We start from the raw sequence: 124,438 nt of genomic DNA, 5'->3' as shown, positions 1-124,438 counted from the left end.
CTTCTTCGTCAAAAAGAAGGATGGATCATTACGCCCTTGTATAGATTTTCGTGGACTCAACGCCATTACTATCAAGAATCGGTATCCCATTCCGCTGATCACTGAGCTATTTGATCGCATCAAGGGAGCTCGGATATTTACTAAGTTGGATCTTCGTGGTGCCTACAATTTAATTAGAATCCGTTCCGGTGACGAATGGAAGACCGCGTTTAACACCAGAGATGGGCATTACGAATATTTAGTAATGCCCTTCGGGCTGTGTAATGCCCCCGCGGTTTTCCAGGGTTTCATCAATGAGATCTTTCGGGACTTATTATATGTATGTGTCGTTGTCTACCTGGACGACATATTGATCTTCTCACAGGACCTGCCTTCTCATCACCAACATGTGGCAGAGGTCCTCTCCAGACTACGGAAAAACTCATTGTTCTGTAAATTGGAAAAATGTTCATTCGAGTTACCCCAGATTCCATTCTTGGGGTATATAGTTTCCGGAGTTGGCCTGAAGATGGATCCAGACAAAGTAAATGCTGTACTACATTGGCCTCAGCCAACTACTCTTCGTGCCATCCAGCGTTTTTTAGGTTTTGCCAATTACTATAGACGCTTCATTCAAGACTTCTCATCCATTGCATCTCCCATTGTGGCCTTAACTCGGAAAGGGGCTAATACTAAGCAATGGTCATCCGAGGCTCTCCAAGCCTTTCAAATCCTCAAAGAGTCCTTCTCGTCTGCTCCCATTCTGCGACAACCTGATGTGACACTCCCCTTCTTCCTAGAAGTAGATGCCTCTAATGTGGGCTTAGGAGCTATTCTCTCCCAATGCTCGGAGCAACAAAAATTACATCCTTGTGCCTTCTACTCTCGGGGTCTTCTGCCCGCAGAGAAAAACTATACTATCGGGGACAAGGAGTTGCTGGCCATCAAAGCTGCATTAGAGGAATGGAGATACTTGTTGGAAGGAGCTCGCCATCCTGTGACGATCTTCACGGATCATAAGAACTTGTCATATTTGCAATCTGCTCAATGCTTGAACCCTCGTCAAGCAAGATGGTCTCTTTTCTTTTCCCGTTTTGAATTAATTATAACCTTCAAACCAGCTGCTAAGAACAAGAAAGCTGACGCTCTATCTCGAGCTTTTGTGACGTCCTCTGATGTAGAAGAGGTTCCCAACCATGCTATTCTAGACCCCAAATGTATTTCTCTGGCTGCGTCATCCACCAAAATGCTACCATTTGGGAAGACCCTCGTGCCTCCTACTCTGAGGAGGAAAATCCTTTCGTGGTTCCATGCCTCTCGTTTTTCTGGACACGCCGGTGAACATAAGACCTTTGAGATTCTCTCTCGTAGTTACTGGTGGCCTTCAATGAGGAGAGACGTCAAAGAGTTTATTGCTTCCTGTGATTTATGTTCTCAGTTCAAATCCTCCCGCAGAACTCCAGCAGGGTTGCTGCGACCACTACCCATTCCGTCCAAGCCTTGGACCCATATTAGTATGGATTTCGTTACTGATTTGCCACCAAGTAAGAATCACAATACTATTTGGGTAGTGGTAGACAGATTTTCGAAGATGGCTCATTTCGTCCCTCTGTCCGGTTTACCTTCCTCGTCTACTCTGGCTGAACATTTCATTAAAGAAATCTTCCGCATCCATGGATGTCCGTCTGAGATTGTGTCAGATAGAGGAGTACAATTCGTTTCCAGATTCTGGCGGGCCCTTTGTAAAACCTTGGGCATACGATTAGCACTCTCATCGTCTTACCATCCGCAATCTAACGGACAAACGGAACGAGTCAATCAAGATCTTGAGACTTTTATTAGGATGTTCTCTTCAGCCAACCAAGACAACTGGGTAGAATTGCTCCCTTGGGCTGAATTCGCCCATAACAACATGTACCATGAGTCATCATCCAAAACTCCATTCTTTGTGGTCTACGGTCACCATCCGTCTTTTCCGGAATTTCCTGCCCTCCCGCCCACCCAAGTTCCTGCTGTGGAGACTGCTTGTCAGACCTTCAAAAATATCTGGTCTCAGGTCAAAACCTGTTTAAAGAAGACATCTAACAAATATAAGTCTTTCGCAGATAAGAAGAGGCGGGCTATTCCACCACTAAAAATTGGAGATCGTGTCTGGTTATCTACCAAAAATATTCGTTTGAAGGTTCCATCTATGAAATTCGCCCCTCGTTTTATTGGTCCATATAGGATCATTCAAGTTATCAATCCAGTATGTGTTAAACTTCTTCTTCCTAAGAATCTTCGGATCTCCAATGCCTTCCATGTGTCCTTGCTCAAACCTCTCATCATCAACCGTTTCTCGACTCCTTCCTCAGCACCGCAGCCAGTTCAAGTTCATCAGGAGGAGGATTTCGAGATTACTGAGGTATTGGATGCAAAAATTTCGCGAGGAGTCCTCCGTTTCCTCGTTCATTGGAAGGGCTTTGGTCCTGAAGAGCGTTCATGGATCAAAGCTGAAGATCTTAATGCTCCTGCCCTTCTGAAGAAGTTTTATTCCAAAAATCCGGACAAGCCCGGTTCCAGGCGTTCTGTGCCCACCTTTAAAAGGGGGGGTACTGTCACTCACCGGACTGTGAGTGCTTCTTCCCGGACTATTAGGAACCGTGGACGTCCTCTATCCTGAGGGACTGCGCATGCGCAGCCCTTTCCAAACCTTCAGTGTATGTTCCTTTAACTTAATTGGCAGATCAGGCAACCTCCCTATATTAAGCACCTGTGGTCAACACCACGTTGCCTGATCTTGGAGTCTCATTCCCCATGAGTCTCTGAAGGTGTTCCTGTGTTTCCTTGTTCATTCAGCCCTGCTGATTCCTGTGGTTTCCAAACCACTTCTACCTCTGTGGTTTCCAAACCACTTCTGCTACTGTGGTTCCCATACCACTTCTACCATCTACTATATCATCGTGACTGTGAGCTGATTCCTATCCGCTGCCTCCGTGCACTACAGTCTTCTAATCACTTCAACTCTACCATGTATCATTGGGACTGTTAGCTGATGCCTATCCGCTGCCTCCGTGCATTACAGGCTTCAACCACATCCACTCACCTGTTCATGATTGTGACTGCCAGCTGATTCCTATCCGCTGCCTCCGTGCACTACAGGCTTCAACCTGCAACTCGTCTGTGTTTCATCATCGTGACTGCTAGCTGATTCCTACCCGCTGCCTCCGTGCACTACAGTCTTCAACCTGCAACCCGTCTGTGTTTCATCGTGACTGTTTAGCTGATTCCTATCCGCTGCCTCTGTGCGCTTCAGTCTTCAGTCCTTGTCTACTCTACCGTGTTTCCTTGAGTCTGCTGCCACTATTGCTACCCGCTACTCTCCGTGATCATCTGTTCCAGTTCAACTCTGCTCCGGTGTTCCATCGTTACTGCACCTGCTGGTTGCTATTGGTTACCTCCGTGTTCCCGCAGAGACCCACTGCTGTTACTTCTCAGCGCTACTCATCCATCTACTGCTGATCCGCTCTCCACGCCTTCCTGTGTTCCCTGCTGGTCTACCTACCTGTGCGCTGCACCTGCTAGACCCCTGCTTCACCCATCCAGGGACTTGTATCCTGCTGGCCTCCTGCCCTTCAGGTATCTCTGCACTCCTGTCTGACTGCCTTCTCCTGAACCACGGTATGCATACTTCCCATTGACTGTGCTGTGTATTGCATACCTTGCTGGACTGTGTTGGTTCTCCTCTGGAGTGTACTATCCGCTGAGTCTATTGCCATCATTGACTGTGTTGGTTCTCCTCTGGAGTGTACTATCTGCTGACTCTACTGCCATCATTGACTGTGTTATCTCATGCCGGATTTCTTCAAGAGACTTTCTATATTGGCAGTGTTGTTCAGTCATTTATACATTTATATTGTGCATATTACTGTGGATCAAAGTCAAGGTGCCCGTGTATATATTGTGTTGCAGTCTCTCCCCGTGCACCTCCTCACATATATATTCAGTAGTACAACTTGCTACCGCAGACCACTGACTCCTGTTTACAGTTTCACCTGTTCCAGTATCCTCTCACATAGCAGTGGTACAACTTGCTAACGCAGACCACTGACTCCCCGGATACCTCCACTTGGATTCCATTCCTTCACTCAGACAGCGGTACAACTTGCTATCCGCAGACCGCTGACTCTCATCACCTCCTCGTTTCTGTTGGACATTCCTCCTCACTATAGCAGTGGTACAACTTGCTACCGCAGACCACTGACTACCTTCACGTGTCCTTTGTCCATACAGTTCCTCGTGTATTACTACCTCCATATTGCCAGTGCTGCTAGTCATAGACTTTCCTGAGCATCTCATCATCTGCTATTTCCTGTTCCGTGATCACCCTGCTACCAGAGTACCATATTACCACCTATACTGCTCTGGTAAGCCTATCACCTGGTGATCCCTGGGTAAAGACTCCTAGTGCCCGTGACAGAACCAATGCAGATAGGTCGCTCCCGTCTTTCTCCTGAGGAAAGGGAGAGACGTTTCAAGCAGAACTTGTGTCTTTACCGTGGAGAATCCAGTCATTTGCTATTCACCTGCACGAAGAGGCTGAGAAAAGCCCTCATCAGTGACAGGGAGGTCGGTTTAGGAGTGAATCTTACTACTCCCTAGATCTCAGCCAATCCAGACCTCTTGATGACCATCTCGCTGAACACTCCAGCTGGACCCCATGTAACAACTGTATTAAAGTAATTCTATCGTTTTCAAATAAGCATTGCACAGGCGATTGTATTGTGTTTCTAACGCACAAAGTGATTTATTTTAGCAGATGTAAATAGTCAACAATTCAATACATTATTATATTATGATACAGTACAGTACAACCAATACGAAAAGATAAATACATACCGATTGCGCTACGCCGCGCTAACCACGGGCACCCCTGGACAGTGATTCACCTTAGAATACTGTGATCAGTGAAGTCTGAGAGCTGGGTGCACAGCTATGATCATATATACACAGTCAGTGTTACAGAGAACAATAGAGATGACGTAGATTGTTTCTATAGGTCCAGACGTTGGGTGGGTCCAGGGTAAACAGGTCATAGGCTGACTCAATCTAAGGAATCCAAAGGAGGGGGGTCATCTCTCTAGTGGATGAGCTCTGATCTTCCCGCCAAGATTACTAATCCTAATATAAAATATCCTATATATATATAGACTAATAATAAACCAAATACTATCTGCTCATAAATTACAGTGTGACGGAACCAATATGAATATGAATTATATAAATAACTAAATGTTGTACTGCGAGTGTGTGCGTGCGTATTTTACCTTGCGATTGCACCACGCGCTGTGTTAGGTGACGTACGGATCTGTGTTACGTGGCGTACGCATCGCAATCGCACGGCAAAACAATATCAACCAATATACTTTCGTTCATCCAATTATACGACTTCGACAACTGCTTTTGTGAACTCCGGCGCTGCCGGTAATTTCATCTCCGCCACTTTGGCTTCACGACTCCATATCTCCTTTCGATAATTGCCTCAGCCGCTCTTCCTCACTGCCATGGATGGGAATCGAGTTTCTAAAGGCTCTGTTTCCCGGGTCACTTCTCCAGTTCGGCTGATGGTAGGAGTGCTCCACACAGAGACTATTGAATTGCTTGTTCTTCCTCAGTCCATTAATTCTATCATTCTGGGTCTTCCATGGCTAAGACTTTATGCACCTCAATTCCATTGGAGATTGGCTCAAGTTACTTCATGGGGGTCCCGGTGTTTCAAGAAGTGTCTCTCCACGGTCAAGCCTGTTAACTCTGTTCCTTGTGTTCTTTCTTCCCAGCCTGAGCTCCCCACACCGTACGCACCCTTTCAGGATGTCTTTTGCAAAGTCGCTTCAGAGATACTCCCTCCTCATTGCCCTTGGATTGTCCTATCGATTTAGTACCTGATAAACCCATCCGCAAAAGGAAGAATCTACCCCCTCTCGCTGTCTGAAAATCAGGCTATGTCTCTCTACATTGCTGAAAACCTCAAACGAGGCTTTATCAGGAAGTCTTCATCCCAAGCTGGAGCCGGGTTCTTTCTTGTCAAAAAGAAAGATGGGTCTCTGCGTCCCTGCATTGATTATCGGCAATTGAACACCATAACCATTAAGAATCGTTACCCTCTCCCACTCATTACGGAGTTGTTTGATCGGATCAGTGGCTCCAAAATCTTCTCCAAACTGGACCTCAGGGGAGCGTATAATCTGATCCGCATTCGCGAGGGTGACGAGTGGAAGACTGCCTTTTGCACTCTGGAGGGACATTTTGAGTATCTTGTAATGCCCTTCGGGCTTTTTAATGCCCCGCGCAGTCTTCCAGTTCTTCATCAACAAAGTCTTCCAGGACCTTTTTTACAGCTCTGTGGTGGTTTACTTATACCCCATTCATACTGCACCAAAATCCCGGGATTTTGCCGGGGCGAGCTCAAACGACCTGGGACTTGGTGCAGTATGAATGGTACAAGTCAAAAATCCCGGGTCTAAAAACCCGGGATTTATCGAGGGGTAATTCCCGGGTCGGACCCGGGTTGCCTGCACTATGAATGGTGCAATGGTTTTTTTTTTTCTTTTTTTCTTCTGTGTAATAAACATTTTATTCTGTCATGTTCTTCATTAAGGGCCTTAAATAACAGGCTGCAGGGTGACAAACGTAACACCGCTGTAATTTCCATGCAGTGTCTGGAGGTAATAATCACCCTGAAGTGCATACATTACATCTTCCGTGAGGTCTCTGTAAAAACCCATCAATTGTTGGAGAAATCCATTTGCCATGTCAGGATGAGGCAGGACATACGACGACTTTTACTGGTGGTAACTCATTTCCCATTACATTAAGCAGCAGTACACTGAAGGTTCCCCATGAAACCAGGGCATCGACTGTATTCTCAAGAGAGATTTCTGATGGTTACATTGCTTCTGTCCAGCTTCAGTTACTGTGCTACGTTATTTATTTACAATGACAGGAACTTTGTGAAGCTTTGTGTATAGGGACTGTCCAGTATATGGTTAAACCAGGACCGACCTGGAAATGGAGACACCCGATTGTCCAAAATCAGTGTGACACATGCAGTGTCATTGTGAAAACAACTTACAGAATGTTCCATAGGTCTGTAATTACTAGGAGGAAATGATATGCTAATATATTCCACTACTATTAAGGAGACTGGAAAAACTCACCTCTGGAAAACTGCTATAAGAGGATGTTCCATTAAGACTTTTCCACTGCATGAGTCTTAACTCAAAACAGGCAACTGTAACCTATTAACGCACATTAGAGTGAATCAAAGTTAATAACTATTGCTAAACCTTCTTAAAATAGCCAACACCATTTTTGTTTTTGCCAGAGTATATCACTATGTATAGGACTGCAGGCCTTTCTGGCAGCAAAGTAGTTAACTCCCACACAAGTCAAATTTCAAAGTCTGCCTTTTGATGCTTTCTCCCATCCTCAAACCCTTTCAGTCCTAGCGCAGCTCACAAGATGAGGAGTGTGCCTGTCCTGCAAGAGTATAGTGATTGTTCAGTCGGAGGATTTAGAAGAACGGGCTATGAAGTGTGGAGAATGCCCCCTCTGCCTAACTTTTGCACATTCTTGATGTCAGGCTGGGAGGGAGCGCTAGTTCTCTAGGAAAGCCATGTAGTCGGTGAGTCTAGCCAGCTGCTGTTCGTTGGGGATCAGAGACAGGGGTGCAGAATCTGGCTTCTTCGGCATTACCATGTGCGTTGCAGAATCGGCCTGCCAACCTTGTTCTAAGACACCTTTAACAGCTTCTTCCACAGGAAGTCCAACAAAGGCTGCTAAATCATCAGCAGAAATTGATGTGTAAGCTTGTGACACCAGTCCAAATGCACGCTGCCGTGTTGCATCTCGTACAGCCTCCATGACTGGTTGTATGTTTTCAGACCATTGATGAGCAGCTATGGCAGCATAAATTCCTGGGAATTCTCTTTGCCAGATCCTCTGCCCCACCTCCCAAATCCAACCAAGCTCTGCATTGGCAGATTTAACAGCAGGTGGGACTCTTTTCAACAGATAGCGGGCATTATTCATGTCATTGTGCAATAAGTATAGAGATAACAGTTGACAGTAGACCTGGGGGGTAGCAATACTTCCTGGGGCCTCTAGCTCCTGCTCCTCGGCCAATGAAAACTGCTCTGGTGATGACTCCCACAAATTGCCAGGGCACAGACTTGTGCAGTATGAATGGGGTCAACCCGGGAAATTCCCGGGTCCGAGGTGCAGTATGAATGGTGTTTCTGAGCTGGGACGCTCCGAGCCCCGGCAAAAACCCGGTTTGAAAAACCCGGGATATTGCCGGGGCGGCAGTATTAAAGCGGTATTAGATGACATTTGATTTTTTTCGCCGGATCTCATCTCTCACATTAAGGAGGTTACCCGTCTCCAAGCCAACCGATTGTTCTGCAAACTTGAAAAGTGCATGTTTGAGGTCCCTCAGATCCCGTTCCTGGGATACATCCTCTCTGGCTATGGCTAGCAGATGGATCCTAAGAAGTTGTCTGCTATCATTAACTGGCCTAGAACTTTAGGCTAGAAAGCGGTGCAATGCTTCATCGACTTTGTCAACTACTACAATTTATTAAGCAATTTTCCACCTTAATCGCTCCCATCACCGCCCTCACCCGAAAACCGGCTAAACCTAGGAATTGGTCTCCTGAAGCTATTTCTGCATTTGAGTATCTAAAAAAGGCATTTTCTGTAGCTCTGGTTCTTGTCCAGCCCAATCAAAGGATGCCTTTCTTCCACAAAGTGGATGCCTCATCCATTGGCGTGGTAGCATTGCTTTTACAGGAATCCTCTGCCAGTTCTTTTCATCCCTGTGGATTCTTTTCCCAGCAGTTTTCTCCATCTGAGCGTAATTATGGTATTGGGGACAAATAATTACTTGATATCAAATCCGCCTTAGAGGAGTGGCGTCATCTTTTGAAGGGAGCCGTCCACCCAGTCACGGTATCTACTGACCACAAAAACCTCATCTACCTGTGTGATGCCCGCTGCCTGGACCCTCGTCAAGGTCGCTGGTCTTCATTTTTTAGCCTCTTTAATTTGAAACTTATGTATTGATCTGGTGCCCAGAATTTTCGAGCAGACGCTTTGTCGCACACTTTTTTGATGAATCTGATCTACTTCCTGTCTCCAAACCTCGGCTAATACTTGAACCTTCCAGCATTGTGGCTCTGATCAGTGTGATAGGCCAGGGGGGATCAATCTGCAGTACCCCTGATCCATAGTAAGCGATCAGGGGTTAAATGTATTAACATGCGGGTTCCTCAACACCCGCGAGTTCAGCGTCTTCGGCGATTAAATTTAAAGCGGCGCTGCATTGTAAAGGGAAACTGATCCATAGTAAGAGATCAGGAGTACCAGCCCAGGTACACCAGCAAGGGGGTACCCCAGCAGTGACAGTTACCCAGAAGAAACCGGGTACTGGATGCTGGTTAAGGAGTCCAGTGGTGGCAGCATTGTAAGCCCCTCCTACTGCGGCAAGAGGGCGCACTTAGGATAATGTAGGGGAATGGTAGCAAAGTAAGCCAGTTCCCAGAAGCAACAGACAGGGTGGCATAAGCAGTCCATCCTGTCACAACCTGGGTAACCTTTTTTTAAATTTGGTCCGCATGGAAAATTGTTCTCTGTAGTGCATGTCGTCACGGCTGTTCCTTTTTATCCTATAAAACTGTGAGAAAGGAATCTTGGTTTTCCACTTTTTTAAGTGACCACTATTAAAATGTTGGTAACTGTTATTGTCCACTGATTTAATACATTTTTTGTGGTTACCGTATTTCCTGTACCCATTAAAATTAAGTACAAATATTCAACTTAAAAAAGGATCATAATTAGCTGTGAATTTCAGAGTGTAGTCACTTACACCAATATATGAAAGGAAATAATTAAAAACACTCCATATCAACATGTCACAAGTCCCTTTTGTCTCTAATAAATTTCCTTTCTTTTATTTTAATGACCTCTGTCTCAATCCTATCTAGCTTTTTATTCAAAACTTGTTTATTAGCTTTAAAATCCTTTGTGTGGTTCTAAAAACGTCTCTTTACCTTTCAATAGAAGAAATATCTAGAAAGAAGGAGGAATATGGTGCCTTCTGGTGTAGTATTTAATAGATAATTCAGATATAAAGTATGATACTAACTATGTGTAACAAAATAATGTGGGTGTGGTAACTATGTAGGGATCCCCGGCCATATATGTTCAGGATTGAAGGGCTCCGAACATATATTAGAGGACTCAGAAGAACCAGAAGTTTATTGTCTTTTATGGTGACACTACTGACCACCAAGTGTATTTATATATACGCATACCAGATATACAAAAAAATCTGTATAGTTACTATAGCACTTCTGACACCACTTGTAGTACTTCTGGCACTGACACTCCGCACACATCAGACACTGACAGCTTTAAATCAAACACTGCTTTGTTTGCGTCACAATAAAGAGCAATACTTAGTCAGGATGACACCAGTAAACAATGCCACATTGTTTAAACCTCCTGGTTACCCTAATGCTAAGCTAAACACAGTCCAGCTCTCTACTGACTGGCCAGCTCTTCCAGCATGTCACCAACATAAAACAAACAACACCCAAACACTGCAAACCAATCACAGACAATAAATCATATGGTACACCTGTGTTTGTGTGCTATTTGAAAGACTGTTTGAGAATTTGTATTCAACTTTCCCTTGCAGCGTTCCCAGGACCTCACCTGTCCTTATGCAGGAGAGCTGTGGCAAATAGGCATCTTTGCTAAAATATATATATATATATATATATAGTCATAGATTCAAGTTTTATTTAGCTTTTTAATTTTATGAAGTTTTCAGCACCCTGTACTTTGCTCAAAGTTAAAGACCTGAAAAAATTGGATTTTTATACTTACGTAAAATCCGTTTCTCTTAGTCCATTGGGGGACACCGGGGACATTGGGGTATAGAGTAGGGACCAGGCGACTAGCACTTTAATCTGTTTATCAAGCCTTAGCTCCTCCCCCTGTATACCCCACTTCCTGTCTCAGCCTCAGATTATGTTTAACCAAGCCCACAGAAAGCGGAGATAGAGAAAACAAGAAAAGAGAATAAACTTAACAAAATAACATTCTCTTAACAATAAGACATTTCAAATAATAGAAGAAACCAGAGCCTTAGGGGCGGGCGCCCGTTATCCCCCAATGGACTAAGAGAAACGGATTTTTTGTAAGTATAAAAATCCAATTTTCTCTGTCATCCTTTGGGGGACACTGGGGACCGCCTCACGGGAGGGAACGCTCAGAAGAAACGGCATGAAGCACCTTTCTTTCAAAACTTGCATCCTTGGACCACGTGGCCGCTTTACACAGCTGTTCACTGGAGGCACCATGACGGGCCATCCAGAAAGCACTTACAGACCTTGTAGAGTGTGCCCGGAGATTATCTGGGACAGGCTCCCCAGCCCCACTATAAGCTTGACGAATAACAGCTGTAATCCACCTAGCAATAAATTTAGAAGCTGGCCAGCCTCTTTTGTGAGCATCATAGAGAATCAAAAGATCCTCCGTCTTGCGCACCTTCTGAGACCTTTTCACATAAATGCGCAATGCTAGGACAACATCAAGATAACGAATATAATTATTATTATATGAAGACGTAGAATCAGTCAGGGCAGGAATGACAATGTAATAATTTAGATGAAATATAGACACGACCTTAGGAAGGAAAGAGGGCTTGGTTCAAAGAACTGCCCTGTCTTCATGAAAAAAAAAAGAAAAGAAGACTTGCAAGATAAAGCAGCAAGCTCTGAAACTCTGTGTGCCGTAGAAATGGCCAAAAGGAAAACCATTTTCCAGGTTCGAAATTTGAATTCCACTTTATTCAAATGTTCAAAAGGCAGATGCTGTAAAGCATTTAACACTAAATTCAAATCCCCTGGTGGTACTGGAGGAACATATAGAGGTTGTACATGGAGTACACCCTGAATGAAAGTTTCCACATCAGGAATGACAGCAAGCTTTCTTTGAAAGAAGACCGAAAGAGCTGACACCCGACCCTTAAGAGAACTAAGACGCAAACCTGCATCCAAGCCATCCTGCAAGAACCTAAGTAACCTGGCCAAGCGAAAAGAAGTAGGATATCCATTCTTTTCACACCAGCCAATATATGTCTTCCAGACTCGATGATAGATATTTGCAGAAGCCGGTTTCCAAGCACGGAGCATGGTCTACACCACACATTCGGAAAAACCTGTAGCTCTTAGGATCATGGCTTCAACAGCCACGCCAATAATGCCAGACGTTGTGAACCTAGATGACGAAAGGGACCTCGCGTTAATTGGTCTGGGCATAGCAGCAACCACCACTGCCAGGCTCCTGCCACGGAGAGCACGTCGGTGTATCAGGCCCTCCACGGCCAATCTGGCACTACTAGAAGGACTGGAACATGCTCTCTTTACCTTTTTTAACACCCGCAGAAGCATAGCTACCGGTGTCAAAAGGTACACTAAGCTGTACCTGCAAGAGACAAATATAGCATCTACCACGACTGCCCTGGGGTTTCTTGCGCGGGAACAGACGAGGGGAACCTTGTGGTTCAACCGAGATGCCATCATGTCTACATCCGGCAGACCCCACCGTTCCACTAACTGCTGAAACTCCTCCGGATGGAGGGAAAATTCTCCCGAGTGCAGAGTCTGTCTGCTTAGAAAATCTGCTTTCCAAATTTCTATTCCAGGAATAAAGATGGTTGGGAGCGCCGGAACGTGAACCTCGGCCCACTGAAATATCTTTTGTCTCCCGCATGGCCAAGGGACTCTTGGTGCCGCCCTGATTAATGAGGTATGCTACTGCTGTGGCATTGTCTGACCGAATCTTCACTGGCTTTTCCAGCAGCAAGTGTTGCACGCTCATGAGAGCATAAAATACTGCTCGCATTTCCAAGACATTGATTGGAAGCTTGGATTCCTTCTGAGTTCAAAGACCCTGAAATCGAGCGTGAAGACAGACCGCCCCCCAACCTTGAAGGCTGGCATCCGTTGTGATCAAAGTCCAATTCCAAATTGAGAATTTGCGTCCCCTGGCGACATTCTGTTTGTGTAACCAACAAAGAAGCAACTGACGCGTCTGCGGAGACAGGTGGAATACCTGGCCCGCCAGATTCAGATGGGATTTGGTCCATTGTGACAGAAGTTCCAACTGGAACTACCGTGCATAAAACTGAGCAAACTGGATTGCCTCTAAAGTGGATACAATCTTGCCCAGAACTCTCATGGCGAAATAAAGTGAAGGCCTCATTGCCGCCAACAGAGATATTACCACCCTCTGCAAGGCTAGAATCTTGTCCTGGGGTAAGAACACCCGTCGAAGTTAAGTGGCGAATAGAATACCCAAAAAGATTATCCATTGGGATGGGATAAACTTGGATTTCTTGAAGTTGAGAATCCAACCTCAACCTTCAACCTTACGGTCTGTACCATCCTTAAGAGTGGCTGCGTTAACAAGAGGAATTGTAGTTACCTTGGCTAATGCGTCTTCTATTTAGCAAGAACTTCAGGAGGAAAAGAATAACATGACTGCAGTCAGTGAGATACTTGGAACTTACTATCTGGGGAAGCCCAAGGCTCTGTCAACAATTCTTCCAATTTGGAAGAAGCCGGGAAACAAAAAGACACATAAAACAGTGTAATACACAGTGTAACAAAACACAATATAGAAAACAAGCAGCACACAAAACTGAACAGAAAGTGAGCCTGCAATACAGCCAATAAAGCCCCACAGAGAAAAAGACAAACTTTTGAAAACAATAACCCCCAACCCTTTACCTTACAGGACAGAAAAGGGGAGAAGCTGGAGCTATAAAATGGCTATTTTGGTGTCTGCACACAAAGGAGTGAGAGATCACCATGGAGAAAGTGCAATAGAGGAACACCACTACCCCAGGGCCCAGCACTGGATTGGAAAGCGTCCAACAAGACAACCCCCTCAACCAATCCAGTGCCTAGCAGGACTCACTATCTTAGTGACCCTAGCCTGACCCAGTCCCCTGAGCTAAAACTAGATTTTTTTTTTTTTTGTTGACTGCTCCTAGTAGGAAGCAGCCTGGGCTACTGTACCCCGGAGCCTCCAAAACAGCAGCCGAGAGTGTCACCGGCGGTGACTGACAGCCGCTACGCGGCTCAGAGAGCCGCCAACTGTCAGGAACAGGAGACACGAGTCTCCGATTAATCTATAAATAAACACAAAATAAAAAAAATAACAGAAGTGGGCTGCTCAGCAGACCAGACACGGCCCGTTCACCGGGCACTTAAACTAGACTGAGGAGACAGAAAGTGGGGTATAGAGGGGGAGGAGCGAGGGCTTGATAAACAGAAGTTTAAAGTGCCTATCGCCCGGTCCCTACTCTATACCTCAATGTCCCCGGTGTCCTCCAAAGGATAACAGAGAAAGAACATTTTTCATGTATGTTTCTGTCAAAGCACTTTATAAATAAAACACATAAACCATTGTTTGTACTGTTATCTTCAATAGTCAATAAAATAACATACTTTTACCTCTCAACTGTTCTGATTCCATCAGGATAGTCATGATTTTAGGGGACAATCCTGATCAGCCAGGAGCTTGTCCCGGCATGAGGGACAGCTGGGATGTATATCCACTCTTCACAGACATGCTGTGTGAACCAGTTAGTGGTGCACTCTTTATATAAGGGAATATGGAAGGGAGATGCAGGTGGTTGGAGTGAAGTGCAAGCTATACCCTCCATGGTGATAGCCACGGCCACACCTCCGGTGGATGGCACATCTCACAATAGGCCCTTTATAATTTTCAGCCCCAGGCCCATGTGGCCCTGTGTGGATATGGTGACTTGAGAAAGAGTGCTGTATGATATGTGCATTATACTGGTGTATAAGTGTTGTGCTGCATACTGGGAGAAAGGGTGCTTAGATTAAATTACGCTGGGATGTTGTAAATGATGTTTAAATACTATTGATACATTGTACGTGGAGTAGATTAAATGGTAGATGATCGAGACTGTAGTTTACATTAAGATTATTGTATTTATAAAAGGGTGTAGACTATGGCTAATATGCATTTTCATTTTAGATATGAGACAATGTGCTGTCCAGAATAAGATTTGTAGTTTAGACAATAGCGTTTATTGTGATATGTGATTAATATGTGACTATGCTGGGATTATGTTTCATAAATAGGAATTGTATGCATTTTATGCAAAATTATGGTTGAGATAGCATAGGTGATTATGAGTGAACAATATAGGTGGAATTAAGGAAAAATTGGACAATTTGTGGGTTTGTTTTAGGATATGAATTTGTAAGCATGATAACGCTAGACAAAATAGAGTTCATAGTAGGAGATACTGTGCTGTTAAGGGATCATACTGTGCTCATAGAAGTGTCTGGAATTGGTTTGGCTTACAGGAATTGGTTTGAAAGAAATTGTGAATTTAGAGATGTGAATGGTTATATAGCCCGCATATAATGCTGCTGTTCTGTGTTATCAGCTAAGGACAGTGATTTAATCCTTCCATGCTATTATGATGGCTGACCTAGTGCCATGCTGATTGCTAACTCCTGCAACTGTCAGGCGCTGCCCACAATCTCCAGGACGGCCACCTGTATCTTCTCTATAACGCTATACTGAGGGCGCTAGGCGCCAATTATGACAGTGCATAGACCTCCCATTGGCCCACAGGAGTATTTAATCCCTCCTGTGCCAGAGTTTCAGGTCTCTACCCTGTCTCCAGCATTTCCTCAGTGTTCTAGTTTATTGCTTGTCTCCTGATTTCTGCCTGCCTGTGACCTGGATTGCCTTGACTACCCCTAATGGATATCCCTGTGTACCGCGCTTCCAGAATGCTACCGACCCGGCTTGACTCACTTTCCCTTCGGATTCTCCTTGTGTAACTTCATTGCCTGCACGTTACCGAACCGGCTTGTCTGACAATTCTTTCTCGTGCTTCGCTATTCGACTCGTGGAAGGACCGCGACCTGCGTGTCTCCTGCAGCTGAGTCCATACCTCCTTGCAGGGGTCCCTGGTGAATACCAGGGACACGTTAGACTCCGCACCTTCCTCCGAATAGTGCCAACGATAGCAGGTACGCTATACTAAGTCGTGACAGCAATGCTGTATGCATTATACTGCGTTGTACCCATCCCTAACCTGCACTATATCTCCTGCAATGCTGTAGAATTGTAGGACTGTGCATATCATTTATCGGATGGTGTGGATTTTGTAAACAGGAATATGGTATTTTAAATGGTTAAGTGGCGTTTGTGTTTTATGAGTTATTATGGCCACAGTGACTAGCCCCCATTTGAGATACATGATATCTTTGTTGCAGTGTGAGGTACTATTGAGAATATGTGGGTGGCGCCGTCCCTGTTGTATGTACTGTGCGTAAGATTAAAAACTGTTTTAACCATGTTGTAAGTAAATGCTTTTGCATACAAATATCTGCATTTTGATTATGGGTTTTATACTGCCATGAGACAGTAAATATTACATAGAGAACTGTGAGAGAATTGGATGTCGCTATACTATAAAGTACTGGAGTAGGTGTGGCTTATCAAATATAAAAGTTTGTGGTCATTCAACGGGGCTATCCAGGAACAGGATACAAAAATAGCATGTGCACAGTGATGCGGGTAATAAACGTAATTTTTCTATTTCAATTCTTCTTCATAATACTTGGAAGATACTAGAAATAAAGAACTAGGATATTGGGATACCTAAAATGTCTGTTTTACCTATAACAAATGTAGAAAAATACCTCTGATATGGTATTTTAAGTAATTAGATGACACAAAGATTTGTTGTACCTTTTATTTGTTTAATAAAAACAGTTGGAAATTCTTCATATATATATATATATATTGTGGCAAGAGCCCGCTACTGCAGAAGCACACGCGAACAACTTCTTCCTTTTTATGTAGCTTTATTGTCAGGATGGTAAATGTTTTGACACCGTATACTTTCACAGCAATTATGGAGACCCTAAACGCTAGCTATACATAGACCAGCTCTCTCTCAGGACCAGCCAGCTTTGGTCCCAGTGAACAGATGGCATAAACAAGCTTTTAAACATGATACTCCTCCCCCAGCCTTACCTTGATGGACAGGTGACACACCCACTTTCTCTTTAAGAGAAAACACCCATCACTGGCTCTGTTTCAACTAACAGACACACCCTGTCTGTTTGCTGAGAGGAAGCAGCTTTTAAATCGTGTAAGTTAACCAATTTTAAACTACAAATAAGTCTTTACTTGGTTTAACCTGAATCTAGGTGCATAACTGCGCAAATGTCTTACTCTGCTTGTATGCTTTCTTTGCATATTGTCAGATAAAATGCCTCCCTTTGTTACAATATATATATATATATATATATATATATATATATATATATATACATACACACACATCTATACATATACATACATATGTACACAGAAAACATAATGTCAATTAAAAAATAAGTATTATAATTAAATGACTTTTCAATATTTGGAGTACAATATTAGTAAACTTTCATATCCAATTGATTTTAACCTGTGTGAATTTTTTTATGTACAACAAGAGATGATTTCCGTGTAAAACATTTCCCACACTCAGCACATGAAAATGGTTTCTCACCTGTGTGAGTTCTCTGATGTTTAACTAGAGATGATTTACATTTAAAACATTTTCGACACTCAGTACATGTAAATGGTTTCTCACTTGTGTGAGTTCTCTGATGTTTAACAAAAGCTGATTTATGTGCAAAACATTTCCCACACTCAGCACATGTAAATGGTTTCTCACTTGTGTGAGTTGTCTGATGTGTAACAAGATAGGATTTCTGTGTAAAACATTTCCCACACTGAGAACAACTAAACGGTTTCTCACCTGTGTGAGTTCTTTGATGATAAACAATAGCTGATTTCTGTGTAAAACATTTCCCACACTCAGAACATGTAAACGGTTTCTCACCTGTGTGAATTTTTTGATGTTCAACAAGATTTGATTTTTGTGTAAAACATTTCCCACACTCAGAACATGTAAACAATTTCTCACCTGTGTGAGTTCTCAGATGTTGAACAAGAGATGATTTAAGTCTAAAACATTTCCCACACTCAGAACATGGAAACGGTTTCTCACCTGTGTGAGTTCTCTGATGTTGAACAAGAGATGATTTAAGTCTAAAACATTTCCCACACTCAGAACATGTAAACGGTTTCTCACCTGTGTGAGTTGTCTGATGTTCAACAAGAGATGATTTAACTCTAAAACATTTCCGACACTCAGAACATATAAACGGTATCTCACCTGTGTGAGTTCTCAGATGTTGAACTAGAGATGATTTAAATCTAAAACATTTCCCACACTCAGAACATGTAAACGGTTTCTCACCTGTGTGAGTTCTCTGATGTTTAACAAGATTTGATTTCTGTGTAAAACATTTCCCACACTCAGAACATGTAAATGATTTCTCACCTGTGTGAGTTCTCTGATGTTTAACAAGAGCTGATTTCTCTGTAAAACATTTCCCACACTCAGAACATATAACTGGTCTCTCACCGGTGTGAGTTCTCTCATGTTTAACAAGAGTTGATTTCTGTGTAAAACATTTCCCACACTCAGAACATGTGAACGATTTCTCACCTGTGTGAGTTCTCTGATGGTCAACAAGAGATGATTTCTGTGTAAAACATTTCCCACACTCAGAACATATAAATGGTCTCTCACCTGTGTGAGTTCTCTCATGTTTAACAAGAGTTGATTTAACTCTAAAACATTTCCCACACTCAGAACATGTAAACGGTTTCTCACCTGTGTGAGTTCTCTGATGTTCAACAAGATTTGATTTCTGTGTAAAACATTTCCCACACTCAGAACATGTAAACGGCTTCTTGCCTGTATGTGTTCTCTCATGTGCAATAAAATTTGATTTCTGTGTAAAACAATTACCACCCTCAGAACATATAAATATTTTATCATCTGTATGAGCTATACTATGTGTAAAAATATCTATATTATCAGAAAAATATTCTTCATGATTAGAGGGAACAGATGATTTATCTGCTCTGTGAAGTATTGTATGTACAGTTAGGGTAGTGGGCTTTCCTCCTGGGGAATCATGTGTGATGTTATCTTCTGTTTCAAAATCCGTAGACAAAATTAATTTTCCCTTTGAGATATTCCTGTGTACGCATCCATCTGCTGGAAATAAAATAAGTGAAGAGATACAGACATTTTATTTTACATTTTTAACATATTTAAATTCCCAACATTTTCATACTATCAGAATGTTGAAATGTCCAGCTGCTTAAATTCAATATGCAAACTACAAACACTTCATTATAATTAGAAAACTGCACTACTGAGCACATTGCTTAAACCTAGTCACAGTGACATGCAAAGTGCATCCAGCCTGGACAATTCCAGCCAAAATGTGGACATTGGCGAGTACAATTTTCTAAGCATACACATTGCCCAGCCAGCATCCTGGAACACTCATCGGCCAGGAAACCTCATTAGTCAGTGACATTGTCCAGCTACACACTTATCTCTCACACAAACCCTGAAGCCTCAAAAGTAGAGTAGATGTGGGTTAAACTAACAGCGAGTCCTGGATATGGGTTTACACTGCTCTTAGGTCTTACAACCTTGCCCAGAGCAGAGGAGTATCAGGACAGATTAGGAGTATGGAGTAGGGCACAGATGTGCAACAGCACAAAGTAAAGTATAAGGCCAAAGCACCATACAAAATCAGATCAGCAGAATAAAGAGCAATTGTATGGAGGATCCAAGCACATAGATTGGATAGGAGCTATTGTGCAATGACAGGTGTATGCGAGAAGGTGGAGTTTGAGTGAAGTGTACTTTGTAATGGGGTGTATGTGATCTTAGTGGGAGGAGAATAATCTCATATTCTGCATTAGTATTTCAGTGATAATATACAGCTGAGGATAAAATATTCATGGTAATGTCACATGTGGTAGTACAGGGAGATGGTTATGGATACTGTCACAGGAGGTAGTATACAGAAGGTTCATGGGTGATTTCATGAAGTCAGACTGACATCCCATGAGATATACCAGACAGTGCGAGGAGCAGACTGGTGAGATCTCTGGGCTGGGAGCACACAATAATATTATGAGAGGAGGAGAACAAGAGTCTAATAGGGGTTGATGGCTCCTGACTCCCCACAGATACTTTTCCTCATTAGTTTGCACTGACAGAGGAATCTGTAGAATAAATTCTTGTTTTCGTGAGTGAATAAAAAGAATATGTTACACTTTTCTATAATAACTGTTTAATACTCACCTGTGCTGATATCTGTAGGGATTTCCTCCTCCTTACACTGCTGCTCACCCCTCACATACGTCTCTTCCTCTCCATCTATAATTTCTCTTTTAATATCAGTCAGGACGTCATCCTAAATAGCCCACAAAATAATAAAAATATCATAATTAGTCATAACTGATTTAATAAAATTATATGAAACAGAAGAATATCAGTATATAAGATCCACACTGCTTGTATACAGATAATATAATGAATAGTCATTTTGGAATTTGTCGAGACCCTAAAATCTACCTGATACTCCTGTGGGACAATGGGATTTTCCTGTGTACAATACTGTGAATACAAAGGACTGAGAAATCTCTCTGGGGTATTTCTGTTACTGGATCCATCTGTAGGAAACACACAGTGCCTATTTACATTGACTATATATGATTATCAGACAATGTGTATATCTAGGTGGCCCTCAAAACGGCTCTCCTCTTTTACAATAAATGAAAATCTCCTCTTACCCAGTGATGTGAGGATCCGGTGATTCTCCATCCTCAAGTCCTCGTACAGACCCTTGGGCCCTTCTAAATTCTCCCATTCATCCTGACACCTTATTGGAACCTAACATACACAATGACACAGTCATCATCCAGACACATCCCCTAATGTTACTGTATTACGTCCCATTTTCAGCATTCACCTCTCCAGTCACCAGGTGACTGTTCTTGTTGGTCAGTTCCAGGATCTTCTGGTCAGTTTCCCCAACGTATCAGTGAATGAGGTTCAGGGACAGTGATCGGGCTCTAGGGCCTGTTCAATACTCCTGAAACACAGGAGCAGCTCCTGGGGGTCACACACTCACCAGATCTCTTTATCACTACTCTGTAATCCTGTTTAGTGAGAGAGAAATTAAGATGAATGAAGATCCACATATTTGGAATTTTATTAAGGTGTTAATTGTGCAAAATAATAATAATGTTCGATTGTATAATTACGGCCCATATCCTAAATGTAACTTTACTATCTACCAGAAAGTGGAGTGTATATAGCATTTACCTTTTCTGCAGCTCCAGACACCTTCAGTGAATCCACCTATCTGAGTCCTCTATCTACAGCCGCCCCGAACACCTCTGAAGAGTGTGGGACTGATACTTCTATCTGAGACTGTCTACCTGCTGCTCATTTACAGCTGTTCAGTTTAGAGGACTGAGGCAGAGTAGAAAGTACCTAAGTGAGAATGGACACCATCCTGTGAGCCAGAGAAGAAAGGCTCATGGGAAGAATAAACTTTAAAATAAAAATGATTCTATAGAGGATCTCACAGAAGATAATTGCAGCAAATAATTAGAGATGTTCACTGACCTCCATGTTTTGCTTTTGGATCTGTATTAACTTCGTGTTTTGGTTTTAGCAAAACCGTCCTTGCGTGTTTTGGTTTTTGATCAGTATTATTTAGAAACATTGCAAATATATGCTAAAATCATATTTTTTATTTTTTTTGTTCCGTCATTATTATTAACCTCAATAACACTAATTTCCAGTCAATTTTGACTACCTCACAATATTATTTTCATATACTTTCGGCCAAAGAATGCAACAAGTTGGCTGGATGCTAAGCGACAGAGCAACGACACAAACACACGGCAATTCATACCACATTTAGCAAACAGTGGCAGAAAAGAAAAGTGGTGCAAGATGGAATGGTCTTTGGGACCTCATATCCTCCCATATGTTAAAAAGGTGTAACAAACTCACACAGAAACAGAAGGGGTGGCAGGTACAGTTTAACAAACCAAGAACTTTAGCGACAAGGAGTGCCACTTTTCTGGCTGAAGTGCTTGGTTTATTTGGGCCCCCAACAAAACAAGCTAACATTGGGCTAAAGACAGCTAAGCTAACAGTGCCGTCAATGAACTAAAAGTATATTAGAAACAAAAAGAAGTGTATAGAGGGGCACTCAGATGTAAATCACAAATAGTTAAAAAGTATAACCTTTATTATGTCGGATTAAAATAAAAGAGTAACTATAATTCAGAAAAAGGTAGCAAAATAATTTAAAAGCAAGGGAGTGAATGTGATAACATGCGAGAAAGAAATATAAAATTGCGAATCAACCGTAAAGAAAACTCTGCAAGGTGTAATATTTTTATACACCAATAGATGTAATTATTATTGTTATAATCCAGGTGTCAATAGTTGAATTAAGATCACACCTAAATTTTTAAGGGAAATAATGTTTTACTGTATGATATAGCACTACTAACATAACTAGCCGATATTGTTTCAGCTTAGATCTAGTCTGTCTAAATAAGACTTAGGCAAATATAAAGTAATTATGTTCTCTCATATAATTATAACACCATAAAGTCAAAATAAAAGCAGACAGCATCTCCTGCACGTCCGTCATTTTTCAAAAAGCTCTGTACCACATAGTTGATTGTGTGAGCAAAACAGGGAAAATGATGGAATTCACCCAGTTGTATTGCTCTCACAAATTGGGTGGCGTTTTTAGAAATGACATATCCTGAGGAGAGTCCAAAGAGGATAACCCATGTTGCAATGACATCCCTTAGTTTTTCTAACAGGTTGTCAGCGGTATGCCTCCTAGGGAAGCCGGCGATACACAGAGTAGCCTGCCTCTGAAAAATCTGGTGCTGTTGGGTACATTCTGCTGCTGAAGGCGATTTACCAACCCAGTGGGCTGTGACAGTCATATAATCTTTAGTTTGCCCAGTTTAGCTTGTCCCCATATCTGTGGTTAAATGTACAGTTGGTAGAATGGCATTTTCTAGCCCAATAATTACATTTTTACGAACCTTTTGGTAGAGGTGAGGAATTTGTTTTCTAGTAAAATGGTGTCGTGATGGAATTTGGTAACAGGGACACATGACCTCAATTAACTGTCTAAAACCAATTGCATTAATTGTGGATATTGGACGCTGATCTAATACTAGCATAGTCGCCATGGCGTCTGTGATCCGCTTTGTAACTGGGTGACAGCTTTCATACTTGCTTCCTCTTGCAAAGGATTACCAATGAATTGTTGTAAACTACTAGTAGCCTTCTTCTGGGATCATCATCATCACCAATTATTTATATAGCGCTACTGATTCCGCAGCGCGCTGTACAGAGAACTCATTCACATCAGTCCCTGCCCGTTGAAGCTTAGTCTATATTCCCTAATATACACAGCGAGAGAGACAGAGACAGACTAGGGTAAATTTTTAATAGCAGCCAATTAATCTACCAGTATGTTTTTTTGAAGTGTGGGAGGAAACCGGAACACCCGGAGGAAACCCACGCAAACACAGGGAGAACATACAAACTCTACACAGATAAGGCCATGGACAGGAATTGAACTCATGACCCCAGTGCTGTGAGGCAGAAGTGCTAACCACTTAGCCACTGTGCCAGCAGCAGCAGGAGGGTTAAAAGTTAAGAATTCTTCAGATGAATCCTTGATAGGGGAGGAGTCATATAGCCTTAGCAACTTGGATGCAGGACTAACTCCAATCACTAGTGAGAATAGTGATGAGGAAGGTGCTGTCGGTATAGATTGCAGGTGCTGGGATCTAGCTGAGAGAAGGGAGCTTTTTGATGCTGGACCGCTTGTTATTTTTTTAGCATAAGTTTCAGATTTTCTTAACAGCTTACCATGAACTCTCTTCAAATGGCGTAACATGGATGACGTTCCCAGATGGTTAAGGTCCCTACCTCTACAGACAGTGGCTTTAAAAATGCTACAAATGGCTAGACAACTGTTAGGATTTGGGTAAATATAATTTCACACATAAGAGGTGGATTTTTTGGTCTTTTGCCCAGGCATGACAATGGCCTTCTTCTTATCACTGGCAAGAACTGATTCCACTGGTGCAGGACTTACACAAACAACATCATCGTCATCAACATCCTCATTAACGCCGTCGTCAGTTACACAAATATCCCCCTCATCCTGTTGCAAATCCAAAGTCGCCTCCTCAATTGGTGTATCACCAGCAACACTTGGGCTGCTCATCCACACATTTTCAGAAATGGTGAAAGGAGGCTTCTTTATGAGTACAGTATCAGAAAGGTCAGGCTTAGACATAGCACTTGTGGATAGACTCTCCTCAGGGATTTGTGTAATTTCTGAACATACCGTTTCTTTTCCTGCCTTACTGTTTTTATCCAGCTCAGCTTTTACACATAAATGTATTTTGGCTCCCCTTTTGGACTCAGAATGACAAGGTCTTGCACCATCATGATAGATCTTAGCAGAAGATGCCTCACTGCCAGTTGCAGAACTAGCACTCATACAGAAAGGCGAAAGCCTGATTCTTTCCATGCCACTGCGTGTGTAGATTGGCATATGTTGGCAATTTTATGATTTTCTACAGTTAACTTTGCCTTGATTACAGGTGTTTTTACTGTACCAAACATTTCTGTTTCCTGACTTAAAACCACTATGCACTTGCGCACAGGCTTTAGTGGATGATGTAGAGGGATTAGTATCATCATGACTGGTACCAGGAGCTGCTTGGTGCTCTTCTGTGGACTGAGTCCATATCAATGACACTCAGCAATGTGACTGGAGACTAGAGAAAATGACAAGAACACTGTCTGCTACCCCTGTTTCTGTTCTAAGAAAGACAAACTATATCGCACCAGGAGTATCCAACATATTCTGGAAGACGGCCTCATCCAAATACATTGGTATCATCCATTTATATAAAGCCAAAAAAACAGAATTGGTGCACCCACACAAGGTACTAAATATGAAAATTTGTGGAGAGCAAGAAATGTGTAACTAGGGCACTCGAAGGATAACGAAATAATATAAAACTTATTCAAAATTTATTAGTATGCATTAAAATTAATGTCATAATATATAGTCACATATAGAATAGTGAAATATTAAAAAGTGTAAATGAAAAAATTGACCTAAACAAATGTAAACTGATAAAACTAGCAGTAGAAACTACTAGAATGCGCCGTCCCTCCTATATGATATAGTATAAATAAATCGTTAGGGCGCTTAATGGTATAAGATTATAATACCCTACATATATTGTATATATATATAGAGAAATAATAGTCTTGTATTCAGTTTTTATACTCTGTAGGTTAAGTAATGCCGCAGCTTGTCTTGCTAGGGTGATCAAGACTGTTGAACTGGATTCATATATAAACTTAAAACCAGGTCTATCAGAAAAGGAACTCCTTAAATAACCTTGTGTCATATAACATTGACTGTATAGAGATTGTACATATACTTATTTATTAGTCATATCCAATCAATGTAAATGTGAGAACCTGAATAGATTTTTTCACATTCTGGTTCCCATAGATCTAATATGTATAAATGGCAACAATTTATATACGGTTTTTAGTTGCCTTAGATTAATATGTGTGCATCATAATTATACACAGCTGTTACTCTTTGCCTCCTTAGCTAAGAGAGTGCTATGATTAGCATATAATTATGATAAAAGTCCTACATACGCTGAATGCTATAACACAGGCTTAAACTGAACTGCGATATATACGACAATAAAGTTTTTTATTCAAAGAGCCTTAAATCGGTAAAGATGCATTATAATTATGCAGTTATTTCCCTATGTCTCCTTTAACTGAGAGACTACTAGGGTTAGCATGTAGCTGTGATAGAAATCCTACATGCCCCAAGTATTTTGCAGGCTAGATCTAGATTGCGATATATATAGATTCTCTGCCCCTATTACTGCAACTCTATAATCAATTAAGCGCCTATAGTATGTATATAAATCAGGAGAGGAGAGACGGCGCATAGAACGCCGACGCGCGTTTCACTAAACTGAGTTAGCTTTCTCAAGGCAACCCGAAATGGCCATATGATAGGACATTTATAGTTTTGGAACCTCCCATTCAATGACGTCATGCATGGCAACCGTTTCTAACAACAAAGGACACCCACTTGTATCGATTTCAGTACAACTTACATAAATATAATGCTTTAGTCAAAAGATAGTCAAGAACGTTTCTGTGTCAGCAAAGGCACTCAGCAATCTGACTGGAGACTGATAAGAACACTGCCATCCCTCCTCTTTCTGCCTGAACAATGACGCTGCAGTGTACTCCTCACGCTTTATTTATCCGTCGCTCCGCCAAGCAAAAATACCCTATCGCCCAGGGACTCATTACAACTTACCGCCCAGCACCCATGTGAGGCGGTCAAAAGTTGCGCTGTTACTGGTGCCGGCACAGTGAGTTCCTGATACTGGGCATTTTGGCAGTAGGGGGGGGTGAATGTGGGAAACCGACCGAGGGAGGAAGGGGGGGATTTGGTAAATCTGGTGGCAGCCAGTGGGTGTCAATCACAGGTGGAGTGTCCATTTTGCCACGTCACAGGGGGTGTCAAACTTTAGGGGAGGGGGGGCACACCTGCGTAAAAGAAAGCGCACATTTGAAAGTGTGTGACAGGATGGACCGCCTATGCCACCCCGTCTGTTGTTGCTGGGAACCGGTTGGGCTTACTTTGCCACTGTTCCCTTACGTTATCCATAATGCACCCTCCTGCCACAGTAGGAGGGGCTTACAATGCTCCTTTATGGCACTCATATCCATGTTCCTTCTGGGTAACTGTCACTGCTAGTGTACTCCTGTGCTGGTACACTTAAGCTGGTAACTCCGGACCGCTTACTATGGGTCAGGGTTGTTGTGGGTGGATCCCGCCTGGCCTATCACCCTGGCCAGAGTTGCATGGGTAGCGTCAGAGCAGTGGTACTGGAGAGCTGCATCCAACCTCAGGATCAGCCGGAGAACGGATTAGATTTTAGGGTCTAATCGGCAGGTCACAGGATTACAGCAATATTGAAGAAATTGTCAAGCAGGGTCTTGAAGCAAAGTGATGTTTATTGCTCAAGTGTCCTGACAAGGACAGTTCCACTGATTTAAGGTATCAGTGGTCAAGTCAGATGGAACATCAGAGTGATACATTTCAGTGTACAAGACAGTGTTTTTTTATACAGATTTGGACACAGGCTATGTTTAGCATCAGGATGTGACCTATTTACCAAAACATAGATTTACATGCATTGCAAAGCCCACAAATTTACACTTATATGTGAAATTCTAGAAACGCTGTCATGTCCTGCATCACATGCTGTCCACAATTTTCAGAAAGGTTTGAATGACAAAGGCCACACAGTAACGACCCCCTGCTGGGCCTTTGGTCAGAGCAGGCATCTGACACTTCATCACAAAACTTAGCATTTCCTGCTATCAGACTCCCTCCCCATGCCTAATTGGAGGTTTCCACTAGCAACTTTACAAATCCCAAACAATGACACTTCCATACAAAACACATCCCAATACACAAAAGACCTCCATCCACTAATGCCTATTGCATCAGATATATACATCAGACCTAATGCATTTCCTCTAGGAAGGCTAAACAGAAAAAAACAAATTTCCTACCCTGGTCTCAGAAATAACAATTTCCTATCTCACAATATACACAATATCAAAAATAAGTGCTTGTGCAATTATATAAATAAGCACCCTGCGCTATTTCCTTTAAATAAATTTATACCAAAAGTTATTTATATGTGATCCAGTCACACAGTGCTTCTTACCTGTGGGTCCTTTGTGCATAGCCAACATTTGTGCATTATCTGGGCACTTAAATTATTGGGGGGGGGGGGTATTCAATTGTCGGCGGAAATGGCGAAAATCTTGCGTTAAAACGTAATTTCCTCACTGGATTTCAGCTCGCAGCTCCCTGAGCCGCGAGCTGAAATCCAGCTACCTACTACCGTAATAACAGTAGTAGTTTTAACGCCGCTGAAATCAGCGACAATTGAATACCCCCTTGGTGTCTAAACAGCATTTGTCCAGTATTTGGGAAATTAAATAATTATTGGTGTCCAAACATTGCAGTATCTGGCCACAGGATTTTCCACTCTAAAACGAATTAAAGTCTGTTTAAGGAATCGCATGAAGTAGAGCACACTGAATAATCTGATGCTGATTTCATTAGAGGGACCAGATCCTACAGACTTTAATTATGATAATGCTGCAGACGACTGGGCTTCTAAGAAAATAATTAATTTATAAAGTATTAATCTAGAGGTTAAATCAATATAAGGTCAGGATTTCAACATTTAATTTATGCAAAGGCCCACACCCGTCTACTTTTTGATTCCACCCGGCTTGTAAAATTTTCTGGGGAGAAAGATGCGGTGACCAAATGCACCGGATACTGCCAAGAACGATCCTACCCCTTCTGTGTCTGTCTTGTGGAATTTAAAACTGGCGAGATCCGAGTGTATTGGTGAACTTGTTCCGTGATTAAGTCCTGAAGTACTTTGTCCTATTGAAGAAGCAGATGAGTCACAGAATGTGGTTGGTGTTTTGGACCTTTCCCCCCCCCAAAAAAGATGGAAGTGGTGATATTTATTTTTCTATGTTAAAAGAGCAGTTGAGGATTAGGAAGATGTGCAGTGCACATGTGGTGGATAATGGGACTATTTAAACCAGTGGAAAAAATAAAATGTTGATGGTACCAGTAATAGGGCACAATCTATAATGGTAAGGTATGTGTGACTAGGTAGTGTGGGGGCAGTTATAGTACAGGTCACATGCAGTGAGCTTGTTGTCTGTGGGCTGAGCTAAGTCACTGTGTAGGGAATCTGCAGCCAAGTAGCTGCGCTCAGCAGAGCTCCTGAAGTAATCTGGAGGGTAGGACATAGGTGACAAAACGCTGCTGGTTGTGGGTGTCTTCAAAATCCAACACGTTTCTTCCTGGTTGTAGACTTCTTCAAGTATATAGTATAATTGACTGTGCAGTAGTAATGGCGGTGTGAAAATATCTTGAAGGAGGGGGAGGCGGAGGTAGGTGTGTGTGGGAGGGGTAGAGGGCAGGGATCCAGACACTCTGTACTGAATGGAGGGGGGAGGAGTTGCAGGAGGGGCTCCTGATGATATGGATGTCCGTTTAAGGTGAAGGGAAGGATCTAAGGGACTCCACTGGTTGGCTGCAGTTGTGAGCAGCAGATTCAGACCTGCTCAATTCTGATAGCATGTAGCAAAGACTATCATTTATAACCTACACAGTGTAATAAAGTGTATTAGGGTATATGAGGTGTGAAAACCCTGTAGGAGAATGCTACACGTGGAGCAGAAATGTCTCCTTATATTGCTAGGATTAGAACGAAAGTTCTGAACATAATGGTTCACAACTTAGATATCATACTTTCAAAGTGCTCATCATCATCATTGTTTATTTGTAAGGTGCCAGATTCCGTAGCACTGGCCACTCATCTTACAGATATGAGATATGACAAACATGACTACAGTATGTATTATGACAGATACAGATAATCGTGACATGAATAAAATTTAGAATAATAATCTATGGGTGGTCTTGAGCCAGCATTAAATGAGACACCTGGATTAGAGGACCCTGCCTGTGATAACTGCATGGACGCTGAGAACGCAACATTGTGGGTCACAAATGTTGTATATGTATAGTAAAGAGAATAATGCTAACAAATGGTGTTTATTTCCTTGACTGCAGGAAGTACTCTGGGTGTTACTACCCTGTGTACTAAACGGCTGTAATGAATTTGCTCATTTTCGATTTAGTGTAAGAGGTAGACTGGGAACACAAACGTAATATGGGCAGTAGACTCTATGCTGTTCCTACCATGGAATGGTGTCTGCACTGTGACAATTACAATGAACAAAGCAGAATGGAATGGTGCAAGGTGGACTATGGATGTGTTTATAAACGTGGATCTCATGGTGGGTGAGTCTAGTATTTGGTCTGAGGAATATCCACTGGGGGCTTTGCAGCAGAACACAGTCAGTGTAACAAGTGTGCTGGTATCTTGGGGGAACAGAAGCTAAACATCTGTGATATGTACAAGGGGGTGGGTCAATGGCTGAGATAAAGGTTTGAAGGAGTCTGATGAGTACATTGCAGGAACATGCTCTTGGCATGAAGTGGGATAATGGGAGGTTGGTCTGGAGCATGGGGTCTATGTGGGTGGTGGGGTCTATGTTGGTGGTGTAGGCAGGTGTGACTGTGATTAATGTAATAGATGGCTGTTGTAGGGGTGGAGAAGAAATGGGTGAGGGGAAGGGGGTATAACAGGAGGGGACAGAGATGAGAGAACTCTTGTTGGGTGTAGGGGGTGGGAGACTGTACAAGGGAGTGTGGGGCTATTCTCCAGCATTACACAAGTGATGTGTTAGTGGCACTTGGTGAGGGGTGGTTGGGTAGGAGATAACAGTAGGGATAATGAGGGGGGGTGGTGGGTGGAGGCTAGTCATGGTGTGTGAGACCCTCTGTGGTGTATGTGGGTATAACTGGTCTGGGTATTAAGTCTCTCCCAGCTCTGCCATTATAATAAACAGTTCTGCTATTACTAACAGACTTCTGCTGACTGCAGCATGGAGTCCAAAGAGGACTTATGTAGCAGCTGTTGCGAGAGATCACGTCGCATGTATGAAGTCCTGATCGCCGGGAAGTGCCACACAAACATGGGGTAACTCTATGGAGGTAATTGCCGCTGTCTGATATATTATTATAGAAAGCCGTTACCTCCACCCTGTACAAGGCCCGGATGCAGCGCTGCAGATTCTAAGATGGCGCCTGATAAAGCATGTGGCCACGCCCCCTGTTCAGCGTCACTGGTTATATGTCTGTAACACTAATACTGTGTCTGGGAGACTACAGGACCTCACACAACTCCCCTCACCCATTATCTCTACTGACCTTCCCCTTCAAGTGGAAATTGGCGACGGGGGCTAATATATTTAAAACTATGTATTGTCCTCAATGCCGGAGAGCGGCGGCCATTTTCCCTTAGTCTCCCAGACACAATATGGGTGTTACAGATAAAAAACAGTGACGCTACAGTGGAGGGAGATTGGCTCATCCCTGTGATCAACTTTTGGTTTGTTTTTTCTTCGTAATAAGTGAAGGTTAAAGAAAGATCCTAAACATGGTTTCAGATAAGCACGTTTAAGTATGTTTTTGCAGTTAACTTTTATTTTACAATTTAGATTGATTTATTTGTGGTTACTACATTGTTTGTCCCCTGTTCTCTCTTTGTGATTTAAACTTGATATCGCACACATAGGCAGGGACATAACATAGGAGGCAGCCATTTTTATTTAGGCATATTTATTTATACTACTAGATAGTCACTTGTCACGTTTGTGTGCTCGTAATAGAAAGCGACATAATACTTTTTTTCTAGGACAAATGTGATTTTTGAGTGTCTGTTTAAGAGAATCTCTGTCTCCAATGCATGTTGTTGACTACTTTGATGTCAATCTCTGATGCAAGTGTAATCATACTTGCCAACTCTCCCTGAATATCTGGGAGACTCCCGGATTTCAGGTGGGTCTCGCAGGAGAGTATGGCAGCCTCCCGCATCTGCCCACTTCCTAGTGAAATGAGCAGAATTAGATCCGAAATGTGAATCGCTGTAAAATGACGTGGTCACGTCATTACATCACGGGGGCGGTGCCAAAATGATGCGATTTTCTGAGCCCCGTCCTCCGCACGCTCACCTCCCCCCGGCAGGTCCCGGACGCTGACTGCCATAACTTGGCAAGTATGAGTGTAATAGAAGCTGAAATCTCTAGGTCAGACATTCCCACCTATGTAAATCATATGGGGTGGTGTAATGTAAAATGCATGTATAGGTGGTGTGAAGTTGTTGGTGTTTGTCACATAATTGTTAATCCTTTGTGTGACAAACTTGTCACACTCATTTGGTACTTTGTGTTACTCTTCTTAGTTTAGTTGACTGCTCACCAGGGGCGGATCTAGAAAAAATTTCTACCCCGGGCGATTTAGGAGAGGGGGATTTAGGCCCCGCCCCCTTTCTGACTTCTAAGGCTGCTGGCGGCTGCACACTATGTGCAGGTCCGCTCGGCAGTGACAATGTGCTGCCTGGCTGCTCTGATTGTGTTTAAAATACAATCAGAGCAGCCGGGCAGCACATTGTCACTGCCGAGCAGACCTGCACATGGTGTGCAGCCGCCAGCAGCAAGCCCCTGCTAGGGGGATTGCCCCAATCACCCCCCCCCCCCCCCCCTGGATCCGCCACTGCTGCTCACGGAGTGAATTGCTTTTGATGTTCCTTTGGAGTGAAGTGGTTTAGTGATACTTGAACATTGCCACTTTGATCTTTTTTCTGGGGATCTAAAACACCACACACATTCTGTGACTCATCTCCTACCTGCTTCAACAGGACAAACTACTTCAGGCGTTTTCCACAAAACTAGTACACCAATACCCAACAAGAGGAATATCGCCAAGCAACCACTTCACTCTGAAGGAACACTTAAAATTAGCTACTCCAGGATCACCCCACCGAACTAAGAACAGAAATACAAACAACCACACGAGAGTATTATCGCCCAACAACTTTGTCACTCTAAAGGATCAAGAAGTATGTGACAAACACTACCAACACCCCACCACCTAGAGATACCAACATGCCATCCCATTCACTTTCCACTTAGGGCCCATACCCCTATCTTCTCCGCAGGGCAACAACCAAGCACAGCTCCACTGATACATCCACATAGCGCAGACAGGCCCTATTCTACATCTTCACCTATAGATCTAAAGGATTTTTATTATTGAGGGATGAAAGACAAGTTGCACTGAACTTGGACCCCACCGTGAGTTGGCTCTTGACCTTGCTGTATTACCTGCTATGGAGACATAGAACTGCTTTGCTGTATTTCATTTTTCTAAAAAAATTACTTTTTAGTCAGAGAACAAACAATAAAAGTAGGAACCCAAGATTCTGATTTTGAGACTAAAAACATGTTGTAAATTGAACAGATCATGTTCCGTCTGAGGAGGGATACATAGACATATATTTAGTAGCATTTATTATTATTATTATTATTATTTTTATCTTTGACTTGTAAGGCGCCACAAAGGGTCCGCAGCGCCGTACATTACATATACAGAAAACAGAACCAAGACATAATACACAAATATATACAAACACAGGTGACAGGGTAAAGCAAATCAGATTATATCTGACAGATAGTGAAAGGGATGGTAGAAATCAGCAAGAAGAAGGAGGCCGAAGTTTAAGAAAACAGGGAAAACAGGGCTAGCAAAGCAAGCCAAGAGGTACAGAGGGTAAAGAAACAGTAGAAGGAGCACACGGAAAGAGGACCCTGCTCATGAGAGCTTACAACCTAAAAAGAAGGGGGAGACACAAAAAGAGTGGTACTAAATGGGGGAGAGAGCCAGGACAAGGAAGTTACGGGGACTGATAGACTTCAATAAAGAAATGAGTCTTAAGGGCACGCTTGAAGCCTTTGAGAGTAGATGCTAACCTGATGGAACGTGGAAGATCGTTCCACAGCAGGGGAGCAGCCCAGGCAAAGTCCTGAAGACGAGAGTGAGAGGAGGCGATCAGTGAAGTAGTGAGGCGGCGGTCACAGGCAGAGCGGAGGGGGCGGGTAGGAGTGTAGGTAGAGATGAGATTAGAGATTTAGGGAGGGGAAGATTGACTAAGAGCTTTAAAGGTGAGGGTCAGGAGTTTAAATTTAATTCTGTAGGGTATGAGGAGCCAATGTAGTGACTGTTGGAGGGAGACTGCAGATACAGAGTGGCGGGAGAGAAAAATGAGGTGGGTAGCAGCATTGAGGATAGACTTAAGAGGATCAAGGCGAGAATCAGGTAGGCCAGAGAGAAGAAGGATACAGTAGTCAAGACGAGAGATATCAAGTGAGTGAACAAGGGTTTTCGTGGCTTCCGTGGTGAGAAAGTAGCAGGATTTTGAGAGGGACAGAATGTGAGGCTTAAATGAGAGGGAGGAATCAAGGATGACCCCAAGGCATCGGACTTGGGGGACAGAAACGAGGGTAGTGTTATTAACAGAAATAGAGAGGGGGGGAGGTGGGAGAGTCCTGGCAGGGGGGGAAGACTATAAGCTTGGTCTTGGAAATATTGAGTTTAAGTAAGCGCTGGGACATCCAAGATGAGATGGCCGAGAGACACGAGACAGAATGGAAGGGGAGAGGTCATGGGATGAAAGATAGATTTGGGTATCATCAGTATAGAGGTGGTACTGGAGGCCAAAGGAGCGGATGAGGACACCAAGGGAGAAGGTGTAGAGGGAGAAAATCAGAGGGCCAAGAACGGAGCCTTGAGGAACACCAACGGGTAGGGGAAGAGGGGGTGATGTAGAATCACGAGTAGAGACTGAGAAGGAGCGGTTGGTGATGTAAGAGGAAAACCAGGAGAGGACAGTGTTACAGAGGCCTATCAATTTGAGAGTTTGCAAAAGGAGTGCATGGTCAACGGTATCGAAGGCAGCAGAGAGGTCAAGAAGGATAAGAAGGGAGTAGTGTCTATTGGATTTAGCGAGGAGAAGGTCATTAGTGACCTTAGTGAGGGCAGTTTCAGTGGAGTGGAGAGGGGGCGAAAACCAGATTGGAGCAGGTCAAGGAGTGAGTGAGAGGAAAGAAAGGAGGTGAGACGGTTGTAGACAACCCGTTCAAGGAGTTTGGAGGCAAAAGGAAGAAGCGAAATAGGGCGGTAATTAGAGAGAGAGGCGGGATCAAGGGACAGTTTCTTGAGTATGGGGGAGACAAGAGCATGTTTAAAAGAGGAGGGAAAGATTCCAGAGGAGAGGGAGAGGTTGAGGAGGTGTGCAAGATGGGAGCAGGCTTCGAGAGAGAGGGAGCGGATGAGGTGGGAGGGGATTGGGTGTTGTGTGCAAGTGGAGGGGGGAGAGGAAGAGAGAAGGGTATGGACTTCCTCTGCAGATACCGGAGTGAAAGAAGAGGAGGGTGAGCTAGCAGGAGGGGAGAAAGGAGATAGCAGAGGAGGGTGAGAAGGGGGACAGAATGGGCATGGAGGGGGGAGAGGGTGGGGTAAGATGGGACTGCTGGGAGATGTCATGACGTATAGACTCAATCTTGGATGTGACGTGGGTAGCAAAGTCAACAGCAGAGAGCGTGGGGGGAGTGGGAGAGGAGGGAGTTGAAGGTGGCAAAAAGCTGACGGGGTTTGGAGGATTCGGAAGAAATGAGAGCTTTAAAGAAAGATTGTTTAGAGAGTGATAGGGCCGAACTGTAAGAGGCAAGCATGAACTTGAAGTGGAGGAAGTCAGCATGAGTGCGTGACTTTCTCCAAAGCCGTACTGCACTGCGGGAGAATTTTTGAAGATAGCGGGTAAGTTTAGTGTGCCACGGTTGCGGCGGGGTCCGACGAAGCTTGGCGGTGACAGCCGGGGCGACAGAGTCAAGTGCAGCGGTAAGAGTGCGATTGTAAAAGGAGACAGCCTTATCGGGGCAAGAAAGAGTGGTGATGGGGGAGAGGAGCGAGCCCAGGGAGGAGGAGAAACTGGTAGGATGAACTGTGTCAAGATTTACGCCTGGTGAGAGTAACCTTGGGGGACGGGGATGATGAGAGGGGTGGAGAGATGCTAAAAGAGAGGAGATGGTGGTCTGAGAGGAAAAGGTGAATTAATGAGGTCAGAGACAGTACCGAGGTGTGAAAAAAACAGATCTAGGGAGTGGCCACTGCGGTGGGAGGGAGAGGAAGTCCATTGAGAGAGACCAAGAGAGGAGGAGAGAGAGAGAAGTTTGGAGGCAGGGAAGGTCAGAGGAGAGAAAGTGAGGGAGCCAGGTGGCAAAGTGATCAAGAAATTGGGAGACAGGACCAGGAGGACGGTAGATAACAGCAACACCGAGGTTGACTCAGTGGAATAGGCGGATAGAGTGTACCTCAAAGGAGGAAAAAGAGAGGGAGGGTTCAGGGGGAAGAACCCGAAAAGAGCAGCAGAATTATGCCGACACCACCACCTTGCCGTTCCCCAGGTCTGGGTGTGTGGGAGAAGGACAAGCCCCCGAAAGAGAGAGCAGCTGAAGAGGTAGTGTCCTCAGGGGATAGCCAGGTTTCAGTGATGGCAAGCAGGTTGAAGGATCTAGAGATAAAGAGATCATGCATAGAGGTCAATTTGTTACAGACTGATCTGGCATTCCAGAGACCACAGGATAGTGGAAGAAAGGGAAGAGGAGAGATGTGGATGAGATTGTTGGGGTTGCTCATCTGCAAGGGTGAGTACGATAAGGAGTGAATGACAGGAAGAGAGGGTTGGAATAGGACGAGACGCAGAAATAAGAGGGGATTTATCAGCAGACAGGAGACGAGGGGCAGGGGAGCAGGAGGTAGGGGAGGAGTGGAGATGGGGCAAATAAGGGGGTTTATGAATGGGAGAGGCAGAAGGTAGGAGTGACGTGAGGGAGAAGATTAGCTAAGAGGAAAGAGAGGGAGGTGGTAGGTAGGAGCAGACTGATGCTGAGAGAAGAGCAGCGAAGGGGACAAGAGGGAAAGGGTGTGAGTGGGGAAAGGGAGGAGAGAGGAAAAGATGGATGAGGGGGCAGTGTGTTAGATCAGGGGCCCAGAGGCTCAGAAGAGAAGAGAGGAGTGAAATAGAGAGGGGAGTGAGGAGGAGTAAGAATATGGAAAGGTTGGACATGGGAAGCAGAGGTATAGAGGGAGAGGACAGAAGTGAGAGAGGAGTAAATCATGATAAAGCTAGAGAAGGTGTGGAATAGATAGTAGGAAGAATTCAGAAATCAAGAATGGTAAGGGCTAACAAGTGGAATGAGGAAATGATGAGAGCACAAGAGGTGATTAAAATGCAAGAATGCAAAGGTAGAAGGAGAGAAAAGAGGAAGAAGAGATGTAAAGTATGAGTCAGGGAATAGGAAGCAGAAAGGACAGCAGAGATACCAGATGGTTAAAATAAATATCCTTTTTATTTATTGGACAACATGCGAGAACAGTAAAATAAATAAAGCTATTTTCCCATGATTCACTCCATGATTTTTCAGGCAATTAAGGTGCTCATAGAAGGTTAGCCTAAAATGTATTCAATGGGGTTCTCCCATATTTTTGAATGCTACATATGTGTTCTTTACTATAGATCGGTAAAGGGTATAGATCTATAATTGTGTGTGTGTGGTTTCATCATCCTCTTAGCTGCAGATGGTCTCTACAGATCTCCCCTGTTACTCCTGTCTAGTCCAAGGAGGATGGAAGAAGGGATGGTGAAGGAAACACAGAGAATATAATCGCTAGTAATTGTTCTTATTTGCAGAAATAGGTGTAATATTAAACCAGGAAGTGCACAGTAAGAGCAGGCAGTGTAAGGACAACAGTTTAAATAACCAGAGTTGCCATATTCCTTGTAACACCTTAACTTGCACACAGCAATTTGAACTGTTCCATCGTCATTTTAACTTCTTTATAGCAGACCCAGCTCAATTTAGCACTGGACAGAAGCCTGGTGGTGATGAATGGGCTGAATGAAAAGTAGACCGGATAGGGTCAACAGGCAGCAAAGAAAAGAGAATAGAGTTCAGACAGAGAGACAAATATAAATGATTGATTAAATGGTTGTTGGAACAAATGAATAGCAGTGAGTGAAATCAGGATATACCATATCTATTACTGAAACGAAATATAATATCTAACTTTGCTAATAGCAAAGCATGTGCTAATTACAACATCCACATTCTTGCAGTTATCCTTCCTGTTACATGTTACGTGCCTGATGTTCCTTTGTTGTATGTATGACATGTTAACATTTTCCGCACTTAGCATTTGGTAGAGGCAATAGGCCCATCTAGTCAACCTAATATTGTGTTTTTTGTTGGTGATATAGGCCAGGCCTGGTCCACCTGTGGTTATTCCAGGTGTTTTTAAACTACAAGTCCCAGCATGACCTGCCAGCTATCGGCTGCCTATCTACTAATAAAGTAGGCCAGGGCTTGTAGTTTCACCTGGAGACCCACAGGTTGGCCAGGTCTGATGTAGGCTAATGCTTATCAATAACCATATGCTTGTCCCATTGATTATTGATTTTCTTTTTATTTATTTATTTTTTAAACTTTTTATTTTGAAAGTTTACAAACAAAAAAAAAATGTTCATCAAGATAACATCAACACAATAGTAGAGAAAATGAACACAAAGAAGAACAATGAATCGGCAATATGTCGCTTTAAGAAATTTTGATTATAAAGGGAAAATTTAAGAACGGAGGGAACAGAGCACTTGTAGGGGGAATTATAACCAAGAAAAGAACTAAAGGGCATTCAGGAAGTATCAATGTTGTTTATTCATAATTTTGTTTTTTTAACTGTACCAGTCCTCATCAGCACTAATTGAAGACTATTCAATGGATTTACCCCCCTTTCTGTAAAATAGTTCTTATTTATGTATGTTTTGTTTTTTTCAGTTTTTCTCCCTTCAATTTTATACTACGTCTCACTTTTCTATAAATTCCCTTTGTTGAAGTTTAAGGTTGGAATTCAATTGGCTGCTCTTACTGTGAAAAGTAACGCGGCCTGCACACAATTACTGTTATTACGGTAATAGTGCACTTACATACTGTTATTACGGTAGTTTCAACACCGGATTTTTGCTCACAGCTCCCTTAAGTTTACCGTAATAACGGTAATAGAGTTATCGCTGCGCTACTACGTGTAACGATCTGCTTACAGCTTGCTGCTTGTATTGGCAGCTCCTGTCTCCTGGTGTTTTGGACTGTATTATTGTGTTTCATTTTATGTGTTAGCAGCAGTACCTCTGATAACCAGAGGTGCTGCAATTGTGCCTGCTTTTGTGTTTTAGGAGTTAACCTTTCTGTTCACTCATTATCCCATGCACCTGGGTGTGTTCCATTTAAACCTGTCTCTCCCAGCAGTCATTGCTGGTTATTGTTGTCATATCCTGATGGTATACTCTGTGGTCACTTCCTCCTGGATTCATGCTGCCTGGAATCTTTCCTCACCTCCCATTTACCTGCAACTGCTGTACATCTGGTAATTTCTGCAATTTCATTACTTGATCACCTGTTCATACTCTCCAGCAATAAACATTGTTGTTTTTTCACCTTATTCCTGGCTCCTGAACTGCACTTTGTATTTGAACCATGACACTACGAGGGGCATTGAATTCCCCCCTAATAACTGGACGAAGTTGATAATAATTTCTGTACACTACAATCTGCTGCGATGCGATTAATATGCAACGTAATGATCATAACAACATGTAAATTAATTTAATATTTATCGGTTCATATAAAGTGGTAAAGAGACGAAATAATGTTTCCTACTTACAAATTACATTGAGTTTGGTATAATTCTGTTCGCAATTGCATGAGAACATTTCAGGTATTATTTATGTATAAATATTATCACTTTTTCATAAACTAAATAGCCGGTTCACAGAGATCATAAAAAAGTTTATACAGGCCTAGAGGTGGGAATCTGAAGAAGAACACCTGCCAATTTCAAGGAACAATGACCAGAGGAATCAACCAGTTTCACTTCGAGTTCTTGGGAGGTCATGACCCATCAACCTATGAATGTGAACCTTAATACTATAACTGTGTAATTTTGGAAACCAGAGCGTTCTGATAGAAGCTTGTGTTAGCACTAACAGCGCAAGCGTATGCATAACAAACTTTGCCTTGTAATATATTTTGCGAATTAAACCTTTGTGCTTTGGAACCACAGCGATCGCATTGGACAATCTTTATTGCAAATTATAACATGGACTTAACAGTTACTAGAACAACAATAAAAAAACGAAAATAATAGTGTGCTCATATTTGATGGTGTCATAAACCTGAATGTTCGGATATATACAGTACTGTTAACAAAGCTTAAATTGGACTTGTGTATAAATGCAAATTAAAATAGGCATATGAAAATATAAACAAATTGAATAGCAAAGCTTAAAATCAAACCAGCATAACCCTAATCAAACTGGCTTTAATAACTTCCATAGGTAGGCATATAGACATATATATATATATATATATATATATATATATATATATATATATATATATATATATATTTATTGTGGCAAGAGCCCGCTACTGCAGAAACACACGCAAACAACTTCTTCCTTTTCATGTAGTTTTATTGTCAGGATGGTAAATGTTTTCACACCGTATAGATTTCACAGCAATTATGGAAACCCTAAACGCTAGCTATACATAGATCAGCTCTCTCTCAAGACCAGCCAGCTCCTCCGGCGTTGGTCTCTTTGAACAAATGAAACAAACAAGCTTTTATACCTGATACTCCTCCCCCAGCCTTAGCTTGATAGACAGGTGACACACCCACCTTCTCTTTAAAAGAAAACACTCATCAATGCCTCTGTTTGCACTAAGACAGACACGCCCTGTCTGTTTGCTGAGAGGAAGGATTTCAGATCATGTAAGTTTAACCAAATTTAAACTATTGCTTTTCATATATAAGTCTTCACTCTAGGTGCATTACTGCACAAATGTTTTACTCTACTTCCCTGCTTTCTCTGCATATTGCCAGCTAAATGCCTCCTTTTGTTACAATATATATATATATATATATATATATATCTATATATCGCGCTGTCTGAATAGTACCAAAAACGGAAAGAAGTCAAAGCAATCTTACTAATCACAAAAGGTAAGCTAGTAAATAGATAGTCATCAACCAAAATAAATGTCTAATGTCATATGAGATCCGAGGCATTGATGTTCAGGTAATAGAGGTGCACTGCCAAAAGGTGATATCTCAAGAGTATCAAATAATATAGTCCAATCCGAGAAGAGAAGGTAATACAGTCTCAAACATCATGTGGAAACAATAATGAATTATAAATCAATCCGCTCGGATGATGTATACTTGCTGTAAGGTGTATCAATGGCAATACTGGGTACCCAGAGTGTTGGAACTTGAAGACTTGCAGCCAATGATTTGTGCGTGCGTTCCACTGTGGAACACGCTCGCCTGCAGCACTTCCTGTTTCGGTGATGTCAATGAAAGGGTGTATCACCCAATGCGTTTCGTCTCCAATAGGAGACTTTCTCAAGAGGCAGTGGAGTGAATAGAGCAGGAATCGGTTGTATATATATCTGCCTCATGATCCTGTGATTGGTTGATGGTAAAAGGCTATATCCTGGCTAATTGTATATATCAAGTTTCTATGGAAGCAATCGAAAATGATACAAATCAAATCATTACAGCACTAAATGGCATATATGATTAACATCCAAGGAATAAGATGAAACATATTAAATTAGCAATGTCAATTCAAATGCATAATTTTATCAATGGGATCAAGACTTGAATATTACTAATAATGGAAACAATCGTTTGCAGTTAAGAATGTGTTAATACGTCAAAAGGAAATGAATGGAGCATTTTATAATGAAAATGCCAAAACAAATTCGTAATAAAATCAATCTAAAAAGGATTAAAACATTCATAATAATTAGTGGAGAAACAAGCACCTTGAATGATATTTGGAAATGTATAAATATTGAAAACAAGAAAAATTGAAAATTGTATAATGTAAACATCTCGCATATGGTATGGTCATTCTCCATATGTTCAATATTTGATGTAACATAAGTTAAATATGAACTATAGTGCCCTGTGGGATAGTCTAACAACCCTATACTAAGATGTAAAATAAAGTCCTTGCATGTTGACATATTAATGTATGACTCTCCAATGAGTGGTTATGTATAGTTACAATACCTAGGGAAGGAACCAACTCATAGCTCCAACTTGGATATAGAAATTGGGGAAAGGGAAGTCCATTCTTCTGTACCAGAGGTTCATGGGTGGTTCCCCAACCAATTACTAGAGCAGCAATGTATACTAAAATATTTATAGAAGACTAAATATAGTCAATTAAAGCTGGTATATAAAATGGTGTAAAACACATATATAGAGAAATATATAAATAAAAAATGAAATTCAATTATAAGCAATACTATAAAACAGTATTCGATATGCTGGGGTGTACAGAATATGAAGCTCTTAGCTAGATATAGCCTACCATGAATATATAAAATAGTCTTTTTATAAACTGCTGAATCTGCCGCATGCCTGGTTCCATCCAATACGGGCGGCGTGCCGGGGTTTTCAGCAATTGGAGGGTGAATAATGCCAACGGCTGGTCTCTGGAGGACGTTGTTGCAGTGTCTACATGGTAGGAAAAATACGTCCTATTTTCTAGATGGAACTGGAACATTTTGTAAATATGGTATATTGTGGTAGCCTTGCAATGGTTCCATTGTGTCTACCATGTGGGAGTGTGCAAAAGGTTAAGAGAGAGGCGATAGGGAGTATTACTGGTTTCTTCAAAGATCCATTAGGAAAGAGAGAAAAGCCCTGTGTGTTCTAGTTTTAGTCACTTATGTGTGTGGGCAGAGCATCTGGGCAGGAAGTAGTGACTTTCATTGATATATAAATTGTGAGGGGCTGTGTCTTATACTACACATCTGGTTTTCAAAATGTGTGGAAATCAAAGACAATATATCTTCCACTGGTTCCATGTGGCTGGGAGAAAAGGGGGGAGTTTAAATGTAAGCCAGTGCTCTAAAGTGTATTATGTAGATAAAAAAATCCTCACCAAGCAGTTTTTTTTTGTTCTACTGTTACACATCATATCAATATCTAGGGACTGCTATTCCTGTTAGGTGGGTCTATTTGGGGCACAATTGCAGAACATTTACATACTTGAGGTTTGGAGAGTAATTAGGAAACATTTAAATATAGATAGTATACCAAGCTATTCCAACCAAAGTGAATGAAATTGCAAAAATAAATTCAGACATTTGAGCATATGAACGATGTAGAAAAATGCCTGTGTGTAATGAAGGTGAGAAGTTAAGGTTAATATAGGAAATTAAATGGAGTGGAGGAAGGGAGAAAATAGGAACAGAGGTCAACCTGCAGTGTTCAGCAGGCCCAAGATGGATAAACAGTAAAAGGAATGGTCAAATTTCTGGAAATGGATCGTGAGTTGAACATATGGTAATTGCCAAAGAAGGTCTGTAGCGGAGGGGTTTGGTGAGTTGGAGTATTGTAGTGATACCATAGGCTCCAGATCTGGGTGGATGTGTGAGCTTTATTGTTCAGATGAGATATTTTCTCCATGGTCGGGAGGTACACCTGCTGTAGGGAGGGAGGGGGGTGATTTGATATTTTCAGTGGCTTGCTACTAGGAATCTAGACAGGTCGAGAACCTGGGTAGTCAATTTGTCCGAGGTTTTGTCCAGGTCCTCAATCGGTAGGCCTAAAAGGAAAGTCAATGGATCTTTAGAATTAAATATTAAAGTAGCATTGGAATTGAGTGTTGCTACATTGTGCCAAATTCTAACAATATTAGGGCATGTTCTTTAGACGTGAAGGGAGGAACCCAATTCACAGCAATTTCTCCAACATTGAAGGGAAGTGACGCTACACATCCTCTGGAGTACAGTACCAACTCTAGTAGATCTTATAGACATTTTATTTGATACTGGTTGAGATCAAGAACTTTGACACTTTTTCCTAACTGTTGACCATAAATCTTCATCTGGAATAATCGGGAAGACTTTTCAGACTGCAGCATATCTGGCTCCAACATGGGAATAACTTTGGTCGCCAACACACAACCTGGGTTATTCCCGGGTCCATTCCTGTGTGAAAGGAGTATTAGTGTGGATTAGTTTTGATTTTGGTCTAGGGTTTGGGAAAACATTAGAGTTAGAATTAGGACTAACCATACATTTAATTAAGGTTTCGGTCAGCATTTAAAGATGATCACTGAAATACAAACACAACTTTTAAACATTGAGTGTTTATCTTTCTAGGACATCCACAAAGAGTCCAAACAGGATTATTTGAAATTAATGATATATTATCCTATGTAATTCATGGCTGAATGACACATCACTGTGTTGTTAGCGTGACTGGTTATTAATGGGATTGTCGCCAATGTCTTATGTATATCTAGAGATACAATCTTCCTGACCAATCAGCACCTTGTAGTCCTGTTCATCATTATTTTAATTAATGAACATTTGCTTTTTCTCTGATTTTCTCTACTGGTGTCTAGAACCACTAACAGTAATTTATTTAATGTGATTGTTCATATACTTTGAAGCATTTACATGTATTATTATTTTGAAGAACTATGTCTAATATACAATGTGCTATCTCTTTATTATTGCAGTCTTTTCTACAATATTATTATATAACAACATTTCCCTGAGCCATTGAATTCTTCAGTTTTTTTCTCTAATTGTTTATTGTTCTGTATAGTTTTACCCTGTATGGTCCACTGTCTGTATTATGTATGGTGCTGCAGAAACCTTGTGGGACCCTATAAAGATTAATAGTAATAATAATAATTAGCTCCACTTGAGATGTAAACATTTTGCAATTAAACCTATGGAGGTTTGGACAATGTCTTTGGCATTTCTTCCTGTAGAAGTGACTTACAGTATAGTATAGTATATTATCCAGGACAATCCACAATGTAAGAAATAAAAATGTTTTTCTGTATATATTTATATTTCAGGAAAATGGTGAAATCACTTGTGAAATCATTAAGTTGATGGGCGTGGCAGAAAATATTTTATACCAGGATAGTTTTAAGATATAAAGGGGCATATTCAATTGTCGCCGTTTTCCGCTGCGTTAAAACTACTATCGTTATTACGGTAATAGTTAGCTGGATTTCAGCTCGCGGCTCCCTGTTCCTTTGTCAAGACAGACACAGGAACAGGGAACCAATGTAAGCAACTTACAGACAGAAACAAAAACAGAAAGCAAAAGACCACAGACTAGGACAACAACCAAAAACAGGACCAGCACTACGCTACATCATCTCAGCAATTCAGATTTTAGGCAGGGCTGGACACAAGGACAAGCTTCAAAATGAACCAGCAATATCCACTGTTTGAGCAGGCCTGGGGATTGCTAGGAATTTACTACAGCTGGGCTCATTAGGGCAGAGACGACCGACCATAAGAAAGAGATAGGGACCACAGTACCTGTTACAATAGCCCAGAGGAGCCGGCACTGAAGCACAGAGGTCCTGGGTTAAAAACCCCAGCAGAACCTTACAATATTAATCTCTTCTAGAAGAGCTAGAAAGTCATTTATAACTGACATTGTATTCCAGGGGGTAAATGTATCAAGTTCTGAATTCTGCAAGACGCTGGAAACCGTTGACTTTTCAGGGGAAATTTAAAGCGGCGATGGCTTGTAAAGGCAAGTTTGCTTTTACAAGCCATCGCCGCTTGTAAAGGTAAACTCCAGTTAAGGGCAATCTTAATGCTTCAGCATGCCAAGTCATTTTGGACAATGCTATGCTTCCAACTTTGGGTGAAGGTTCTTTTCTATTCCAACATGACTGTGCCCCAGTGCACAAAGCAAGGACTACAAAGACATGGTTTGATGAGTTCGGTGTGGAAGAACTTGACTGGCCTGCACAGAGCCCTGACCTCAACCCCATTCAACACCTTTGGGATGAACTGGAACAGAGATTGTGAGCCAGGCCTTCTCCTCCAACATCAGTGCCTGACCTCATAAATGCTCTACAGAATGGGCAAAAATTCCCACGGATGCACTCCAACATCTTGTGGAAAGCCTTCCAAGAAAAGTGGAAGCCGTTATCGCTGAAAAAAGGGACCAACTCCATATTAAAGTATATATATTTGAATACAATGTCATTACAGTCCCTGTTGGTGCAATGGTTAAGTGCCTGTCACGACTCTGAATAAATTATTTGATCCCTTGTCTCTGCCAAGGTAGAGCTCGCCCAGGCGCGCAGAGTCTAACGGGTAGGAGGTTTTCACCAGTGACCCCTGCAAGGGGATATGGCCTTTGCTGCTCCAGTCCTGCAGGTCGCTGTCTCCCAAGCGGGTGCTGACAGAGTAGTAGTGGAGCTTAACACAATGGACAATGTAGTAATACAGAATCCAAACACTAGCTGAGAGTTCTTGAATCAACGATAGTACTTAAATATAGTGACTGGGATATAGCAGGAACTGCAGAACACGGACAGAGCAGGATGACAAAGGATAATTCGAGATATCAGCAAACACAGGGCTCACGGCAACTGGATGAGGCTGAAGAGATGGAACACCACACGTTACTTCATTTAGGAAACCCTTAGCAACTGCAGGGAGTAAATAGGGCAACAGTTCAATGCTGGATTGATTAGTATGGAACTACCTTGTCCAAGTTAGTAACTCATAGCAACGAAGACAAATCACTAATACAGCAATGGTTCAAACGAAGGTAGTAGAAGTTTTTAGGACTAGGCTGATCCACAATGTAACTCAGTGCAAGGAAATAGAATCACTGACACAGCAGCAGTTCAAACAACGAGGATGATAGTATAGAACTAGCTGATCTGAACATTAAGATTCATAGCAACTGACGAGTATAGGTAGAGCGGTAGTCCAAAAATATAATAACAAGGAAATAGAACTTAGCTGATCTGTAGATAGCGATTCACTGTAGCAGGTGAGTTACTGGCATAACGGTAGTTCCCATGTAGATAGACAGAGGCGTTGATTCAGATAGTAATCCCAAGCAGCAAAAATGAAAATGGGTATGACAAGCAGTTCGTTACTTAGAGGTAGCGGACAAGTGGAATTGTACTGAGCCGTGCGTGGAACTACAGGTGACAGGCAGCTCAGCAGCAGTCCTAGTAGTAAGGAAATAGCGGTGTTGAATCAGCTGGACAGGAGCGAAGGAAATTGGGCCGGAGCAATGAGTACAGGTATTTTAGGCAGTTCGTAATAGCAATCCACCACACGGGAGTAGTAAGGAGTGGAGTTCAGCTGAGCCGTGAGTGGAACTACAGGTGACAGGCAGCTCACAGCAGTCCCAGTAGCAAGGCAATAGCGGTGTTGAATCAGCTGGGCAGGAGTGGAGGAACAGAGCAGTAGCAATGAAGAGTCCAGGTGCGCCAAACGGTAACAGCGAGGAGTGCAACTGATTCCCATCATACAACGGACAACAGGTAAGTCAAACTTGAGGAAGCTGAGTCCTAGTAATGAGTGGGTAACACGAAGAATAGGCAAAGAACAGAGGACCATGGGAAATTTAAATAGTGCTCCAGAATACCAGAACCAATGAGAACAGGTAGGAGGTCCAAACAATGTAACAAGGAGCACATGTGCAGGAATGATGTCTCAGAACAAAGTAGTGGGTTTAATCACCGCTTACAAGAGGAAGGAAACAAAGAATACAACCGTAGCTGACCTGTTTATGAGACCGGCGTGTGACAGCGCCTCAGAAGAAATATGAGAATACAACCGTAGCTGACGTGACATCTGGTACTTACAATCCAGTGCCACCCAAACCCCACCGAAAAAGAATATACAACTGGTAGGAAAAATGATGAAACTACTAGAATTCTTTGCCTGCCTGGTAAACGGAAAGAGCTACACAGTCTCATGGACTACACCTTACATACGGCTCATATTTAACTTCTCCCCACTGACAGTTATGAAGAACTTCCTCGACCATAGAATAGTTCTGAATGTGAAATTCAACAACTACGTCAACCTCCTTCTGGAAACCACAGTCAATATCTGACTCCTGACGCCTCCTGTAGTAGCAACGCCAATACCGGAAGGTGGCTTCATATTCACGGCTATGTGACACTGGCCTACTCTCAAGCAGGACATCCAGGAATTCATAGCTTCCTGTTCCAAGTGTGCCCAGTGTAAAATGTCTCGTCAGACACCAGCTCATCAACTTCAACCACTGTCTGTTCCTCAAAAACCCCTTCACTGCAAAACTGAATTGTTTATTCAGGAGATTTTCAGATTCCATGACTTGCCTTCAGAAATAATCTCCGATCATGAGGTCCAGTTTGTGGCCAAGTGCTGGAGATGTTCGTGTTAAGCTCTCAAAGTGAAGCTTAAGTTCTCGTCTGCCTATCACCCTGAAAAGGTAAATCAGGACTTTTCTTTGCATGTTAGTCTCATCTTCTAAAGACACCTGGAAAGAACTTTTACCCAGGGCAGAATTCTCCCACAATAATCAGTACCACTCCTCCTCTGGGTCTACACCCTTTATGATGGTCTATGGGCTGCGTCCAATAATATCTGTTCCAGGTTGAATGAGGTTCTTTCGCTTTCAAAGAGTTAATGACTCATGAATGCAAGATTTATTGTGACGTTTACCTTTATTTTTACGATAAACATAACGTAAAAGAAAAACTAAATCAAATACTTAGGCTTCCAATATGTTCAAGTAACAGTCAATTTCCAGGACCCCTCTTTCACATGAAAGCCGGAAAAACAATAGACACCTGATCGTAACTGCCAAGCAATGCCCAGTCCCAAACAAGGGGGTCAAAGTCTGGCTTTCAATTCGTAAGCCGAGGTTTAAGGTACCATCCATGAAGTTTGCCCCTTTCTAAATTAGTCGATTTCCCATAGAGCGAGTTATCAACACAGTAGCTTACAAACTCAAACTTCCTCCATTCCTACGAATCCCAAACTCCTTCCTCATTTTTGAAACCTTTGTTCTTGAATAGGTTTCATTCTACACTTCTTAAGACTCATAAAATCGAAACTCAGCGAGAAGTTGAGTATGAATTAGAAAGGATACTTGATTCATGGATTTGTCATGGTCATCTTCAGTATCTTATTGATTTGACAGGTTTTGGCCAAGAAGAACAAGCCTGGATTTAAGCCACTGATGCATATGTTCCACGCTTGGTCTTTGTCTTCCATGCAAAATTCCCTTTGAAGCCCAAGAGGTGTCAAGGGTCCACCCAAAAAAGAGTGGGTATTGTCACGCACCAGGCTCTCACGTCCTGTTACTTAACCGTCTGCTGTCTTTCTAAGTTGTCTTTGCAGTCTGCAGGCTCTGCTGGTCTCAGATCTCTTTGCAGGATGCTACCCAGTCTGTTTCCACTCCAGAGATCTCTCCAGAACCAGTGCATGGGTGCTGACATCTTGGATCCAGTCACCTGATCCCTCTCAGCCAGTCAGAGTGCTGCTTCAGCTCAGCTGACTGCAATCTCCAATCAGCCGGTAATAATTACTATAAAAGGGCTTCCTGGAGCTTTAGCCTGTTGCCAGTGCAACGATGATTCTTCAGACGCCATCCTGGTTTCTAGCAGTCTGCAGGCTACTCTGTTATTTCTCCCCAGACAGTAGAGTCTGCAATCTGCTTCTAGTCCGATCCAGCATTCCGGTTACAGTCCGGTGCAGCAATCCATTTCTATTCCGGTCCAGCAAAACGGTTCCATTTCGGTCCAGCATTCCGGTAAGTCTGGTCCTTCTTTGTTAAACTGATCACCACCTTGACTACTTGTCAGTCTCCAGCACCATTCATATTCTATAGTCTCCTGCACTCTCAGCAATCACCAGTTCTGTTTCAGACACACAACAGGGGCCGGGTACAGGCAGATCCTCAGGCGTGACAAATCACAATTAACTGTGTTTGACCATTTGTATTTTGAAGTTTGCTGAGATGTATAAACACTTGAAGAAAGCATAGTTATATATAACAAATCTTATAAATTGCTCTTTGGCCATTTGAGGTGAGGCCATCTGATAATCACGTTCTCATATGGCAGTTTCATAGCTGCCCTCTGTAATGTGTGGTGGTCCTAAGGATGCTATGTTTGTGTGTTGGTCCCAAGGGTAGTATGTATTATGTGGCGGTCAAAAGGGTGCTATATTTTGTGTTATGGTCACAAGGGTGCTATGTATTGTGTGGCAGTCACAAGGATGCTGTGTATTGTGTCGTGGTCACAAGGGTTCTGTGTGGTCTTCTACTGCTGTAGCACATCCACTTCAAGGTTGGATGTGGTGCGCATTCAGAGATGCTCTTCTGCATACCACCCATGGTTAATAGTGACTCTCGCCTTCCCGTCAGACTTGCCAGTCTCTTGTGACGTCTCCCACTAACAGGGCATTTCCACCCACAGGACTACCACTCACTGGATGTTTTTGGTTTTAAGCACCATTCTCTGTAAACTCTAGAGACTGTTGTGCATAAAAATCCCGAGATCAGCAGTTTCTGAGGTATAGCAACAACAATCATCCCAGAGTAAATGTCACTTAGATCACATTTCTCCTCTATTCAGGTATTTGGTCTGAACAACTGCAATTTTGGATCATGTCTGCATGCTTTTTGTGCATTGAGTTTCTGCCACATGAATAGCTGACTAAATATTAGCATTAACTAGCTGGTGTTCAGGTATAGCTAATAAAGTGGACAGTGAATGTACATATGTGTATGTGTGTATATATTGTGTATATATATAAGCAAAGTTACAAGATATCAAAATGGTGCTTAACCCAGTATTTGGTGGAACATAAGACTTTTTTGCAGTCTATCTTTAGAACACCTCCACATGCACACTTGGTAGCCAACCTTCAATGACCAGATGGGTAATCCGGAAGAAATATCTAGAAAGAATAAAATAAGGAATATAGTGCCTTCTGGTGTAGTAGTTAATAGGTAATTCAGATATAAAGTGCAGCACCAAATATGCTTAGCGAAAGAATGTTGATCTGATAACTATGTAGGGATCCCTAGCTATATAGTTTCAGTACTGAAGGGCTTTGAACATATATTGGAGGAAACAGAAGAACCAGAGAAAGTGTATTGTCTTCTATGGTTATGTCATGTGGGGAAATGGCTTGTTTGGGATTTGTACCTTTTGTCGAAGTCGTATAATTGGATGAATGAATGTATATTGGTTAATATTGTTTTATCGTGTGATTGCACTTAGTATGCCATGCTACACGTGGCATAGCGCGATCACGCGGTGATATACGCACACACTCGCACTTCAACATTTAGTTATTTATATATTTCATATTTATAATGATTCCGATCCACAGTGATTTATGAGCAGATAGTATTTAGTTTATTATTAGTTTATATATTATGATTATATGTACACTTTAGCGTTATTTAAGGTTCAGGTTATAGGAAATGTGTCATGTCTGATATAATTTTAATCCCCTATTCATCAACAGTTGTCCGGTTCATTCGCCGAAGAGATCGCACATTGCATACTCTAGTTAATGATGTTAGGGAATAAAAACTTAAAGTTATACTGACTGTAATGTGTACATAGACTAGCTTAAACTGGTTTCTGGGTGGGAGAATCATCTGGAATGTTGACCCTTAGAGGGGGTTTTGAACTAGCCTATAACCTGTTTACATTGGACCCACCTGAAGTCTGGACCTATAGAAGCAAGCCACGTCATTTGCATTGTTCTCTCTGTAACACTGAGTGTATATAATATAGCTGTGCTCCTACTGGCTTCAGTCATTCTCTGACCACAGTATTCTGGAGTGAAATACTGTTCACTGGTACCCGTGGGAGCGCAGCAGCTAGCGCAAGCGAACGCAGCGGTATGTATTTATCTTTTGGTATTGGCTGTACTGTATTATAATCATGTATTGAATTGTTCAATTATTACATCTGCTAAAATAAATTACTTTGTGCATTGGAAACACAATACAATTGCTTGGGCAATGCTTATTTGAAAACAATAGAATTACTTTTATAATTTCTTTGGGAATGGGTATTCTGCGGCTGTCTCAAGAGATAATTCATGTTAATTGGACCCTTTGACTTGCTGGTAGATTTCCTGCCTCTGAAATAAGAAGCAGGAAATTACAGCAAGGTTTTAGTAAATCACAGATAAGTGTAAACATTGTTAGCTTTGCATTGCAGGTAAATCCATGTTTTGGTAAACAGGCTACATCCTGATTCTAAAAATAGCTCAGAACTTGAGGGGCTGGCTTACCCAGTGAGGCTGTGCTCAAATGCGTAAAAAAACAGCACTGTTTTGCATTAAAAGTTGTTGTTGTTTCATCTGATCAGGAGTACCAGCCCAGGTACACCAGCAAGCGGGTACCCCAGCAGTGACAGTTACCCAGAAGAAACTGGGTACTGGATGCTGGTTAAGGAGTCTAGTGATGGCAGCATTGTCAGCCCCTCCTACTGCGGCAGGAGGGCGCATTTAGGATAATGTAAGGGAATGGTGGCAAAGTAAGCAAGTTCCCAGCAGCAACAGTCAGGGTGGCATAGGCAGTCCATCCTGTCACAACCTGGGTAACCTCTTTTTTAAAAAATTTGGTACGCATAGAAAATTGTTCTCTGCAGTGCATGTCGTCACTGCAGTTGCTTTTGTTCCTATTAAAATGTTGGTAACTGTTATTGTCCACTGATTTAATACATTTTTTGTGGTTACCGTATTTCTTGTACCCATTAAAATGAAGTACAAATATTCAACTTGAAAAAGGATCATTATTAGCTGTGAATTTCAGAGTGTAGTCACTTACACAAATATATGAAATGAAACAATTAAAAAAACACTCCATATCAACATATCACAATAGTCCCTTTTGTCTCTAATAAATTTCCTTTCTTTTATTTTAATGACCTCACTATCAATCCTATCTAGCTTCTTATTCAAAACTTGTTTATTAGCTTTAAAATCCTCTTTGTCTTTGTGTGGTTCTAAAAACATCTCTAACTTTCAATGGAAAAAATATCTAGAAAGGAGGAGAAATATGGCGCTTTCTGGTGTAGTATTTAATAGATAATTCGGATATAAAGTATGCTACTAAATATGCGTACTGAAAGAATGTGGGTGTGATAACTATGTAGGGATCCCCGGCCATATAGGTTCAGGATTGAAGGGCTCCGAACATATATTAGAGGACTCAGAAGAACCAGAGGTGTATTGTCTTTTATGATGACACTACTGACCACCAAGTGTATTTATATATACGCATACCAGATATACAAGAAAATCTGCTTATCTGTATTGTTACTATAGCACTTCTGACACCACTTATAGTACTTCTGGTACTGACACTCCGCAGACATCAGACACTGACAGCTTCAAATCAAACAGTGCTTTGTTTGCGTCACAATAAAGAGCAATACTTAGTCAGGATGACACCAGTAAACAATGCCATTGTTTAAACCTCCTGGTAACCCTAATGCTAAGCTAAACACAGTCCAGCTCTCTACTGACTGGTCAGCTCTTCCAGTATCAGTCACCAACATAAAACAAACAACACCCAAACACTGCAAACCAATCACAGACAATAAATTAATAACACACATATGGTACACCTGTGTGCTATGGGAAAGACTGTGTAGGAATTAAGTTTGTATGCAACTTTCCCTTGCAGCGTTCCCAGGACCTCACCTGCCCCTATGCAGGAGAGCTGTGGCAAATAGGCATCTTTGCTATAATATATATATATATATATATATATATATATATATATATATATATATATATATATAGAGTCATCGAATCAAGTTTTATTTTGCTTTTTAATTCTCTGAATTTTTCAGCACCCTGTACTTTGAGCAAAGTTAAAAACCTGAAAAAATTGGATTTTTATACTTACATAAAATCCGTTTCTCTTAGTCCATTGGGGGACACCGGGGACATTGGGGTATAGAGTAGGGACCGGACGACTAGCACTTTAATCTGTTTATCAAGCCCTAGCTTCTCCCCCTCTATACCCCACTTCCTGCCTCAGCCTCAGGTTATGTTTAACCAAGCCCACAGAAAGCGGAGATAGAGAGAAAACAAGAAAAGAGAATAAACTTAACAAAATAACATTCTTTTAACAACAAGACAACATGTCAAATAATATGAGAAACCAGAGCGTTAAGGGTGGGCGCCCGGTGTCCCCCAATGGACTAAGAGAAACGGATTTTACGTAAGTATAAAAATCCAATTTTCTCTGTCATCCTTTGGGGGATATCGGGGACATCCCAAAGCTGCGAAACGGGAGGGAACGCTCAGAAGAAACAGCATAGAGCATCTTTCTTTCAAAACTTGCATCCTTGGATGCAAACACACTAAACTTGTAAAACTTAGTGAATGTGTGTACAGATAACCACGTGGCCGCTGTACACAACTGTTCACTAGAGGCACCATGGTGGGCCACCCAGGAAGCACTTACAGATCTTTTAGAGTGCGCCCAGAGATTATCTTGGACAGGCTCCCCAGCCCCGCTATAAGCTTGACGAATAACAGCTGTAATATTCCTAGCAATAGTCACTTTAGAAGCTGGCCAGCCTCTTTTGTGAGCATCATAGAAAATCAAAAGATCCTCCGTCTTGCGCACCTTCTGAGACTTTTTCACATAAATGCGCAATGCTAGGACAACATTGAGATAACAAATAGAATTATCATTATCTGAATACGTAGAATCAGTCAGGGCAGGAATGACAATGTCCTGATTTAGATGAAATCTAAACACGACCTTAGGAAGGAAAGAGGGCTTGGTTCGAAGAACTGCCCTGTCTTCATGATAAACAAGACAAGGAGACTTGCAAGATAAAGCAGCAAGCTCTGAAACTCTGTGCCGTAGAAATGGGCAAAAGGAAAACCGTTTTCCAGGTTCAAAATTTGAATTCCACTGTATTCACATGTTCAAACGGTGGATGCTGTAAAGCATTCAACACTAAATTCAAATCCCCTGGTGGTACTGGAGGAACATATAGAGGTTGTACATGGAGTACACCCTGAATGAAAGTTTGCACATCAGGAATAACAGCAAGCGGAAGCATGGCTACCGGTGGCAAAAGGTACACTAAGCGGTACCTGCAAGGGACAGACATAGCATCTGCGCAACTGCCCTGGGGTTTCTTGCGCGGGAACAGAAGAGGGGAACCTTATGGTTCAACAGAGATGCCATCATGTCGACATCCGGCTGAGCCCACGGTTCCACTAACTGCTGAAACACCATTGGATGGAGGGACCATTCTCCCGAGTGCAGAGTCTGTCTGCTTAGAAAATCTACTTTCCAATTTTCTATTTCAGGAATAAAGATGGTTGGGAGCGCTGGAACGTAAACCTCGGCCCACTGAAATATCTTGTATGTCTCCTGCATGGCCAAGGGGCTCTTGGTGCCACCCTAATGAATGAGGTATGCTACTGCTGTGGCAGTGTCTAACTAAATCTCCACTGGCTTTCCCAGCAGCAAGTGTTGCATGCTCATGAGAGCATGAAATACTGCTCGCAGTTCCAAGACATTGATTGGAAGCTTGAATTCCTTCTGAATTCAAAGACCCTGAAACCGAGCGTGAAGACAGACCGCCCCCCAACCTCGAAGGCTGGCATCCGTTGTGATCAAAGTCCAATTCCAAATTGAGAATTTGCATCCCCTGACGAGATTGTTTGTGTAACCACCAAAGAAGCAACTGACGTGTCTGTGGAGACAGGTGGAATACCTGGCCCGCCAGATTCAGATGTGATTTGGTCCATTGCGACAGAAGTTCCAACTGGAACTATCGTGCATGAAACTGAGCAAACTGGATCGCCTCAAAAGTCCATACCATCTTGACCAGAACTCTTATGGCGAAATGAAGCGAAGGCCTCCTTGCCACCAACAGACATATTACCACCCTCTGCAAGGCTAGAATCTTGTCCTGGGGTAAGAACACCCGCCGAAGTCAGGTGTCAAAAAAAATATCCAAAAAGATCATCCATTGGGATGGGATCAACTTGGATTTCTTGAAGTTGAGAATCCAACCTCAACCTTCAACCTTATGGTCTGTACCATCCTTAAGAGTGGCTGCGTTAGGAAGAGGAATTGTAGTTACCTTGGCTAACATTGCAACAGCAGCATCAACACGTGAAAGCGTCTTCCATTTAGCAAGAACTTCAGGAGGATACTTGGAACTTCCTGTATGGGGAAGCCCAAGGCTTTGCCAACAAATCTTCCAATTTGGAAGAAGCCGGGAAACAAAAAGACTTTTCTTTGTGGCGGGGCAAGAAGAGAAGACTCTGGGTCAGGAACCTCTTTCTTAGGAAAATCAAGTACCTGACGCACAACCTGAATTAATTCCTCCACGCTCTGATGATCAGAATGAACCTCCTCCACCACCAAAGGAGCATCCATGTCAGAATCCACTGCTAATTCTCCCTCCTCCTGGGAATCACAGGCAGAATCTGACTTATTTCCCTGAAGGGGTGCCGACACCCTCTCACGCTTACATGAGAAAATCGGTGCAGCAAAATGCAACATCCTTTCTAAAGAGGAAGAAACCGAAACCAAACCTTGTACAGAGAATGCAAGACCCTGTTCCCAAGCTGGTTCTACAGACCCCGCCGGGGTAGAAACAGTCAAACCCTGACTTAGCAAACCATAATCCTTGTCATACGCTTCAGTGCCAGTGGAATCAGAAGATGGAGCGGCCACCACCTGTGACCGCACCAACTGAGCAAGTTAAGCCACCGTATTGGAGAGAGACCAAGCCCAAGCAGGTTCTGCTTTACAGGGTGTGCTCTCCGAGGGCCGACAGGCTGCGCAAAGAGCCTGCGCGCCTGACTGACCAGATGGGAACTTAACGTGACAGACAGTAAAAATGAAACTTCACATAGATGTCACAGCGGCCCTACCATGCATGGATTTTCCCTATCTGACATGTTAACAGATGGGACAAAAGACACACAACACAGTGTAACAAAACACAATATAGATGACAAGCAGCACACATAACTGAACAGAAAGTGAGCCTGCAATACAGCCAAAAAAGCTCCACAGAGAAAAAGACAAACCTTTGAAAACAATAACCCCAACCCTTTACCTTACAGGACAGAAAAGGGGAGAAGCTGGTGCTATAAAATGGCTGTCCATTTTGGTGTCTGCACACAAAGGAGTGAGATCACCATGGAGGAAGTGCAATAGAGGAACACCACTCCCCCAGGGCCCAGCACTGGATTGGCAAGCGTCCAACAAGACAACCCCCTCAACCAATCCAGTGCCTAACAGGACTCACTATCTTAGTGACCCTAGCCTGACCCAGTCCCCTGAGCTAAAAATAGATTTTTTTTTTTTGTTGACTGTTCCTAGTAAGAAGCAGCCTGCTTAGAGGACAAACTGCGAATTTGTACTCCCCCCCCCCCACTCTCCCAGCATTGTGTTGGGAGAGGGTTTCACTTACCTGCTGCCATCCCTCCTCATGCAGTGTCTGCAGTCTGCAAGCTGGCAGAACAGGAGGATGGACACAGCCTGCGGCAACTGTGCCCGGCTCCTAGGAGGGCAGGAGAACGTTGGGAGAGGGGGGCTGGCAAAGGAGGCACCTCCGATCCCCCCTCTAGACATCACACAGCCGTCCATGCTGTGTGCTGCAAGCTGCCATGCTGCGCTATGAGTTTTCGATTAATCAATAAACAAACACAAAATGAAAAAAATAAAATAACAGAAGTGGGCTGCTCAACAGCCCAGACACAGCCCGTTAGCCAGGCACGAGGCTGAGACAGAAAGTGGGGTATAGAGGGGGAGGAGCTAGGGCTTGATAAACAGAAGTTTAAAGTGCCAGTCGCCCGGTCCCTACTCTATACCCCAATGTCCCCCAAACAATGACAGAGAAAGAACATTTTTCATGTATGTTTCTGTTAAAGCACTTTCTAAATAAAACACATCAACCATTGTTTGTACTGTTATCTTCAATAGTCAATAAAATAACATACTTTTACCTCTCAACTGTCCTGATTCCATCAGGATAGTCATGATTTTAAGGGACAATCCTGATCAGCCAGGAGCTTGTCCCGGCATGAGGGACAGCTGGGATGTATATCCAGTCTTCACATACATGCTGTGTGAACCAGTTAGTGGTGCACTCTTTATATAAGGGAATATGGGAGGGAGATGCAGGTGGTTGGAGTGAAGTGCAAGCTATACTCTCCATGGTGATAGCCACGGCCACACCTTCGGTGGATGGCACTTCTCACAATAATATAATGTTTTATAATGTTTAGCCCCAGGCCCGTGTGGAAATATGTGGATATGGTGACTTGGGAAAGAGTGTTATATGATATGTGCATTATACTGGTGTATAAGTGTTGTGCTGCATACTGGGAGAAAGGGTGCTTAGATTAAATTACGCTGGGATGTTGTAAATGATGTTTAAATACTATTGATACATTGTACGTGGAGTAGATTAAATGGTAGATGATGGAGACTGTAGTTTACATTATTGTATTTATAAAAAGGCATAGACTATGGCTAATATGCATGTTCATTTTAGATACGAGACAGACAATGTGCTGTCCAGAATAAGATTTGTAGTTTAGACAATAGAGTTTATTGTGATATGTGATTAATATGTGACTATGCTGGGATTATATTTCATAAATAGGAATTGTATGCATTTTATGCAAAATTATGGTTGTGAGATAGCATAGGTGATTATGAGTGAACAATATAGGTGAAATTAAGGAAGAATTGGACAATTTGTGGGTTTGTTTTAGGATATGATTTTGTAAGCATGATAACGCTAGACAAAATAGAGTTCATAGTAGGAGATACTGTGCTGTTAAGGGATCATACTGTGCTCATAGAAGTGTCTGCTTACAGGAATTGGTTTGAAAGAAATTGTGAATTTAGAGATGTGAATGGTTATATAGCCAGCATATAATGCTGCTGTTCTGTGTTATCAGCTAAGGACAGTGATTTAATCCTTCCATGCTTTCATGATGGCTGACCTAGTGCCATGCTGATTGCTAACCCCTGCAATGCTGTATGCATTATGCTGCGTTGTACCCATCCCTAACCTGTACTATATCTACTGCAATGCTGTATAATTGTAGGACTGTGCATATGATTTATGGGATGGTGTGAATATTGCTAACAGGAATATGGTGTTTTAAATGGTTAAGTGGCGTTTGTGTTTTATGAGTTATTATGGCCACAGTGACAGGCCCCCATTTGAGATACATGATATCTTTGTTGCAGTGTGAGATACTATTGAAAATATATGTGTCAGGCGCCGTCCCTGTTGTATGTACTGTGCGTAAAATTAAAAACTGCTTTACCAATGTTGTAAGTAAATGCTTTTGCATACAAATATCTGCATTTTGATTATGGGTTTTCTACTGCCGTGAGACAGTAAATATTACATAGAGAACTGTGAGAGGATTGGATGTTGCTATAATATAAAGTACGATAAGAGTAAGTGTGGTCATTTAACGGGGCTTTCCAGGAACAGAATACCAAAAAATAGTATGTGCACAGTGATGGAGGTAATAAACATAATTTTACTATTTCAATTCTTCTTCATAATACTTGGAAGATACTAGAAATGAAGAACTAGGATATTGTGTTACTTAAAATGTTTGTTTTACTTATAACAAATGTAGAAAATACCTCTGATATGGTATTTTAACTACTTAGATGACACAAAGATTTGTTGTACCCCTTTTATTTGTTTAATAAAAACAGTTGGAATTTCTTTATATATTATATATATATATATATATATATATATACACACAGACATATACATATAAACACACACGCACAAAACATACTTATCTTTTAATTTACATTATTATTATAATCAATTGACTTTTCAATATATGGAGTACAATATTAGTAAACTTGTTTCATATCCAATTGATTTTAACCTGTGTGAATTTTTTTATGTACAACAAGAGATGATTTCTTTGTAAAACATTTCCCACATTGAGCACATGAAAATGGTTTCTCACTTGTGTGAGTTCTCTCATGTTTAACAAGAGTTGATTTCTGTGTAAAACATTTCCCACACACAGAACATATAAATGGTCTCTCGCCTGTGTGAGTTCTCTCATGTTTAACAAGAGTTGATTTAAGGCTAAAACATTTCCCACACTCAGAACATGTAAACGGTTTCTCACCTGTGTGAGTTCTCTGATGTTGAACAAGAGCTGATTTAGGTCCAAAACATTTCCCACACTCAGAACATGTAAACTGTTTCTCACCTGTGTGAGTTTTCTGATGTTTAACAAGAGTTGATTTAAGTCTAAAACATTTCCCACACTCAGAACATGTAAACGGTTTCTCACCTGTGTGAGTTGTCTGATGTTGAACAAGAAATGATTTACATCTAAACCATTTCCCACACTCAGAACATGTAAACTGTTTCTCACCTGTGTGAGTTGTCTGATGTTCAACAAGAGATGATTTACATCTAAACCATTTCCCACACTCAGAACATATAAATGGTTTCTCACCTGTGTGAGTTCTCTGATGTTCAACAAGATTTGATTTGTGTGTAAACCATTTCCCACACTCAGAACATGTAAACGGTTTCTCACCTGTGTGAGTTCTCAGATGTTCAACTAGAGAAGATTTACATTTAAAACATTTCCCACACTCAGAACATATAAACGGTTTCTCACCTGTGTGAGTTCTCTCATGTTTAACAAGAGTTGATTTACGTCTAAAACATTTCCCACACACAGAACATATAAATGGTCTCTCACCTGTGTGAGTTCTCTGATGGAAAACAAGAGCTGATTTCTGTGTAAAACATTTCCCACACACAGAACATATAAATGGTCTCTCACCTGTGTGAGTTCTCTCATGTTGAACAAGAGTTGATTTAAGTCTAAAACATTTCCCACACTCAGAACATGTAAACGGCTTCTTTCCTGTGTGAGTTCTCTCATGTGCAATACAATTTGGTTTCTGTGTAAAACAATTAGCACCCTCAGAACATATAAATATTTTATCATCTGTATGAGCTATACTATGTGTATAAATATCTATATTATCAGGAGAATATTCTTCATGATTAGAGGGAACAGATGATTTATCTGCTCTGTAAAGTATTGTATGTACAGGCTTTCCTCCTGGAGAATCATGTGTGATGTTATCTTCTGTTTCAAAATCTGTAGACAAAATTAATTTTCCCTTTGAGATATTCCTGTGTACGCATCCATCTGCTGGAAATAAAATAAGTGAAGAGATACAGACATTTTATTTTACATTTTTAACATATTTAAATTCCCAACATTTTCATACTATGAGAATGTTGAAATGTCCAGCTGCTTAAATTCAATATGCAAACTACAAACACTTCATTATAATTAGAAACCTGCACTACTGAGCACATTGCTTAAACCTAGTCACAGTGACATGCAAAGTGCATCCAGCCTGGACAATTCCAGCCAAAATGTGGACATTGGCGAGTACAATTTCCTAAGCATACACATTGCCCAGCCAGCATCCTAGAACACTCATCGGCCAGGAAACCTCATTAGTCAGTGACATTGTCCAACTACACACTGATCTCGCACACTAACCCTGAAGCCTCAAAAGTAGAGTAGATGTGGGTTAAACTAACAGTGAGTCCTGGATATGGGTTTACACTGCTCTTAGGTCTTACAACCTTGCACAGAGCGGAGGAGTATCAAAACAGATTAGGAGTATGGAGTAGGGCACAGATGTGCAACAGCACAAAGTAAAGTATAAGGCCAAAGCACCATACAGTCAGATCAGCAAAATAAAGAGCAATTGTATAGAGCATTCAAGCACACAGATTGGATAGGAGCTATTGTGCAATAACAGGTGTGTGCGAGAAGGTTGAGTTTGAGTGAAGTGTACTATGTAATGGGGCGTATGTGATCTTAGTGGGAGAATAATCTCCTATTCTGCATTAGTATTTCAGTGATAATATACAGCTGAGGATAAAATATTCATGGTAATGTCACATGTGGTAGTACAGGGAGATGGTTATGGATACTGTCACAGGAGGTAGTATAAAGAAGGTTCATGGGTAATTTCATGAAGTCAGATTGACATCCCATGAGATATACCAGACAGTGCGAGGAGGAGGCTGGTGAGATCTCTGGGCTAGTAGCACACAATAATATGATGAGAGGAGGAGAACAAGAGTCTAATAGGGGTTGATGGCTCCTGACTCCTCCACAGGTACTTTTTCCTCAGTAGTTTGCACTGACAGAGGAATCTGTAGAATAAATTCTTGTTTTCATGAGTGAATAAAAAGAATATGTTACTCTTTTCTATAATAACTGTTTATTACTCACCTGTGCTGATATCTGTAGGGATTTCCTCCTCCTTACACTGCTGATCACCCCTTACATACATCTCTTCCTCTCCATCTATAATTTCTCTTTTAATATCAGTCAGGACGTCATCCTAAATAGCCCACAAAATAATACAAATATCATGATTAATTAAATTAATTATTTAATTAAATTATTAAATTAATTGATTTAATAAAATTATATGAAACAGAAGAATATCAGTATATAAGATCCACACTGCTTGTATACAGATAATATAATGAATAGTCATTTTGGGATTTGTCAAGACCGTAAAATCTACCTGATACTCCTGTTGGACAATGGGATTTTCCTGTGTACAATACTGTGCATACAAAGGACTGAGATATCTCTCTGGGGTATTTCTGTTACTGGATCCATCTGTAGAAAACACACAGGAACTGATTACATTGCTTATATATGATTATCAGATAATGTGTATATCTAGGTGGCCCTCAAAACGGCTCTCCTCTTTTACAATAAATGAAAATCTCCTCTTACCCAGTGATGTGAGGATCCGGTGATTCTCCATCCTCAAGTCCTCGTACAGACCCTTGGGCCCTTCTAATTTCTCCCATTCATCCCGACACCTTATTGGAACCTAACAAACACAATTACACTAATGTTACTGTATTACGTCCCATTTTCAGCATTCACCTCTCCAGTCACCAGGTGAATGTTCTTGTTGGTCAGGTCCAGGATCTTCTGGTCACTGTTTCCTCGAAGTGTCAGTGAATGAGGTTCAGGCACAGTGATGGGGCTAATGGGCCTGTTCAATACTCCTGAAATACAGGAGCAGCTCCTGGGGGTCACACACTCACCAGATCTCTTTATCACTACTCTGTAATCCTGTGTAATGAGAGAGAAATTAAGATGAAGATCCACATATTTGGAATTTTATTTAGGTGTTAATTGTGCAAAATAATAATATTGTTCGATTATAATTACGGCCCATATCCTAAATGTAACTTTACTATCTACCAGAAAGTGGAGTGTATATAGCATTTACCTTTTCTGCAGCTCCAGACACCTTCACTGAGTCCACCTATCTGTGTCCTCTATCTACAGCCGCCCCGAACACCTCTGAAGATTGTGGGACTGATACTTCTATCTGAGACTGTCTACCTGCTGCTCATTTACAGCTGTTCAGTTGAGAGGACTGAGGCAGAGTAGAAAGTACCTAAGTGAGAATGGACACCATCCTGTGAGCCAGAGAGGAAAGGCTCATGGGAAGAATAAACTTTAAAATAAAAATGATTCTATAGAGGATCTCACAGAAGATAATTGCAACAAATAATTAGATATGTTCACTGACCTCCATGTTTTTCTTTTGGATCTGTATTAACTTCGTGTTTTGGTTTTGGCAAAACCGTCCTTGCGTGTTTTGGTTTTTGATCAGTATTATTTAGAAAAATTGCTATTAAATGCTAAAATCATATAATTTTGGTTTTTTTTGTTCCGTCATTATTATTAACCTCAATAACACTAATTTCCAGTCAATTTTGACTACCTCACAGGTCACAATATTATTTTCATATACTTTCGGCCAAAGAATGCAACAAGCTGGCTGGATGCTAAGCGACAGAGCAATGACACAAACACACGGCAATTCATACCACATCTAGCAAACAGTGTCAGAAAAGAAAAGTGGTGCAAGATGGAATTGTCTTTGGGACCTCATGTCCTCCCATATGTTAAAAAGGTGTAACAAACTCACACAGAAACAGAAAGGGTGGCAGGTACAGTTTAACAAACCAAGAACTTTAGCGACAAGGAGAGCCACTTTTCTGGCTGAAGTGCTTGGTTTGTTTGGACCCCCAACAAAACAAGCTAACATTGTGCTAAAGGCAGCTAAGCTAACTGTGCCGTCAATGAACTAAAAGTATATTAGAAACAAAAAGAAGTGTATAGAGGGGCACTCAGATGTAAATCACAAATAGTTAAAAAGTATAACCTTTATTATGTCGGATTAAAATAAAAGAGTAACTATAATCCAGAAAAAGCTAGCGAAATAATTTAAAAGCAAGGGAGTGAATGTGATAACATGCGAGAAAGAAATATAAAATTGCGAATCAACCGTAAAGAAAACTCTGCAAGATGAATGGAATATTTTTATACACCAATAGATGTAATTATTATTGTTATCATCCAGGTGTCAATAGTTGAATTAAGATCACACCTAAGTTTGTAAGGCAAATAATGTTTTACTGTATGATATAGCACTACTAACATAACTAGCCGATATTGTTTCAGCTTAGATCTAGTCTGTCTAAATATGACTTAGGCAAATATAAAGTAATTATGTTCTCATATAATTATAACACCATAAAGTCAAAATAAAGGCAGACAGCATCTCCTGCACGTCCGTCATTTTTCAAAAAGCTCTGTACCACATAGTTGATTCTGTGAGCAAAACAGGGAATATGATGGAATTCACCCAGTTGTATTGCTCTCACAAATTGGGTGGCATTATCACAAATGACATATCCTGAAGAGAGCCCAAAGAGGATAACCCATGTTGCAATGACATCCCTTAGTTTTTCTAACAGGTTGTCAGCGGTATGCCTCCTAGGGAAGCCGGCGATACACAGAGTAGCCTGCCTCTGAAAAATCTGGTGCTGTTGGGTACATTCTGCTGCTGAAGGCGATTTACCAACCCAGTGGGCTGTGACAGTCATATAATCTTTAGTTTGCCCAGTTCAGCTTGTCCCCATATCTGTGGTTAAGTGTACAGTTGGTAGAATGGCATTTTCTAGCCCAATAATTACATTTATACGAACCTTTTGGTAGAGGTGAGGAATTGCTTTTCTAGTAAAATGGTGTCGTGATGGAATTTAGTAACAGGGACACATGACCTCAATTAACTGTCTAAAACCAATTGCATTAATTGTGGATATTGGACGCTGATCTAATACTAGCATAGTCGCCATGGCGTCTGTGATCCGCTTTGTAACTGGGTGACAGCTTTCATACTTGCTTCCTCTTGCAAAGGATTACCAATGAATTGGTGTAAACTACTAGTAGTCTTCTTCTGGGATCATCATCATCACCATTTATTTATATAGCGCCACTGATTCCGCAGCGCTGTACAGAGAACTCATTCAGATCAGTCCCTGCCCCATTGGAGCTTAGTCTATATTCCCTAATATACAGAGATAGAGAGAGAGACAGACTAGGGTCAATTTTTGATAGCAGCCAATTAATCTACCAGTATGTTTTTTTGAAGTGTGGGAGGAAACCGGAACACCCGGATGAAACCCACGCAAACACAGGGAGAACATACAAACTCTACACAGATAAGGCCATGGACAGGAATTGAACTCATGACCCCAGTGCTGTGAGGCAGAAGTGCTAACCACTTAGCCACTGTGCCAGCAGCAGCAGGAGGGTTAACAGTCAAGAATTCTTCAGAGGAATCCTTGATAGGGGATGAGTCATCTAGCCTTAGCAACTTGGATGCAGGATTAACTCCAATCACTAGTGAGAATATTGATGAGGAAGGTGTTGTCGGTATAGATTGCAGGTGCTGGGATCTAGCTGAGAGAAGGGAGCTAGTTGATGTTGGACCGCTTGTTGTTATTTTTTTGGCATAAGTTTCAGATTTTCTTAACAGCTTGCCATGAACTCTCTTCAAATGGAGTAACATGGATGACGTTCCCAGATGGTTAAGGTCCCTACCTCTACGGACAGTGGCTTTACAAATGCTACAAATGGCTAGACAACTGTTAGGATTTGGGTAACTATAATTCCACACATAAGAGGTTGATTTTTTGGTCTTTTGCCCAGGCATGACAATGGCTTTCTTCTTATCACTGGCAAGAACTGATTCCACTGGTGCAGGACTTACACAAACAACATCATCGTCATCAACATCCTCATTAACGCCAGTTACACAAATATCCCCCTCATCCTGTTGCAAATCCAAATTCGCCTCCTCAATTGGTGTATCACCAGCTACACTTGAGCTGCTCATCCACTCATTTTCAGATATGGTGAAAGGAGGCTTCTTTGTGAATGTATTTTGGCTCCTCTTTTGGACTCAGAATGACAAGGTCTTGCACCATCATGATAGATCTTAGCAGAAGATGCCTCACTGCCAGTTGCAGAACTAGCACTCATACAGAAAGGCGAAAGCCTGATTCTTTCCTTGCCACTGCGTGTGTAGATTGGCATATGTTGGCAATTTTATGATTTTCTACAGTTAATTTTGCCTTAATTACAGGTGTTTTTTCTTTACCAAACATTTCCGTTTACTGACTTAAAACCACTATGCACTTGCGCACAGGCTTTAGTGGATGATGTAGAGGGATTAGTATCATCATGACTGGTACCAGGAGCTGCTTGGTGCTCTTCTGTGAACTGAGTCCATATCAATGACACTCAGCAATGTGACTGGAGACTAGAGAAAATGAAAAGAACACTGTCTGCTACCCCTGTTTCTGTCAGCAAAGGCACTCAGCAATCTGACTGGAGACTGATAAGAACACTGCCATCCCTCCTCCTTCTGCATGAGCAATGACGCTGCAGTGTTCTCCTCACGCTTTATTTGTCCGGTGCTCCGCCCGGCAAAAAGACCCTGTCGCCCTGCACCAGGGACTCATTACAACCTCCCGCCCGGCACCCATTGTGCGGCGGTCAAAAGTTGCGCTGTTCCTGGTGCCGGCACAGTGAGTTCCTGATGCTGTGCAGTATTGCAGGAGGGGGGGGGGGGGTGAATATGGGAAACCGACCGAGGGAGGAAGAGGGGGATGTGGTAAACCTGGGGGCGGCCAGTGGGTGTCAATCACAGGTGGGGTGTCCATTTTGCCGCATCACAGGAGGTGTCAAACTTTAGGGGAGGAGGAGCGCACCTGCGTAAAAGAAAGCGCGCATTTGAAAGTGTGTGACATGATGGACCGCCTATGCCACCCAGTCTGTTGTTGCTGGGAACCGGTTGGGCTTACTTTGCCACTGTTCCCTTACGTTATCCATAATGCACCCTCCCGCTACAGTAGGAGGGGCTTACAATGCTCCTTTATGGCACTCAGATCCACGTTCCATCTGGGTAACTGTCACTACTAGTGTACTCCTGTGCTGATACACTTGGGCTGGTAACTCCGGACCGCTTACTATGGGTCAGGGTTGCTGTGGGTGGATCCCGCCTGGCCTATCACCCTGGCCAGAGTTGCATGGGTAGCGTCAGAGCGGTGGTACTGGAGAGCTGCGTCCAACCTCAGGATCAGCCGGAGAACAGATTACATTTTAGGGTCTAATCAGCAGGTCACAGGAGTACAGCAATATTGAAGAAGTTGTCAAGCAGGGTCTTGAAGCAAAGTGATGTTTATTGCTCAAATGTCCTGACAAGGACAGTTCCACTGATTTAAGGTATCAGTGGTCAAGTCAGATGGAACATCAGAATGATACATTTCAGTGTACAAGACAGTGTTTTTTTTATACAGATTTGAACACAGGCTATGTTTAGCATCAGGATGTGACCTATTTACCAAAACATAGATTTACATGCATTGCAAAGCCTACAAAATTTACACTTATATGTGAAATTCTAGAAATGCTGTCATGTCCTGCATCACATGCTGTCCACAATTTTCAGAAAGGTTTGAACGACAAAGGCCACACAGTAACGACCCCCTGCTAGACTTTGGTCAGAGCAGGCATCTGACACTTCCTCACTAAACTTAGCATTTCCTGCTATCAGACTCCATCCCCTTGCCTAATTGGAGGTTTCCACTAGCAACTTTACAAATCCCAAACAATAACACTTCTATACAAAACACATCCCAATACACAAAAGACCTCCATCCACTAAGGCCCATTGTATCAGATATATATATCAGACCTAATGCATTTCCTCTAGGGAGGCTAAACAGAAAAAAACAAATTTCCTACCCTGGTCTCAGAAATAACGATTTTCTATCTCACAATATCAAAAATAAGTGCTTGTTACTATTTCCTTTAAATTATACCAAAAGTTTGTAAAATATGTGATCCAGTCACACAATGCTTCTTGTGGGTCCTTTGAGCATAGCCTACATTTGTGCATTATCTAGGCACTTAAATTATTGGGGGGGGGATATTCAATTGTCGGCGGAAACGGCGAAAATCTTGCGTTAAAACGTTATTACGGTAATTTTCTCACTGGTGTACAGCTCGCTGTTCAGCTACCTACTACCGTAATAACGGTAGTAGTTTTAACGCCGCGGAAATCTGCGACAATTGAATACCCCCTTGGTGTCTAAACAGCATTTGTGCAGTATTTGGGAACTTAAAATAATTATTGGTGTCCAAACATTGCAGTATCTGGCCACAGAATTTTCCACTCTAATACGAATTAAAGTCTGTTTAAGGAATCGCATGAAGTTGAAATCACTGAATAATCTGATCCTGATTTCATTAGAGGGACCAGATCCTACACTTTGATTATGATAATGCTGCAGACGACTGGGCTTCTAAGAAAAAAATTAATTTATAAAGTATTAAACTAGAGGTTAAATCAATATAAGGTCAGGATTTCAACATTTAATTTGTGCAAAGGCCCACACCGTCTACTTTTTTATTCCACCCGGCTGGTAAAATTTTCTGGGGAGAAAGATGCGGTGACCAAATGCACCAGATACTGCCAAGAACGATCCTACCCCTTCTGTGTCTGTCTTGTGGAATTTAAAACTGGCGAGATCAGAGTGTATTGGTGAACTTGTTCCGTGATTAAGTCCTGAAGTAATTTGTCCTATTGAAGAAGCAGATCAGAGATGAGTCACAGAATGTGGTTGATAATTAGGAAGATGTGCTGTGCACATGTGGCGGATAATGGGACTATTTAAACCAGTGGAAAAAATAAAATGCTGATGGTACCAGTAAAAGGGCCCAATCTATAATGGTAAGGTATGTGTGACTAGGTAGTGTGGGGGGCAGTTATAGTACAGGTCACATGCGGTGAGCTTGTTGTCTGTGGGCTGAGCTAAGTCACTGTGTAACCTGTGTAGGGAGTCTGCAGCCAAGTGGCTGCGTTCAGCAGAGCTCCTGAAGTAATCTGGAGGGCAGGACATAGGTGACAAAACGCTGCTGGTTGTGGGCGTCTTAAAAATCCAACACGTTTCTTCCTGGTTGTAGACTTCTTCAAGTATATAGTATAATTGACTGTGCAATAGTAATGGCGGTGTGTAAATAGCTTGAAGAAGGGGGAGGCGGAGGTAGGTGTGTGTGGGAGGGGTAGCTGGCAGGGATCCAGAGACTCTGTACTGAATGGAGCGGGGAGGAGTTGCAGGAGGGGCTCCTGTTGATATGGATGTCCGTTTATGGTGAAGGGAAGGATCTAAGGGACTCCACTGGTTGGCTGCAGTTGTGAGCAGCAGATTCAGACCTGCTCAATTCTGATAGCATGTATCATTTACAACCTGCACAGTGTAACAAAGTGTATTAGGGTATATAAGGTGTGAAAACCCTGTAGGAGAATGCTACACGTGGAGTAGAAATGTCTCCTTATATTGCTAGGATTAGGACGACAGTTCTGAACATAATGGTTTACAACTTAGAGATCATACTTTTAAAGTGCTTATCATCATCATCATTGATTTGTAAGGTGCCAGATTCCGTAGCACTGGACACTCATCTTAGAGATATGAGATATCACAAACATGACTACAGTAAGTATTATGACAGATACAGATAATCGTGACATGAATAAAATTTAGAATAATAATCTATGGATGGTCTTGAGCCAGCACTAAATGAGACACCTGGATTAGAGGACCCTGCCTGTGAAAATTGCATGGACGCCGAGACCGCAACATTGTGGGTCACATATGTTGTATATGTATAGTAAAGAGAATAATGCTAACAAACGGTGTCTGATTTCTTGACTGCAGGAAGGACTCCGGGTGTTCCTACCCTGTGTATTAAACGGCTGTAATGAATTTGCTCATGTTCGATTTAGTGTAAGAGGTAGACCATACTTTCCAACTCTCCCGATATGTCCGGGAGACTCCCGCATTTCGCGAGGAGTCTCCCGGACTTCCGCGAGAGTGTGGCAATCACCCTGTTTTGAATTCGGTTCAAACACCACGATTGACCAGCTGTAAAATGACGCGTTTTGCGTCGTTACATCACGGACGGGGCCAAAATGACGCGATTTTTGGAGCCCCGCCCCCGGCACGCCCACTTCCCGGAAGCCAATTCGAAAATGTAGGACAGGGAGGTGCTGGTATCTTGGGGGAACAGAAGCTAAATATCTGTGATATGTGCAAGGGGTGGGTCAATGGCTGAGATAAAGGTTTGAAGGAGCCTGAAGTGTACACCGCAGGAACATGCTCTTGGCATGAAGTGGGATAATGGGAGGTTGGTCTGGAGCATGGGGTCTATGTGGGTGGTGTAGGCAGGTGTGACTGTGATTAATGTAATAGATGGCTGTTGTAGGGGTGGAGAAGAAATGGGTGAGGGGAAGGGGGTATAACAGGAGGGGACAGAGATGAGAGAACTCTTGTTGGGTGTAGGGGGTGGGAGACTGTACAAGGGAGTGTGGGGCTATTCTCCAGCATTACACAAGTGATGTGTTAGTGGCACTTGGTGAGGGGTGGTTGGGTAGGAGATAACAGTAGGGATAATGGGGGGGGGGGGGGGGTGTGGAGGCTAGTCATGGTGTGTGAGACCCTCTGTGGTGTATGTGGGTATAACTGGTCTGGGTATTAAGTCTCTCCCAGCTCTGCCATTATAATAAACAGTTCTGCTGACTGCAGTATGGAGCCCAACGAGGACTTATGTAGCAGCTGTTGCGAGAGATCACGTCGCATGTATGAAATCCTGTCGCCGGGAAGCGCCACACAAACATGGGGTAACTATGGAGGTAATTGCCGCTGTCTGATATATTATTATAGAAAGCCGTTACCTCCACCCTGCACAAGTCCCGGATGCAGCTCTTCAGGTTCTAAGATGGCGCCTGATAAAGCATGTGGCCACGCCCCCTGTTCAGCGTCACTGGTTATATGTCTCTAACACTAATACTGTGTCTGGGCGACTACGGGACCTCACACAACTCCCCTCACCCATTATCTCTACTGACCTTCCCCTTCGAGTGGAAATTGGCGAAGGGGGGAATATATATAAAGGTGTGATTTGTCCTCAATGCCGGAGAGTGGCGGCCATTTTCCCTTAGTCTCCCAGACACAATATGGGTGTTACAGATAAAAACCAGTGACGCTACAGTGGAGGGAGATTGGCTCATCCCTGTGATCAACTTTTGTTTTGTTTTTTCTTCGCAATAGGTGAAGGTTAAAGAAAGATCCTAAACATGGTTTCAGATAAGCACGTTTAAGGATGTTTTTGCAGTTAACTTTTATTTCACAATTTAGATTGATTTATTTGTGGTTACTACACTGTTTGTCCCCTGTTCTCTCTTTGTGATTTATGCTAGATATCGCACACATAGGCAGAGACATAACAAAGGAGGATGCCACATTGTATTTATTTGTACTACCAAATAGTCACTTGTGTGCTCGTAACAGAAAGCGATATAATACTTTTTTTCTGGGACAAATGTAATTTTTGAGTGTCTGTTTAAGACAATCCCTGTCTCCAATGCATGTTGTTGACTACTTTGATGTCAATCTCTGATGCAAGTGTAATCATGCCATAGGCAATCCGAGGGGGGAGGGGTTCCTAGTGCCTGGAAACCCCCCTCCAAACCTTGGGCACTGTATAATTGAGGTGGCTGGACCCTGCCCCCTTCACACGGCTCTGCTTGAAAAGGGAGATCTGCATGCACCTAACAGTAGTGCACGCAGCATTGCCCATGTATATTATAGGGATAGGAATAGTTGGAGAGCATCCAAGCACTCTCTAAAATTCTAGCCACATCCCCATGCATGCTGGTCATGCCCACTGGTGGCATGGTGTGGAAACCCCCCTCTACAAATCCTGTTTTTGCCCCTGCATGCTTGCCAACTCTCCCGGAATGTCTGGGAGACTCCCGGATTCCAGGTGGGTCTCCCGGACTCCTGGGAGAGTATGGCAACCTCCCGCTCTACTTCCTAGTGAAATGGGCAGAATTCGATCCAAAATGCGAATCGCTGTGAAATGACGTGGTCACGTCATTATGTCACAGGGACGGGGCCAAAATGACCCGATTTTCTGAGCCCAGTCCTCTACACGATCACCTCCCTCCGGCAGCTCCCGGACGACGACTGCCATAACTTGGCAAGTATGAGTGTAATAGAAGCTGAAATCTCTAGGTCAGACATTCCCACCTATGGAAATAATATAAAGTGGTGTAGTGTAAAATGGTGGGATGTATAGGTAGTGTGAAGTTGTTGGTGTTTGTCACATCATACTTGTTAATCCTTTGTGTGACAAACTTGTCACACTCATTTGGTACTTTGTGTTATTCTTCTTAGTTTAGTCGACTGCTCACGGAGTGAATTGCATTTCAAGTTCCTTCGGAGTGAAGTGGTTTAGTGATACTTGAACAATGCCACTTTGATCTTTTTTCTGGGTATCTAAAACACCACACACATTCTGTGACTCATCTCCTACCTGCTTCAACAGGACAAACTACTTAAGGCATTTTCCACAAAACTAGTACACCAATACCCAACAAGAGGAATATTGCCAAGCAACCACTTCACTCTGAAGGAACACTTAAAATTAGCTACTCCAGGATCACCCCACCAAACTAAGAACAGAAATACAAATAACCATATGATAATATTATCGCCCAACAACTTTGTCACTCTGAAGGATTAAGAAGTATGTGACAAACACTACCAACACCCCACCACCTAGAGTTACCAACATGCCATCCCATTCACTTTCCACTTAGGGCCGATACCCCTATCTTCTCCGCAGGGCAACAACCAAGTACAGCTCCACTGATACATCCTCACAGCCCCGATCCTACATCTCCACCTATAGACCTAAAGGATTTTTATTATTGAGGGATGAAAGACAAATTGCACTGACCTCGGACCCCACCGTGAGTGGGCTCTTGACCCTGCTGTATTACCTGCTATGGAGACATAGAACTGCTTTCCTATATGTCATTTTTATAAAACATTAACTTTTTAGTCAGAGAACAAACAAAAAGAAGTAGGTATCCAAGATTCTGATTTTGAGACTAAAAACATGTTGTAAATTGAACAGATCATGTTCCGTCTCAAGAGGGATACATAGATATATATTTGGTTGCATTTTAAAATAAATATCCTTTTCATTTATTGGACGACGAGAACAGAAAAATAAATAAAGCTATTTTTCCATGATTCACTCCATGATTTTTCAGGCAATTAAGGTGCAATAGAAGGTTAGCTTAAAATGTATTCAATAGTGTTCTCCCATAGCTTTGAATGATACATATGTGTTCTTAACTATAGATAGGTAAAGCATATAGATCTATAATTGTGTGTGCGTGGTTTCAGCATCCTCTTAGCTGCAGATGGTCTCTACAGATCTCCCGTTACTCCTGTCTAGTCCAAGGAGGATGGAAGAAGGGGTGGTGAAGGAAACAGAGAATATAATCGCTAGTAATTGTTCTTATTTGCAGAAATAGGTGTAATATTAAACCAGGAAGTGCACAGTAAGAGCAGGCAGTGTGAGGACAACAGTCTAAATAACCAGAGTTGCCATATACCTTGTAACACCTTAACTTGCACACAGCAATATGAACTGTTGCATCGTCATTTTAACTTCTTTATAGCAGACACAGCTCAATTTAGCACTGGACAGAAGCCTGGTGGTGATGAATGGGCTGAATGAAAAGTAGACCGGATAGGGTCAACAGGCAGCAAAGGAAAGAGAATAGAGTTCAGTCAGAGAGACAAATATAAATGATTGATTAAATGGTTGTTGGAACAAGTGAATAGCAGTGAGTGAAATCAGAATATACCATATCTATTACTAAAACTAAATATAATATCTAACTTTGCTAATAGCAAAGCATGTGCTTTGGAAAGTATGGTGGTGTTGTGGTTAGCACTTCTGCCTTACAGCACTGTGGTCATGAGTTCAATTCCCGACCATGGCCTTATCTGTGAGGAGTTTGTATGTTCTCCCTGTGTTTGTGTGGGTTACCTCCGGGTGCTCCGGTTTCCTCCCACACTCCAAAAAAAAAAACCATACTGGTAGGTTAATTGGCTGCTAACAAATTGACCCTAGTCTGGCTGTGTGTGTGTGTGTGTTAGGGAATTTAGACTGTAAGCGCCAAGGGGCAGGGACGGATGTGAGTGAGTTCTCTGTACAGCGCTGCGGAATTAGTGGCGCTATATAAATAAATGGTGATGATGTGCTAATAATTACAACATTCACATTCTTGCAGTTATCCTTCGGTTTGCAAGGAAAATCAATCTAGTCGCTGCGTGCAAAATAGATTGTAGGGGTTCAAGTCTGACTTTGGGAAGACCAGTAAGGAGAGAATTGCAATAGTCGATGCGGGAGACCCATCTAGTCGACCTAATATTGTGTTTATTGTAATATTTATTATAATATTGTGTTTTTTGTTGGTGATATAGGCCAAGCCTGGTCCGCCTGTGGTTATTCCAGGTGTTTTTAAACTACAAGACCCAGCATGACCTGCCAGCTATCGGCTGCCTATCTACTAATAAAGTAGGCCAGGGCTTGTAGTTTCACCTGGAGACCCACAGGTTGACCAGACCTGATGTAGGCTAATGCTTATCAATAACCATATGCTTGTCCCATTGATTCTTGATTTTCTTTTTATTTATATATGTATTTATTTTTTAAACTATTTATTTTGAAAGTTTACAAACAGAAAGAAAATGTTCATCAAGATAACATCAACACAATAGTAGAGAAAATGAACACAAAGAAGAACAATAAATCGGCAATATGTCGCTTTAAGAAATTTTGATTATAAAGGGAAAATTTAAGAATGGAGGGAGCAGAGCACTTGTAGGGGGAATTATGACCAAGAAAAGAACTAAAGGGCATTCAGGAAGTATCAATGTTGTTTATTCATAATTTTGTTTATTTACTGTACCAGTCCTCATCAGCACCAATGGAAGACTATTCAATGGATTTACCCCCCTTTCTGTAAAATAGTTGTTATTTATGTATGTTTTGTTTTTTTCAGTTTTTCTCCTTCCAATTTTATACCATGTCTCACTTTTCTATAAATTCCCTTTGTTGAAGTTTAAGGTTGGAATTCAATTGGCCGCGTTACTGTAAAAAGTAATGCGGCCTGCACACAATTACCGTTATTACGGTAATAGTGCGCTTACATACTGTTACGGTAGTTTCAACATCGGATTTTTGCTCACAGCTCCCTTAAAGTTTACCGTAATAACGGTAATAGAGTTATTGCGGAGCTACTACGAGGGGAATTGAATTCCCCCCCTAATAATTGGACGAAGTTGATAATTATTTCTGTACACTACAATCTGCTGCGATGCGATTAATATGCAACGTAATGATCATAACAACATGTAAATTAATTTAATATTTATCGGTTCATATAAAATAGAAAGTGGTTAAGAGACTAAATAATGTTTCCTACTTACAAATTACATCGAGTTTGGTATAATTCTGTTCGCAATTGCATGAGAAATAGCCAGTTCACAGGGATAATAAAAAACAGTTTATACAGGCCTAGAGGTGGGAATCTGAAGAAGAACACCTGGCAATCTCAAGGAACAATGACCAGAGGAATCAATCAGTTTCATGTCGAGTTCTTGGGAAGTCATGACCCATCAACCTATGAATGTGAACCTTAATACTATAACTGTGTAACTTTGGAAACCAGAGCGTTCTGATAGAAGCTTGTGTTAGCACTAACAGCGCAAGTGTATGCATAACAAACTTTGCCTTATAATATATTTTGCGAATAAAACCTTTGTGCTTTGGAACCACAGCGATCGCATTGGACAATCTTTATTGCAAATTATAACATGGACTTAACAGTTACTAGAACAACAATAAAAAAACGAAAATAATTGTGTGCCCATATATGATGGTGTCATAAACCTGAATGTTCGGATATATACAGTACTGTTAGTAAAGCTTAAAATGGACTTGTGTATAAATGCAAATTAAAATAGGCATATGAAAATACAAACAAATTGAATAGCAAAGCTTAAAATCGAACCAGCATAACCAAATTCAAAATGGTTCTAATAACTTCCAAAGGTAGGCATATAGACATTATATATATATATATATATATATAATATATATATATTGTAGTATACTCAGGGGAACAGGTATCATCTCCTGGGTGAACAGCAACAGAAAGACATATAAGTCTAGGAGTTTCTGGATACAGCCATTGCCAGTTTATTCACTAGCTTGAATACAGGAACAAAACACAAATAAAATCCTAGCCGTCTGGCTTCTAGCTAATACATTTATGGAGGCCCTCTCATGTGTAGGACCTCCTGTCCCACACACACGCCAAACCACATGTAACTGTTGCTCCCTGCAACAGAGTATCTTGGGAGGCATTCTCCTCTCCCAGGTCTGAGATCCTGACTGCATATCACAGCTGCCGTATTACAAGCACCTCACAGGTGCATCCCTTAATCAGTCTGTTAGAGACTGATAAAACAGAAGACCCGGACTGGGCCTTATGTATACAATACTGGAAGCCTGGGACACATACCTCTGTATCTAGGCTCCTTCCAGTGACTCTGTCACATATCCTCCCCCCTTTGTTTCAACCTACAGGTGGAACACTTGTTAAGCCACAAATGACAGGAACCTGGGACTTATGTATCTGCTATTTATCACTAGTCCCGAGTTTCTGTCACATATCCTCCCCCCTTGTTTTGACCTGTGGGGCAGAACACTTGTTGTTTTTAAACAATATATCCGGGACAAAGCATCTGCATTGGCCAGTTGGCTTCCTGGCCTATGTTCTACCAAAAACAAAATTTTGGAGGGCCAAGAACCACCTAGTTATTCTCCCGTTAGTTTCTTTGTTCTCCGACATCCACTTTAACGGAGCATGGTCGGTGATTAGCCTAAACTTCCGGCCCAAAAGGTAATATCTTAAAGGTTTCTAAGGCCCATTTAATTGCCAGGGCTTCTTTTTCAATAGTGGCATAGTTTCTTTCACGCGCAATTAACTTCCGGCTTAAATAAATAACAGGATGCTCTTCACCATTCTTACTCTGGGACAGGACCGCACCTATCCCTACATTTGATGCATCCGTCTGCACAACAAATTCATTTTTTAAGTCCGGTGTCACTAAAACCGGTTGCGTGCACAGTGCTATCTTTAATGCCTGAAAAGCATTCTCTGCTTCTGAACTCCACGTAACCATTACAGATTTCTTACCATTGGTCAAGTCAGTCAACGGGTTCGCAATAGTGGAAAAATTGGAAATAAATCTTCTATAATACCCGGTGATTCCCAGGAAAGTCCTAACTTGTTTTTTGTTCAGAGGTCTTGCCCAGTTTTGTATTGCCTCAAGTTTATTAAGTTGGGGCTTTATCAGACCTCTACCAATGGTATACCCCAGATACTTCACCTCCTCTAATCCTAAGTGACACTTCTTTGGGTTAAACCTGCCTCCCAAATAGAGTCCAACACTGCTTGAACCCTGGACAGATGGGATTGCCAATCTGGCTATGGATAACTACATCATCGAGGTAGGCTGCAGCATAACGCCTATGGGGCCTTAGTATCTTATCCATCATTCTTTGAAATGTGGCCGGCGCCCCGTGTAACCCAAATGGTAACCTTTTATATTGGAAGAGACCTTCTGGGGAAGAAAAAGCTGTCTTCTCTTTGGCTCTGTCAGTCAACGGTACCTGGCAATACCCTTTGGTTAGGTCTAAAGTGGTTAAATAACGTACTGTACCCAAGTTTTCAATAAGCTCGTCCACTCGAGGCACTGGGTATGCATCAAACTTAGACACCTTATTTAATTTACGAAAGTCATTGCAAAAGCGTAAACCCCCATCAGGCTTCGGAATTGTCAGGCGCCGTCCCAGTGCTGTGTCCGTTGCACAGGGACGGACGCATGTTGCTAGGCAACCGAGCACACTTCCGGGTCAGCGGTCACGCGTTCCGTTGCTTCCGGCGGTGGTGTTCAGCGTCACCACCACCGCTGATTAGTGCAGGTATTTAAACTTCACTCTGGCACTAGGAGAGTGCCAGAGTATTAGGTCCACCCTAGCTTCAGCGTTCCTGTGCAGTTCTTGTTCCTCTGTGAATTACCCGGATTGTTCCTGACCATTCTTCTGCTCTTTTCCCTGTGTACTGGACCCGGCTTGCTGACTATTCTCTCCTGCGCTTCTGACCCTGGACCCGGCTATCCATGACTACGATATTGGATTCTCCCTGTGGCATATCCTGATTTCTCGGTTCTGACCTAGCCTGCCTGACTCCGCTTCCATCCGACTGCTTCACTGGTTGCTCCCTCTGAGGGCCGCGACCTGCCTGCCTCTTGCAGCTAAGACCATACTCCCTTGCGGGGGTTCCTGGTGAAGACCTGGAACACGTTAGACTCTGCGCCTCTTTGGTGAGTAGTGCCAAAACCAGTAAGCAGAATATTCTGTTGTGACAGTATACTCTGGCCATGACGTCGGATGGAACTAATGAACCCTCAGCTCGGGACCTTTTTATCCACCTGGGCCATCGAGTGGAACAGCAGGAAGCCGACCAGGCCCGTTTACTTCAGTGTGTCCAAGGGATCATGTCCCGTCTAGACTCTTTACAGGCGGTTCAACCTCCCCCGGCGGAACCTCCCGCTGCTAGGTCTCTGGCTGCTGCTGCTCCAGTGGCTTTGTCTCCTTCCTTGGCTCATCCTACCGGGCATAGAATTCCCTCCCCCGAGAAGTATGACGGAGATCCTAAAAAATGCAGGGGGTTCCTCAATCAGTGCGCAGTTCATTTCGAGTGCAACTCCACAGCCTTCTCATCTGAGCGCACCAAGGTAGCCTTCATGATTTCTCTGCTCAGCGGACAAGCATTGGCCTGGGCTTCACCTTTATGGGAATGCAACGATCCTTTACTAGAGAACTCCGCAGCCTTTATTGACATGTTTCGCAAGGTCTTCGATGAACCAGGTCGGATCTCCTCTGCTGCTTCTAGTCTATTGAATCTACGACAAGGTTCGATGTCAGTTGGTCAGTATGCGGTACAGTTCCGTACTCTTGTTTCAGAACTTCTATGGAACAACAAGGCTCTTATTGCTACCTTCTGGCAGGGCCTTACTGATCGAATTAAGGATGAGCTGGTCACCCGGGAACTTCCTTCTGACCTGGATACCCTCATTTCCCTGTGTATCCGGATTGACCTACGTTTCAGAGAAAGGACGTCGGAGAGATCTCTCACAAAACGCCCCACCCGCTTGGCACCTACCTTTCAAAATCCTATTTCGACTATGGAGGAACCGATGCAGCTGGGCCGCTCAAAAATGACGCCTGAGGAGCGTGAAAGGCGGTTCAAACAGAGACTGTGTCTATACTGCGGAGAGTCCGGACATGTGCTAAGCCTTTGTCCCAAAAGGCCGGGAAACGCTCCCTCCTAAACGGTAAGAGGGAGGCCGCCTTAGGAGTAGCGGTTTCCACTCCCTACTCAACTTCTAACCCATAAATCATCCAATCCCAGAGAATGGTCTTCCGATGCCTTGAAGGCATTTGATTCCCTAAAGCAAGCCTTCTCGTCTGCACCAGTTCTTTCTAAACCTAATCATTTGGAACCCTTTTTTTCTGGAAGTTGATGCGTCCGCAGTAGGTATTGGAGCAGTGCTCTTCCAGAAATCTGAACTAGGTACCCATCTTCCTTGCGGATTTTTCTCTAAAAAATTCTTGCCTCATGAGAAAAATTATGGTATAGGCGACAAAGAGTTGCTCGCAATCAAGGCAGCCTTGGAGGAGTGGCGACATCTCTTAGAGGGTTCCCGTCATCCAGTAACAGTTTTTACTGACCATTAGAACTTGCTCTATATCAGTGAAGCTCGGTGCCTCAACCCACGTCAAGCTCGATGGGCATCATTCTTTGCACGCTTCGATATTATCTTAACTTACCATCCTGGGTCCAAAAATATCCGAGCGGACGCTCTGTCTCAGACTTTTGATAATACTGACATCTGCACATCCCTGACGCCACTGCCTATCTTAACACCTACCAGGGTTATCGCCCTTACTAATACCTCACCCAAGACACCTCCCAAGGGTTGTTCTTTCTTGGAACCTAGTCTACGAGCCAAAGCGTTACGGTGGGCACACTCCTCCAAACTTGCGGGACACGCAGGGGTGAAGAAAACCTACGAATTCCTTCGCAGAAAATATTGGTGGCTGCATTCAGACGTACGAAAATTCGTGGCCTCATGTGCTACGTGTGCTCGTTGTAAAAACCCCAGACTGGCTCCATCAGGTCTTCTACAACCGCTTCCTACTCCAGACGTTCCTTGGCAAAGTATATCCATGGATTTCATCACTGACCTTACCCCCAGTAATGGGTTTACCATCATTTGGGTCGTTGATGATAGATTTTCTAAAATGGCCCACTTCGTACCATTGCCTGCTCTACCGTCTGCCTCTCAGTTGGCCCTCATCTTTATTAAGGAGATATTCAGAATCCATGGCTGCGCCCGCGAAATCATTTCGGATCGTGGAGTACAGTTTGTTTCCCAATTCTGGAGAGCCTTTTGTAAAATTCTTGGTTCTGAACTCAAATACTCGTCCGGCTATCATCCACAAACTAATGGCCAAACGGAGCGAGTTAACCAGGACCTTGAGATCTTTTTACGATGTTTCTCTTCAGACAACCAAACCGAATGGGCTAATCTCCTACCTTGGGCTGAATTTTCTCACAACTTTTATCATCACGAGTCTTCTGGTGCTTCTCCATTTTTTGTCGTCTATGGAACCCAACCCACCCTCCCAGATTTCTCCGGTCAGGTTTCTTCGCCAGTTCTAGCTGTGGAGGATTTAATGCGGAACTTCTCTCAGATTTGGTCAACTACCAAAACCAAACTCCAAGAGACTTCCGTGCGTTATAAGCAAGCTGCTAACCGATATCGAAGACTTATTCCTCGATTACACGTTCACGATAAGGTATGGTTGTCTACACGTAATCTCAAGTTGAGGGTACCTTCCCAGAAATTGGCTCCTCGTTATATCAGGCCCTTCTCTATAACACGTTATCAACCCGGTGACCTATAGACTTCAGCTACCTCCATCCCTGAAAATCCATAACGTTTTTCATGTCTCTCTTCTAAAACCACTTGTACTTAACGAGTTTCATCATTTGCCTCATCGTCCAGCTCCTGTACGGACTACCAATGGTGAAGAGTTCGAAGTAAGTCGCATCCTGGACAACACCAATTCTTAGTCCATTGGAAGGGAATCGGCCCAGAAGAGAGATCATGGGTGCTAAAAGAGGATCTTCACGCCCCACGATTATTGAAGCAATTCCTCGACCAAAGAACTATCCAACAAAGTAGGGGAGAAGGTACTGTCAGGCGCCGTCCCAGTGCTGTGTCCGTTGCACAGGGACGGATGCCTGTTGCTAGGCAACCGAGCACACTTCCGGATCAGCGGAATGCTCTCCAGTAGTTCCGGCGGTGGTGTTCAGCAAGCTCTGAAACTCTGTTGTGACGTAGAAATGGCTAAAAGGAAAACCGTTTTTCAGGCTCGAAATTTGAATTCCACTTTATTCAAATGTTCAAAAGATGGATGCTGTAAAGCATTCAACACTAAATTCAAATCCCCTGGTGGTACTGGAGGAACATGTACAGGTTGTACATGGAGTACATCCTGAGTGAAAGTTTGCACATCAGGAATGACAGCAAGCAGAAGCATGGCTACCAGTGGCAAAAAGGTACACTAAGCGGTACCTGCAAGGGACAGACATAGCATCTACCACGACTGCCCTGGGGTTTCTTGCGCGGGAACAGAAGAGGGGAACCTTGTGGTTCAACCGAGATGCCATCATGTCGACATCCGGCTGACCCCACCGTTCCACTAACTGCTGAAACACCTCCATATGGAGGGACCATTCTCCCGGGTGCAGAGTCTGTCTGCTTAGGAAGTCTGCTTTCCAATTTTCTATTCCGGGAATAAAGATGGTTGGGAGCGCCGGAACGTGAACCTGGGCCCACTGAAATATCTTGTATGTCTCCTGCATGGCCAAGAGGCTCTTAGTGCCGCCCTGATGAATGAGGTATGCTTCTGCTGTGGCAGTGTCTGACCGAATCTCCACTGGCTTTCCCAGCAGCAAGTGTTGCATGCTCATGAGAGCATGAAATACTGCTCGCAGTTCCAAGACATAGAAGGAATTCAAGCTTTCAATCAGAGTTCAAAGACCCTGAAACCGAGCGTGAAGACAGACCGCCCCCCAATCTCGAAAGCTGGCATCCGCTGTAATCAAAGTCCAATTCCAAATTGAGAATTTGCGTCCCCTGGCAAGATTGTTTGTGTAACCACCAAAGAAGCAACTGACGTGTCTGTGGAGACAGGTGGAATACCTGGCCCGCCAGATTCAGATGGGATTTGGTCCATTGCAACAGATGTTCCAACTGGAACTATCGTGCATGAAACTGAGCAAACTGGATCGCCTCGAAAGTCGATACCAACTTGCCCAGAACTCTCATGGCAAAATGAAGCAAAGGCCTCCTTGCCGCCAACAGAGATATTACCACCCTCTGCAAGGCTAGAATCTTGTCCTGGGGTAAGAACACCCGTCGAAGTCGGGTGTCGAATAAAATACCCAAAAAGATCATCCGTTGGGATGGGATCAACTTGGATTTCTTGAAGTTGAGAATCCAACCTCAACCTTCAACCTTATGGTCTGTACCATCCTTACCTTATGGTCTGGAAGAGGAATTGTAGTTACCTTGGCTAACATTGCAACAGCAGCATCAACACGTGAAAGCGTCTTCCATTTAGCAAGAACTTCAGGAGGAAAAGGATAACACGACTGCAGTCGGTGAGATATTTGGAACTTCCTATCTGGGGAAGTCCAAGGCTCTGCCATCAAATCTTCCAATTTGGAAGAAGCCGGGAAACAAAAAGACTTTTCTTTGTGGCGGCGCAAAAAGAGAAGACTCTGCGTCAGGAACCTCTTCCTTAAGAAAATCAAGTACCTGACGCACAACCTGAATTCCTCAAGCAGCACACAAAACTGAACAGAAAGTGAGCCTGCAATACAGCCAATAAAGCCCCATAGAGAAAAATACAAACTTTTGAAAACAATAACCCCCCAATCCTTTACTTTACAGGACAGAAAAGGGGAGAAGCTGGTGCTATAAAATGCCTGTCTATTTTGGTGTCTGCACACAAAAGAGATCACCATGGAGGTAGTGCAATAGAGGAACACCACTCCCCCAGGGCCCAGCACTCAATTGGCAAGCGCCCAACAAGACAACCCCCTCAACCAATCCAGTGCCTAACAGGACTCACTATCTTAGTGACCCTAGCCTGACCCAGTCCCCTGAGCTAAAAATATATTTTTTTTTTATCATTTGTTTACTGTTCCTAGTAAGAAGTAGCCTGCTTAGGGGACAAACTGTGATTTTGTAACCTCCTCTCCCAGCATTGTGTTGGGAGAGGGTTTCACTTACCTGATGCCATCCTTTCTCACGCAGTGTCTGCAGTCTGCAAGCTGGCAGAAGAGGAGGATGGACACAGCCTGTGGCAACTGTGCCCGTCTCCTAGGAGAGCATGAGAACTTTGGGAGAGGGGGCCTGGCAAAGGAAGCACCTCCACGGCACCTCTGATCCCCCCTCCAGACAGCGCACAGCCGTCCATGCTGTGCGCTGCAAGCTGCGCTATATTCTTCACTCTCCCCGCTAAATGTAGGCTCGGGAGAGTGTTCTAACAAGTGGCAGACAGGGAGGAAGAGAAAGCCTGGGCTACTGTATCCTGGAGCCTCCAAAACAGCAGCCGGGAGTGTCACCAGCAGTCACCGACAGCTGCTGCGCAGCTCTCAGAGCCGCCAGCTGTCAGGAACAGGAGACACAAGTCTCCAATTAATCTATAAACAAACAAAAAATGAAAAACAGAAAATAACAGAAGTGGGCTGCTCAGCAGCCCAGATACAGCCCATTCGCCGGGCACTAGGCTGAGACAGAAAGTGGGGTATAGAGGGGGAGTAACTAGGGCTTGATAAACAGAAGTTTAAAGTGCCAGTTGCCCGGTCCCTACTCTATACCCCAATGTCCCCCAAAGAATGACAGATAAAGAACATTTTTCATGTACGTTGCTTTTAAAGCACTTTATAAATAAAACACATCAACCATTGTTTGTACTGTTATCTTCAATAGTCAATTAATTAACATACTTTTACCTCTCAACTGTCCTGATTCCATCAGGATAGTCATGATTTTAGGGGACAATCCTGATCAGCCAGGAGCTTGTCCCGGCATGAGGGACAGCTGGGAGGTATATCCAGTCTTCACATACATGCTGTGTGAACCAGTTAGTGGTGCACTCTTTATATAAAGGATAATGGGAGGGAGATGCAGGTGTTTGGAGTGAAGGGCAAGCTATACCCTCCATGGTGATAGCCACAGCCACACTTCTGGTGGATGGAACATCTCACAATAGGCCCTTTATAATTTTCAGCCCCAGGCCGTGTGGCCCTATGTGGATATGGTGACTTGGGAAAGAGTATTATGGGATATGTGCATTATACTGGTGTGTAAGTGTTGTGCTGCATACTGGGAGAAATATTGTAGAAGAAAGATATAGCGACGCACCAGGTAATCATATACCCAGTCTATTGTTATTTATATATATCGTCAATTTAGCTGGGTTGGTGCACCCTACACATGTGAAACTAGTATTCGCATATAAAGGTAGAGAGAAAGGAAAACATGTCTAGTAGGGGCACTCTTGATTATTTGTTAATATAAAACATACTTTTTATTGATTCATTTAAAAACTGTGTTAGAGTCCCAAATTAGTACCATAGTACTACTAGTAGCGAAATAAAACCAAAAATAATAAACTAATTACTCGAGTTGAAATAAACTGAAAACAAATATAAATTTAAAATTGGCAGAACTGCCTTGCCTCGCTGTGTTTATAATGTATATTTCCCTAGTTATACTGTATATGGGTAACTATGATCCTCATGCTGCCCTATTAAATGATATTATAAACCAATTTATTAGGAGAAATACTTCCCTTAGAAACAGGGGGAGTGTATATTATCTTGTCTACGTATATAGGTTTTTTTGCCTGGTCAAAGCGAGTAAGCGAAACGCGCGTCGCCATTCACCTCGCTGTGTTGTTTATAACTGTGATCCATGCTGCTGCTATAAGAACAGGGTTTGGGAGATATATTAAGCCTAAGGGAGCAAACATAAATGTAGGCAATAGGGTTTATTACTCAGAACTCATATATGAGAACCAGATAATAGGGATTCAGGTATAGATCTTAATAGGATATCGGATTAACAGCTACTAGCAGACAATTTGATAGCACTAATATATTGATCCGTAAATGGTAAGGAGAATATAATCCTACCAATGTGAAATAATAAATAATAGGACACGCTGCAAACAATATTCCTTAAGATAGTCAACCTAGTAAGCTGAATACCCTATTAAAGACGCAATAGATATATTGATAATCTGACTAGTGTCTTGGTATAACTTCACATGGTTAAGATCAATATCCAATTGGTTATATACTCCAATATATTGAGTAACTAATCTTATTAAGAATAAATTTAATCTGGAAGATATAATACGCTATTGCACTAGAAACTATGACAACCTATATACGTAGACAGGATAATATACACTCCCCCTGTTTCTAAGGGAAGTATTTCTCCTAATAAATTGGTTTATAATATCATTTAATAGGGCAGCATGAGGATCATAGTTACCCATATACAGTATAACTAGGGAAATATTATAAACACAGCGAGGCAAGGCAGTTAGTTCTGCCAATTTTAAATTTATATTTGTTTTCAGTTTATTTCAACTCGAGTAATTAGTTTATTATTTTTGGTTTTATTTCGCTACTAGTAGTACTATGGTACTAATTTGGGACTCTAACACAGTTTTTAAATGAATCAATAAAAAGTATGTTTTATATTAACAAATAATCAAGAGTGCCCCTACTAGACATGTTTTCCTTTCTCTATACCTTTATATGCGAATACTGGGAGAAATGGTGCTTAGATTAAATTACGCTGGGATGTTGTAATTGATGTTTAAATACTATTGATACATTGTACGTGGAGTAGATTAAATGGTAGATGATGGAGACTGTAGTTTACATTATTATTATTGTATTTATAAAATGGTGTAGACTATGGCTAATATGCATGTTCATTTTAGATACGAGACAGACAATGTGCTGTCCAGAATAAGATTTGGAGTTTAGACAATAGTTTATTGTGATATGTGATTAATATGTGACTATGCAGGGATTATGTTTCATAAATAGGAATTGTATGCATTTTATGCAAAATTATGGTTGTGAGATAGCATATTTGATTATGAGTGAATATAGGTGGAAATAAGGAAAAATTGGACAATTTGTGGGTTTGTTTTAGGATATGAATTTTTAAGCATGATAACGCTAGACAAAATAGAGTTCATAGGAGATACTGTGCTGTTAAGGGATCATACTGTGCTCATAGAAGTGTCTGCTTACAGGAATTGGTTTGAAATAAATTGTGAATTTAGAGATGTGAATGGTTATATAGCCAGCATATAATGCTTCTGTTCTGTGTTATCAGCTAAGGACAGTGATTTAATCCTTCCATGCTTTCATGATGGCTGACCTAGTGCCATGCTGATTGTTAACCCCTGCAATGCTGTATGCATTATGCTGCGTTGTACCCATCCCTAACCTGCACTATATCTCCTGCAATGCTGTAGAATTGTAGGACTGTGCATATGATTTATGGGATGGTGTATTGCAAACAGGAATATGGTGTTTTAAATGGTTAAGTGGTGTTTGTGTTTTATGAGTTACTATGGCCACAGTGACTGGCCAAACTGGCCCCCATTTGAGATACATGATATCTTTGTTGCAGTGTGAGGTACTATTGAGAATATATGTGTCAGGTGCAAACCTTGTTGTATGTACTGTGCGTAAAATTAAAAACTGCTTTAACAACGTTGTAAGTAAATGCTTTTGCATACATATATTATTGATTATGGGTTTTATACTGCCATGCGACAGTAAATATTACATAGATAACTGTGAGAGAATTGGATGTTGCTATACTATAAAGTACCGGAGTAGGCGTGGCCTATGAAATATAAAAGTGTGTGGTCATTTAATGGGGCTTTCTAGGAACAGGATACAAAAAAATAGTATGTGCACAGTGATGTGGGTAATAAACATAATTTTTCTATATTAATTCTTCTTCATAATACTTGGAAGATACTAGAAATGAAGAACTAGGATATTGTGTTACTTAAAATGTATGTTTTATTTATAACAAATGTAGAAAAATACCTCTGATATGGTATTTTAAGTACTTAGATGACACAGAGATTTGTTGTACCCCTTTTATTTGTTTAATAAAAAAACAGTTGGAAATTCTTATATATATATATATATATATATATATAAAATTACATACATCCATACATATAAACACACACAGAACATAATTATTTTTAATTGATATTATTATAATCAATTGACTTTTCAATATTTAGAGTGCTATATTAGTAAACTTGTTTCATATCCAATTGATTTTAACCTGTATGAATTTTTTGATGTACAAGAGACTTCTTTGTAAAACATTTCCCATACTCACCACATGAAAATGGTTTCTCACCTGTGTGATTTCTCTGATGTTTAACTAGAGATGATTTACATTTAAAACACTTCCCACACTCAGCACATGTAAATGGTTTCTCACGTGTGTGAGTTCTCTGATGTTCAACAAAAGCTGATTTACGTGCAAAACATTTCCCACACTCAGCACATGTAAATGGTTTCTCACTTGTGTGAGTTGTCTGATGTGTAACAAGATAGAATTTCAGTGTAAAACATTTCCCACACTGAGAACAACTAAACGGTTTCTCACCTGTGTGAATTCTCTGATGATTAACAATAGCTGACTTCTGTGTAAAACATTTCCCACACTCAGAACATGTAAACGGTTTCTCACCTGTGTGAGTTCTCTGATGTACAACAAGATGTGATTTCTGTGCAAAACATTTCCCACACTCAGTACATGTAAATGGTTTCTCACTTGTGTGAGTTCTCTGATGTTTAACAAAAGCTGATTTATGTGCAAAACATTTCCCACACTCAGCACATGTAAACGGTTTCTCACCTGTGTGAGTTCTCTGATGTTGAACAAGAGATGATTTCTGTGTAAAACATTTCCCACACTCAGAACATGTAAACTGTTTCTCACCTGTGTGAGTTGTCTGATGTTCAACAAGAGATGATTTCTGTGTAAACCATTTCCCACACTCAGAACATATAAATGGTTTCTCACCTGTGTGAGTTCTCAGATGTTCAACTAGAGAGGATTTAAGTCTAAAACATTTCCCACACTCAGAACATATAAACGGTTTCTCACCTGTGTGAATTCTCTGATGTTCAACAAGATTTGATTTCTGTGTAAACCATTTCCCACACTCAAAACATGTAAACGGTTTCTCACCTGTGTGAGTTCTCAGATGTTCAACTAGAGATGATTTACGTTTAAAACATTTCCCACACTCAGAACATATAAATGGTTTCTCACCTGTGTGAGTTCTCTCATGTTTAACAAGAGTTGATTTAAGTCTAAAACATTTCCCACACTGAGAACATGTAAACGGTTTCTCACCTGTGTGAGTTCTCTGATGGCCAACAAGAGCTGATTTCTGCGTAAAACTTTTCCCACACTCAGAACATATAAACGGTTTCTCACCTGTGTGAGTTCTCTCATGTTTAACAAGAGTTGATTTAAGTCTAAAACATTTCCCACATTCAGAACATGTAAACGGTTTCTCACCTGTGTGAGTTCTCAGATGTTCAACAAGATTTGATTTCTGTGTAAAACATTTCCCACACTCAGAACATATAAACGGTTTCTTGCCTGTGTGAGTTGTCTGATGTTCAACAAGATTTGATTTCTGTGTAAAACAATTACCACCCTCAGAACATATAAATATTTTATCATCTGTATGAGCTATACTATGTGTAAAAATATCTACATTATCAGGAGAATATTCTTCATGATTAGAGGGAACAGATGATTTATCTGCTCTGTAAAGTATTGTATGTACAGTTAGGGTAGTGGGCTTTCCTTCTGGAGAATCATGTGTGATGTTATCTTCTGTTTCAAAATACGTAGACAAAATTATTTTTCCCTTTGAGATATTCCTGAGTACGCATCCATCTGCTGGAAATAAAATAAGTGTATGGATACAGACATTTTATTTTACATTTTTAACATATTTAAATTCCCAACATTTTCATACTATGAGAATGTTGAAATGTCCAGCTGCTTAAATTCAATATGCAAACTACAAACACTTCATTATAATTAGAAAACTGCACTACTGAGCACATTGCTTAAACCTAGTCACAGTGACATGCAAAGTGCATTCAGCCTGGACAATTCCAGCCAAAATGTGGACATTGGCGACTACAATTTCCTAAGCATACACATGGCCCAGCCAGCATCCTAGAACACTCATCGGCCAGGAAACCTCATTAGTCAGTGACATTGTCCAACTACACACTGATCTCGTACACAAACCCTGAAGCCTCAAAAGTGGGATTTTTATACTTACGTAAAATCCGTTTCTCTTAATCCATTGGGGGACATTGGGACCTTGGAGTATAGAGTAGGACAGGCGAAACGCTGGCACTTTAACCATTAGTTAAAACAAAAGATCTGGCCCCACCCCCTCTATACCCCACGTCCTGCTAGAGGTCAGTCTATGTTTAACCTAGCCCGCAGAAAGGGAGATAGAGAGAACCAAAGAAAAGAGAATAAATTTAACACACAACATTCTCTTAACAATCAAACAATATGTCAAACAGAAAGAAAAACCAGAGCGTTAATGGTGGGCGCCCGGTGTCCCCCAACGGATTAAGAGAAACGGATTTTACATAAGTATAAAAATCCCATTTTCTCTGACATCCATTGGGGGACACCGGGACCTTGGGGACATCCCAAAGCTGTCTCACGGGAGGGAATGCTCAGAAGAAACGGCCCGAAGCACCTTTCTCCCAAAACTTGCATCCCTAGAGGCAAACACATTAAATCTGTAAAACTTTGTGAAAGTGTGTACAGAAGACCACGTGGCCGCTTTAAACTGTTCACTGGAGGCACCATGGCGGACCGCCCAGGAAGCACTTACAGATCTTGTAGAATGCGCCCGTAGATTATCTGGGACAGGCTCCCCAGCCCCACTGTAAGCCTGGCGGATAACATTCGTAATCCATCTAGCAATGGTCACCTTAGAAGCTGGCCAGCCTCTTTTGTGAGCATCATAAAGAATCAAAAGATCCTCAGTTTTACGTAACTTCTGAGATCTTTTAACATAAATTCGCAAGGCACGAACAACATCAAGATAACGAATAGTTACCGTTATTGGAAGACAAGGAATCAGTTAGAGCCGGAATGACAATATCCTGATTCAAATGAAACTTAGATACAACTTTAGGGAGGAAGGAGGGCTTAGTTCGAAGAACTGCCCTGTCCTCATGAAAAACTAGCAGAGGAGGCTTGCAAGACAAAGCCGCAAGCTCTGAAACTCTGCGTGCCGTAGAAATAGCTAAAAGATAAACCGTTTTCAAAGTTAGAAATTTGAAATTCACCGAATTCAAGGGTTCAAATGGTGGATGCTGTAAAGCCCTCAACACCAAATTCAAATCCCATGGCGGAACCAGAGGAATATAAGGAGGTTGAACATGGAGAACACCCTGAATGAAAGTTTGCACGTCAGGAATGACAGCAAATTTTCTTTGAAAGAAAATTGAAAGAGATGACACCTGACCCCTAAGAGAACTAAGACGCAAACCTGCATCCAAGCCATCCTGCAGAAACCTGAATAACCTGGCCAGACAAAAAGAAGATATAGGATATCCCTTTTTTTCGCACCAACCAATATATGTCCTCCAGAGTCTATGATATATTTTGGCTGAAACCGGCTTTCGAGAGATAAAGATTTCATCTTGAAGCTGGGCACTCTGACCTGAGTGTTCAAAGCCTTTAGATTGAGAATCGCTCTGAATGAGCCGTCTGGTTTTGTCACAAGAAAAAGATTGGAATAAAACCTCAAACCTCTTTGAGAATGAGGAACTGGAAAAACCACTCCGGAAGACAGAAGGGATTGAATCGCTTTGATGAAAGCCAATCGCTTTCTCGGACATGACGGAAGCCCAGTGGTGAAGAATCATCTGGGAGGAAGACCGAGCAGATCGATCTTGTAACTCTGGTTCACCACTCCCCGAATCCAGACATCGTTAGTGGACTGACACCACCGATCCCTGAACCGCAGAAGACGGGCTCCCACCACTGACGACAGTGGAGGAGCAAAATCCCCCGTCATGCAGACTGTTTGTCTGCCGGCTTTGCAGCTGGACGTCGCGCAGACCAGGCCTGACGTCCCTGCTGCAAACCACCTCTAGGAGTAGATGGCTGACCTCTAGAGGATTGTCCTGAGGAATATTGTCCTCGAGATCTGCCTGCGGAACGAAAGGACCGAAATCTGGACATCCTCTGCTTGGGAACACTGACCGGGAGGAAAGTGCTCTGACTAATAAAGGAATCAAGCTGAGGTCCAAACAGAACACCTCCAGAAAAAGGAATGGACTCAAGAGCCTTTTTGGACTCTACATCAGCCTCCCAGGACTTTAGCCAAAGAGTCTGACGCGCTGCAACTGCCAAGGCAGAAATGCGCGCTCCAATCATCCCCGCTTCCATAGCAGCTTCTCCTAAATAATCTGTTGCTCTCTGAATCTGCTCCACTAAAGGAAGAAGTTCAGAAGATGGCCTGCCTGCCAACAAACCTTCTGACAATTGTTCTGACCAGCGATCAACAGCTTTGCTGATGCCAAAGCAGGCCCCAAAGAAGCGCCCGCTGCCACAAAAATGGACTTAAGAACGGTCTCAACCTTCCGGTCTGTACCATCCTTAAGAGTGGCCTGGTTAGGAAGAGGAATAGTAGTTACCTTTGCCAACCTTGCCACAGCTGCATCCACCTGAGGAAGCGTCTCCCACTTAGCGAGAAACTTCAGGGGGAAATGGATAACACGACTGCAGTCGCTTAGTCACCTGAATCTTCCTGTCTGGGGAAGTCCAAGATTTCAACAGCAACTCTTCCAAATGGGGAGAGGCTGGAAAAACAATTTTCCTCCTCTTGCGTCTTTCAAAAAGAGAGGATCCAGAAGCCTCAGGGACTTGTTCCTCAGGAATATCAATACCTGACGCACAGCCTGAATTAACTCCTCCACACTTTGATGATCAGGTGGAACCTCCTCCACCAGAGAAGCAGCATCTATGTCAGAGCCCAGCGGTAACTCACCCTCTTCCTGGGAACCACAATCAGAATCAGACTCATGTCCCAGAAGAGGTGCCGCCACCCGCCTCCGCTTACGTGAGGAAGTCGGTGCAGCCGACTGCATCATCCTCTCCAAGGAGGAAGAGACCGCCACCAGAACTTGTACTGAGGATGCAAGACCCTGTACCCAGGCTGGTTCTACAGACTGCACTGGAGCAGTAACAGGCAAAACCTGAACTAAGGAAGCTGAATCAGAAGATTGAGCAGCCTGAGACTGTACCCTCTGAGCAAGCAGTTTGACCGTATTAAATAGAGACCGAGCCCAAGCAGGCGCCTCCGTGCTTGAACAGACAGCAACTGTTTCACCAGGAGTAGTCTCCGTGGGCCGACAGGAAACACATAGAGCCTGCGTTCCTGGCTGCCCAGACGGTAACTTAACATGACATACAGCACAGGTGAAACTTAGCATAGTAGCACCAGCCCTGCCAAGTGTAGATTTTTTCCTCTTAGACATGTTCAAAGATAGGACAAAACAGTACAGTGAAATACACACAATACAGATAACAAGCAGCACAGAAACTACAAGAGAAAGTGAGCCTGCAATACAGCCAAAAGCACTTTAGTGTATAAAAAATACAAAGGCTAGACACACCACCCCCAACCCTTTACCTTACAGTATACAGGATAGAAAAGGGGAGAAGCAGGAGCTTTTAAGATGGCTGCCTATTCAGGTGTCTACACACGAGGAGTGAGAGTCTACCACGGAGGACGTGCACAAGAGGAAAACACAACCCCCCCCCCCCCCCCCCAGGGTCCAGCTCTGGACTGGCTATCGTCTAAGAATGACAAGCACCTCAACCAATCCAAAGCCTAGCAGGGCTCACTGAGACAGTGACCCTTGCCTGACCCTGTTCCCTTAGCTAAAAATAGAACCTTATCTTTACCAAATTAAAAAGGCTGCTTTTAGTAAAAACAAAGCCAGCTCAGGAAACACACTGCAATTCTACCCTCCCTCTCTCAGCACTATGCTGAGAGAGAGTTTCACTTACCTCATAAAAAGTTAAAACAGCTAAGCAGCCCCATGCACAGCCCGCTTCGCTGGGCACTTGAACTAGACTGGCCTCTAGCAGAAGGTGGGGAATAGAGGGGGTGGAGCCAGCTTTTGTTTTAACTAAAAGTTAAAGTGCCAGCGTTTCGCCTGTCCTAAACTATACCCCAAGGTCCCAGTGTCCCCCAAGGGATGTTAGAGAAAATAGAGTAGATGTGGGTTAAACTAACAGTGAGTCCTGGATATGGGTTTACACTGCTCTTAGCTCTTACAACCTTGCACAGAGCAAAGGAGTATCAGGACAGATTAGGGGTATGGAGTAGGGCACAGATGTGCAACAGCACAAAGTAAAGTATAAGGCCAAAGCACCATACAGAGTCAGATCAGCAGAATAAAGAACAATTGTATAGAGCATCCAAGCACATAGATTGGAGAGGACCTATTGTGCAATGACAGGTGTGTCCGAGAAGGTTGAGTTTGAGTGAAGTGTACTTTGTAATGGGGTGTATGTGATCTTAGTGAGAGGAGAATAATCTCATATTCTGCATTAGTAGTTCAGTGATAATATACAGCTGAGGATAAAATATTCACGGTAATGTCACATGTGGTAGTACAGGGAGATTGTTATGGATACTGTCACAGGAGGTAGTATACAGAAGGTTCATGGGTAATTTCATGAAGTCAGACTGACATCCAATGAGATATACCAGACAGTGCGAGGAGGAGACTGGTGAGATCTCTGGGCTGGTAGCACACAATAATATGATGAGAGGAGGAGAACAAGAGTCTAATAGGGGTTGATGGCTCCTGACTCCCCCACAGATACTTTTTCCTCATTAGTTTGCACTGACAGAGGAATCTGTAGAATAAATTCATTTTTTCGTGAGTGAATAAAAAGAATATGTTACTCTTTTTCTATAATAACTGTTTATTACTCACCTGTGCTGATATCTGTAGGGATTTCCTCCTCCTTACACTGCTGATCACCTCTCACATACATCTCTTCCTCTCCATCTATAATTTCTCTTTTAATATCAGTCAGGACGTCATCCTAAATAGTCCACAAAATAATAAAAATATCATAATTAATCATATCTGATTTAATAAAATTATATGAAACAGAAGAATATCAGTATATAAGATCCACACAGCTTGTATACAGATAATATAATGAATAGTCATTTTGGGATTTGTCGAGATCCTAAAATCTACCTGATACTCCTGTGGGACAATGGGATTTTCCTGTGTACAATACTGTGCATACAAAGGACTGAGATATCTCTCTGGGGTATTTCTGCTACTGGATCCATCTGTAGAAAACACATAGGGACTGATTATGTTGCTTATATATGATTATCAGACAATGTGTATATCTAGGTGGCCCTCAAAACGGCTCTCCTCTTTTACAATAAATGAAAATCTCCTCTTACCCAGTGATGTGAGAATCCGGTGATGCTCCATCCTCAAGTCCTTGTACAGACCCTTGGGCCCTTCTAAATTCTCCCATTCATCCTGACACCTTATTGGAACCTAACATACACAATGACACAGTCATCATCCAGACACATCCCCTAATGTTACTGTATTACGTCCCATTTTCAGCATTCACCTCTCCAGTCACCAGGTGAATGTTCTTGTTGGTCAGGTCCAGGATCTTCTGGTCAATGTTTCCTCGAAGTGTCAGTGAATGAGGTTCAGGCACAGTGATGGGGCTCTTGGGCCTGTTCAATACTCCTGAAACACAGGAGCAGCTCCTGGGGGTCACACACTCACCAGATCTCTTTATCACTACTCTGTAATCCTGTGTAATGAGAGAGAAATTAAGATGAATGAAGAGCCACATATTTGGAATTTTATTTAGGTGTTAATTGTGCAAAATAATAATAATGTTCGATTGTATAATTACGGCCCATATCCTAAATGTAACTTTACTATCTACCAGAAAGTGGAGTGTATATAGCATTTACCTTTTCTGCAGCTCCAGACACCTTCACTGAGTCCACCTATCTGAGTCCTCTATCTACAGCCGCCCCGAACACCTCTGAAGATTGTGGGACTGATACTTCTGTCTGAGACTGTCTACCTGCTGCTCATTTACAGCTGTTCAGTTGAGAGGACTGAGGCAGAGCAGAAAGTACCTAAGTGAGAATGCACAACATCCTGTGAGCCAGAGAGGAAAGGCTCATGGGAAGAATAAACTTTAAAATAAAAATGATTCTATAGAGGATCTCACAGAAGATAATTGCAGCAAATAATTAGAGATGTTCACTGACCTCCATGTTTTGCTTTTGGATCTGTATTAACTTCGTGTTTTGGCAAAACTGTTCTTGCGCGTTTTGGTTTTTGATCAGTATTATTTAGAAACATTGCTAACATATGCTAAAATCATATAATTTTGCTTTTTTTTGTTCCGTCATTATTATTAACCTCAATAACACTAATTTCCAGTCAATTTTGACTACCTCACAGGTCACAATATTATTTTCATATACTTTCGGCCAAAGAATGCAACAAGCTAGCTGGATGCTAAGCGACAGAGCAAACACACGGCAATTCATAGCACATCTAGCAAACAGTGTCAGAAAAGAAAAGTGGTGCAAGATGGAATTGTCTTTGGGACCTCATATCCACCCATATGTTAAAAAGGTGTAACAAACTCACACAGAAACAGAAGGGGTGGCAGGTAGTTTAACAAACCAAGAACTTTAGCGACAAGGAGAACCACTTTTCTGGCTGAAGTGCTTGGTTTGTTTCGGCCCCCAACAAAACAAGCTAACATTGGGCTAAAGGCAGCTAAGCTAACAGTGCCGTCAATGAACTAAAAGTATATTAGAAACAAAAAGAAGTGTATAGAGGGGCACTCAGATGTAAATCACAAATAGTTAAAAAAGTATAACCTTTATAAAATAACATCTTTGCAGTATTAGATAAATATACAATTATCTTCCAAGTACGAGAGAACCACAAGAGTGTTTAAGTGTCCTGTTGTATGTAAAAAAAAGTGTTACCTATTTCTGATATACCTCTCGAGATTCTGTAATGCATTTTCTATTGGAAAAAGATGTTTCTAATAAAAAGTAAAAAAAAAAAAAAGTATAACCTTTATTATGTCGGATTAAAATAAGAGTATCTATAATCCAGAAAAAGATAGCGAAATAATTTAAAAGCAAGGGAGTGAATGTGATAACATGCGAGAAAGAAATATAAAATTGCGAATCAACCGTAAAGAAAACTCTGCATGATGAATGGAATATTTTTATACACCAATATATGTAATTATTATTGTTATCATCCAGGTGTCAATAGTTGAATTAAGATCACACCTAAATTTGTAAGGCAAATAATGTTTTACTGTATGATATAGCACTACTAACATAACTAGCCGATATTGTTTCAGCTTAGATCTAGTCTGTCTAAATAAGACTTAGGCAAATATAAAGTAATTATGTTCTCTCATATAATTATAACACCATAAAGTCAAAATAAAGGCTAATGTGTTAGAAAAATTAAAAAAATAAAATAAAAATCAGATATTCATATAGTAATCAGTTTGTAGCATTCATATATTAGAATAACTATATGATTGCATGATATATAATCAGAGGATCATCATTAGAAATGCCCATAAGATCATGATCAAGCTGATACAGGTGATCTAAAAAGGTAGTCTCTCTCTAATATAGCAGGGCTACTTGATATTATAGCTTAATTATTGAAGTGGTTAAAAGCAATCTAGTTTAGAATCCGGGTAAAGCTGAAGGTGCCAGACCCTATGAGAGATAGATAATGCTGTATGAAAAATATTTTTGTTAGGTATTAGGTAGTCAGGCAGAACAGAGCGAGCGCAACGCGCGTTTCGCTTAGGAAGCTTGGTCAAGGTAACCCGAGAGTCTGGGCAGTGTGCTTTATATAGCCGGAGGGGCTTGGAATCTCTGTGTTTATCAGTATTATTTTCCTTATTGATAAGAACCAATGATTTTCTAGGGGAGGCGGGATATCTGTAATGTGGATACCTCTCATTGAATTAGGATGCCGTCAATCAGTCATTTGACGGCACCAGTAATTGGCCGAAACAAGTGATGTCATGATGAGGCTCGCCCCTCCGGCTATATAAAGCACACTGCCCAGACTCTCGGGTTACCTTGACAAAGCTTCCTAAGCGAATTGCGCATTGGCATTCGCTCTATTCTGCCCGACTCACACCTAAAAAAATTATTTTTCATACAGCACTACCTATCTCTCATAGGGTGTGGCACCTTCAGCCTTACCCGGATTCCAAACTTGATTGCTTTTAACCACTTCAATAATTAAGCTATAATATCAAGTTGCCCTGCTATATTAGGAAGACTACCTTATTAGATCACCTGCATCAGTATGATCATGATCTTATGGGCATTTCTAATGATGATCCTCTGATTATGACTATATCATGCAATCATATAGTTATTCTAATGTTTCAATGCTACAAACTGATTACTATATGATTTTTTTTTTTTCATTTTTATAAAACAATAGCCTTTATTTTGGCTTTATGGTGTTATATTTATATGAGAACATAACTACTATATATTTGCCTAAGTCTTATGTAGATAGACTAAATCTAAGCTGAAATAATATCGACTAGTTATGTTAGTAGTGCTATATCATACAGTAAAACATCATTTCACTTACAAATTTAGGTGTGATCTTAATACAACTATTGATACCTGGATGATAACAATAATAATTAAATCTATTGGTGTTAAAAAATATTCTATTCATCAGGCAGACACATTTTTCTTTGCGGTTGATCCGCAATTTTATATTTCTCTCTCACATGTTATCACATTTACTCCCTTTCTTTTAAATTATTTTGCTAGCTTTTTCTGGATTAAAAATGCTCTTATTTTATTCCGACATAATAAAGGTTATACTTTTGAACTATTTGACTTACATTTCAGAGTGCCCCTCTATACATTTCTTTTTGTTTCTTCTATACTCTTGGATTATTATGTGTGAGGGTGCGCCTCTCAGGCAACAATATTTTTGTATTTCCCGAGTGGCTAAAAATCAGACAGCCAAATATAGGGATGTCAAATGAGAACTTTGCTTGGTGCGGTATTTTCTGTTTATGTATATATGCTGTCAATGAACTTTAAGACTGGTTAGAGCAATGGCACACATAGCAGTTTATAGCACATCTTCCAAACATTGCCAGTGTTACACAGCAGTGTCAAGAAACCAGGGCCACCACAAAACAAGCTAACAACGGGCTTAAGGCAAGTAAGCTAACAGTGCTGTCAATGAACTCTAAGACTGCAGCACGCTGCCTGGTTGCTCTGTCGATTAGTATTGGCACAAACACACGGCAGTTCATAGCACATTTAGGAAACATTGCCAGACAGCAGTGGCAGAAAATAAAAGTGGTGCAAGATGGAATTGTCCTTGTGGAATCCCACCCACCCTTATGTCGGATTGACATAATATGATTGATGGGCGGCAGACTAGAGGTTATCAATTCGCACAATATAATGACATCAACATATTTATTAGGACAATAGAAATGCAGACCGTATTTATTAGGTTGACAATTCAAATGTAGAAAGTATTATCGCTAACTCTAACCCTGTCCCTAACAATATCCCTATAATAAATAATACCGTCTACATTTGAATTGTCTACCTAATCATACTATCCACCATGTGAATTGGCGACCTAATAATACTGCTGACACCGAAATTTTCGACTGTTACACAAGTTGATAGACCAAGGCCTAAATGTCAGTGGAAGATGGATTTGTCCTTGGTAATATGTTAAAATGGACATGTACAGTTTAACAAACCAATCACTTCAGCGAAGGAGTGCCTCTTTTGTGGCTGAAATGCTCAGTTTATTTGGAACCTCACAAAACAAGCTACCAATGGGCTTAAGGCAGGTAACCCAACAGGGCCGTCAATGAACTCGACAGTGGCAAGATGTTGTTGTCATCATCTTCAGCCTCATCCTTATCAGTGTGTATGTACATCATCCTCACACAATATTAATTCGTCCCCACTGGAATCCACCATTACAGAAGTCTATGTTTTTTGATGTAATTGCTGGTAAAGGCCTTCCTCGTGGAATTTGTAGTTCATTTTGATGAACATCTTTTCCACATTTTTAGTAAGAAGCCTTCTACGCCGAATGATAACAAGGCTCCCAGTTGTGCTGAGAACTCTTTCCGAGTACACACTTTTGGGTGGGCAAAGCGAGTTTGTACACGAGTCTCCAATTGCCCTTTTTTCCAGTAAGTAAAGGGACTGTCTGACGTGTCTATTTCTATGCTGTCAATAAAATAATCCTCCATCATTCTTTGGAGGTTGATAGTGGGATCAGGTGGAGTTGCGGCAGAGGTGCCATTTTTTGGCAATTCTTTTAGAATAGACGTCAAAATGTTGCGCTCTCTCATCTGCATCATCCCTGGGTCTCTTGGAAAAACTTAGTTTTTTCCTAGCAGCAGCAGCTTGAGAAACTGAAGGAGGAGACGCTGTTGGGTCACGTACCACTTGAACTGTCAAACTGCTCACCAAGAGCTCATTGCATCTCTTGAGACCTGGGTCAGTTGGAAATAAAGAAAATACACAGCTCTTAAACATAGGATCAAGCACAGATGCCAAAATATAGTGATCCGATTTCAAGATGTTGATAACTCTTGCATCCTGGCAAAGCGAATAAAGTACTTGCTCTATAAGTCCAACATACTTATTGTAATTGCTTTGTTTAATCTCCTCCTTCGATTTCTCAAGCTGCTTTCCAAAAGTCTAATTAAGGGAATCACTTGGCCAAAGTTGGCAAGGTCTGAACTCACTTCACAGGTGATCATATCGAATGGTTTCAGCACCTTGCACAACAAGGTAAGTAGTTTCCACTGCGCTGGACTAAAATACATTCCCTCTCCTTTCCCAATGTCATAGCTTCAGGAGTAAGCGTGGATGGCTTTTCGCATCCACACAAGCATATTAAGGGTGGAATTCTACCTTGTTACTACTTCTGGCTTCAGTTGGTTGCAGAGCAAATTAAATTATTGTTGTAGGTGCTACAAACTCCTACATGCAGTTGCTGAATGCCGGAAAGATCCCGAAATTTTTCAGCCCACAGACAGCATCTCCTGCACGTCCCTGTCATTTTTCAAAAAGCTCTGTACCACAAAGTTGATTGTGTGAGCAAAACAGGGAATATGATGGAATTCACCCAGTTGTATTGCTCTCACAATTTTGGTGGCATTATCAGAAATGACATATCCTGAGGAGAGCCCAAACAGGATAAGCCATGTTGCAATGACATCCCTTAGTTTTTCTAACAGGTTGTCAGCAGTATTCCTCTTAGTGAAGCCGGTGATAACCAGAGTAGCCTGCCTCTGAAAAATCTGGTGTTGTTGGGTACATTCTGCTGCTGAAGGCGATTTACCAACCCAGTGGGCTGTGACAGTCATATAAACTTTAGTTTGCCCAGTTCAGCTTGTCCCCATATCTGTGGTTCAGTGTACAGTTGGTAGAATGGCATTTTCTAGCCCAATAATTAAATTTTTACGAACCTTCTGGTAGAGGTGAGGAATTGCTTTTCTAGTAAAATGGTGTTGTGATGGAATTTGGTAACAGGGACACATGACCTCAATTAACTGTCTAAAACCAATAGCATTAATTGTGGATATTGGACACTGATCTAATACTAGCATAGTCGCCATGGCGTCTGTGATCCGCTTTGCAACTGGGTGACAGCTTTCATACTTGCTTCCTCTTGCAAAGGATTAACAATGAATTGTTGTCAATTACTAGTAGTCTTCTTGGTCTGCTTCTGGGTTCATCATCATCACCATTTATTTATATAGCGCCACTGATTCCGCTGCACTGTACAGAGAACTCATTCACATCAGTCCCTGCCCCATTGGAGCTTAGTCTATAATCCCTAATATACACACAGAGAGAGAGACAGACTAGGGTCAATTTTTGATAGCACCCAATTAACCTACCAGTATGTTTTTTTGGAGTGTGGGAGAAAACCGGAACACCCGGAGGAAACCCACGCAAACCCAGGGAGAACATACAAACTCTACACAGATAAGGCCATGGACAGGAATTGAACTCATGACCCCAGTGCTGTGAGGCAGAAGTGCTAACCACTTAGCCACTGTGCCAGCAGCAGCAGGGGGCTTAACAGTCAAGAATTATTCAGAAGAATCCTTGATAGGGGAGGAGTCATCTAGCCTTAGCATCTTGGATGCAGGACTAACTCCGATCACTAGTGAGAATATTGATGAGGAAGGTGTTGTCGGTATAGATTGCAGGTGCTGGGATCTAGCTGAGAGAAGGAAGCTAGTTGATGCTGGACTACTTGTTGTTATTTTTTTAGCATAAGTTTTAGATTTTTTTAACAGCTTGCCATGAACTCTCTTCAAATGGCGTAACATGGATGACGTTCCTAGATGGTTAAGGTCCCTACCTCTACGGACAGTGGCTTTACAAACACTCCAAATGGCTAGACAACTGTTAGGATTTGGGTAAATATAATTCCACACATAAGAGGTGGATTTTTTGGTCTTTTGCCCAGGCATGACAATGGGCTTCTTATCACTGGCAAGAACTGATTCCACTGGTGCAGGACTTACATAAACAACATCATCGTCATCAACATCCTCATTAACGCCATTGTCAGCTACACAAATATCCCCTTCATCCTGTTGCAAATCTAAAGTCGCCTCCACAATTGGTGTATCACCAGCTACACTTGGGCTGCTCATTCACACATTTTCAGAAATGGTGAAAGGAGGCTTCTTTATGAGTACAGTATCAGAAAGGTCAGGCTTAGACATAGCACTTGTGGATAGACTCTCCTCAGGGATTTGTGTAATTTCTGAACATACCGTTTCTTTTACTGCCTTACTGTTTTTATCCAGCTCAGCTTTTACACATAAATGTATTTTGGCTCCTCTTTTGGACTCAGAATGATAAGGTCTTGCACCATCATGATAGATCTTAGCAGAAGATGCCTCACTGCCAGTTGCAGAACTAGCACTCATACAGAAAGGCGAAAGCCTGATTCTTTCCTTGCCACTGCGTGTGTAGATTGGCATATGTTGGCAATTTTATGTTTTTCTACAGTTAACTTTGCCTTGATTACAGGTGTTTTTTCTTTACCTAACATTACTGTTTCCCTGACTTAAAACCACTGTGCACTTGCGCACAGGCTTTAGTGGATGACATAGAGGGATTAGTATCATCATGACTGGTGCCAGGAGCTGCTTGGTGCTCCTGCTCTTCTGTGGACTGAGTCCATATCAATGACACTCAGCAATTTGACTGGAGACTAGAGAAAATGACAAGAACACTGTCTGCTACCCCTGTTTATGTGTGAGCAAAGGCACTCAGCAATCTGACTGGAGACTGATAAGAACACTGCCATCCCTCCTCTTTCTGCATGAGCAATGACGCTGCAGTGTTCTCCTCACGCTTTATTTGCCCGGCGCTCCGCCCGACAAAAATACCGTCGCCCTGCACCAGGGATTCGCTACAACCTGCCACCCATGTGACACGGTCAAAAGTTGCGCTGCACAGCAGTTAGTTCCTGGTACAGTGTGTTCCTGATGCTGGGCATTTTTGCAGGGGGGTTGTGAATATGGGAAACCGAGGGAGGAAGGGGTGGGATGTGGCAAACCTGGGGGCGGCCAGTGGGTGTCAATCACATGTGGAGTGTCCATTTCGCCTCACAGGGGGTGTCAAACTTTAGGGGAGGGGGAGCGCACCTGCGTAAAAGAAAGTACGCATTTGAAAGTGTGTGACAGGATGGACAGCCTATGCCACCCCATCTGTTGTTGCTGGGAACCGGCTGGGCTTACTTTGCCACCGTTTCCTTACGTTATCCATAATGCACCCTCCTGCCACAGTAGGAGGGGCTTACAATGCTCCTTTATGGCACTCAGTTCCTTCTGGGTAACTGTCACTGCTAGTGTACTCCTGTGCTGGTAACTCCGGACCGTTTACTATGGGTCAGGGTTGCTGTGGATGAATCCCGCCTGGCCTATCACCCTGGCCAGAGTTGCATGGGTAGCGTCAGAGCAGTGGTACTGGAGAGCTGCGTCCAACCTCAGGATCAGCCGGAGAACAGATTAGATTTTAGGGACTAATCGGCAGGTCACAGGATTACAGCAATGTTGAAGAAGTTGTCAAGCAGGGTCTTGAAGCAAAGTTATGTTTATTGCTCAAGTGTCCTGACAAGGACAGTTCCACTGATTTAAGGTATCAGTGGTCAGGTCAGATGGAACATCAGAATGATACATTTCAGTGTACAAGACAGTGCTTTTTTTATACAGATTTGGACACAGGCTATGTTTAGCATCAGGATGTGACCTATTTACCAAAACATAGATTTACATGCATTGCAAAGCCCACAAAATTTACACTTAGATGTGAAATTCTAGAAATGCTGTCATGTCCTGCATCACATGCTGCCCACAATTTTCAGAAAGGTTTGAACGACAAAGGCCACACAGTAACGACCCCCTGCTGGGCCTTTGGTCAGAGCAGGCATCTGACACTTCATCACAAAACTTAGCATTTCCTGGTATCAGACTCCCTCCCCATGCCTAATTGCAGGTTTCCACTAGCAACCTTATAAATCCCAAACAATGACACTTCCATACAGAACATATCCCAATACACAAAAGACCTACATTCACTAAGGCCTATTGTATCAGATATATACATCAGACATAATGCATTTCCTCTAGGAAGGTTAAACAGAAAAAAAAAAATCCTACCCTGGTCTCAGAAATAATGATTTCCTATCTCACAATATACACAATATCAAAAAAGTGCACATGCAATTATATAAATAAGCGCCCAGCGCTATTTCCTTTAAATTAATTTATACCAAAAGTTATTTATATGTGATCCAGTCACACAGTGCTTCTTACTTGTGGGTCTTTTGTGCATAGCCAACATTTGTGCATTATCTGGGCACTTAAACAAATTATTGGGAGGGTATTCAATTGTCAGCGGAAACGCCGAAAATCTTGCGGTCCGCGCACTATCACCGTTATTACGGTAATAGTGCGCGGAAAAAACATTATTATGGTAAATCCAGCTGAAATCCAGCTAACTACTTAACGCTGCGGAAATCAGCGATAATTGAATACCCCCCTTGGTGTCTAAACAGCATTTGTGCAGTATTCGGGAACTTAAATAATTATTGGTGTCCAAACAGCAGTTGTGCAGTATCTGGCCACAGGATTTTCCACTCTAAAACGCATTAAAGTCTGTTTAAGGAATCGCATGAAGTAGAGCACACTGAATAATCTGATGCTGATTTCATTAGAGGGACCAGATCCTACAGACTTTGATTATGATAATGCTGCAGACGACTGGGCGTCTAAGAAAATAATTAATTTATAAAGTATTAATCTAGAGGTTAAATCAATATAAGGTCAGGATTTCAACATTTAATTTGTGCAAAGGCCCACACCCATCTACTTTTTGATTCCACATGGCTGGTAAAATTTTCTGGGGAGAAAGATGCGTTGACCAAATGCACCGGATACTGCAAAGGACAATCTAACTTCTTCTGTGTCTAACTTGTGGAATTTAAAACTGGCGAGATCCAACGAAGCACCGATGACACTTTGCCTCGATTTCAGATCTGAGGATGCGCAAAAATAACAAGCCGGCTCGGTACTTGGATTGCCTAGGTTCAGAGGGGAAGGCTCGGTTTTCAAAAAAACGAGCCTGAGCATCCCTACAAATATTGCAGGCTACAACCTAATGTACACTTCTGATATACAAAGTAGATTTGGAAAGTGTTTTGGCAATTTCCCCAAGGCTGTAGTCATGTGGGTCTCTGTAACCAGGTTCATGGAGCCTCACTCCCAGAATCCCTCACCTATGCAGTCGTATCCCCATTTTATTTATAGCATTAAGAATGATGTCACTGTGACATTCCCAGAAAGATTCATCTCTCCAGTCAGCAGGTAGATGATGTCCATTGTGCGATTTAATATCACTCATGACCTTGTCCATCCTCAGGGAATCAGTGATTTACACAGAACGGGATTCACCTACAATTGACTTTAGTAAAAGTTTATCTGGTTCCTCACAGCTCAATTTTCTAGGAACAAAAAAAATAATCATTATAAACATCACAGAGCAGACATGCAAGATATTAAAATATGAAAGACGGAGGGACTCATGGAGAGTTGGAGCGTTTTCTTAAAATACGTATTTCTGTACTTCATATGCACACAAAAAATGCATAAGACTAAGTCCCTATGCAGAGTGAGACACATGTAACACTTACTCTCCTGTATACGGAAAGAGGCTGAACGGGGGAGGGGGAAGGGAAAGGGCAAATGTAGGTCAAGTACAGTAAGGGTGTTTCACATAATTTGTGTAGCATATAGAGGTGGAAACACCAGAAGATAAGCCAGTCTGGAGCACATCTGTTGTGGGTGCTTGACCCATGCTGCATGATATGTTCTGTTGACGGACCTGGCTACTGTGTTGTAAAATGAATAAATACTGTATATACTCGTGTATAAGCCGAGTTTTTCAGCACATTTTTGTATGCTGAAAAAGGCCACTCGGCTTATACACGGGTGAACTTACCTGGTGTCCGGTCCCTTGGCTGTTAACTTCTGCATATGCGTTCCAACAACAGGAAGTTCAGCATTTGGAACGCATACTTGCGTTCCAAATGCCGAACTTCCTGTTGTTGGAACGCATGCGGGGTAAGTAAAAAATCTCTCTCTCTCTGCGTCCTCGCCTTTCGTTTGTTCTGTCCAGACAATCCAAACTTTTTATCGGCGGTCTGAGCTTTGACACCAACGAGAGGAATCTGGAAGAGGTGTTCTGCAAATATGGTCTGATCACAGAGGTGGTTGTGGTAAAGGATCGGGAAACTAAGAGATCCAGGGGATTTGGCTTTGTTACGTAGGAGAACCCAGAGGATGCCAAAGATGCCTTGCAGGCAATGAATGGAAAGTCTGTGGATGGACGTCAGATTTGTGTGGATCAGGCTGGCAAGTCCTCCGGTGACAGGAGAGGAGGTTACAGAGGAGGCTCATCTGGAGGAAGAGGATTCTTCCGTGGTGGCAGAGGATGTGGTGGCGGTGACAGGGGCTATGGAAGCACCAGGTTTGAGAGCAGGAGTGGAGGATATGGTGGCAGTGGTGGCTCAAGGAATTATTATGGAAGTGGCAGGAGTCAAGGAGGTTATAGTGATCGCTCAGGAGGGTCCTACAGAGACAGCTATGATAGCTATGCTACACACAACGAGTAAAATACTTTTTTATATCTGTTTAAGTATCTCTACAGCCTCACTGGTAGTAATGGAACAGCTGTCCTAAAGGGTGTAAAGCTAATAACTTTTATATTGTTACTTTTAATATTATGGTTTCATATTGTTAGATTTCTCACCCTACTATGTTTTGCTGTTCCATTGAAGCTTTTAAATTTGCGCTCTTTTCCACCCTAGGCTTATACTCGAGTCAATAAGTTTTCCCAGTTTTATGTGGTAAAATTAGGTGCCTCGGCTTATATTCGGGTCGACTTATACTCGAGTATATACGGTAATTTAGGACTTGCCATGGGCGGGGCAACTGAGATGGTTGCTTTTTAGAACAGCTCAACTTGAGTCTCACAATGTTTTGTCATCGTTTGGCAACTTCCTTGAGGAATGAGTCTCATTCAAGTACCTAGACTTCAGGAGGGAAGGCAGAATGACTTCAGAGCTTACCAAGGAATCCAGAGGTCAAAGGAGAACGGGCGCTGTAGCCACCCATGACGGACATGTAAATGCACCAACTACAAGGCACCAAAATAGAGTGTTAGTTCACATTGTGACTAACTTCAGAGATAAATGGAAAACATGCATCAAGACTTTAGTTTAATAATCTTTAAGTAGACTTACCCATGAATATTGAAGATATTTATGCTGAACGTAACATCTTCTGTTTAATGAGCTTGTCTGTAGTCTTATGCTACTGATTATATATATATATATATATATATATATATATATATATATATATATATATATATATATGTATAAAACCTGAACACATTATAAAGACTTTATATTGTTGTTTACTGGTCATTATAACTTTCAAGCCAAAGGGGCACACCTGTTGGCTTCATCCACTTAGCACTGACCCACAGATTATCTTGACAACAAAGCCACAAATAGGGCTCTATTTTCCAATATAACCACTATACAAACCAAGTGTTTAAGAACCCCGGATAATTGAGACAGAGTAACCCTAGACACAAGTTGCAGGAGTTGTAATCATAGCACTGGGTACCACCCTTTCAAAGAGACTCCAAAACCTTCACTACCCTACTAACAAAACACAACATCAAATACCTGATGTACACACCCAGATCCACCACCAAGGCCCAAACCCTTCTCCCTTTTTCAGCTCAGTTTGAGCAGTGTAGTAAAATATAACACTGCAGTACCTCCATCACTCAACCTGTTGGGGTTGCACCAAATCCCCCCCCCAAAAATAAATAAAAAAATAACACAATTACACCATTTCTGGGCAACAGGGGGCCCTCCGAGCCTTCACCTGTGGCCCCCAGCTATTTCCCAATTGTAAAGCGCTATGGAATTTGCTGGTGCTATATAAATGATGATGATGATGATTTCCTGCTTTATTGTCAGATTTGTTATTTTTGATAACACTTGTGTAAAATGCTGGCTGATATGCTATTACAGATATGTGTCTCTTTCTTTCATTAAATGAATTGTTTTACCTTATAACTGAGATTAAGGGTGAAAAGGGCCACACTTTCAGGTTAGTGGGCCGCATCATGTGGCCCATGAAGTGTATCAGTTTCCCTACCAGTGGTATAGACCCTTTACCGAAGCTATAGCAAATGACACATATATAGCATGTAATGATATGGGAGAAATCAGTGAATATATTTTAGGATATAGTACTTTGGGTGCTTTAATTCCTTGATATAATCATGGGGTGAATCGAAAAAAAATATGCTTTTATGACCGCTTTCCAAAGTTCACTAAATAAAGATAAAACGATATTGGGGCGTGGCCTGGTAGCCAACACGATCGGACGTGTTTCACATCAGCTCCTGGCCCCTGATTGAGAATTGGGGTGAAAGAGCGTTATATAACCCCTAAAAACCTGGGGTGGCAGACGGAAACGCTTTCCTCGCAAGCTCTGGGACCCGAGATAATTGAAAGAAGAGTCTCTCCTCCACTCAGCGCTTGTAATTGTGAGTCCTGGCTGACACGCTGCGACGGACATACCGCTGAGCCCCCCCTCCCCCTGATATATCCCTGAGGGTCACGCTGCTGGCCATAGTGCTGCTGCGGGCAGTGTTGTGCTGGACGTGATTTGGAGCCAGCTATTTCTTGCCCCTGCTACCCGGGAGACGGAGGCTGCAGTGCGGAGGGAGTGGGTGAGGAGAGCGAAACGTGGCCTGCTGGGCCTTATATGGTGGCGGTTACCTGCGTATGAGGCCCTCCTGAACTGTCCGGTGAACGCTACCGGGGACAGGCCTGTTTCCGGCCCAAGCGCCGGACCTCGAGTGCCGGGTGACGCTTACTTCCGGTGGGCGGGGCTATCGGAACCCACCGTACAGACCCGAGTAGGTTTGCTGACCCCTGAGGATTTGACTGGCGAGGGGGTGAATCGATCTGCTCCTGCAGAGAGTCAGCTGTGTGGGGACCGTTGGGCTCGGGCAGAGTGAGTGGACTGCTGGCCCGAAAAGCTGGCAGTTGTTCCTGATCTTCTCTGGTGTCTTGCCTGCAGCTTTCTATCCCCCTGCTGGCTGCATGATATCGACCAGACCATTGACCTGCTTCCTCACTATATGCTGTGGGTCCTGTCTAACTGCTCCCCAGGTACCTTTTGTCAGTCTATTACATTTTGCTTTTATTCCACTTACCTTGTCTCTCATCAAGCTGTACAGTAGTTAAGACTGCTGATCGCCTTTGCTTCATTCACTTGTGGAAAAATACTGCCCTCCTGTGGTGGCTTAAAAATACTACATCTACTGTTCATTGCTTCTGCAGCTATTTTCACTCAGTTAATGTTTATTTGAAGGATCAGCGAGGCAAGAAATTGATTCTCAACTGTCAAGAGTACGCCAATTGTTACCCTCTATAACATTCATCAAGCCTTGTCGCTATCTAGCCTGCCCGGCTGGCGGGGTTTTTCTATACTGACACCCACCTGCTGGCCTTCATCCGGTCGCTGAATATGTGACCTCCTCCATTCAGGCTGGACCGGGACTGACCCCAATAATACTGACCAATGTAAAAGTGCGTCCCCTTATCGCCTCCTTTCCTCATCCCAGCCTTCCTCTGCCTCCTTCATCCTTCTCATTTGGCTGACGGCTCCCAGATTTTTCGTCATGCCCAACAAACCAAAGAAAGTGACCCCCGGGTCCTCTGCTAACTTTTTGGGCTCAAAGAATAAACCGTCTTCCCCGTCTTCGACTCGTACAGATGCGCCTAGCTCCCAGACGCGCTCTGAAACTGAGCTGGACCCACAGATCCTAGCCATAATGATCAGTCTACTAGAAGGAGTCAAGCAAGCATTCCACCAAGAACTCTCCAAAGTTGTTAATGACTTTAAAACTGAACTAACTTCACTGGGCAACAGATCTGACGCGTTGGAGTCAAAAACAGACGACCTTTGCCGCTCACAAACCACAATGGATAACAAAATTACTCGTCTCCGTGACGAAGTTGAGACTCTCAAGGAACAGCAGGAGGACTCTGAGAACCGATCTCGTCGTAACAATATTCGTATCCGAAATGTTGCTGAAGAAATATCTCCAGCGGATCTTCAAGCTTTTCTTAAAGACCTTTTTCAACATATCCTTCCTTCTGACTCTGACTGTTTGATGGATCGTGCTCATAGGGCTCTTCGGGCCCGTCCTGCCAATGGCCTGCCTCCTCGAGACATTATTATGCGCTTGCACTATTTCCGCACAAGGGACCGATTCCTCTTTGCGACTAGAGATCAATCTGCTCTCTCTTTCCGGAACATGGACATCCAGCTGTTTCAGGATCTTGCTCCCTCCACAATTCAGAAACGGAGAAACTTGCAGCCTGTTACTAGGATTCTGCGACAACATAATTTCCGGTATCGCTAGTGCTTCCCGTTTCAACTTCAGGTGTTTGCAGTCAACTCATCTTATTACATCAAAACGGTGGATGAAGGACAGGAACTATTGGCGAAACTGGACATCCTTCCCGTAAGGACTGCTTTGCAGACCGGCTCTCCGAAGACCCAACGATCAGCCCCTCCACAACCAGACTGGTCCCGTTCCTCCCGCCGCAAAGCCCGAGATGCCGCGCCGCCATGACATGTCTATTATTGTTACTGATTATTTTTTCTGCTAACGTTTCATCCCCTCAGGTGGACTTCCTATACGGGTTGGAGCTCAGAGCTCCTTGTCGTTATATACAGATATATTAGTTTTTCTATGTTACCAGTTTATTAGTAAATTTATAGTAGCATTTATTTGACATGGCGTTGAATTTGAAGTATTCTGTTGCTACTATATTCTCTTGTGTTTTTCTTTTGGTAAGGTGATCCCTGCTCCCTCTACTCCCCATCCTTCCCTTATATTCTCCCCCCTCCCCCTAAAGATGTAGAATCTTAAAGTTCTAACACTAGTATGATGTTAATGCACACTTTTTTGTGGTTAGTTAAAATTGTTGCAGGGGAAGAGGAGAGAGGGAAGGAAGATTTCTTTCTTCCCTTTTTTTTTTTTCTCTTCTTAATGTTCGTCTTTTCTTAAGATTTTTTTCATAGGTCTACGGTCCTGGTCTCACCTCGCTTCATACACAGGACCACCCCCCCACGCACCCTTTGATATTGTTTATTGTTATTTGTATTTAACCTCACTATGCTTTTGAACCCCTTCTGGGTTCCTTTCACACAGGGTTTACGCCCAATTGGGCTCCTTCTTCCTCTTCTCTTTCGCTTCTCTCGATTCTTCTTTTTTATCTTTTCCTTCGCCTTCTCTCTGTTCTCAAGGACGGCTTAATAACTTATCCCATTCTTCCCCAATACTAGTCAAGCTGCCGGGATCTATCACTTTTTCGTTGCCATGGCCTTAAAAGTTTTCTCGATCAACGTTAACGGCCTCAACACCCCTCGTAAACGTACGATGCTACTGGGAGCCTGTAGGAGAGAAAAAGCGGATATTGTCTTTCTACAGGAGACACACTTCACTGGAGTCCACTCTCAGCTCCAGGGTAAGCAGTTTTCTCAGACTTTCTTTGCCTCGGCGGACTGCAAGAAGCGGGGAGTGGCTATTTTGATCCACAGTAAGATTCCCTTCTTGCACTCCAACACTTACGCAGACCCGGAGGGTCGCTTCATACTAGTGGGTGGTACTCTCCGATCCATTCCTGTTACCCTGGTTTCGGTCTATGCCCCTAATCAGAAACAGAAGCCTTTCTTTACAAGACTCTTTAATTGCATTGAGCGGTTGGCACGGGGTCATGTAGTAGTGGGTGGCGATTTTAATGTGACTCTTGATCCTGTCCTGGACAGGTCTTCCCCTTCTTCCCGGCGGGGCTCTCCCATCTCAGTAGAATCTACCTCACTAGCCACACTGCTTTCTCACCATCGCATGTATGACTCCTGGCGACTCTGTAACTCAGACGCTAGGGATTACACCCATTACTCTGCCCCTCACCATTTGTACTCCCGCATAGACATGATACATGTATCCCATGCACTCACTCCCAATGTGACTCAGGCGGGCATCACCCCACTCTCATGGACTGACCACTCGGGGGTGTTCCTTATTCTAGACCTCCTCAAAACATCACCACCCCGGGGAAAGTGGCGCCTAGATGACTCTCTCCTGCTCAACCAGACGACCCTTTTAGACTTCAATAACTTAATCGCCAATTATTTCCAAGATAACTCTGCTATAGATGTCCCCCCAGGCATTATTTGGGAAGCACACAAAGCCACTATACGTGGTCATTTGATTAGCCTGACTGCTGCTTCTAGGAAAAAAGCTGCAGAAGAGATATCTTGTTTAGAGCGCAGATTGGCCTCTCTTTTTTCCCAACATCAGTCTCTTCATGACCCTGCTCTGCTCACTCAGATTACCTCGCTGAAAGGCCAACTTAACACTCTTCTCTCCCGTAGGGCTGCTATTACTATGCAGAAATTACAACAACGGTACTATGACAAATCTGACAAAGCAGATTCTGTGCTAGCCAGAAAGCTTCGTAAGAAGATGGCTCTAGGTCACATCGATAAAATTTACGACTCACAAGCGAGCAGATTTACATATGACCCTAAGGAGATAGTCCAGACGTTTCAGGAATTTTATTCCTTTCTTTATAACTTAGCCCCGCCACCCCCCCTTCAAAGAGCTCATATGGTGCCGTCTCTAGACGAATATCTAGCCGCCACCCCCCTCCCTAGGCTCACCCCACCTCACATAGAGTCCCTGAATACAGACATTACTCTGACCAAGGTTTTGGTGGCTATTAAATCCCTGAAACCTTCTTCAGCTGCAGGCCCTGACGGTTTCACCCCACAATATTATAAGAAATTCGCTGCAGTACTAGGCCCCCATTTGACATCTTTTTTTAATGAGATCTTGGATGGTGCCACATTCGATGCGGCCACTACCAGAGCTAACATTATTGTCATTCCAAAACCAGGGAAGGACCCAACTCTTTGCTCTAGCTATAGACCAATATCCCTCCTCAATGTGGACCTAAAAATTTATGCAAAAATTTTGGCCTCTAGATTGAATCCCCTCCTCCCTTCCCTCATCCATCCCGACCAGGTGGGATTTATCCCGGGGCGTCAAGCCCCGGACAACACTAGGAGAACAATCAACCTGATCCATACAATTCACAGGGGTAAGCTCCCCTCCCTCCTTATGTCAATAGATGCTGAGAAAGCATTCGATCGCATCTCCTGGTCGTTTATGGTTGGGGTTCTGGGAGCGATGGGTTTCTCTGGCAAATTTATGACTGCCATTTCGGCCTTGTACCGCTCCCCGTCGGCCACAGTCTCTGAAAATGGTCTGACCTCGGTCCCCTTCACTATTTCCAATGGCACACGGCAGGGCTGCCCCCTCTCTCCGCTCATTTTTGCCCTTATCATAGAGCCATTAGCAGCTAGAATCCGGGCTAACCAGCAGATATTAGGCATTCCGGTGGGTAGTTCTTCCCATAAGATAGCTCTATATGCGGATGAAGTCTTGTTAACTATTACTAACCCAAATCTTTCCGTTCCTCTTCTCGTAGACGAATTAAATCTCTTTGGCCACTTCTCGGGATATAAAGTTAACACTGACAAGACAGAAGTCTTAGACTTTTATGTTTCCTCAGCAGACAAGGTGTCTTTAGAAAGTTCCTTCCCATTTAACTGGCGTCTTCAAAAACTCAATTACCTTGGGGTATACCTGACTAAGCAACTCCAACAGCTTTTTCAGGCCAACTTCCCTCGCATTCTTGCTCAAATTAAGTCGGATCTTGTTTCATGGTCGCAGCTATACATCTCCTGGATAGGTCATATTAATGCGGTCAAGATGAACATACTCCCTAGACTCCTTTACCTTTTTCAAACCCTCCCCATCCGGGTCCCCCCCTACGTGTTCAAGTTTCTCCATTTTCATGTATTTAAATTCATTTGGGCGGGTAAGCGCCCCCGAGTCCGATTCAAGCTTTTACAGAGAGCCCCGCGGGGAGGGGGACTGGGAATCCCTGATTTTCGACGCTACTACCTCTCCGCTCAGCTTGCTCAATGCGTTCTGTGGTGTAGTTTAACTCCCTCCAGGGTCTGGGTCGAGATTGAGGCTGAAAGTCTGGGTATGCTATCCCTATCTACTCTCCTATGGCTCCCACGGGCTCGTCGACCAAAACGGCTCTCACTTTATCCAGTCATCACACACTCCCTGGCGGTCTGGAACTCATGCTCTCAGAAATTTGGCCTCTCCCCCATCCCTCTCCCCTAATTCCTTTGTTTAACTCTTCAGACTTCTCTCCAGGCCTTACTCCTAAAGCATTCTCCTCGTGGACCTCACAAGGGGTCCGTTTCTTAAACGATCTCACCTCTACGGCTGTGTTCCCCTTGTTTACGGACATCCAATCGCTAATAAATATCCCCACTAAATTATTCTACCAATTCCTCCAGCTCCGCTATTTTCACCACACTGCCAAAATTCGCCTCTCCTCCCGTCCCCTTACCACATTTGAACGTCTCTGTCTCCGTCAGTCCTCTACCAGAGGCCTTATTTCAACGTTATACTATGAGCTCGCCTCACCTTCCTCAGACCTTAGAGTCTCGCACGAACTGGCCTGGGAACGTGATATTGGTGAAGTTCTTTTGAGAGAGGAATGGTCGGAGATATATGAGAATGCTGCCTCCAGCTCAATATGCGTTAAAATAAAAGAGAATGTTTATAAGGTATTGTACCGTTGGTACTATGTTCCCTCCCGGACTCATAAATTTCTTCCAGACTCTTCTGATCGCTGTTGGCGGGGGTGCTCCCAGGAGGGCAACTTTATTCACATATGGTGGACTTGTCCCAAATTATCAAACTTCTGGGCCGAGATTAAACATCTGATCCAATCGATACTTCAGGTAACAATACCATTAGAGCCTAAATTTTTTCTCTTACCCATGGGAGTGCCCATGGCGACTCGACACGAGAATAAGTTGGCTAGGCACATCTTATCGGCAGCTACCTGCCAAATTGCAGCAGACTGGAGGCAGCAGTCTCCACCATCACTTCAGGCTGTTATTAATAGAGTCTGGCAGGTTCAGCGCCTGGAATACATGACCAGCATCATCAATAGGACGTCAAGATCGTTCACTAAAGTATGGAGCCCATGGCTCTCGTTTTTTCAGGCTTCCTCCCCTTTTACTTGACTCTACACCTACATATATCCGTCCTCTTTTCGGGAACCCCCTTTTTTTCTTTTTCTTTTTTCTCTCTCTTCCTTTTCTGCTCTGTACTAGTCTCCCTTCTCTTTTTTTCCTGCGTCATGCCCTCCTCTGTCGCGGCATTTCGCTCTCTTCTTTACATCTTAAAAAATCTCTGGTCAATTATTATACACGCAATCTGACTACGTTGCACTGATGCTTTACGATATTCTGTTGATTTTATGTCATTTTTGGTGTGATGTGCTTTTTTTTCTTTTTGTTATCTTGCTGACATTGCATATTGGTTTTCTTTGTTATCTGACCTTTCAAAAATAAAATATATAAAAAAAAAAAAAAAAAAAGATAAAACGATATTTACTTTAAAATGCTATCGATAAAATGCCCTATAGCAGGGATCAAGAGCCCACTTGTTGTGGGGGCAAATTTCCCTGGAATTTGTCTTCATATCCATACATAGGATAGGGACAGCTTGCACTATGAGGATGTATCAATGAAGCTGGTCGCTGCTCTGCGTAGAAAATAGTGGCACCAGCCCTACGTGGAAAGCAAATGGGGTGCAACCTGGTGAAATCTATGTGGTGTGGAGTTGTAGGTGTTTGTGACTTACTTCTTAATCCTTTAGAGTGATGGAGTTGTCTAGAGAGGTTCCTCTCTTTTGGTTCTCTGTCTTCCTGCTCTTAGTTTGGTGGTCCCGAAGTGACAAATATTTGCAATAAAGTGATTGCTTGTTGGGTATTGGTGAACTTGTTCCGTGATTAAGTCCTGAAGTACTTTGTCCTATTGAAGAAGCAGATGAGAGATGAGTCACAGAATGTGGTTGGTGTTTTGCCCCCCAAAAGAGATGGAAGTGATGATATTTATTTTTCTATGTTAAAAGAGCAGTTGAGGATCAGGAACATGTGCAGTGCACATGTGGTGGATAATGAGACTATTTAAACCAGTGGAAAAAATAAAATTTTGATGGTACCAGCAATAGGGCACAATATATAATGGTAAGGTATGTGTGACTAGGTAGTGTGGGGGGCAGTTATAGTATAGGTCACATGCGGTGAGCTTGTTGTCTGTGGGCAGAGCCAAGTCACTGTGTAACCTGTGTAATGAATATGCAGCCAAGTGGCTGCGCTCAGCAGAGCTCCTGAAGTAATCTGGAGGGCAGGACATAGGTGACAAAACGCTGCTGGTTGTGGGTGTCTTCAAAATCCAACACGTTTCTTCCTGGTTGTAGACTTCTTCAAGTATATAGTATAATTGACTGTGCAGTAGTAATGGCGGTGTGTAAATAGCTTGAAGGAGGGGGAGGCGGAGGTAGGTGTGTGTGGGAGGGGTAGAGGGCAGGGATCCAGACACTCTGTACTGAATGGAGGGGGGAGGAGTTGCAGGAGGGGCTCCTGATGATATGGATGTCTGTTTATGGTGAGGGGAAGGATCTAAGGGACTCCACAGGTGACTATGGTAAGGGCAGGTGCTTGGCTGCAGTTGTGAGCAGCAGATTCAGACCTGCTCAATTCTGATAGCATGTAGGAAAGACTATCATTTATAACCTGTGTAATAAAGTGTATTAGGGTATATGAAGTGTGAAAGCCCTGTAGGAGAATGCTACACGTGGAGTAGAAATGTCTCCTTATATTGCTAGGATTAGGACGACAGTTCTGGACATAATGGTTCACAACTTAGAGATCATACTTTTAAAGTGCTTATCATCATCATCATCATCGATTTGTAAGGTGCCACAGATTCCGTAGCACTGGACACTCATCTTACAGATATGACAAACATGACTACAGTAAGTATTATGACAGATACAGATAATCGTGACATGAATAAAATTTAGCATAATAATCTATGGATGGTCTTGAGCCAGCATTAAATGAGACACCTGGATAAGAGGACCCTGCCTGTGACAACTGCATGGATACTGAGACCGCAACGTTGTGGGTCACATATGTTGTATATGTACAGTAAAGAGTATAATGCAAACAAATGGTGTCTGTTTCCTTGACTGCAGGAAGGACTCCGGGTGTTACTACCCTGTGTATTAAACGGCTGTAATGAATTTGCTCAATTTCGATTTAGTGTAAGAGGTAAACCATACTTGCCAACTCTCCCGGAATGTCCAGGAGACTTCCGCGACTCCCGGGAGAGTGTGGCAATCTCCCTGATCTGAATTCGGTTCAAACGCCGCACTTCACCTGTCACGGGGCGGGGCCAAAATGACGAGATTTTCGGTGCCCTGCCCCCTGCATGCCCACCTCCCCCCGGCAGCTCCCGGAAGCCAATTAGAAAATGTTGGCAAGTATGAGGTAGACTGGGAACGTGAACGTAATATGGGTAGTAGACTCTATACTGTTCCTACCATGGAATGGTGTCTGCACTGTGACAATTACAAATGGGTGGAACAAAGCAGAGTGGAATGGTGCAAGGTGGACTATGGATGTGTTTATGAATGTGGATCTCATGATAGGTGGTAGGTGAGTCTAGTATTTGGTCTGAGGAATAACCACTGGGGGCTTTGCAGCAAAACACAGTCAGAGTGTAACAAGTGGGATACTGGCTATGCCTGCAGGGACTGATGGTGTGCTTAAATGTAGGGTGGGCAGGGAGGTGCTAGTATCTTGGGGGAACAGAAGCTAAACGTCTGTGATATGTATAAGGGGGTGGGTCAATGGCTGAGATAAAGGTTTGAAGGAGCCTGAAGTGTACACCGCAGGAACATGCTCTTGGCATGAAGTGGGATAATGGGAGGTTGGTCTGGAGCATGGGGTCTATGTGGGTGGTGTAGGCAGGTGTGACTGTGATTAATGTAATAGATGGCTGTTGTAGAGGTGGAGAAGAAATGGGTGAGGGGAAGGGGGTATAACAGGAGGGGACAGAGATGAGAGAACTCTTGTTGGGTGTAGGGGGTGGGAGACTGTACCAGGGAGTGTGGGGCTATTCTCCAGCATTACACAAGTGATGTGTTAGTGGCACTTGGTGAGCGGTGGTTGGGTAGGAGATAACAGTAGGGCTAATGGGGGGTGGAGGCTAGTCATGGTGTGTGAGACCCTCTGTGGTGTATGGGGGTGTAGCTGGTCTGGGTATTAAGTCTCTCCCAGCTCTGCCATTATAATAAACAGTTCTGCTATTACTAACAGACTTCTGCTGACTGCAGTATGGAGCCACACGAGGACTTATGTAGAAGCTGTTGCGAGAGATCACGTCGCATGTATGAAGTCCTGATCGCCGGGAAGCGCCACACAAACATGGGGTAACTCTATGGAGGTAATTGCCGCTGTCTGATATATTATTATAGAAAGCCGTTACCTCCACCCTGTACAAGGCCCGGATGCAGCTCTTCAGGTTCTAAGATGGCCTGATAAAGCATGTGGCCACGCCCCCTGTTCAACGTCACTGGTTATATGTCTGTAACACTAATACTGTGTCTGGGAGACTACGGGACCTCGCACAACTCCCCTCACCCATTATCTCTACTGACCTTCCCCTTCAAGTGGAAATTGGCGACGGGGGCGAATATTTTTAAAAGTGTTGATTGTCCTCAATGCCGGAGAGCGGCGGCCATTTTCCCTTAGTCTCCCAGACACAATATGGGTGTTACAGATAAAAACCAGTGACGCTACAGTGGAGGGAGATTGGCTCATCCCTGTGATCAACTTTTGTTTTGTTTTTTCCTCGTAATTAGTGAAGGTTAAAGAAAAAACCTAAACATGGTTTCAGATAAACACGTTTAAGGATGTTTTTGCAGTTAACTTTTATTTTACAATTTAGATCATAGTTGCCAACTCCTGGAAACTTGTTTCCGGGAGAGGGGGCGAGACTGGGGGGCGGGACGAGGCCAACGCGTCATTTTGGCCCCGCCCCCCCGCGAAACCGTAATTTGCGTCGTGGGGGGGCAGGGCCAAAATGACGCGATTGGCCTCGTCCCGCCCCCTCCCGCCCTCCAAAATGGCGTGATTCACCGAGAATCGCGTCAAATGACGCGATTCTCGGGGAAATGCGGGAGAAATGCCATCTCCCCCGGGAGACTGACTCGAATTTCGGGAGTCTCCCGGACTTTCCGGGAGAGTTGGCAAGTATGATTTAGATTGATTTATTTGTGGTTACTACACTGTTTGTCCCCTGTTCTCTCTTTGTGATTTATACTAGATATCGCACACATAGGCAGGGACATAACAAAGGAGGCTGTCATATTGTATTTATTTGCACTACCAAATAGTCACTTGTCACGTTTCTGTGCTCGTAATAGAAAGCGACATTTAAGACAATCTCTGTCTTCAATGCATGTTGTTGACTACTTTGATGTCAATGTCTGATGCAAGTGTAATCATGCTATAGGCAATCCGAGGGGGAAGGGGGGGGTTAGTACCTGAAACCCCCCTCCAAGCCTGGGGCACTGTATAATTGAGGTGGCTGGATCCTGCCCCCGCTTCACATGGCTCTGCTTGAAAAGGGAGATCTGCATGCACCTAACAGTAGTGCACCCTGCATTGCCCATGTATATTATAGCGATAGGAAGTGTTGAAGAGCTCTAGCCACGTCCCCATGCATGCTGGTCACGCCCACTGGTGGCATGGTGTGGAAACCTCCCTCTACAAATCCTGCGTTTGCCCCTGCATGCTTGCCAACTCTCCCGGATTGTCTGGGAGATTCCCAGATTCCAGGTGGGTCTCCCGGACTCCAGGAAGAGTATGGCAGCCTCCCGCATCTGCCCACTTCCTAGTGAAATGGGCAGAATTATATCCAAAATGCGAATCACTGTATTGACGTGGTTACGTCATAGGGATGGGGCCAAAATTACCCGATTTTCTGAGCCCCGTCCTCCGCACGCTCACCTCCCCCCGGCAGCTCCCGGACAACGACTGCCATAACTTGGCAAGTATGAGTGTAATAGAAGCTGAAATCTCTAGGTCAGACATTCCCACCTATGGAAATCATATAAAGTGGTGTAGTGTAAAATGGTGGGATGTATAGGTAGTGTGAAGTTGTTGGTGTTTGTCACATCATACTTGTTAATCCTTTGTGTGACAAACTTGTCACACTCATTTGGTAGTTTGTGTTACTCTTCTTAGTTTAGTCGACTGCTCACGGAGTGAATTGCTTTTGATGTTCCTTCGGAGTGAAGTGGTTTAGTGATACTTGAACATTGCCACTTTGATGTTTTTTCTAGGTATCTAAAATACCACACACATTCTGTGACTCATCTCCTACCTGCTTCAACAGGACAAACTACTTCAGGCGTTTTCCACTAAACTAGTACACCAATACCCAACAAGAGGAATATCGCCAAGCAACTACTTCACTCTGAAGGAACACCAAAAGTTAGCTACTCCAGGATCACCCCACCGAACTAAGAACAGAAATACAAACAACCGCACAAGAGTATTATCGCCCAACAACTTTGTCACTCTAAAGGATTAAGAAGTATGTGACAAACACTACCAACACCCCACCACCTAGAGATACCAACATGCCATCCCATTTACTTTCCACTTAGGGCCCATACCCCTATCTTCTCCGCAGGGCAACAACCAAGTACAGCTCCACTGATACATCCTCACAGCCCATATCCTACATCTCCACCTATAGATCTAAAGGATTTTTATTATTGAGGGATGAAAGACAAATTGCACTGAACTCGGACCCCACCGTGAGTGGGCTCCTGACCCTGCTGTATTACCTGCTATGGAGACATAGAACTGCTTTGCTGTATGTCATTTTTCTAAAAAAATTACTTTTTAGTCAGATAACAAACAAAAAGAAGTAGGTACCCAAGATTCTGATTTTGAGACTAAAAACATGTTGTAAATTGAACAGATCATGTTCCGTCTCAGGAGGGATACATAGACATATATTTAGTAGCATTTGAAATAAATATCCTTTTCATTTATTGGACGACAAACGAGAACAGTAAAATAAATAAAGCAATTTTCCCATGATTCACTCCCATGATTTTTCAGGCGATTAAGGTGCCCATAGAAGGTTAGCCTAAAATGTATTCAATAGGGTTCTCTCATATCTTTGAATGCTACATATGTGTTCTTTACTATAGAAAGGTAAAGGGTATAGATCTATAATTGTGTGTGCGTGGTTTCAGCATCCTCTTAGCTGCAGATGGTCTCTACAGATCTCCCCTGTTACTCCTGTCTAGTCCAAGGAGGATGGAAGAAGGGATGGTGAAGGAAACAGAGAATATACTCGCTAGTAATTGTTCCTATTTGCAGAAATAGGTGTAATATTAAACCAGGAAGTGCACAGTAAGAGCAGGCAGAGTGAGGACAACAGTCTAAATAACCAGAGTTGCCATATTCCTGGTAACACCTTAACTTGCACACAGCAATATGAACTGTTGCATCATCATTTTAACTTCTTTATAGCAGACCCAGCTCAATTTAGCACTGGACAGAAGCCTGGTGGTGATGAATGGGCTGAATGAAAAGTAGACTGGATAGGGTCAACAGGCAGCAAAGAAAAGAGAATAGAGTTCAGACAGAGAGACAAAGATAAATGATTGATTAAATGGTTGTTGGAACAAATGAATAGCAGTGAGTGAAATCAGGATATACCATATCTATTACTGAAACTAAATATAATATCTAACTTTGCTAATAGCAAAGCATGTGCTAATTACAACATCCACATTCTTGCAGTTATCCTTCCTGTTACATGTTACGTGCCTGATGTTCCTTTGTTGTATGTATGACATGTTAACATTTTCCGCACTTAGCATTTGGTAGAGGCAATAGGCCCATCTAGTCGACCTAATATTGTGTTTTTTGTTGGTGATATAGGCCAGGCCTGGTCCACCTGTGGTTATTCCAGGTGTTTTTAAACTACAAGTCCCAGCATGACCTGCCAGCTATCGGCTGCCTATCTACTGATAAAGTAGGCCAGGGCTTGTAGTTTCACCTGGAGACCCACAGGTTGGCCAGGTCTGATGTAGGCTAATGCTTATCAATAACCATATGCTTGTCCCATTGATTATTGATTTTCTTTTTATTTATATATATATATATATTTAAACTTTTTATTTTGAAAGTTTACAAACAGAAAAAAAATGTTCATCAACACAATAGTAGAGAAAATTAACACAAAGAAGAACAATGAATCGGCAATATGTCGCTTTAAGAAATTTTGATTATAAAGGGAAAATTTAAGAACGGAGGGAACAGAGCACTTGTAGGGGGAATTATAACCAAGAAAAGAACTAAAGGGCATTCAGGAAGTTTCAATGTTGTTTATTCATAATTTTGGTTTTTTTACTGTACCAGTTCTCATCAGCACCAATGGAAGACTATTCAATGGATTTACCCCCCTTTCTGTAAAATAGTTCTTATTTATGTATGTTTTGTTTTTTTCAGTTTTTCTCCTTCCAATTTTATACCATGTCTCACTTTTCTATAAATTCCCTTTGTTGAAGTTTAAGGTTGGAATTCAATTGGCCGCGTTACTGTAAAAAGTAACGCGGCCTGCACACAATTACTGTTATTACGGTAGTTTCAACACCGGATTTTTGCTCACAGCTCCCTTAACTTTACCGTAATAACAGTAATAGAGTTATCGCGGCGGTCCCAAAATCTAACAATTTTAGGGCATGTCCACGAGACGTGAAGCGAGGAACCTAATTAACTGCAATTTCTCCAACACTGAAGGGAAGTGACGCTACACATCCTCTGGAGTACAGTACCAACTGTAGTAGATCTTATAGACATTTTATTTCAAGAACTTTGACACTTTTTCCTGACTGTTGACTATAAATCTTCATCTGGAATAATCGGGAACACTTTTCAGACTGCAGCATATCTGGCTCCAACACGGGAATAACCTTGTTCGCCGACACACAACCTGGGTTATTCCCGGGTCCATTGCTCTGTGTGAAAGGGGTATTAGTGTGGATTAGTTTTGATTTTGGTCTAGGGTTTGGGATAACATTAGAGTTAGAATTAGGACTAACCATACATTTAATTAAGGTTTTGGTCAGCATTTAATACTTTATTAAAGATGATCACTGAAATACAAACAACCAACACAACTTTTAAACATTGAGTTTTAATCTTTCTAGGACATCCACAGAGAGTCCAAACAGAATTATTTGAAATAAATAAGATTTATTATTATAATGGGATTGTCGCCAATGTCTTAAGTATATCTAGGAGATGCAATCTTCCTGACCAATCAGCGCCTTGTAGTCCTGTTCATCATTATTTTAATTAATGAACATTTGCTGTTTCTCTGATTTTCTCTACTGGTGTCTAAAACCAATAACAGTAATTTATTTAATGTGATTATTCTTATACTTTGAAGCATTTACATGCATTATTATTTTGATGAACTATGTCTAATATACAATGTGCTATCTCTTAATTATTGCAGTCTTTTCTACAATATTATTATATAACAACATTTCCCTGAGCCATTGAATTTTTCAGTTTTTTTCTCTAATTGTTTATTGTTCTGTACGGTTTTACCCTGTATGGTCCACTGTCGGTATTATGTACGGTGCTGCGGAAACCTTGTGGCGCCCTATAAAGATTAATAGTAATAATAGTAATCAGCTCGACTTCAGATGTAAACATTTTCCAAATGGTCATGGGAAAAACATGCAGATAAATACTTAAATGGTTATATGATGGTTATGTGATTGTAGGAGATGCTTAGAGTTTGCAATTAAACCTATGGAGCTTTAGACCAGCGGTTCCCAAAGTGTGCGCCGCGGCTCCCTGTGGTGCCGTGGCGCTGTCACGGGTGCTGAGATCGCTCTCGGAAGAAAAAAAAAAAAAAAGAGAAGAACTTACCTATCCAGCTCCGGATCCTCCTCACTGTTCTCACTGCCTGCCGGGCGTGACGTGATCACTTCCGACAGTGTCAGTGAGGAGCAGCAGCAGAGAGAAGACAGCAGAAAATGAGGAAGAAGGTAAGTAAAGGAACGGAGAGTGAAGGGGGGCACAGAGAGAGAGATGCTGAAGGAGGGGAGGTTGACACAGAGAGAGAGAGACGCTGAAGAAGGGGAGGGGACACAAAGAGAGACGCTGAAAGAGGGGAGGGGGACACAGAGAGACGCTGAAGGAGGGGAGGGGGACAGAGAGAGAGATGCTGAAGGAGGGGAGGGGGACACAGAGAGACGCTGAAAGAGGGGAGGGGGACAGAG

At 42.5% G+C, this 124,438-nt stretch overlaps 3 protein-coding genes and 1 pseudogene across 7 annotated transcripts; 1 reads left to right on the top strand and 3 right to left on the bottom strand.

Moving 5' to 3' along the window:
* Positions 1-7,247: 7,247 nt before the first annotated feature.
* On the bottom strand, positions 7,248-8,064 carry LOC142158179 (COP9 signalosome complex subunit 8-like). The gene has a single exon (XM_075211888.1). The coding sequence runs from the start codon at positions 8,047-8,049 to the stop codon at positions 7,615-7,617; it is 435 nt and encodes a 144-aa protein (XP_075067989.1). The 5' UTR covers positions 8,050-8,064; the 3' UTR covers positions 7,248-7,614.
* Positions 8,065-16,826: 8,762 nt separating this feature from the next.
* On the bottom strand, positions 16,827-118,648 carry LOC142158176 (uncharacterized). Of its 5 annotated transcripts, XM_075211886.1 has the most exons (8): positions 118,600-118,648; positions 95,354-95,524; positions 94,996-95,187; positions 94,817-94,916; positions 94,599-94,696; positions 94,326-94,437; positions 59,534-60,835; positions 16,827-18,907 (listed from the first exon to the last, which is right to left on the bottom strand). In XM_075211886.1, the coding sequence occupies exons 4-8, from the start codon at positions 94,845-94,847 to the stop codon at positions 17,559-17,561; spliced, it is 2,892 nt and encodes a 963-aa protein (XP_075067987.1). In that variant the 5' UTR covers positions 94,848-94,916; positions 94,996-95,187; positions 95,354-95,524; positions 118,600-118,648; the 3' UTR covers positions 16,827-17,558. The 5 variants fall into 5 exon arrangements, with proteins under 5 accessions (XP_075067987.1, XP_075067984.1, XP_075067983.1 ...); XM_075211883.1 differs by lacking the exons at positions 59,534-60,835; positions 94,326-94,437; positions 94,599-94,696; ... (2 more) ...; positions 95,354-95,524; positions 118,600-118,648 and adding exons at positions 20,321-20,432; positions 20,594-20,691; positions 20,812-20,911; positions 20,991-21,180; positions 30,855-30,940 and having other exon boundaries at positions 16,827-19,213; XM_075211882.1 differs by lacking the exons at positions 59,534-60,835; positions 94,326-94,437; positions 94,599-94,696; ... (2 more) ...; positions 95,354-95,524; positions 118,600-118,648 and adding exons at positions 20,321-20,432; positions 20,594-20,691; positions 20,812-20,911; positions 20,991-21,180; positions 21,347-21,487 and having other exon boundaries at positions 16,827-19,213.
* On the bottom strand, positions 87,466-89,260 carry LOC142158178 (uncharacterized; the record flags this gene model as incomplete). Its single annotated transcript, XM_075211887.1, has 1 exon — positions 87,466-89,260. A coding segment is annotated over one exon (1,683 nt), but the record flags the coding sequence as incomplete, so codon positions are not given.
* LOC142157971 (cold-inducible RNA-binding protein B-like) lies at positions 106,164-106,672 on the top strand (annotated as a pseudogene).
* Positions 118,649-124,438: the final 5,790 nt, after the last annotated feature.

This window comes from Mixophyes fleayi, chromosome 5 (genome assembly GCF_038048845.1).
Source record: "Mixophyes fleayi isolate aMixFle1 chromosome 5, aMixFle1.hap1, whole genome shotgun sequence".
In the NCBI taxonomy this organism is placed as follows: domain Eukaryota; kingdom Metazoa; phylum Chordata; class Amphibia; order Anura; family Limnodynastidae; genus Mixophyes; species Mixophyes fleayi.
Note: the sequence above shows the minus strand (reverse complement) of the source record. Positions and strands in the feature narration are given on the sequence as shown.

What these genes read in the sequence shown, in the direction of transcription:
- LOC142158179 (XM_075211888.1), bottom strand. Translation starts at nt 8,049, where the DNA reads ATGAATAATGCCCGCTATCTGTTGAAAAGAGTCCCACCTGCTGTTAAA.
- LOC142158176 (XM_075211886.1), bottom strand. Translation starts at nt 94,847, where the DNA reads ATGGAGCATCACCGGATTCTCACATCACTGG. An exon ending in CCGGATTCTCACATCACTGG is followed by an intron (nt 94,697 to 94,816) that starts GTAAGAGGAGAT and finishes TGTTTTCTACAG; the next exon opens with ATGGATCCAGTAGCAGAAAT. An exon ending in CCCTACAGATATCAGCACAG is followed by an intron (nt 60,836 to 94,325) that starts GTGAGTAATAAA and finishes TTTTATTTCCAG; the next exon opens with CAGATGGATGCGTACACAGG.